This window comes from Prosopis cineraria, unplaced genomic scaffold (genome assembly GCF_029017545.1).
Source record: "Prosopis cineraria cultivar Desert tree isolate PC_DT_omini unplaced genomic scaffold, ASM2901754v1 PC1, whole genome shotgun sequence".
NCBI lineage: Eukaryota > Viridiplantae > Streptophyta > Magnoliopsida > Fabales > Fabaceae > Prosopis > Prosopis cineraria.
The window spans coordinates 56,665,885-56,778,290 of NW_026555332.1; the positions used below are offsets into that span (position 1 = coordinate 56,665,885).

The window sequence follows — 112,406 nt, forward strand, 5'->3', positions numbered from 1 at the left end:
TACATTAATTTGAGGTGATAGCCTTTCAAATTTTTTTCATGTAAAATTTTTATATTTATACTGATTTTTTAAGGTTTTAGGTATGGGGCTTCCAAAATTTTCCAGTTGGTAAAGGTTGTCCAAAAGCTGTAGATGCTCTGAAATATTGGGATGATAATAAAGTGAATGCAAGAGTAAAGTTAGAGAAAAAGAGCAATCGAGGCATCTTGCATTAGCCAACTACTATAGATGGTAGTTCATCTACAAAGGTGTATCAAGAATCAGTATTTGTTTACCGGTATGTATAAAATAGAGTACAATAGACAAATATATATGATCTTGTTTATGCACTAAGTCAGAAATTGTCTTGCAGGAAGTAAGGAGGCTGTACGAAAAAGTGTTGTCATTTGTCTCTGACATTTGATAGGAACTAATGAGCTTGCAACCAATGTTGCTTGGACAAGGGTCAAAAGAGAATGAAGGTGAAAAATCACACGAGGAAGAAGATGATGAAGGGACAGATTCTGAGAGAAAGAAAGAAGATGAAAAAATAGAAGAGGAAGGAGATAAAAAACCTATTGATCAGGGGACAGCTTTTGAGGAAAAAAACAAAGATGACAAATTTAAAGAGGAAGAATATAACGAAGAAGGAGCTGAACGGAAAGGTTTTGAGGAGGGAAATGAAGATGAATAATCAAAAGAGGAAGATAATGAAGAAGAAAAATTAGAAGGGGAAGAAAATAAAGAAAAGGATGATGAACAGCAAGGTTCTCCTAAAGAAAAGGGCAACAATAACAATTCAAAAGAGAAAGAGGACAAGGAGGAAGGTGTAAGAGGGAAACATTCTAACAAGGATGAGGAAGGGAAAGGAGAAGAACAATTAAGTAAACATCCTAGAAGATCAAAAAGAGATAAAAGACCTGTTATGAAATCTCTATGAGTCAGAACTAATGTTAGAAAGAAGAGATAAATGGATGACAAGGAGTGATTATTTCAAATATACACAACACCATATGAGGAAGATGAGGGAGACAAGTAAGTCCTTATATTGTGCTTAAAAATTGACTGACTAAAATATTATTGATAAACTATTTATTTTTTCCTTTTTCTTCAACAGGATCATTATAGATTTGTGTGGCTATTACTTGACTCATGCAGAGCTACAATGTATTGGTGGAAAGAGATGGATTAGTGATATGGTGATGTCAATGGTTGCCTGAACTTTGGTAGGTGACCAAAAGGAAAATGAAAGGAAAGTCCAGAGACATATTTTTGGTTCTGAGTTCATGCTAAAAATGATTAGCATTCCTTTGAAATGGATGATTGATGACAATAAGGGAGAAATCTTTCTTGAATTTATTGGATATAACATTGCTGATTGTGAATTCATTTTTAGCCCAACTCTTTTTCATAGTCATTGGTTTTGCTATGTCTTCCAGACCAAGACCATGAACTTTTATGTGTTAGATTCATTGGTCAGTAATAGGGAGTATTTTCAAAGACAGGAAGAAGAGAAAAAAGAAGAGAATGTTGAGAAGAAGGATAAGGGAAAGGAGAAGAAGAAGAAGAAGAAAGGACAATTGGATCCTAAAGAAATGATGGCAAGAGAATGCATATGTCTATACTTGTCACTGAACATTACTAACATCTATATTTGTCATCGTCTTGTTTCTTAGTTGTAAATCAACATTGCTAACATTGCTAACATTGCAAGTCTTGACTTTGCAGAGGAATTGCTTTTACTCTCTACTTCGTGCAGTCAAGCCACAATTGTTTGAGGATGACATTAGCACGGATATTATATGGGCTAAAGTTCATGTGCAAACTGATACATGAGTTTCTTTTATGTTTATATATCATTAAGCTTATATTTACATGTGGAAAATGAATTTTACACTATTTTTTTATTTGGTTTTTAGCCATACTTGTGGGGTGCATGTTATGACATAATTACAATCGTGGGACAATACTGCAGATAAGAATGGGTATATGATGCCAAAATATTCTCACGTATGCATTCTTTGCTTTACATTTTCACTCTTTCATGTACTACATATTTGTTATTGTCCCTTACAAGACTTACTTGTGGTGCAAGATGACCTCTACAAGAAGAAGGTAAAACTCTTGTGGTGGCTACGAAGTCATCGTAACAACGTGAAAGAGCCCGAAGTCATGTCCTTGTTAGAAGAATCCCAAGCAATGAGGAAGAGGAAATAGATAATTTTTTATAGAACTTTAGGATCTAATTTTATTGATAATCATATCTTTTTGTATAGTTAGCCCATTTTGTGTAGTTAACTTAGACAATACTGTTTATGAATGCTAATTACAAGTTTGTAAATATGGCTAACAGTTTTTTTATTAATTGAATGTTGACAAGTGGTTATTACTTTATTGACAAGTGTATATAAGTATATTGATAAGGTAATAATTCACCATTGACAAGTACTATAGCACTAGGTGTTGTCATTCCCTTCAGAAATTAGCCAGTTAAAAGAGCTCATTGACTACTTAGCATTGACGATTGACAAGTAGTAATAACTATATTGACAAGGTAGTAATTCACCATTGACAAGTGCTAAGGTAGTAAGTGCTGTTGTTCCCTTCAAAAATCAGCCAGTTAAAAGAACCCATTGACTACTTAGCGTTGAAGATTGATAAGTAGTAATAACTATATTGACAAGGTAGTAATTCGCCATTGACAAGCACTGAGATAGTAATTGCTATCATTCCCTTTAAAAATTAACCAGTTAAAAGAACCCGTTGACTACCTGGCATTGACGATTGACAAGTAGTAATACTATATTGACAAGGTAGTAATTCACCATTAATAAGTGCTGAGGTAGCAAGTGCTATCGTTCCCTTCAAAAATCAGTCAATTAAAAAAACCCGTTGACTACTTGGCATTGACAATTGACAAGTAGTAATAACTATATTAACAAGGTATTAATTTGCTATTGACAAGTGTTGAGGTAGTAAGTGCTGTTATTCCCTTTAAAAATCAACAAGGTGCAAGAACCTGATGACTACATGGCGTTGGCGATTACCAAGTGGTTATAATTATATTGACACACTATTTATTCTCCATTGACAAGTTCTGACGCACTTGGTGCTGTTGTTTCCTTGAACAATCAACCAGGTGCAAAAACTTGTCGACTACTTACCATTACCTATTGACAAGTAGATATAACTATATTGACAATATAGTAATTCTCCATTGATAAGTGCTGACACACTTAGTACTGTTAGTCCCTTCAAAAATCAATCAAGTGTAAGAACTTGTTGACTACTTGCTATTAGTCATTGATTACAAGGTATCACTTCATTTACAATTTATACATTTGTTATTAACAAGTATTAACACATATGGTGTAATAAATCAAAAAGTAAATAAAAAAATAAATTCTAAATATATAAACAAAAAAAATACACTTGTTCGTAATATTTTCTAGCATGAATTAGGATTCTTTCAAGTCTTGGAGGTATGATCAATCTCATGGCATCTTCCACAATGATAAACCTTTTTGTTTTGGAATTGAGATTTCCTTCTTTTACTCTTTAGCCTACTTAGAGGCCTTCTAGTCATTGGTGGCTCCAAGAAGGTTTAGGTTAATAAATTTGTCACTATCAATGCTTCTAAACATAGATAGTCATGTGTGGCTATCAGCTTCATGCTATTAGCATATATCTTTTCTTAAGCAGTAAACTTGTAACATTCATCCACAAAATTGTACACATTGCCATGAACTAACTTGATTGCTGCACAAGCATGTACATAAGGTATTCCACTCATTTGCCATGCTAAACAAGAACATATATGTGTTGCAAGATCAATATTCAAACGTATTAGTCTACTAAGTAATATAGTTTGCACAGAGATCAAATTTTCTCCATAAATTTTTGCATTTAAATTTTCAACTCTCACAACATGCTCCATAACTTTTGCCTTAACATTAGGCCCGACATCGTGTTTCCAATTTCCTATAGTTGCTTTGCTAGCAACCATCTTCTTTGCCAATTTTTCTCTAAGCTCATGAATCGAGACATCAATATTGTGTTTTCTCTTTTTCACAATCCAAGCATTAAAGGATTCTGCAAGATTAGTTGTGATGTTACCCCATTGTTTATATCTAAATTTGCATTAAGTCCATCGATCTACATCTCCTTGGGTTTCAACCTATTGTGCTAACTGTGGACAAAACATTGTTAGATTCCTTATTACAACATTAAATTCAACCTCATGCTTTGCATAGGCAATTACATCAAGCAATTTCAACGCATCATCTTTTATGTTGCTTGAGGCATGCCTCTTACATCTATTGATTTTTGTAAATGCTGTACTAAAATTTTCCTTCACATAACAGTAGCAAAATGCATCTCTCACCACCACCAAATATAGCTTGCACGGCACTAATAATCGCATTATTCTGATCAAAAATAATTGTTAACTCTACTAATCTTGTTATGTCTTTGACATTTTGAAGAAACCAAGACCAATCTTCTAATATTTTTCCATTAACAATGGCATATGTTACCAGAAATAAGTCATTGTCAGCGTTATATGTACATGCTGACAGTATTGTTCCCTTGTATGGACTGCCTAGATGACATCCGTCTACATAAAGTATGGCTCGACAACCTCCTAAAAAACTGGATATAGAGCATCCGTAAGTAATGAATAGCCTCTCAAATCTATTATTTGAGGCATTCCATTCCATAACTATTATCGAATCAATTTCCATTAATCGATCATAAATCTAAGGAATTATGCTATAAGAATCTTCTACATGATCATGTATTTCTCGCAATGCTTTTTCTCTTCCCCTATAAGCTTGACTGTAGCTTAATCACACACCATACTCTCTATACAAGTCTCTTGCAAGTTCATTGGCACCTTTATCTATATTAGACGTTAGAGTATCAACCATGATTGATGATGTTAATTTTGACCTTATCGGGTGTGACACAATGAGGTTGTCTTACGCATTATGGGTGTGATCATTGTTGAATTTTGTAACCCTTAAAATCTCATTATCTTTCCCTATTAAATATGTTGTAATGTTCCATTCATAGCCTTCCACCTTGCAATATGCAATGATCTTGTCTTTATTATTCTTCTTAAACTTGTATGAAAAGTTATGGGAGATGCTATACTTGTATAATGTTTGTCTAACGGCATTAACATTAGGAAAAAACTTCCCTTTACCTACTAACAAATCCTTTCATTTCATAGAATTCATTTCAGATATTGGTGTAGGTACCATTTTTACGGCGCATGCTAATTTTGAATCTTCAATCTCAGGATAGATACTTGGCGGAGAGAAAGAGCATCTGTCTAAAACTCTTAATAAATTATCAATCCTGCATTCAATGACGACATTAGAATTATACTTTTCAACATTATTTATGTTAACAAAAAAATTTACACAACTTACACATGTTGATTCTTTAATAGGCAATTCATTGATGCTTCTATAGTGTCATTGTCATTTGTAACTACATATACACGTCCACTTTATTTGTTATACTTGATTAGATATTCTACTCCCTTATCATCAACTAGATCTACAAGTGTGCTTACATCAACATTGACTGTGAATTTTAACTGGATTATATTGCCTTCATTTCCTATAATTAATGATATCATTCCTATTAACTCTTTATATATTGTCCCTTCCTTTATTGTTCTTGTTTTAATACTCCCCCAACATATTGCATACTTCCTTGGTCATCAGTTTGAAAATGCCCTTTATATGAAAAAAACATAATATATGTTCTCCAGAAGAACTTGCGATCTTATAGGTCAACCTGCACCACACACAGTGTATTAATAACTAGAAAAGTGTATTGACAACACATTTATCTACTATTGACAAGACGCAGTGTTGTTTGATAGCAGAGATTTTTCAAAAAAACAAGCTAACCTTAGATGCTTGGGAATAATATATAAAATGTCCTATATGAAAAAACATAACATAATACATGTTTTTCAGTAGTACTTGCATTTTTACTGGTTAGCCTGCACAGTACAGTATATTGACAACTATTCATACCATGTTGACAACACAACAAAACACTATTGACAATATGTAGAGATATTCATATCAGATATTTGTCAACATATCAGTGTTGTGCCAGGTTATTCTATATATTAGCTATGTAAGCTGAATTATCACAGGTTTACTTAGAAAGCATTACCCTACCCTTAAACAATAATGAAATCAATAACGTATAAGAAATCGTTTACCCAGCTAACAATGGATATGCTACTGTTAATTGGTAATTTATGTAATCATTTACGGCCAACAATCATTTACCTAAAAAAATTATTTTCTGTCGATGAAATGCTGCTGTTGCAAAAGAAACACTCCCAACTCACTTAGATGAAGACAAGGTTGTAATCATGAATATAAGGAAGTGAAGATGATCCTATTATGATCAACAATCATGGATATGTAGCAACCTTCACTATTGCTGATTATGGATTTCATGAGACGTGCGCGTGCAAGCAAAATCTTCTTTTTAATACTACGGGCAAATGGGTAATTTCATTTTTAGACTTATTCACTCTTAGATCCTTAAGGACCTCACAGCTATTTCTTAAATTCATGGGACCTCAGCATATTTTAAGTGCTTCCATGAGACTTTAGACTGATTTTTCCAAAATTTTAACTCAAGTTGAGGGAAAAAATAACCATTTCAACACATCACTCAAAACGACGCATTGTGTAATTGCTAAGCAACAAGTGGCAAGAGCTCATCAAATCGCTAAGCAAGGAAGGGGGAGGATCTCTCATGGTCTCCCCCTCCTGGTCATTATCTTACCCTCAATGAATTTTTTTAAAAAAAAAGAAACACCAAGAATTAAATGTATTTTATCAACTTTTTTTTTTTTGCACAAATATTTTATGACCTTGAAAAGGGAGTTTTGGTTGGGATCATGATGATTAATAATTGGCCAAATGATAAATAATAATTTTATATATTTTTATCCTCTTAATTTAAACTTTTAAATATTTATATTAAAAATAATAATTAGATATTATTTTATTTTCTTAGCCAAACTTCAATTTTTAAATTTTAACTATCTAAATTTTTAATTTTAAATATGAATGATATTTTTAACATTATTGTACATTTGTTATTTAATTTTATTTTATTTGTGCAGGTCTTCTAGATCCAATTTAAAAGTTATTGATAGATATTATTTTGAATAAAAAAAATATGGACATATTTAGAGATCAAGTTAAGAATCAAATATTTAAAACTTTATTTATATTTATTTTAAATTTTTTAGTATAGTTATTAATTAAGGTTATTTAGAATAGCTTTTTCATTTTATTAAATTACTAGATTTTTTTGTTTAGCAGTACAAATGACGCTCCAGGAGACGCACGGCTATTTAAATTGAACATTGGAAGGATAGAAGGGATTGGCGCAAAACAGATAGCTCTTCGTCGTTTTTCGTGAGCAATGGCTTCTCATTTTAAAATGCAGTGTTGTTCCATTTTCTGTTTTATGAAAAGCTAACTTTTTAATGTGTTCAATCATAAATTATAATTTTAAATTTTAATTAGAATTTTTAATATTCAGAATAAATTTTATTTTAACTCTATTTTAATGTGTTTTTTTTTCTTTACCTTTGAATTTTATGTTTTAATTGTTATTGCTAGTTAAAGTAATTTTATTGTATAATTTTTGAGTAATAAATTTTATCTGAGATTTTGCTTGCTATAATTGATTGATATAGTAATATAAGAGTAATTTGACCTGGCTTAGATGATTATTTATGCTTTATTTCTGATTTAGTTAATATAGAAATAGTTGTTACGTTGTAGAATAAGAAAAAATTTAATTAATATTTTAATTCATATATAACTTAATTTTTTGTTCAATTCTTGAATAATAATTTAGGAAATATATAATAAGATTAAAATAATAAAGTTAAATAAAATTAATTTATTTTGTAGATGAGGAAAATTAAGATAAGGTGATTGGGTTGTAATTGATTGTACTGCTTGTTCTTGATAATTTTCTTAATTGAGTTTTCTTTATTTATTTAATTTTAATTTAATTTTTTTAAATTAATTTTATCATAAAAAAATCTCCTACTATTTAGCTTTTTATAATCTTAATTTAAATAGTTAATCCATTAACTTCATGCTTTACTATAAAATTTAATTTTTATTAATTTTAGTGTTATTTGACAATAATGTCACTAAAAAAGGATTATTGATAGTAATTGTTAAACATTTAATGATCATAATAGAGAAACCAATGAATAAATGGTTTTTCCTACTGGAGCTCAGTTAGTTCCCCTGTTTTTGTTTATATTTGCTATTAGTATCACGTGGCATGATATTTTTTATGGTTTTATTTATAAGTTATATCTACCAACTTCATCAATATTAATATAATAAAATTATAAAAAATAATTATAAATAAAATTTCAAAACTAACTCTTAATTAAATAAAAAAGTGATCAAATTAATATAATATTTTTTTTATATTTCTCTCTCATAATTTATAAAAAAGTTACTCCCTCTACAGTAAATAAATTACTTTCAATTTTCTTTTATAGTAAAGGTGTTTTGGGAATTTCGTCTTAAAATCTAAAGTCATTATCATCGAATGACTTATATTGTTGTCCACATTTTTCTTCTAAAACGCAACCAAACCAATACAGTGGACCGGAGGAAGTATGTTATAACTTTTGTCCTTGCATGTAAAAATTTTCCAAAGTAATAAAATTGCGCTAGTTTAATTCCGCCCTTGGATCTGTTATCTGTACATGTGTATCTGTATAATATATCCTTGCTCTGCTGCTCATCAAACTAGTTGGTGGAGAATGTAGTGCAGGACGGAGGAAGCTGAGGCGACACAGAAATCCCGTCGTTAAGGTGAGGAATGGTAATTCCATTTCCACTCCCTCCATCGCCATTCAAATTACTCCCAAACATTGACGAAATGGCTGCCGCCAGCGCTGCCGTGAAGTTCGGATCAGAGGCAATAGCTGCACCCACCGTCTCCACCATACAAGAAGGCACCTCCGGTAGCTTCTGAGGGGACAGCACTGACTTCCCTATTTGCTGCAGAGGATAACCCTGCAATGCCAGAGGAAACGTCATGCCAGTGGACGGCATCCGGTGAAGCTGCGCGCTTTTTGGGGTCTGAGTCAAGTCCAGAGTGATCGTAGGAAACGGTGCAGAGGCTGATAGGGTTGCCATTGAAGAGTAGGGCATAGAGGACAAGTACCCTCCGGCTGAATTTGTCAAGGCTTCGTTGTTCGTCGTTGAACCTGATAGAAGCATCGCCGCCGCTGCAGATGTCGTGTTTGCCATGGCAGTGGCGGCCGGTGGGAGAGGGTGGCTGTGACTCCCTTCGTATGTTGTTATCAGCACCGTCTTGTCCTCGGCACATCTTTGCACCTATTTAACCAGATATAAAAAATAAAAATTACAACAGGCCCACAATCTAAGAAAGATTGGCTGTAAAACCTTTTAATTAATTACCTGCTTACGAACTGGGCATCCAACGGACATGGTGCAGCGATAGTAGGAGCGTGGACAAGGGTTACCCTTGGCCATTTTTTGACCGTATTTCCTCCATTGACATCCATCGCTAATCTGTAAAGCACAGACAGAAATCGTTCGCTACTATATCTTGACTTCGTTGCCCCGGAGCAAAATGGAAAAGAAAATTGTACTCTTGTATATATGTGCAGGATTGATAGTAAACTGTACCATGAGGGCTTCTGATCTTGCACGCACGGAAACCCTGGCTTTTCTGAAATGAATATCTGGCTTTTGTTCTTCGCTCTTGGAATCTTGTGACTTGGAATTATTTTCAGGACAAGTTGCTTGCTTTCCAGGAAGTTTAGGTGATTGGTGGTGGTAGTGGTGGTCTCGTTGCTTTGACATTAACTCCGCATTGTTGGATGAAGGAGAGACTGAAAGCTCTTGCTGAGTCATATCGTCTGAAACCGAATTGTTCATGTCTAATTTGGTGGACTGCCGTGGGTCCAATGCCTGTTGCCCCGACAACATCCCATTTGCTTCAACGTTCTGTTCAAGTACGTATAGCTACTTAGTTATTATTCGAATACTTGTATTTCTTATATATATATATATATATATATATGTTAGTATTGTATCTTGCAAATCCCACGTCATGCATTGATTGGCGTACAATACGGTGGTTAGATAATAAATTTACAGAGATTAAAAAAAATAGTACAGTTAATTATTTGTGAAAAGTGTGTTTTGATTTTTCTAAAATTCTCCCCTTAATTATTTACATTGAAAATTACTCTTATTGATAAAAATCCATTTTCATGTATGCAATCAATAAGAATATTTAGGAAAAATATTATAAATTTGAAAGACAAAATTAATTGAAGTTTTATATTATTTAGTATCAAAATTACCAGCCTCTCAATCAACTAGCTCTTATATTTAAGAACTGATGGTGGAGTATTTATAACTAAAATTTACTTCCTTAAAGTTACTAAAATACCCACGCGCGCCTTGAATGTATATTTATTATTTAAAAAAAAATTGCTGCACAATGTAGCTGATGCTAGAGACAATTACAAACTTTGATTCGGATGGACTAACTCTCGCCCGTTTTCCTGCGCGTTGTATCAACTAATCTGAGGGCGGGGCCCAAGTCAATATTGAGTCGTGTCATGTGCTTATTCTTGGTGTAAATTGATAGTATACTATTTCTTTACTTCATTGAAGTAATAATAACAAAAATTCATAATTTCAAGGAATCATTTCAATTTTTTGACCAGCAAGGAATCACTTCAATTAGAAAATAAAGGTGCCTAGGGATCGTATAGCACGATTTCCAATTTAAGCGAGGCACGTCGCTACCATTTCTTTACTTAGAGAAAGAAAGTAGAGAGAGAGAGAGAGAGAGAGAGAGAGTGGCGCAGAGACGCGATGAAACAAACAACGCTTTCTTTTTTGAAATCGATCACACATCCTCAGAAATCAAAAAGATTTACTTCTGAAAATGCCCCTGGCAGGAAGATTAAAGCAAAAGAGCTATCTAAGGAATAACAGACATTCATAAATATCAAATTAATATTTACCTGCACCTTTTGTGTATGCAGAGCGATTAACAGATGTGCCTGCAGTTGGTTATAGCCTTTCGTGATCTGTTCCAGCATGTTCTTCAACTTCTGATTCTCTTCATGCAGTCTCCGCAATTCCCTTTGGATTAATTTTGACTAAATAAACATAATCACAGAATTAATTTTGACGGTATATATCAACATGGAACATGTATATATGTCTGGGTGTCAATATATATGTGCACAGAGAGGGAGAAAAGTTAAAGGCTCACGCATACTTACTTCAGCGTCGATCTTCTCTTCGTTTTCCAATCTCGGCATTCCATGACTTGCACAGTTCAAATTCAGTCCAGTCTATATACACAGTACAGCAGACAATCATTTGGTGCAGATTCAATGTCAATCTTCAGATATAAATGGAGAAATAGCGGATATAATGAAATAGAAACCCTACGTTGACCGGGCGATCCGATGAGGGAGCACTTGATGATCCATAGTGATTGATCGTCCTGTCATGAGGATCTAGGGCGTGGTGATTTCTAGTCTCAAAAGATTTACCGAGTGAAACGGAAGAGAAGAAATCCATTTCTTTGATGTTAAGACGATGGCTGGAGTCGTGATTGTCTGTTGGATCCAAGTTCTGACGGAGGAAGAAGCCCGAGCTAGTGGAGGTCAATTCACGGCGGTGTTGTTGGTTTTCCATATCTACTACTGAGAAGAGAAGAGTAGCAGGAAAATGGTTGATTGAATTGATTAAGCCTTCTCAACGACAAGGTTTAAATGCGCCACGCCACCCCTGACTCCTGAGGATTCCTTCATTTTTAAATTATAAAACTTAAAAAAAAAAAAAAGGTAAAAGGTAAAGATGAAACTTAAAAGACTCTCAGTTCAGGACCAACCGTTTTTAATTTCGCAGGAAGATTGACGTCACCATTAAGCCAGTGAGGCCAAAGAAGCGAAGAAGATTATTAGGAGGGGACTCTTATGTATTACATTTACACTTTAGGGTCTCCGTTACAAATAACGGCTTTCCGTTTTCGTGACTGCAGTGAGGCGGCGACTATTCTTTCCTATCCTCGACGGGGGGGTCCCTAAGGTCAAAGGAGCTGACGGCAAGGCTCAAATCCGACGAGGGTTGGAATTAGTGGGCCTCCCTTCGATTGGAAAACCTAATCCACTGACTTTGAAGCCGACGACGACGTCATTTGGGACCATCCGACCGCGTCATGGATCGAAGATGAATCGAAGGTCGTCGCACGACGTGCCGGGCCATTTCCTCCTTCCAGCTCAGGCGAAACTTTTCTGGTTTGTAACACTGACGAGTTTATCAGTTTTCGTATCCATTTGAAATATTACATATAGAACAGCAGTTCCATTAATCGTTCATGGACACATGTATGAGTCTTCATGTTTTCAAATTCCATCTTCATGAATCATGAGCCACTGTGTATGATGAACGCGTTTATATACTTTACATATGAATGGCCTTTAATTAATTGATTGAAGATTAAATATGGTTAGGTTAAATTATACATTTAATCCTTTAATTTTACACAAGCTTTTATTTTAGTCTCTTAAATTTATAAAGTATTTTTTTAGTCTTTTATTAACCATGACACTATTAATTTTATTATAAAAAATTTTTACATTAAACTTTTAAAAATTAATAAAACATTATTAAATATTGATACATTAAATTTAATTTTTTAAATAAAAATGATTACTATAAAAAACAATCATTTAAAATTAATGATGTTAGAATTAAAGAACTGGCTATATAAAATTAAAGAACTAAATTCAAATCCTATATAAAATTAGAAGATTAAAAATATACTTTAACTAGATTTTTTATATCATCTTTTAATTTTTTGTGGTTATTGCACGTAATCAGTATTATCCTGTTCTCCTTTTTCAAAGTCGAGTCTCATCTCTCTCGTCTTTTCAAATACAAAATTCAGACTGAGAAGAATACAACACACATATACACCTACCCGGTGCCAATTTATTATTTAGGGAGGAAGCTAAGCTTTGTTTTACTCATAAGAAATAAATCATTAATATTTTTTCCAGGGCTTCATACGCTTGACGTTGTCTGGTTGCACATTTTAATTATTCAGCTAACTTCATTGAATTTCTTTTTAATTTTTTTGAATAATTTTAGTAATTGTGTTGCTTTCTATAGCGATATTGGAATTTTCTTCTATCTTACATTTCGTTTGCTAGCTAGCGTACGTATTGAGAAAATTAAATTGTCCCCACCATAAATATCGCAAATATAGTGGTTTTAGTTCCATTCTAAGTTTGAATTTTAGACTAACCGTTCACCAATACACGTAAACAAAGAAAGGAAGAGATCAAATCTGTGTCACTGGAAGTCCTTGAATTCAAAAGGAAAGAAAAAAGTCTGTATATATAATAAATCAAAGTCACAATTCACTCAAATGAATCTACTCGGCCTTAACTTATCTTAAAACATCAAATTGAAGCCTTTATATTTTAAAACTCATTGCCCCAACCTAAAGACACCAGACGCAGCAACCTTGGAAAACAGGCTACGCGACAACCACACACACACACACACACACAAAACATATCAATACCTCATAACTAGTCGACGGAGAGCTCAATAATCGTTTATAGTTGATATATATACATATTAAGATAACATTAGACGAATAAACACACAGACATACATCCATAATAGTCGTATAATTAAGACCTGAATGATTTGAATTGGTCAGAGAGAGTGGAAAATGAAGTCAATGACGTTGGACTTGTCTCTTGGCAGTAATGGAGCCTCGTCCCTTGTCGTGGTACAGGCACGACTAAATATATAGTATAGTGGAAGCCTGCCATATGTACACTGTAGCTAAGAACCATGACCTACATGTCATTAATTTACATACATCAATTGCCTCACGTGAGAAATCATCCTCAGATCTGACGTTTCGATGTGAAGACGCATATATACGCGTAACCACAAGTCAATGCGAAGTTGATTTAATTGCCCTCTCTATTCTTCTCCCTTTGTCTATAGCTTCTTCGACAAAACAGACTCCATCCCATGAACTGACTATTGCACATGCATTCAACTTACCGCATCAGGTCCTAGAAAATCGGTTGGTGTTTCTCACAATAAAGAAAATGTAACCCAAAATCTTAAATTAAAGGTAATATATGCACAGTATTAATGAAATGTATTAGTCCTTCACAATGTGGTAAACTAAAATTTAAATCTTCATTGAGATATATGTTCATATTATTTGACAATGTTGTTTCGAACAGTAATAACACAAGTGCAAATAAAAAAGGGTAATGCATGGGGGATATTGTGGGTGTGTAATAGAAGGATCATTTGGTTTACATACAGCAGAGGAGTAATATAGGGGCAGAACCAAAAAAATTTATTAGGAGGGCCGAAATGGTAAAGCATATATAATGATAAAAAATTAAATCTATATATATGTCACTAACAGAATATAAATATTTCAGCATATATATTTATATTCAATTATATATATATAGAATAAAAATAAATATATACCTTCATTTTTAAAATTTTGCTCATTAATTTTTCATGATATCATAAGAATAATTAATTAGCATGTCTATAATAAAAATTTTAGCAATTTTTTTAATATAAATTATTATGAATTGAAAAAAATTTCATCTTTCCTATAAGTATTGAATAATTTAAATGCATATATATTTGGGATCTAAAGTTCTATTTAATCTAAAAATAATCTATTATTTACTTACTAAATTTATTATTTAATTCTTTCAATTAATAATTATAATAAATAAATATATTAATATAATGATGATGCTCAATTATCACATATTCTTTATATCTATAAGATCTGAGTATATCATAGTAAAAACATTCATCATCAAATATAAAAAAAACTGTAATATTATTTTGTTAAAAATAAGTAAATCCTATAATAACTATATTTTTAAATTATTAAAATATTTAGATTATATATATGTAAAAGACTACTATAAAATTGAAATGAAAATTTCATCTAATATCTTAAAGTTTTTATAAATTGTCAATTTATATAGTTGAAAATATATAATTTTTATATTTTATTAAAAAAATAAAAAATTTGGGAGCCGTGGCCCTTGCTACTCTCCTGTCTTCACCCTAAGTTATATATATATATATATATTAGTAATATTTAAACCTTTATAATTGAATGAAAAATGGGCTCTGAGAATGAGGGTAAGTGGGGAATAGGTAGGGCTGTTTATTAATGAGAGCCTTGGAGAAGAAAAAAAGGGTGAAGAAGCTGAAAAGGTGAAAAACAAAGTAAAACAAAGCGGCCATGGAAAATACGAGAGGGGAGGACCTTGGGGCTAGCGCTCCAGACCCCCAGCTTTGCCGCTTTGCCCCCACGCTTGATCCAAATCAGACACTACGTGCAATTTCTTTCATATCTATTGGCTGTACCTCTGATATCCTATCGTTTCTCCCTAATTAATTAATGTTGAATTCATGCCCCACGCTATGCATAGCTCATAAGTTATATCCTTTTTTTTTTTTTAAGTCGCCCATTTCTTAAGACTGAAGGAATTTATTAAGATTATTTATTATTAAAATTTAAATAGATATTTATCCATCTGGTTTAGTTTTTTATTAACAAATATTTATTTAAGTTTTAACAATAACTTATTTTAAATTAATACTAGTTTATTTAAAAAATTTAATCAAATTTTGACAACAATTAACTCTTGATTAATTGATATAAATTTTTCTAAGCAGTTCTTCATTATTTTCTCATTTCTTAACTCAAGCCCCACGCTAGGTCTATCCGATGTTGACGTACATGGACAACAAAAACCCAGGGGGGGGGGGGCGGGTTGCAAAAATCAAAGCGCATAAAAAATATCTTTGGGTTATTTCTCATTTTATTTCACGTCTTTTTTACTGCACGCGAGATTTGTAGATCGACAAGTATTTTTATATTTAATAATGGAGGGTTATGTAAGAAAGAGCATGCAAGAGGTTGATCGAGAGATCTGGAGAAGCATATACAAGTTATTATTAATCTACATCAAGTAGCTAATAAATGTGGAAATGAATACTATTTTGTCAAGGTTATATCATTGTCATGGGTGCTTATTTTTTCGTAGAACAAAAAAAATGTCTCGTAATCTCGTGGTGTATGGAAGAGATGAGAAATGGGTGGATGAGTATTAGCAAAAACAATGATAAAAAAAATATGCGAGAGTTAAAATCAGAGTCATCTTAGTCAAGAATCATGGACGTGGCATGGAAACCAAGAAAGGGAACGATGCTTTACATGGTCCATTGATGGAGAATAAGGCACTAATGAAAATTAAAGGATTGGAACAGTATTTTCTGCCTATTGCTTTCTTATCCTTGGAACTAGTTTGCAGGAACAATAGGCGTCGACTTTTGACCCAGAAGTCGCGGTTTCGCAGAGGGTTAGCCCCACCATCAACTCATGAATTCGGAAAAAGAAGCGGCCCTCTTGCGTGCCCCAACCAGCAGTGAGAGAGAGAGAGAGGGCGCTCTCCGAGGGCAAAATTTGGAGCCTCACTATTTCCTCCTTTGAATACAACTTTGTCATGTTGTATTATTGTAAGAAGCGCAAGTGGGTGCCTGTCAATCAAGATCCCATCTTATACAGATTATTATACTCACCAAAGTAATGGGTCATGTTTTGGTGCTTATCACTGTAATAAAATTTCAACCATTCAAATTCAGTTTAAACGTTGAGATTTTAAATTCTTAATTGATAATTTTTAGAGTAAAATACAGTGACTTTCCAATTCCATTTTGCTAGACTTACAGAGATATTCTCTCTATTTTCAAAACTCACTTTGGTTTAATTTTTAATATCATAAAAAATATTCCATTAAAATTCTCAAATACTTAACTTTTTATTTGTAATTATGTTAAAAATGTTAAAATTATTAATTTGTCCTCATGATTAAATTTTTTACTCTCTCTCCCAGGTTAAAAAAAATTAAATAATTGAGTGTATTAATATTTTAAAAAGTAATTTAAAAATTTGTGTTAAAATCAATGGAACTTAAAAAGAAATAAACCTGAATTATGTTGAGTAATTTATTATATTAAATCCTTATTTCATTGATTTTTTAACTGTGTTTGAATAACTAAAAATTTAAAATATGAATAAAAAAGTAAAAAATGTATGTGTCCACAAATCGTGCCTTTCTCGAAGAAGGAAAGTCGATAAATGTAGAAAAATGGGAGTTGCCACCAAAGTTTTTAGAAAACCTTGAAAAACTATATAATGAAAAAGGATGGTCTACGAAAAGGGTCCAGGAGTCAATTATGTGTAGGAAAGATCTAGGCATCCCACGACACCCATTCATAAAAATGGTTGCCCTAAGTTGCTTACATAAAGTAATTGGCCTTTTAATAATATCTTAATTATCCTTTATAATCACATGAAAAAAATGAAAATGAAAACAAATGATTTATTTACAAAAGAGGATTTGATCTAGGATCAAAGCCAAAAGTCTACATACCTTGTGATGGAAATTAAAGTTCACATAAATTGTTCTCTAGAAATACCTTTAGGTAAGAGGAAAACAACCAGTGTTGGAACTTGTGGTGATTTATTATCACTCACAATTTGCTGATTGACACTCTAAGTACACACGATAATTTAGTATCACTCATGATAAACCTTAATGGAATTTTCAAAATGAACAATCTGTAAAACAATTTAACTATAAAATTTTAATGTAAAAATTTGATATCTGCAATGACTTAGTATTATTCATGATATCTCATCTGATATTTTTAAGGATCCATGGTGATTTAGTATCACTCATGATATAACCTAAAATGTACTAAAAATTATTATTTTGATTATTTTTTATGGTGCACGAGAGGGGAGATTTAACAAGTATTGAAACCTGCGGTGATTTAGTATCACTCACAATACATCAAATAGCCACAGTGATTTAGTATCACTCATAGATCTCTCTCTTTGTTGTTTTTTTAAAAGGTTGAGAAAAATGAGTTCCCATTAAGGCTCTCTTCTCTTCTTTTCTTTTTTTAAGAAAAAAAAGTGAATGATATCTAGTCTAAAATTGACATGAATAAATTACCAACAAACTCATTTTGCCTCATAATAAATTGCCACCAAATAATCACCATAAAGACACATATACTAAGTGCCTCTTTGGGATCAGACAAACACACTAAGATCAATCATAAGAACTACAACAAGAAAGGGAATAGATAATGATGTAGAAAAAAATTTTGAATAGTTGATAATCCCATCAAGCCAAAGCATGTGATTATTGTGGGTAAAGGAATAAAGGAATGCATAGGTAAAGAATATAATCAAATGTATCGAGCATGACATCAAGGTGAGAGAGTATTGCCTAAGCGAGCATATGATGACTACTTCTTAAATCTGTGTGCTGGAATGGCAATCAATTTTGGGGTCCTTTTTGTCTCTTTCTTCTGTCTTCTATCAATTTGTCCTCTCAATTTCTTTTCATCCCTTGTCTTTGTAACATTCTAAATTTTTTTCCATGATTTATTAATCTAATGAAGGGTAGTTATATAAATTTAAAGATAATTAGGTTTGAGGATAGTTAAAGATGGCTATTAGATTTAGCTTTAGCTTTTAGATTGGGTTTAGAAGTGAATTAGGTCACCTGAGCTCAAATTGTATAGAGAAATTAAATTTTTAGCTCACAGTGCATTATATTACAGTATAAAAATTTACGTTGTAGCATAATTTTCTAAACCAACTTTTTTTAAAACGTGAATTAGTTCAAAAATTAGAGTATTTTTTTTGGCTAGAGCATTAATTTTTGAGCATTTTAGATGTGTTTGAAGCTTGGTTTCACCTAGATATACCTTCTTTATCTCTTTTTCTTCTCTTTACACGTTTTGAAAATAAGATTTAAGGTTAGGAGATGATAATTTTTGAATTTAAGGCTATAAATTCAAATCCATTAGTCTAAATGAGAGCAATGAGAGTTGTTTAAGTATTCTACATATAGTTTATAAGTTTTTACAAGATTGTAAGATTTGGTCATCCATTTTAGACAAACCTTAGACCTCTAAAGTGTGATTTTAGATTGTTGGGTGTTATATTAGTAATTATTTAAGCTAATGAAAGCTAAGTGGAGTTAATCAGAGTTAATAAACCTAATGGTTGTGCTTAAGCACAAGAGATTAAAATTTTGGGTAATTAAAGTGTTGATTAATGAAAGTTAGAAGAGTGTTTATGATGATTTTAATGATAATTTGTATGATTAATTGTAGATCAATTATTTTGTGCACCATTTAAGCTTTGTATGCCTTGTGAAGAACTTTTATTGAGGGGTAAACCTTTAACCTTACAAAAGTTTAAGGTAATTGGGAAAAATCTTATTTGTATGGTTGTATGTTAATTACTTATTAGTTGAACTAATTCATTTGAAAGTTTATTTGGGTGGTCAAGAATTCATTGATGTAATGTTGGCAACGTGATGAATTATGTGTGTGAGATTGTATTGAATTATTAAAAATATTACATATGTATATTCATGTGATTATTGATGAATGAAAGCATGTAATTGTAAAATCAATAAATATGTGATATTTGGTATGTGGAGTATGATGAATATGATTGTAGTGTGTGGATTATATTAGAGAATGAGAATTATATGAGCATGATATGATGTGATTATTGTTATTTGAATGACATGCATCTTGTTATTTGTGAATGGCATGATCATTATGGTGTGAGTTTACCTATAGGAAACGGAGTAATTGTGTTAACCCCACATGATAATGATGGTTTATCATTGGAATCAAAAGCTTGTCTTAACACCGACCGTTAGAATCGGGAGGTGACCATTATCCCATGGTTGGTTCGGGACTGTCTCATTTATTCTTTAAGAAACTCGAACTTAACTAGTCTCCATCAGTTCATGAGGAGGCCAAATTAGAGGCACGACACCCCATGATTGCTAGTATTAAGGAAAACCGTGGATCACAAGTGAGTGGGTTCGCCCTAGCCCGGTAAATCCTCATAAATGAAAGGTTAGGTTAATTTGAGTTGAGGATATAGCTACTAAATAGCCATCGATTTCATGTCAGAGGCATCATGAGGGTATAAAGTTGGCATTCTATTTTGGGCCATATAGTTTTTATTATTGTGGTCCAGCATGTTTTCTATTTGGGGTAGATGGTTGCTATTATTGTAACCCCATGACATGCACTTTGAAATTATGTGATGTTATATGGTTATGTCCGATTACATGGTTGTTAGTTTTATGCCTGAGGCTATATTTGAAATATATGCATGTAATGTTTATGAAGTTATTAATTGCCATTTGTATTTATAATTAATTAATATGCAACTGTATAGATTAGATTGACCTTAGTTACTGAGTAATTATACTCATCCCCCTCTCTTTAATATTACAAAAACTAGCTCATTAAGACAAAATTGAGAGAAACGGTCATAAGTTTAGGATTTCTATCCTAAATTTATAGGGCCCATTTGTTTAAGAGTTTATGGGTGTAATTTGTCTTGATAATGCTAATTAGGAGATTACATGTTTTTGCTTACTTGTATTATTTGACTCTTAATTTAAGTTGTGTATTTTGGGCCCTAAGTTATATGTAAATTAATATAAAATTTAAATAGGGCTAAAATACTTATGCAAGTAAGAAGTGAGTATGTTTGTGAATAATGGTGATTAAGATGTGAGATTACATGATTGAGAATCCCCCTGACATTTTGGAGACTACGGGGTTAAGCATTGAAAATGTGTTGTATATGTTATTGGAGTGTTGTGATGTGTTACACATGTCTTATTATGTCTATTAAGCATGATCTAAGGGTGGTTGTAAGCTTATGACACTTGGTTGTGATGTTAGACACCCTAGTTATGTTTTGAAAGTATAAATAGGTAAGTTTACATTTTGATGTCCAACTTTTAATTGATAAATGATTTGAATGTGAAGTGTCATTAGCTAGATCTCAAAGAAAGTTTTCTGTAAAAATTTAGATCACCTCAATCGAACATTAGATGGGAAAATAGGAAGCATTAGAAATTTCACAAAAAAATCTGCCATGACAATTTAGCTGTCATGGGCTTTCTGCATTTTATGCTACAGCATATTATGCCAAAATCACTATTTTGGCTCTTTTAATCTTGATTTGATGTTATCTTACCTTGTATGATGTCTATGCTTTCGCATACATGTTTTCCTCTAATTTTTGTTTATGAAATGATTTCTTTAGCATGTTAAAGTTTTAAAAACTTAGGATCCCATTTGTGTAATTTTATAAACTTAATAATTTACTTGAGTTAATCCTATAATTATCTTAATTATGGAGTTAATTATGAATTGGTAATGAAAACCTTATTGTCTCCTTCCTTGCTATCCCTTTTATAAAGACTCAACTAGGGTTTTTCTTCCATTAATAACCCAATCAAATATAATCACATCAAATCATTAATAATTTTTATTTGACTTTTGCCTTGATTATTTCAATTTCAAATTATAACATTTAATTTAATAGGACCATAACTGTAGGGATTTGGAGGCCATGAAAAGGGAAAATAGTTTTTTTAATTTGGTTTATGAAGATTTTTTATTTTTTATTGTAAAATTCCATTTTATTTATTCTGTTATATTTCCTATTTATTTTCAACTTGCATCTGAAAACCCGGACAAACTACGGTATTTACAATATGCATTAATTTTTTTGGGTAATTGGAATGATTTTTAAACATTCATATTTAAAGAGGGGACCTTTTGGTTTAACGCATGTGACTTAACTATTAACTACTGGCTAGCTATATGGAAACGAAATCTTAAAAACCTTAAATATCTATCAAGAAAAGATATTTATTTTTTGTAACTTTCATACTAGGAGAGTGAAGTCCTTTATTTACGCAATTTTTGGGGATTTTTATATTCATATATAGCATTTAATTGTTATACTATTTTCTTGCTTTGAATTTTATTCTTCTTGTTCTAAATTTATTGTTCCGTGAATATTCAAGAGTAGTTATTTAATTTTATTTTCTTTTCATTATTGTTCAATTGTTGAGTTTGTAACTGGCCAATACATTCTTGGTTTGTGGGCTTGCCTGTTGAACTGAAATGAGAAGAGAGAGTCTCGACCCAAGAAAGTAGTCATAAATAATTAAATTAAAAATAATTTAAGAGTTTATGACAGCATTAATCATAGCTTATTAGTTTAATTAAAGGGTTATAATTAAGCGAAGGCTAATTATCTAACTTTAATTAAATATATCTTAATCTTTTGAAAGGTAATTAAGTCACCTTCATAATGATTGTTGCTTTTAATTAAACTGAAATAATTTCGAGTGAGTGATAGTAGAACATTTCAATAGGTGAATTCGATCCTTGATGCTTTGGCATTGAGTGAGTCACCGATTGAATGGTTTTACTAAATCATTTGCTTTAAATTTTTTTTCTATTTAGTTCAAATTCATTCTTCTTCGAAAAATTACTAAGTGTTCTTACAAAACAATAAAGATTATTGCTTTTTCTTGGGCATGACTCGGATACTCTAGATATTTCACTACAATCAAATCTGTACACTTGGGTTCGTATATGTTTCAAAAATAGAAAGAGATGCATCTGTATTAAGATGAAATAAAGAGAAAGTTGAAATATTTTACTCTAATTTTTAAATAAAAATTTCATTTTTGACCGAATGACAATTAAGAGATTATCCTTATTAAATTTTGTATTTATTAAAATTTTAAAATATGAAAAATAAAACTATATTAAATGTGAATTCCGAACGATTTAATTTTAATGGATGGTCTAGAGTAGGTGCTCGGCATTGAAACTAAATCCCCAAACGAGCCTTTTCTCATTGATTGTGCACATTGCTGAGCTTCATCAGTCATTGAGTTGGTTTTAATTGAGACTGGAGTATTAGCGGGGCATGCGACACTTCCTTGACCTCTTGTATAGTTTAGTAATTAATGTCTAAGCTAACAGAAACCACTAGCCATGAGCTAAGCACAGAGTTTTGTAGCTGAGCACTCGTGCCACATTTTATGCTCATTTACCTCCAAACTAGATTTTTTATTAGTGTTTGTTATGAATCATTTATCAAACTGGTTATTTTTATGGGATCATTTTGTATGCTAGCTTTTAAAATTGATCGCGAACATATGATAAGATTTTGGTCTCCTTTTTGCTTCGCGGTCCCGATGTATCTTGCTAATGTAGAAAGACAATGGAGTTTTTTATTTTTTGATAAATATAACTACTAGTCTTTATACATTTAGTTTGTGTTGATATCAATCTTTATAGTTTTTTTGTTGCTCTAGGTTCTTTAAATTTTATATGTCTTCAACATTAGTGCTTATCGTCATTAACAAATCATTAAATGTGATGATGTGTACATGGCTTGTTTAATTTTGTTTTCAAGTTGGTAATATTACGATGAGTTAGACATTGTAGAAATAAAATGACTGCTAATCTTTTTATTTGTCCAGCCTAATTTTGTGTCAATTTCTTCTTTTGAAATTTTATCCATTACACATTTAAATATTTTGATTTAATGTTCTACTTGTTTTTGTTTTTCATTTATTTTGTTATGATATAGTTTTGCAACATTAGTCATTGTTAAGTATTTATAATTATATTTAAAATATAGAAACTAACCTTACAATCATATGAAATTTAAGAGATTTAAATCGGGGGGAAATATAGGAACTAACGATAAAATTTTTAACATAAAAACTAGTATTTGACTTACCTTTATTATTTTTTTTTTTTGGTGGACGTCTGGACGATATTTCATATGGGTGAAAAATCTAAAGTCAAGCTCCGACAAGCTCAAAATGAAGGGGAAAACTCTTTTGAAGTAATTGCTAATTATACAGAAAGAGTCGAGGTCAAACTAACACGGGGCCATTATCTTGCTTAAAATATTAATGCAAATAATGAGTCTTTTCTCTTAACGCAGGAACCCTCGAACCCTGCCGGATGGAAGGGCTGCCCACAGAAAGTAGACACTTCGGTCCTTTATTGTAAGTTCGTAGGATGGGTCTATAAATTTGACGGGCCTTTTTAACATTTTTGTCAGTTAGATATTTTTAATTTTATTTTTTCGTGCTTATTTGTTTATTATCTTGGTGAGAGAACAGAGATTGATTGACCCACGTAATTATAAACACTGAAAACTGCCCTTCCCCTGGCTGTGGCACCATATGGTTATCTTTTACGGATGATTCAACTAGTAGTAGTGTGCTGATCAAGTCAAGTCAACCCCACTCTACATGATTAATGCTTTCCTAGTTCAGTTGCCACTAGCCCATCTATTGCTTTTTTGTAGGGCAAGAGAAATAGAGAAATGGAATCTGTATTTTTAACGTGTGTGTGAGAGGGAGAGAGAGAGATTTTTCACATTACAAAATTACACGGAAAATCGGATGCACTTTCCCACTCGTCCCCGCTTTGCTGTCAAATTCCCTCCACCCCCTGTTATGAGATGCTTTAAAAAACAGAAAACAAGTTTTTGATTGGACGTAGTTGCTAGGAATCACGAGCAAAATAGGTTGTGAACAAATGCGTAGAGTTATTTATTCTTTATGTACACTTCAATCAACTCTATTTGATGTGTTCGGATCATGTCCAATTCCTCCCATCAGTGATGCTTGCGCCGGCCGATTCTCGTCATCTCCACTCCAACGCATGTGCCGCATGGCTCATGTCAACGCTCCACCTGCACAATTGCTCCCACTTAATGCTCGGATCCAGTCAACTTGCACTTATTTATCTTCATTCACAACACAGACCTGTACCACTCATGCCTCGTTCTGACTGACTGAATCACATTTACGTGTTCCAACAAGAGCCTCTATGTATAAAAGCCCTTCAGGTGCACACAAACTATATAGTTCACGACCTCCCCGTCTTCACCCCTGTTTGATCAGTAAATGGCAACCTCCTCCTCCTCCTCTGCTTTTTCTTTCTTCTCCTTCATCTTCTCCGCCTTCTTACTCTGTCATACCTACTTTGCATCCCTGGGAGCGGAGGCTCGTCCCTGTTCCATTTCATCTCTCATCAGCAAAAAGTTTTTTGAAACCATCTTCCTTCACAAAGATGACACGGCATGCCCTGCCAAGGACTTCTACACCTACAGGTCTTTCATTCACGCCACCAAACGCTTCCCTGAATTTGGCAGCACCGGAAATATATCAACACGAAAGCGAGAGATAGCTGCGTTTCTCGCTCAAATCTCCCACGAGACCACTGGTGGGTGGGCCACTGCACCTGATGGACCCTATGCTTGGGGCTTGTGCTTCAAGCAAGAACTTAAACCTCAAAGTAATTACTGCGACTCCAACAACACTCAATGGCCTTGTTATCCTGGTAAAAGTTACTTTGGCAGAGGACCCATTCAACTTTCCTGGTACACATCATTACGCGTTCATTCATTCATGCCGTTTTTACTGTCCGGCTCTAACGAAGACGTGTTAATTAACTTAGCTCTTACGAATTTGCAGGAACTTTAACTATGGGCCGGCCGGGGAGGCTTTGGGATTTGACGGGTTGAAGAATCCTGAGATCGTAGCCAACAATTCTGTGATTGCGTTTAAAACGGCTCTGTGGTTTTGGATGACAGAACGAAAACCGGTACCTTCTCCTCACAATGTGATGGTGGGGAATTATGTGCCGACACGGGTTGATATAGCAGCGAATCGTACGGCTGGCTATGGCTTGGTGACCAACATAATCAACGGTGGATTGGAGTGTGGGATCCCGAACGATCCCAGAGTGAATGATCGAATCGGGTTCTTCCGAAGATATGCCAAGTTGTTTAACGTGGACACCGGACCTAATTTGGATTGCGAGCATCAGAAATCTTTTTAACTACTAACCTTTTGTTCTAGCTTCTTTTCACTTTTCTTTTTGTCTTTTGGTACCGCTTCGAATAATTAACGTATTGTGACTGGAAGCATGTTCCTCGACCATAAGTTCTCTGTTTGTAATTTATCTTTGGACGCCACTTTGATTTGATGCCGACTGGGTTTTATAAAGTTCCTTGTCCTCGGTAGCTATGTAGTTACAGGAGGATGGTGCCCACGGCCAAACGACGCGAGAGGGTGGCGAAGGAAAATAATTTCTAAAGACACAGACCATGTCCGCGTTCATTATTCGTTCTATTTGGATCTTAGCTATCACGTCGTCTGTACTCAAAAGACACTAGAATTAAATAAGAAAGGAGACTTATATTATGACATATTTTTAGGCCTGGATTGTCGTTCATTACATTCTCCGGCATGCTATTGGCCCCAGCAAAAACAAAAAATATTCTTCGTTTGCCATTTCAAGTAAAATAAGGCAAAAAAAAAAGAAAAGTGGCTGTTAATTTGTCCTCGAACTTTGTCAGTTAGGAGCAAGAAACGACAATGTTCGTTTCCTTTAAATTAACTTTCACTTTTGTCTCTGCATGTAAATAATAATTATACATGTTCTGCACACCGAAAATACGATTACATATACATATACACTCCAAAGCCAGAGTATTTCTTATGGCCTAAGAAATACTCAAATACGATTATGTGTCATGAGAAATACTTTTTTTCTGGTCACAATCTATAATGAATTCGGATTTTTCTCAAGTAATATTTTATTAAACTCCAAAAATATCCTCTTGCATAATTTCCGCGGGTATAATTTATTAAGTACTTTTTCTCAGGCAGTCCTTGTTTTTGAGAATTTTTTGGGCCTTGGTCGAAGGCTCAAGAATTCTTGTCCTAATGTTTTTGGGCCACCAGATATGTTTTTTGGGTTTGAGTTTCGCATTTAAGTTTCTCTTAACTTGGGAGGGGGGGGGGGATGGTTGAAGGAAGTGAACTTAAATTGGGGACTTTGGGCCTATTTATTACCAATCAACCTAGTCCGACAACAATTCCAACGTCTCTTCCTGCCCTTCCATTTTGTAGCACGTTCTCCATTATTATGGCGAATTCGATCTTCTGCATTTACTTCGCTGTTCATTCCTTTCTAGAAGCCGAGGAACCGGGCGTCGACACTCAACAAGCGGGTAAAGCGGTGCATGACAGAAATAAAACTATTTGTTTAAATTTAAAATCCTGGAAGAAAAGTGAGGAGCAGTTCAGTTTAGCCAAGAATGTACAAGAACTAATGCTTTCCACTTTCTTTTATTAAAGAAAAACGACAAAGTCTGAGGCTGTGCATATACATCTATAGCTTTCAGCGTGCTTTGCCTAACACTACCCTGATCACATCTCATCACAGATCGCTACCACTAAAACTATAGGACAAAATTGGAAACCACCAAAGCAAGAGGCTGCACTGTCGCATCTGAAATCAACATCCGAATGCGTCTACCCTCGTTATCTTCAATCTCTTCACAGTCGATAGGAACATTCTGCATGTAAACAAAGACATCATAAGTTCATGCCCAAATATGGAATACTACGTGTTTGTCACAATGTCCGACAGACGATTCAGAGAAATCACTCACTCCCAAGGAACATCGCCGACCATAACCAAATCACCTTCCTCGTCTTCGTATGTTAGCACATGGCACCTCTCTGGTTGCACCCCATCCATCCCTGTCCCCCCTGTTCAAGCCACACCACCATAATGCATTGTTATTATCCGATCAAACAAATTAAAGTGTTAGACAGAATCAGGAAAAAAGCAGTGAGGTGGGACTTTACAGAGAATGGTAGTGTCAAACATGTTTTCCAGAGTCCTCACTAACTCATGGTAGCCGTCGTGCGCAACCAGATTGAGTTTTCGGCCTATTGGAATGCCTTCCATGTACACCTTTACAAACAAGCTGCTATGATCGCCACAATCATTTACTTCTGCAGCATGAGCTCGATGGTTTGGGATCCAATCCATTGGCTGCCCCCTAATATATCAGATTCAAGGGAAAGAGATATTAGAATCAGAGAAAACCCGGATGGTACAACAAGTATCTGGAAATGATGGTTTCTGAAATTAATATCACATACCTTGAAACAGAAGAGCCAACATGTTGAGTGGCTGAAATGCTGAGACCGAGCCTGAGATCTGTGGGAAGGTCAGAGTTGTGGAGGCGGGTGAGAGATGAAGCAGTTGAGATGAGTGGGTGGTTGCTGCTGCTGATAGAGGAAGACGAAGAGCTAGAGGCTTTCCCCATTTGTGGAATAATAAAGTGACTCAAGAAGCCGCCACCTTAAGGCTTTAAATAAAGAGTCAGCCTCGAAGAGAGACAAAAGAGGGGGGGGGGAGATCTGTGAAAAAGACTTCCTCAAGAGCCGCGTTCCCCGCCTCCCTCTTTATCTTCCTTCCATGTCATTGGTAGACCTAAAATGTTGCCATGGTAGCCGACAACTACACGTGTCATTTAAAAAACAACATCGTTTAGTTCCGTGACAAATCTAACTGTGAAAATTAAATGGTGTCATTAGTTCCTGAAGTTGAGAAATAAAGATACAGGAAGCGGTAATTGGTGAAGCAAGGAAGGCAAAGTTGACAGCGAGAGGGGTAGAGACAGATGAGAGACAAGGCGTGTAGGAGGTAACACTGAGTGAGTGGGATAGGAATGAATGTGGACTGTGGACAAAGAATGAGGGGAAACTCAGGCGGACAAAAGAACATTGATATCTGAAACCTTGTACGCAGATGTAATCTAATGAATCAATGTTCAATGGATATAATCATCGTGTTGCGTTGCGCATGAGGGGCCTTGGGGGCAGATACTAGTATTTTATATTATTATACATGAAAAGAAAAGGCATCGGTACTGGTGACGCTACGCATATTCCTCCTCTATACCAAGAAACATAATTGATGTACTTCTTGAGATAAAACCTCTTCTGCCAACACTTCGAAACCCATCAACCGCATCTAAAACACACTCATGAAGGGGAGTTGCATCGATTTATTACAGCTCGAGGGAACCATATTCGCGACTTGACAGGTGTCCTGCTTCAAGAATCAGCCAGACACAGCTCACTGGCATCGTTTTCTTTTTCTTTTTGATGCCGGGCATAAAGCGAGTAATTTTCAGTGCAGGGGCAGGAATAATCAAAAGCGATTTAGTTGTAATAAATAAGAGGAACAAAAAGGCGGAGTAAAATAGATCGTTGATAAACGTGACAAGAATGAATCTGGAAATGGCTTTTTTAAACGGTGAAAAAAGCGATGCCCCAGCTCCATTAACGATACAAAGAAAAGGCACAAAGTGGATAATATAATATTGGTGAATCCTTCTCCGTTCAAGATCTCGCGCCCCACGTGTATAAATTCACGTGCCGAAGGGGATATGGTTCGCCCCGGTTCACAGGCTGAAATTAATTCCAGTGTTGGTTCACGGGAAGGTATTTGCTTGGGGCTAAAGGGATGGTAAAATGGAGGGAGGGGAAGAGGTGGGAATATAATTTTCAAAAGAGGGAGAAAAAGAAAAAGGAGAAATGTTCCCCACCACCCCAACCGTAAGGTTGCTTCGATTAGCCATCAATTTGTCATTTGGTCGCCAGCACAGTATTTGTGTTGAGGCTTAAGAAAAGCAGAGGGGAAACCCTCGAGCGCTTTTTCGCCAATAGGCCCACTAGATGTGTCTCGCTATTTTAAGACCAAATCTTCTCATTTCTTTGTCATTCCCTGTTTTAACCAGCTGGTATTTTCATTGCATGCCCAACCCCGTCATCATTGCCTGCGCCTTTGCCATTTTGAATTCCATTCCTTAGTCAAACTTTCTAGATACGCACTCTTGAAATCTCCCCTCTAACATTCCTTGAAGGTTCCCCCCCGGGGGTTGGGGGATTTTCCCTCATTCATTACTTGCCTCGAGATTTTTCCCCAAAATCTCTTCGTAACATTTCGCTCTCCCAGTTTGGGCTCCTTCACCTTCCTATCTCCAACTCACCGCGTTCGTTCCCTTGCCTCTACGTATTTCCAGGGGTTATTGTTTACCCTCTGAGACCAGACTTTTAGCCGTCGTAGCGTCTCAGCTCAAAGCTTAATAATGGGACACCGCCTAGTGCAGGGATTAAAGCAGCGAGCAAAGCACGTGAAAATTAATAAATAAAAATTTCTATGGAATAGACAAAGTGAAAATCCTTCAAGCTATCCAATTCACGAGATTACGTCATATGATAGGTTTAAAATCTACAAATCCTGCTAAGGGCGAACGACAGAGTGCGAAACGGACGCGGGAATGCACTAGAAACTATACTTCAAATAATGGTTCTAGCTCTACACTTTTAATCATGCGATGAGTGTTTATCTGGTGAATATAAAAGATCCGTATTAGAATAGTGGCAAAGGGATAACCTTATTTATTACAACATTACGAGAATAATATAAATGGGATCCGCACCAGAAGCCACCAAAATTCAAATCTTATGTGACAAGTCAGCGAAACTTTATCATCACTATGCAATGATATACGGGTCCTACCCAGTTCCTACAACTCAACAAAATTTGCCCCTACTTGTACACTTTCTGCGATAGGAAATCATTTACTTCGGCGGCTACCTCATAAGCTCCCTCAACACATCGTCCCAAGGCAACCCCAGACACGTAGTTGCCCCCAAGAAACAGCCCTTCATGCCCAGTATTTTTCAGAGCACCATTAGCAGCATCTAAGAGATCAAAATGGCCAATTAAGAATTGTGGAATAGCTTGAGGCCACAATCTCACGCCCAATACAAGCGGGTCCTTTGCATTTGGGTTTATAAGGATTTTTCTCAAATCTCGGTCAACTGCTTCCACAAGAGCATCAGCCGTCTGGGGAAAAGAAAGTGCTTTGTGAGCAAATAGGAGGGGATAGTAGCAAATCTAGTAATCACAGAATCGTTTATAATTGTCAACATCTAGTCAAATCAGAGATTATGCCAGCACCAAGGACCACCAATGGTTTCAACTTTCAACATGAACATTAAAACGACATAGGGAATCACCAAATTTGCCAAAATAACAGTTCATATAATTGCATCTATCCCAACAAATATTCGGGTTTCATTCAAGAGTTATCAAACCTTTGATAAGATTCCAGGATTTGTGGCCCCTCCAATGTAATTCAGGAGTAGAATCCGTCCAGGAGGAGCTCGGTTAGGAAAGAGTGATGAGCTGTATATAGTTCCTTAAAAATTAAAAAATGGTTTAGTTTCCTCATTGTCAAACTTGACTAGATGCAATATGTCCTTGAATTCATTGACGTGAGCAAAACTTAGATTGGAGAAGAATATGGCCCATGGGTTCCCTTTATTGGAAATATGTTTCTATTTATTTTTGATTCGAATTGTTCAAGGGCTCTTTGGCCTTGGAAAATCATACACCTTTGCTTTTACCATATAGTCCATTGACTATATAAGTTTACCTAATGTCTCCACTCCTTGAGTCCGTGGATGCAACTGCCCAAACCCCTTCAGTTCACCATCTATTAAGCATTCCGTTCGAATAGCTTCTTTAGGATAGGATATGGATACTGCAGCAACAGGAGGATAATAAAACTTTGAAAGCGCATCAGCAGCAGTAGTCTGCATGTGAGGGTAAATACTTTTTAGAAAAAAGGAGGGGGCAAATTTAGTGATAATGCACAGACATGCATAAAAATGTGTATTAAAAAACTTTGATACTCATATACTACTTTCTTCATGCTTCCCTGCGTTATGAAAGAAAAAGAAGAATATTACTCGCTCCAGTCCTAAATTTAGGAGCTAGGTGAGGAGCTTCCTCACATTTCGCCTCAAAATATCCCTAATGATTACATACATTAATGTACGCTGCAATCAATAGGGACAGTTTCCAATGTAAATGATAAAAAAGAGGGGTATTTCTAAAGAAACCAACACACATTTTTTACAAATGATAATCAACAACAATAACAAGCCTTAACCAATTGTCTTAATCTATATGAATTGGTTATCTAACTCCCACATATAAGATCGGAGGGAGAGTGTGTGTGGGCGTACACAGAGAGAGAGAGAGAGAGAGAGAGAAACTTTTATCAACTAACCAACCATTAGATGGGCTCATTGGTCATTCCCTAACTCAGCTGAGTAGTTATTACTAATTAACATAGCCATAACTGCAGATATTATTTCCCAATCACACTGAAGGAAAGATGTTTTGCCACTTTGCATGCATTTGTGTGAAACGCGCACACTATTTTGAATATACAATATAGTCATAAGACGTGTTTGAAAAACTTAGAATTTTGTAATCATTAATTTTTTCCCTCAATATCCATATTAGTAAAATTATACCACTTCTCTCCTGTTAAACATGAAATCAAACAAAGAATGGCTGGCATTGAAAGATTGTATTTCCAGACAAGATAGATATAGAACCCAAATAACATGAATATTGGGAACTCATGCACCCAAACCCACCCATATACAAATGCATTCCTAATATTCAAGGTATCATACTGTTTCAGTTCAAAGTTTCCGCCAACAAAATAGTTTATATTTTATAATAATTGACATAAACCTCACTTAGGAAAGAAACATACAGATAAAGGACGTAGCAGTGTACTGGCAACATAGGATGGAATGGTCAGGACAACAGTTTTACTTTGCACGGAAACCATTCCTTCCGGCGTTTCATATGTCAAACTGTACTCTCCACTGTCAAGTTTACTAATGCTTGAAAGCTTCCAAGATAACTTCACTCTGTCACCCAACCTGCCAAAAGAAATGAAATTCGATATGATCATCAATCCTGAATAAAATGGCAATCCAGCCAAATATAAATTAAGTTAACATAGAGTACCTTGCAGAAATTGCTTTTGGCAACATGCTAAGTCCCTTTCGAAAAGACCCAACAGTTTGACCCTTCGGTTTTGGAAGACGTCTGCATATTACATAAATACAGGAAACAGGAGATAAAATAAAAGAAAATTTGACAAGCTCTAGGGTAAATATATCATTACGGGTCACGAGGTGGTTTTGGAGAATTATTCCTCTCCTGTAATGTTTTGAAAGTGCCACCGATTATGCTACCCCCATTTTGCTCCAGCCTCCAAACTTTTCCAAATGCTGCTTTCATACTTAATTTTGAAGGATCACCCGCATAGACACCTGAATAAGATAAAGCTCAGGTGAGCCATAGCCCATAGGATTTACAAATGAATAACCAAAGCAAACATAAATTGAAAAATTGAATTTCATATTGAGTGAGAAAAGTTAGCTGAAGTAAACTTGTCAGCAATTAACTTCAAAAGAAGGTAAAGTATGCAATCAAGTCTCAACATTGTAAAATTACAGCAATAGACAATTACAAATACTTAAGAAAACTGACTTTCTGGCTGACAAATGCATCCCACAAATCCATAGCCCCAACAAACTCAAACAAACAAGAAAATCATGCACACTGTTTAATGTCATAATGTAGTTTACTGCTCATTAACCAGGCTGATAATGAAGAATGAAGACAAACCAAGCTGCTTAATTTTTTAATACTTTATGAATACAGAAACATACCCAGGAATTAAAGGGCGAAATCCCTAAACAAAAATTTTCAACTAGGAAATTCTTTTATCTAAACATTTTTCACATTTCAAACTTAGCGTGAGAGCATGGGTTTGCAAAAAATCCTTTAAGGAATCCATAACACTAAGCTGAAGAAGCAAGAGATCACATGTCGCAAGCGAGAACAGGGCTGGGTATCATAGGGTCCAATAAACTCCTATCAAACATTATTATTCGTGTAACTTTCAAAATGGAGAACTGATGAATGCAGAAAGAGATAAAAACCAGTTAATCATAAAGAATCTTAATTTGTTGGCTCTCACCTGAACAGAAAGGCTCTATCAAACGTTCAAAAACCTCATCACCAAGGTTACGGCGCACAAATTCTTCAACTGATTCCTCACGACCCTGTCACCTTCGTCAGTATTATGATACATATGAGAAACTCAAATTAAAACCCGTGTCTTCAATCCTTCTGGATATGCATTTGACATGACAGGATTAAACAAAGAAAGAGTTCAAGAGAACACACTGGTGGAGGTGGCCGAAGGCCTAGTGCCCCAAAGCCTGCTCTCAGTTTGCCGCCAATGGTCATCAGGTCAAAGAAAGGTAAATCAGTTGGCTTTGATGGTACCGGCCTCAATTTTCCATTCCATAACACAAATCGAGGCGCATTGGGATCACCGAGAACAAGGTCATCCTTTAACCCACTGTCCACCTGCCAAATGCAAAAGGATGGAATGGAAAATAGAACCAGCGACATAGAATTACGACACCTAATCATAACGAAGTTCCATGAATGTCGATCTACTATATAGTAATACTACAAGTATATAAAAGTAATCCCTTCGGAAGCGAGATTCCCTTGCGCATTTACCACTTCATTGTCAAAAAGCTATTCAGAGAATGCTAATGGAATCGATGATAATTAGTTCAAGTCAATAACAACGTTGAGCTTACAAAACAGTTATTCACCTCACTAATGAAACCCAATTCTAAGAAAATAGAATGACAAAATGGGGAAGAAAACCTTGAAATAAAAATTAAAAGGTACCAACCACCATGGTAAGCATAGGATCAGAGGGCTGAAAACTGTTAGGACCCTCCTCCCAAAGATAGCCATCCCTCTCAATAGTCGTAATGTTACCGCCAACCCGGTCTCTGGCCTCAGTGACTATCACATTTGCGGCGGCATTGACATGCTTTGTGAAAAGGGCCTGGGCAATACAGAGGCCACTGATACCGCCGCCAACGATCACGCAATCCACGGACGTAGGGTCTTCACCGACGGAATTGAGTTGGCCACTAGTTTTTGCTGGAGGTACTGTGGACCCCTCTGCAATTGAGCACCGCACGTGAGGGCGAATGCAAGCAATTCTCCGATTGGAAGGAGAACGCGATGGAAAGGGGATGATTGGGCGGATGGAACAGGTTCGAGAACTAATGGACGACGGGGTTGAACAAAGAAGGGATGGGGTTGGTGACAATGAAGGGAGGTCGGTTACGGTAGCCATGCCGATGGCGCACACGGTGGAGAGAGTATGACGATCCACTTCGTTATCTTCAAGAAGAAATAAATCCTCGTTTGCAGCAGCAATCTATCAATCAACATATCAACATACCAGGTGCCAATGAAACATTTTTGTCGTCTCGTATAATTTTTAAAAACCTTTTTTAAAAAAAAAACGCTGCATTTTTCTGATTTATAAATAAAAAAATGACAACATATCTCTTTAAATTATATAAATAATAATAAATTATTTTTTAAAATATTATAATTTTATTTAAATTTTTAAAAACTTTTGTGTTGATAAATTTTAAAATAAAAAATTATTTTTATTAAAAATAATAAGTTTCAATCACAACTTTTATTTGAGAAATAATAATTTTTATTCTATAAATTATAGAAGTTGAATAAAAAATTATAACTTATTATATAATTTTTGTTATTGAAAAACAAACCCTTCAATTACAACTTTTGCTTAATAAATAGTAATTTTTGTTCTGTAAATTATAAGAGTGAAATAAGAAAATCACAACTTGTCGAGTATGATTTCTATTCACAAATTTTATTTACTAAATAATAGCTTGTATTTAAATAATCATTGTTGTCAATTAGGGCTAAGTCCCTCGGGCTAGCCATTTTAAGTCTAACAGATTCAAGACTGAGCCGCTAGTTTAGAGTATAAAATAATAAATCGAGCTTAAAAAGGTCCCTTTTAAGCCTTGAAATAAAAGGGTTTACCTTTAGGGCTAAAGCTGGCCCTTTTAAATCTTTTTATATGTTTTTAAGTTTTAATATTAAAAAGATTATACACTAATTCTAAAATTCTAACCTCATTTTACAAGCATGAAGAAAGAGTATATGAAAAACTTAATATTTTTTTCACTTATGAGGTTTCGCAAAGAGCATGATGAAATTATATTGATGTTGATAACAATGAAAATCATCAAAATTTAGCTGATGATACTAGTAAGGTCTGATTGTTATCGGTGTTGATTTTATGATGTTATTGTTTTTTATTAGATTTGAATTTGTTATGATATGTATTGACTTAAATTTGTTTTTTTAAATTTAATTTTATGTGTAATAACTTTTTTGATATTCTAAATATATTTTTTTAGATTCTTAAATTGAAAAATAAAAAAATATATATATAAGGCCAAGGCACTAAGGGCCAGCCTTCAATCCTGAGCTAGTGTCGGGCTGATCAAAATGAAGCCTTAGAATTCAATAGGTTAGCTTGTTTAAGCATTGGTCATTTAGAGTCAGGCTGATTCTAATTGACAGCTATAAAATCGTAAGAATTAAATAAAAAATATAACTTATCAATAAAAATAAAATAATTTTTTAATTTAAAATTTATTGACATAAAGGTCTTTAAAAATTTCAGTTAAATTATGACATTTTAAGACACTAAATTATTATTTATATAATTTGAGAAAATTTTATTATCCTTTTTTTATAGGTTGCACAATTGATTGATATGGTGAAATTTATTAAAAAAATTTCACAATTCACACTTCACAATTTAGGCGAGATACAAGTCATCCCCAAAGCTTTTTACATGCCTGGTTATAATAAAAAACCAATCCTAGTTAACATGGCATGTTTGATATTTGGCTGCCAATTGTTACGGTACGCTATGCTTGTATATCAATGGAATATGCCTCGGTGAAAATGGAAATAAAAGAAGAAAAATTCGGTATAGAACCCTTAGGAGGGACCTGCATATAAATAGATCTTGCAAATTTGGAAAAATAAAGCTAAGTTCATTAGAATTTTGTTATATAGATAATGTAATTAAAATTTTAGGTGAAAAGATCTTTATATCCCCCAATTTACTAAAACAAAAGAAAAACTAATAAATTAAAATCATATTCACCCTTCACCTAAAAATTCAACTTCACAGTTTATAAATATAAATTATTAACCCACAAATAATATTTCATATTTTATAAATAATTGATTAAAGCTATATTTACCTTTCACTTATAACTGTAACCTCACAATTTACAATTAAAAATTTTTAATTCACAAATTATATTTTGTCCTTTATAAATAATAAACTAAAGTCATATTTTCTCTTCACCTTCAACTATAATTTCATAGTTTACAAGTGAATATTTTAAATTCACAAGCCATAATTTGTGTTTATAAATAATAGATTGAAATTATGTTTACCCTTTATTTATAACCACAATGTCACCATTTACAAATAAAAATTATTAGTTCACAAGTTATATTTTATATTTTATAAATAATAGACTAAAGTTATTTTTTTCCTTTACTTACAATTGTGACTTTAAAACTTATAGGTAAAATTATTTATTTACACTATATTTAGTGTTCTATAAATATGAATGCACCTTTTTTTAGATATAATTTGATGCATTTTAACAAGGATAATATTGTCTTTACACCTCATTACACTTAGATTTTAAGATATTTAGTTGTAGTTTTTGAATTTTATAGGACTCATTTGTAGATAAGTTTCTTATACGGAACCTGTACATAATTTTCTGAAAAATGAAATATGCAGTTTCCACTCAAAATAAATAAATAAGAAATAGAAATGATGATACACCTAAAGTTTATTATTAGAAACATTTCTGATCGATAGAAAGGTAAAGCCCGAATCCTTTTAACTATGGTCATTTCATCATGGGTATTTGGAATTCCCATATCAGCTGGTTATTTATGAATGAGCATTGCTACCGTTTACATCAATCTCAATTTATTGAATTGTTTGATGCAATTTTAGAAAGCTTGAATCAGTGTTATACAAAGAAAATAACTTTGAAGCCAATTTTCACGCATGAACAACATTGTGTAGAACTATCAAAGATTAAATCAATTGATGGATTAAAGACACTTCTGCATGACAGCAATAATAATTGTATAAGAATTACATTAAACGTAGTTTGTTGAGAGATATTTCATAATATGAAAGGATTAAATGATGAATGTACTTAGTGGTTTATTTGATTTTACAAGTATTGATCAGTGTTACAGCTTTCACGTGTAATTTTCATGTGACTGAAAAGAATACATCAAAGTGAACGCTGGTTTTAATCAATAAAGTGAAAAAAAATCCTCAATATTTTGAAAAATAATTTAACTTAAAATTTTAAGATATTTTTTCAACAAAATTTTAAGATATTTAAATATTAAGAGTTGAGAGTAATGTTTTAACTTTTAAAAAAACTAAAATTCCACGGCAATCATTTTAGAATACTATCTATACTTTAAGATTTGAGACTTTAACTTTCTCTGGATAAGGGATTCTTTTCTTTTTGAGAATGATAGTTAAGTTTTAAAATATTGAATTAAACGATAGTTAAATTCTCAACAAATGTTTTTGAAAATAAGTTAAAAATAACAATTTAAATTATTATAAATTTAAGAGTTTCAATTGCAAATAAATATTTAAATATAACATTTAAATTGCAACAAAAAAAATTTATTTATGACTCTTTAAATTAATATTTATAATGCATTTTGTAAAAAATTTTGTCAGAGGCCTAATTGTTAATAATTCATTCATTCAGAGTCTAATTGTCATTCTCTCATTTTTTTGGCTGAATAATAATAACCAGCAAGCAAATGCATCGAGAAACTTTAAAATTAGTATCAACAATTCTAAAATTCTTTACGGACATCTATGAGAATTTACTGACCCTGAGAATCTCAACAATGGTTCTGTATAATCAAAGATTAGCAAAGTATATTTTAAAACAAGGTGTCAGTTAACCTTTGGCCAAAAATAAAAGGTATAAAAAACTGAATTTAAATGCATCTGAAGAGTTTTTTTTTAATTAAATTTATCTGATGGCGTTAGTTTTTTTTTTTTTTTTCCCAACTATCATAACTAACCCCCCACTGCCAGATAGGAGAGTCCGTACGCATGTAACCATACATTCATAGCATGCATACCTAATATTTTCCCTAAACCACCAACAGATAGAATTTACAACTATTTTTTAAAAATGAGCACGCGATGCCCCTAAATCAAAAAGTTCTTGATAGCGTTAGTACTTTTATAGAGGTGCTAGTATTACCACTTGCCAGCTATACCGGTTTAAATAAGTTAGTGGGGAGAAGCTAATTCCTCTCATCTCGTGCTTCCATTGGGGTGAGACAGAGTTTGAACTATTCAAATTTAAATGTTATTATTTTTATTTTATTAAGCAAGACAAAAAAATCATTAAATCTTAATTATCAAATTAAATTTGGATTAGATCATGCTCCTATCTTGCCCACCTCAGCAGAGGTGGGGGAGTTAGCAGAGAGAAAGCTGACTCATAAATAAAAGAGCTAGTTATTGTAATAAATTATTGTGATTAATGATTAATTTTTTTTGTTAAAGTATACACTTAATTCTTTAATTTTATATAATATTTTATTTTAATCTCTTAATTTTATAAAATATTTTTTTAATCATTTAACTTTAATACTATTAGTTTTATTTCAATAAATTTTAACATTATACTTTTAAATGATGATAAAATATCATCAAACATTGACATATTAAATTTAATTTTTTAAAATAGTAATAATTAACATAAAAATAATTATTTAAAACTAATTATATTAAGATTAAAGGATTAAAAAATATTTTATAAAATTAAAAGATTAAATTAAAATTTTATATAAAATTAAAGAATTAAATATATATTTTAATTTTTATTTTTTTAAAAAGACTTATAAATAGTTTTTTTTTTTAAAAAGAAATAACGCAAGGGCATTGTAGTCCACGCATTGGCAGAAGTCATGCGGAACGCCCACATAATTTTCCCGCTTTTCTTTACTTTGCATATCAGTAACATTGCAACTAACATTTGGCTACCCCTCAATTGCATGCATTTGTTAGTTCATTCCCTCTTCCACTTCCACGGCCTTTTGATATTACGCGGTTCGTTGAATCCAAATTTCGAATTCCAAAGTGAAGATTTCCAGTGATCAGGGCGGAGTAACACTGAGTATATTTTCTTTGAAATCGTTCACTATTCTCCCTTTCACTTGGCAATTTCTCTTTGTATGATTTGAAATCAAATTTAGATTTTATTCGCAGCATTATTTCACGATGTTTAACTAAAATCCGCGTCGTCATAACTTTCCGGCGTCGTTTCTGAATTTTTGAATTTCTCGTTCCTGTGGATTTGATTTCAGGGTGCTTGATATTTCGTTGTATATGAAGTTAACCTGAAAGCTTGTCCTTATTTTCATGCGCATGAATTTCTGTTTTTCGTTTTCTCGAGCATCTGTGGGTGCACATTTTTATACTTCGATTATCATTCACAGCTTGTTTGGTTGTTAGAGAAAGGATGAGAAGAAACTTCCGATCCCGGTTCTATTGGATTGTCAGTCGGCTGACAATTCAGCTTCATCAGACCGCTGGATTAATGGCATACGATTCTCTAATTTTTGAATTTCTCCTATGGAGGCCTTGCTGACCGGGGTCACAAATTTTGAATTTACTCGCCTTCTTTCTCAACAACCAAAACTAAGCTCATGCAGTTTTTTACTATTACTTCCTTATCTTTTTCGTATTAAAATCGAATGTTTCAGGTCTGTTAATGGTGCTCGTGCTTGTACGCCATCATAGCCGAAACTGCAACGATGGATGTCGAAGCGCATCAGAATTTGCATGAAGTAAGAAGTGTAATTCATCCTCAGGAGCTTTTATTTTTTTAATTTTATTTTCCCCCTTGCTTCCTGAATATGTATAAGAATAAGGATCTGACCATAATAACTATTGTCAAGCTTCGTAAAATTTCATCCTTGAAGATAATAAGTGGTCAGGTTTATTGATCGCTGCGAACGCAGTAGTTCTTGTATATCCTATCTGGAATTCTTATTCAACTGCCAGTTAAGCATTCACAATAGTTTGACGTAAAAAGATTGGAGTGGGCTTTTATTATCTTTAGCATCAATACAACAATCAATTTCTCATATGAGCTCTGGTTATTTTAACTTCTCCAGAGAAGCAATATCATGGATTCATGAATTTAAACTGCATATTCAGGGGCAAACCGGTGATTGCCGAAGTTTTGGCAGCAACATATGTCCATCTAGCCAATCCAGGAAAGTCTCCATAGGAGTAATGGTAAATTCTGTGGCCACAACAAGACATGAAGCCACGAAAGGAAATGAGGTTAATATGACCAATACGGAAAAGGTAATCTCTAACGTCGGAAATTTCAATGGTGAGAAAGGCAAGGTAGAAGGAACGACAGCTTCCTTTAACATGAAGCCAATTGTTCCAGAAGAGGTGAAGTGTTCTCGAATCACTAAATCCTTTTACCAAAGAACACCCAATTTTGAGACCATTCTTCAAACAAACCAAGCCTCCAATTTACTAGTCTTTACTAGGAAACAGGACAAACCTGATGAGGTTGATACTTCAATTTTTCATTCCAATGATCTTAACCAGAAGAAATTTGATGGGACGACCAGCAAAAGAAAGGGAAGGAAGGAAAGAACCACTGGTACGGTAGAGGATGAGTTTACGTTCAACACGGCACGCGAAGTGATCAAGTCTGACAAAACCAAGCCAGACGACAGAAAAACCGAAAAGAGAACAGAAGATTTGAAGATGAAGCTTTGGGAAATATTGGGAACCACTTCTTCTCCCAAGACTAGGCGCTCAGGTTCTAAGACCTCTAACATGGATGAGGAGATCGTGCTGCCCGGGCAGCGTTTTGATCAGGGGGATGATAAATTTGTTAAGACCAGACAGCAGTCGGATACAATAGAAACCGATTCTGAAAATCCTGATCATACTAATAAGAGACCTGCAACGCGTTCTTTGAGCCGAAAGAGAGCGTCAGCTAAAATGCAACCTCCAAAAACAAAGAGTGCTCCGTCTCCGAGAGGCAAAAAGAAGCAACAAGCAAAAGGAATTTTCTCTCCCAGTGAACAGTGGACTCGGAGGCAAACCGTTTATCTGCATGGGGTTTCCCAAATTCCTTTGAGTGAAAAGGATCAAAGACAGAATGCACGTCAAAATTGCGCCAAACAAAATGAAGCAGCAGATAAATTTTGTAAAGAAACTTCAAAGGCTGATGAACAACTGTGTGATGAGGAAGCATCTTCGCTTAGGGAAAAAATGGGACGATTTCGTAGTTTCTCACCCGATCATCACAAAGATTATCCTCAGACTCGGAAAATAATCCCAGAAAAAGAATTGTGCCAGTCACCAATAACAAAAATAATAGACAAACATGAAGGACTCGAGGGATCAGCAAATGGAAACCAACAGGAGCATAGTAGTCCAGTTGCCGAGGATGCTGCTGATCCAAAAGATACTTTTCAAAGTCCTACGTTTGGACTTAAGACACCTACATTAAGTTCTTCGCCGGGCTCAACTCCAAAAACGAGCAAGCAGGTAAACGGTGTCGATTGCTCAACATTAATGGAGAGGACATTTTCTCTGGGAATTATTCGTAATTTAAGGACTTTCCAGACCTTGGAGCGAGACTGTGACAGACAATGTGCACAGAAGCAGTGTTCTGTATCCTTATTCCTCAAAGGGTTTCATTTTGATACTGTTATGTCCTCCGAACTTGAAGCTGTTGTATTGTGTTTCTGAGGTTCCTTATCTAACTTTAGAACGTGGATGAGCTCAAGAGTTCTCTTCCTACAGAAGCGGCATTTTTTGTGAAAGGGAAAGATGCACAGGAGCGCTTAACTGATTCATCATTCGAAGAGAGAAGGTTTCTCAAGAAGAGAGAGGGTATATATATACTTGTTGGTTCGACTTGAGCTGCATTATCTGTATCATTAGATTATATGTATCTTTTTTTCTGTCGGTTCTTTCAAGTCAGAGCAACTAAGTATCTAATTATGTCATTTTAGGTTTGAGAGACAGACATGCTTCTGATGCGCAGGAAACTTCTATGCTTCATTCAAATAAAAGGCTGCGTAGTCATGAAGGAGTCAAATTCAACGACAATAGTCCTCCTTCACTCTCTTCGAAAGGCATAATATCACTTTGTCATGATATTTTTGCTCATATTTAATATGTTACTCTGATATCTGTTATCTTTATCATGCAACTTATTCTCGTTTCCATATAAATGACAGGGGCAGGAGAAAATGATTCGATCCCTGAAGCTTCTGAGCACACTCAAGATGGATTTGTAAGGTGTTTCCTCTTTTAATCCACTAAGAATTGATTGATGAGCCATATGAAATAGAAATGCTACTCATCGGCACAATCTTCAATTGGCGTGATTCTTGACAATTTTTTAGGGCTGTTGAACTGTTTGCCTTGGAATTAGGAAAGCTAAAGAGCAAAATTAAGTCAGTGGCAAGTAGGAAATCCTCAGAAATTCTAACATCTGTTGCCGAAGACATGAAACTGCAGCTGAAGAATGTTCATTTCCAGATTGAAGACGACGTGTAAGTGTGCAAGAGCATGGAGTTTCAAGCTTTGAGATATTAAATGGTTTTACCGTACCTTTTTTAAAATGTTTCAGCGAGAAACATACAAATCTCTTCGAGTCAAAGAGAAAACGGTTGGAGACAAGATTTGAAGGTAAAAAAAAAGAAAAGAAAATGTTTGCCTGGATGATTACTTGATTGATAATCATGTTTATATATTTCAAATATCTAACTTTTGGATATAACTTTCCTCTTTCTAGTTCGTAAATCAAAGTTCAGATCTAGTAGTAATGGTAACATAACACTTTGTAATCCATTTTGGCCATGAAATTCTTTCTCTAGGGTGTTGTTTTCATATCCTCTTTGATTGCATGTAAAAGGTCAGCATAATCGTAGTTGCAGTCCTTTTTTCTTTCATGGTTTTAAGGTACATCCTTACTCTGCCGGAGATTATAAGAAGTTGATAGGGTACAAACTGTTTAAAAGTTGTGACAATCAAATAAATCTGTTTTGATATGAAGTACTTAATTTCAAAAGAACATGCATGGTATTGACTATTGAGGCTGTCATGGTATGCATACTCTGGGATTTTACTCTGTTGAGTATGTTACGTATCCTATATAGGGTCTAAACCACTGCATTTTGTGTCTAATGTTTTTCCTTATTTTCCTTTATAGCGCATGAATTAAGGGGATACATATTTCCCATTTTTTGAAGCAGTGGTCGTGAAGTTACCCCCCACCCCACCCCGAGGGGGGGGGATATTTTTTTTTATATTTATTTTTTTCCTCATTTCCTCCACCCGCTAAAAATGTAGATCAGCAGAAACAGCTGTGGTTGATTCACGAAAAATTCAAAGAAGAGATTAGTCTGTATATCCAGGACTGCAGAAGCGCTATTGAAGGTCTGGAAGCAGAACGGATAGAGATCAAGGGAGCCCTGGAAAAACAAAGTATATATGGAAACCCTTTGTCTTTTGGATATGTATCTCTAATCTGTATTCCATTGATTTTTGTTTTCCTAGATTTTGAAAGGGTCTATTTTGACCTATTATTACTAAGTAGTTGGGAGTGAAACTTGAATAACTGCTAGAAGTGTGAATTCGTGTGTTTTATACCTTTGGCTAAAAGTGGGTGAATCCGGTCGACCGTTGCGCTGTAGTTCATGGGTAGCATGTCCTTGCTATTTTGGGTTTTGGTCTGTAAGAAACGAATAGATATGCTATCTTGGGAAATATATTACACAGAGTCTGAAAAGTAAGTTATATTGCTTGTGACTTATAAATTTAGAGCTATACTGATTCACTTGGAACTTCGACAATTTAATCAGCAGCCACTTGGTAGTACAAGAGAAGTGTAGGGTAGAGGTCTCAGGTTTAGTTTATTAAGAAAAACAAGTTTATTAAGAAAAACTAGAGAAACACCAGCACTCCAGTGGGATGTGGTCATCTTTTGACTAAATGTTGTATACAGGGGCATCGCATAGAAAGCTTCTGTCGCAAGTTGAAAAAGGAGTGGAGATCCAACTCAGCGATGCTCAAACGAAAATCACAGCTATCCAGGAGGCAAGTTTTCTAACTTGCATGTTTTATTTGTAAGGTTTTTATTGCATTGCCTTACTTTTTATCTGAATGAGTCGGTGGTTAGTCGATAATTATTTGCTTGATTCTGCGATCATAACTGTACTAGTTCACTCTAACACGCTGTTGGGTTCCGCAAGACTAATGGCACGGAGGCGTGCGAATAGCCCCGTCATCAAACACTTGAACTTTGCCGAGAGATGATAAATAAACTGGACACCCTGGCTTTACCCATGTTGTCTTGGCACTAATAACAATTACGTAAAATTAGCAACTTTTAATTCTCGTCTAGTTTGAATGAGTTAAAAAAAAAAATCCTCTGTGAATATTTAGGGTAGTAGTTTTTAACATCCTAATGAAAGCTGTCCAGTTCTTTTGTTCAATCGCATGGGCTGCAAATGGAGATTTTTTTTTTAAATGATACTGTACGTACGTGTGTTTAAATAAAATCTAGGGATCAATTGAATTCTTTTTGAAAAAAATCCTGCGTTGTATAGGCATCATTTTTTTGAAGATCTGTGTGCATTTCAAGAAAATGATAAACAAATGAACAAAAAATTACAGACATAATAAATTGATTAGATTTTTTTATTACTCTTACATTGAATTGAATTATTACACATAGAGGATTAAAATATTTTATAACCAGGAGATGTTAATTGGTTGTTACTGATGGAGCTTGTATTAATGATTTTACTCTACCTGCTTAATTGCAGTCGGCAAGGGGAAAATTAATCCAACTGAAGCACATTACAGCGATGTGCTTGAAAGATGATATTTTAAAGCGATGTGAATAGTGAATACCGGGGGACAAAAAGAAAAGAAGAAAGAAGCAAGGCGTGATCATTGTCCATATGCTTGCAAGTGAGGAACATTATCCGAAAGTGAGCGGGGCCTTTAGATGTCATTAGATTGTTAGGACCACTGTTATTAGATTCAACATCCGACTAAAGTTTTATTGTTCCATTTTCTGTATTAAATTTAAATCTGGACTAACCTAAAATGTTGAGTGATCTGGATAACTTGTAAACATAACCTTCTCTCTTGTTTTTTTTTTTTAGGGAACATTTTTTTTTATACTCCGATTCCCCCCCCCCCCGGGGATAATATACCTGATTGTTAGCCATTTCCCCCCGAGTCACCTCTTTCTATGCAAATTTTGAGGGGTCGCGGCAAGTCAGCAACGAAGCAATAAATTAAAGAACAATTGGGCTTCCGGCGAAGAAAGAACAGGAAAAGACCTATCAAGTCAAGAAATCAGATTGTGAAAGGACCAGGGGACACTCTTCTCTCAACAATAAAAAGGAAGGGAGGGGGGTCCAATGCCACGAAATTCATTTATGGAAGCTCTTTCATTGGTATTTCTTCAGACAGCATCCATGCATCTCTTAATCTGCCACACTTGGTGAACATATCAATCAATAGCACATACAACATCATTAAGCATTTGGCTTTACTGCATGACCTATAAGCACACCGAGGATCCAAGATGCCTCAGGAAGTATAAAGAATCAGAGTCGCTGCCTAACCAATATATGTATAAAACATGGTTACTGGTATCATCGACTGATCAACAAAGACTTCCTAAGCAATATATGTTTTTGCAAAAGAGTTTAATTTTTTAATATAGTGAAAATGGTTAATTGATATTGAGAATGTGAATTATAGGTGCAGTGAAATGTGGGGCAATAAATTTTTGATGAGAAGATATAATTAATATTAATGTTTGATGTAAAATTAATGATCGGTAATATTCAATATAAGAAAGAAAGAAATTCTTAATAAAAATATTTAATTAGCACCAATACTTAATGGGAAAAATGATAAGGATATAAAGTATAAAGGAAAATTTTTTCAAGTCTCGGGCCATGGCCGCCATGAGCAATGCTAAAAAAAAGGGAGGGTGATTAATATGTTTATGATGGAGTGTGGAGGCGGCTGTTCCGGGTGAATTCCATCCATGACAGAATAATATTAATGCGGAAAGCAACAGATTCCATTCAGATGACCTTATAAATATGCTTTGCTTCTCACAAATAGTTGATAAGCATCCCAAGATAGCAATAGCTTTGTGGCAGCACCATTGGTTTAGAATAACTTTCTTGTTTCGGTCTTCAATGCCAACAACACATAAGGTTATACCCCCGTCGTCTTCACTGCTTCTGGATTTACTGTTAGTATATCCACTAGCATTTGCTGAGGAAGTACCTATAAGCATTTGGTCTATAAAGAATCAGAGTCGCTGCCTCTGAACATCCAAAACTATCAGCAGTATCAATCTCTTCCTTCTCGCACGCTTTTGTTCTTAAGCCCACACGCAAATGGGAGATCTCACAGTTGGTGGTGGCTCTGTGGCAATGTTTACTGTTTTAGTATGTCAAACATTTGGAAAGTGTGCTGGACTGACTTACATGAGACTCAGATCTTCGCCTCTTTAACACAATCAAGAAAATCATATATCTCCTCAAAATTGGATCATTACTTTCAATCATGCTTGCATGGGTGTTAATAAATGCGCAGACTAATTGATTCGAAAGGCATTTCCATCATTAAGATGCAAAAGTTTATTAAGTTTTGACATGATTTGATTTTATTGTTTCCTCGCACTTTTTCAGTAGCCATCAATTCAAATTTAAAAAAAAAAAAAAAAGTGCGTGCCATTTTCTCATGTTGGTCATATGCCTTACACTCTTGTTTAGGGCTCTCTTGGTGGAACAAATGAGAGGAATAACCGAGGGATGCAAGAGATATGGTTACGAATTAACCAGCATAAATGGTGAAAGGCACGAGAAGTCCTTACTATGTGGTGGATATTCGCTTCTTACTCTTGTTCTGTTGTTCAATCCCATAAACATGTCGTAGTGAATTCTTTAAAAGTATGAGAAAAATTACCAGCATTCACGTGTTGCTGAGATGCCTAGTGCTAAAAAAAGTCAATGACTAAGCAGCAGGAGCTCATGGAGAAGGCTTTGCAAACATTTGGAGAATATAATGCTACGAACACAAAAAACAATGACAACTTTCGGCATATCACGCATGGGATTTGGTTTCCCTCCTCATCCTTAAAATGAAATTTAAATCATTCAAATTTAAAATAATATTATTATATATTATATTTATTAGAATAAAAATTATAAAATAATTTTATAAATTTTTTTAATCTAATCTAGATTTAATTTAGAGGGTCTAATTTCATGTTAAAATTTTTATAATTGATAAATATTGATTATCCAGATTTATTTTGCACAATTCAAGACTGTACAAAATACATCTAGATAATCAATATATATAAATTATAAAAAATTTAATATTAAATTAGGTTCACTAAATTAAATTTAGATCAGATTAAAAAGAAAAAATTTATTAAAATTATTTTATAAATATTTATTTTAATAAACATAATATATAATAATACATTAAATCTGAATCATTTAAATTAAAATTTAATTTTAAATTTAAATCTCATTTAAAAAATGAGCACAAACGCTCATCTTTGAGATGAGCATAAAAACCGGACCCATCACGCATGGCAACATAGGTGGGCCAACATCGTTGCCCTGCAGGATTTGTTTGACATGGGATTTATTGGGAGTGATTGAGTGAAGGGGACCTGGTTTTGTAAACTTTCCATCTTTGGGCTTCTCATGAAAGGCCCAACTCTTTAGGCAATCACTTCTGTGGTTGCGTGCTTGTGAAAGAAAGCGGTCGTCCAGAAAACCGTTGAGTTTCGGCCGTTGAGCTTTTATTTCAGTCAGTATCACATTCATTTACATGGCTCGATCTCTTCAAGGATTCTTCCCAGAAATGTTAAAAACTGTCTCATTCGGCTTCTACGTCCCCTGTTAAATTAATGACAACAAATGGGGGGATTCAACTTTTAGTTACGGTGCCTACTTTGTCCCCCCCTTGTGTGAATCCACAGCTCCATTATTCTACACTGATGCCTGGTTTAACGACTTCAGGTTCAGGTCGGCCCTATCTTAAGATCAGGCTAAATTCCTCATTTTTCTTCTTTTCTTAGACTTCCATGAATATTACCTTAATCAATCAAATTAATCACGCTCCACACGGTTTTAACAAGTAGAGGCCTCCTTATATACATGTTTTCATAAACAACAAATCTTTTAATTCAATTTGTTGGGGGTGCTTGGACATTAAAATGCGGTTTCATCCCGAGTAGTTAACTCTAATTTTAGTTCGTGGGAAAATAGATTGATTTACCAACAAGGAATGAAGCGATGGAGCAGGATCATGCTTCATTCACTTGCCCACCCCACAATAACACAAGAATAAAGTAAAAAGAAGGAAGTGGACTTTTTACTCCAGGTTATAAGTCGGGGGAAACAGGTTCCACATCGTTACTTACTTCACAAAACCCATTCATATCATCTCAATCAGTGATTTAACTTAAATATTCTCTGATATGAATAAAGTTGCCTCCACTGTTCCTTGCAATTAAAGTCAATCTGTAATTATTACTGTTTATTCTTCGCCTGCCCGTGAAAAAAGCTTTAAACCCTTTTTCTCCTCAAAAAGTCAAGCTTTCTCCCTCCACTCTGGCCTCCTGCATAATTCACTGTACTGAATCACATTAGTCATGAATTGAGGATCAATGAATTGTATCATGGTGACGGGAACGCTGGTCAGGATTAACTAAGAGTGGTGATTAGTCAAGAAAAAGATGATTATTGGAGGAATGATGAGCACGTGGTCGTGTTGGCTCGGACCTTTAAGCACGGTGCTGGATTGAATAGACGCGTCTTCAGCTGAGAGAAACAGAGCTAACTAGATTATATAGTACAGAGAGGAACGTGGTGTGCCCGAAGAGAGAATTGAGAGAGAGAGATGAGTTGGAGAGGTTAACGTCAAAAGATGAGCCGTTGAGAGAGGGAGGCGACGTAATGTGGTCGATTGAGGCAAAAAACAATAAGAAAGAGGGAATTAATTAATGACGGCTTAGCACAATGTCTAATCCCATTATCCCTCAGAGGTTGATCTTTCTTGTCAATTGGTTGTCATCATCCCTTGTGAAATCATAATGCGTCTTCCATTTGACACTTCCTCAATTATGCTCTCCCATTTTCATTTTCCAACTCAACTCGGATTTATATCTATTAATTATGTCTTATGATACTAAAAAAGTCTTGAATTTTGAACATTTGGAGGGAATAACATAAGTAAGAATATTCTGATTGTGAGATCGGTTTTTGAATTTTTGAAATAATAATTTAAATTATTCACTGAATTCAAATTCAACTAAGCACGTCTTTTCATTCTTTTCTTTTGCTCTAGGAGATATTAACATTAAAAAAAAAAAGCTCTTGTTATTTGTACAAACATAAAATTATAACTTTTTAATTATGATTATTAGTAATATGTCCGTATCGTTATCTTTCGTCAATTTCTTTTACTGATAATCCGTCCCATCGTCACTGATATAGCACAACGATGTTCTGCTTTTTCAGTTTTTGCAATACTGCTAATCACGTCATTGAGAATAATAAATTCAACAACGCACTAACAGGTAATAACTCGACACCTTAACTCAGGCTACAAGTTAAATTATAGCTCCCAACTATATGTGGGATTTAATTAGCAGGTCGAATAAGCGAATGAACTGCTAGCATAAGGTGACATGCATCAATGGACCCATAATTTGTATACATTTTATGGGGCTATTTCCCTTGAATTTCAGGATTGATTAGACTCATTTTAGGCGCATGAATAGGTAAACATTTTTTTAATAAATAAAAAAGTGTTTTGTTGATTATCGGATCTCATTATCCTTAGTTTGTCTTACGGTTGGTGCTTGCTCGAGGTTCTGAAGATCCACGAGGTCCAAGAAAAAAGACTAACAGGCAAAGAAAAACAGGATTTATATGTGAAACCACGTCATGGTTAACAGAAAAAAATATGAGTGTGACTAAGCAAATGGCTTTTGCTTTGTTGAACACAGGATTTGAATGTGGGTAAGAGAGAAAGAGTGTGGGCATGTTAGCTTAGGTCTAACCCAAATCATGTTAATTGTGATGAACTGGTTATTGCTTAATAACTTCAGTAAAATTGGCAGGTAGGCATATGTTAAAGTTTGGCTTGAAGATGACCTGAGAAGCTCGATAACCAATTCAGCTGTCTGTTGTGAATGTGAAATCAATTATTCAACTGAAACATATATGCACGCAAGCACACGCACCGGTAAAAGGACTTGCAAATTTAAGGTCCGTTTAATTGTTATAACAAAAATGGAATGAAATGGATATAAAAAATTAAAAATTAAATTATTCAATATCTCATGATAATTATCAAAAGACTTAATACCATGCATCCTAAATATAGGGATTACCACACTCACGGCGAACCTTAGCAATCATGACTCACAATTTCATAATTATTAAATAATCCATCCTCTAATGAATATGATCAACTTATCTCCTCTTCATATATTGATTATTATATTTATATTTTTACTTTTATGATCCATTCCATTTCAGTAAGCAAGTAGGCTCTTGGGTGTTTAAAATTTAAATGTTAACTCAAGAAGATATCATATCAAATCTACTTGGATATACTCTCTCCAGGCCTCTCCTAAATACATGCTGCCTTCTATAGAAAATATTCATGATCTTAAACTTCGTACGAATGTTTAATTAATTATTTTTAAAAAAATTCCCTTGGTTAAAAAGGATAGAAAAATATTTGATTTTTAATTTTGTAGTATTAATTAGAAGAAAGTATGAAAACTTATTGGAATTTAAAAATTAATTTAAGGGACAATGAAACTTTCATTCCCTCAACTTTACTTCAATTACTAATTTGGTCCCTTAAATTTAATTTTGATTGATTTAGTTCTTTACCTTTTCTTAAATTACTTTGTTAGTCCTTTAAGTCTTAAGACGCAAATTAACTATCAATTTAATAGCATGCATGAAGTATCTAAATGTGTATGTAAATATATATTGATGACTTGACGCGTGGATGTATCTAAATGAGAACAAACTATCCCTTAGATCAATTTAATTTTTATTAATCTAATCACAGATGTTGCATTTTATTCTTTTGTTTTTTAAAACTTTTTAGTCTATTTTATCCTCCCTAAATAACTGCACTTCTTTTCATTAATATACACAGCTACCATTAATATTTTCTCATTCGTGTTAATAAATTTTAATAGTATTATCTCCTCTTCAAATAATAAAAATCAAATTGATAATTGATGCAAATTTAAAAGATGGAATTGATAAAAATTAAATTTGAGGGATCAAATCCATAACTAAGACAAACTTAAGAATTAAAAGTTTCATCATCTCTTAATTTAATTAGATAATTAACTTCTCTTAATTCAATTCAATTAAGTACAAATACTATATATAAGACATGAAGAGTATTTCCCCATTGAAAGCTGTGTAGATATTGAAATTTTCCACTACTCGGATCCTTATTGTAGGACTCCTTGTGAAATAATTCCTTTGCCTTAATATAAGTCACTAGATTGAGTATTAATTACATTTTTTAATATTATTTTTATTCAAATTCATTAACCATGAGAGAGAATACAAGCAAATTTAATTTTTTTATTTAATTAGGGATAAAATTTAAAACTTATTTTCTTTTCAAATAAAATTAATAACTTGATCATCTTTTATTAATTTCAACGAGATAATTAGAAATATTTTATAATAGGAATAGAAAGGAGAATTTATTTTTTTTTTTCAAATGGAGATCAATTAATCCCTCCATGATAGGATATATCCTATTAAGCATGAGAGGTAGCATTTCACTTCCCCACAAACAACCCAGAGTTCTAGAAACTAAAGGTGTTCATGGGACAATATGAGACCAAATACTCTTGTCCCGTGTTCCGTCCTAAAAAATGATTTGTTTGTCCCATGTCTCAACCTGTCTTGAAAGTTATCTTTTTTTGTTAGGAATCGAGATGAGACTGGTAAGAGATCAAGACATCTCACTGTCCTAATAAACAGGACAAAACAAAATAAAAACTTGAATAATAACATTCATTAATTAAAATTTTAAATTGCATGACTTATTAAGTTTAAAATCAAATGACATAAGTACATAAATCACAACAATTATCGAATTATATTAATCACAATTACAACTGTACAACTTAGAATTAAATATACACAAGATATAACACATTATAATAGCAATTACAAGTGATATCTAGATGATAAAAGTAACAACAATAGATAAGCTCAATACAATACCAAATCATTATTCTTATTCTTTAGTTGAAATATGTCAAATTAGTGGCTATTTTGAAAATAAAGTAAGAATACAACATAAACTAATTTTATTAAATAGGTAAATATAAAAATAAATTATATTAATATAATTAATATATTATAAAGAAATATATTACCCTACACTACTTACTCTGTGCTATTAAAATTATCAATATAAAATTTTTTAGTTTTAAATAAGAATAGTACATATTGAAATTATAATTAATATAAATATAAATTATATTGATATAATAGCTAAAATATGCTTTTAGTCCTTTAACTTTATATGAAATTTTAACTCTATCATTTAATTTTATAAAGTATATTTTTAATTCTTTAACTCTAACAGCATTAGTTTCAAATAATTTTTTTGTGTCAATTATTATTATTTTGAAAAAAATTAAACATAATGCATCAACATTTGAAAGTATTTTATCAATATTTAAAAATTTAATGTAAAAATTTATTGAGACTAAACTAACAGTGTGAGGGTTAAATGATTAAAAAGATACTTTATAAAATAAAGGGACTAAAATAAAATATTGTATAAAGTTAAATGACTATATGCATACTTTGGCCTAATATAATTAATATATTTAATATATATTTTTAAAGTAAAAATAATATATGTCCACATCTATATAACGTTAGGGATAAGATTTTTTGAGAGCAATCTCATGTCTTGTTCCCATTGGTTTTGGGTTTGGACGAAATCTATTTTGACATGACTGAGATGAAACTTGGCCAATCAGGAGAAGTATAAATTAAATACCTTGCCCTTAGTAGAAACTATTGAACTCTAAGCATTGCAAATTGAATGCAAGATGTTAAGATTTCTTGGCCTAAAAAAGGTCACGATTTTAAAGCCAACCATCCCATTGTGTAATCCTTTTTTTGGGCTGATGGTTGAGGATGAGTTACTTGTACTGAAAAATTTTTAAGTAAATCGGATATACCACGTCATTTGTGGTATGTCCAATCAAAACATGATATTCAGATGATATTAAATATAAATTAATTTTAATATTAATAATAATAGAGAGAAAAAATATACAAAATTAAATATGATTTTATTTAAATAAATTGAGATATTTTAATTGAGTAGATTATAAATAACGTAATATACACAATTTATTTAAAAATTTCTTGACTTGTAATGAACAAGCAATTGGTTTTTTCTTTTTTTTAAAAAAAAAGTCTCAAACTAACTAGGTTTGAGTTCATAGATGCAATATAAAAAAAATATATTTAGATATGTGCCATCGAGTTGTTGAATTACGAAAGACGGGATATTTTTATCTCACTAACCGTTGATGCAGCAAGTGATTAGTGGCGGTTAGGAAGACGCCTTAGTATTAATGGGATGTTTCGAAATCAGAAAGGAGTTGATGTGCGTGCGGATCACGAGCTGATAAAACAGTTCCAAGCCTCCTAAATAAATGGACTTTAAAGGCTGGGGGTACTCCGCGCTGCTATGTGTCAAATAAAATTCATGTGTTTTGACTTTTCAGAGAATATACAATTACGTACATAATAGCCTCCGTGTACTGCACGCGGCTTAATATGATTTATAAAAAAATAACAATAAAATCTTTTTAAATTATATAAATAATAATTTAATTCTTTAAAATATCATAATTTTATTAAAAAAATTTTAAAAACCTCTTTAATAGTAAAATTTAAAGTAAAAAAAATCATTTTATCTTCATTGAAAATCATAAATTACCAAATATAATTGTCGTTATTAAAAAGTAAGCTTCAATCATAATTTTTACTTAAAAAATAATAACATTTGTTTTGTGAATTGTAAAAATTGAATAATAAATCATAATTTATTAAGTATAATTTATATATTTAAAAAACAAATATTCAAAATAACAAACCTCATCTATAATTTTTATTTAAAGAATTATAACTTTAAAAAATAACAAAAATTAAATAAAAAATTATAATTTATAAATAATATTAAAATAATATTTTTAATTAAAAATTTATTGATAAAAAGATTGCTAAAAACTTAAGTGAAATTATTATATTTTAAAAAATCACATTATTATTTATATAATTTAAAAAAATTTTATTATTATTTTTTTATGATTCAAAATATTTTTTATTAAAAATAATTTTAATTGAAATACATTATGAAATGTTAGCTCTTTTTATTAAGTTTAATTTTATTAATAAATAACAAATCTTTTAAAGCATCCGTTAAAAAATTATTGATGCACGCGATATAACAGTGAGAAGCAGCACGCTAGAATAGTAATTAATGAACTGTTTGATTAGGCGTCATGGTAATAATGGCAGGCACGGAAACGGCTTCCCAGAAATTGATTTTTTTTTTTTAAATAAATAGTCATGTCTGACATCAAATGTGGATTGTGATTGTAAAAAGAAAAGAAGGAAGGAACAGAAGGGAAGGGGGTTAAAAAAGGGGTATGCCGACAATCACTGTTGTAATGACGCGGCATCAACGGCATCAGCCTCATCCTCGTCGACCTCACATCAAACTAACTGTAAAAAAGAAATACAGTTGCAGATTCAATCCTAATCAGCCCGAGATGATGGACTCGATTTCACTTTATGTGATAAAATATTATAGTTTCATCAAAGTCCAGATTCTCTGCAGGCCAAGTTACAACGTACAAAAAGCGTAACGTGTTCAGAGAGACATGACTAGTATTTGAGGAATGAACGCAGAAAAAATAATTGAGTTTGAAAATAAGAGAGAATGACAATAAACCCTCAAAATTGGTTGAAACTAATGACAAGTAAGTTCCTCATAAAATTTCAGGAAAAATTAATAATAGATCCCACAAAAGGAATTTAATTTTTAAAATTTTCATGAATTGTAAAATTAACATTGAAATCTCAAACTCACTTCCAATTACTCCCTTCGTTAAAAAATATAAGATATTTTTAATCGAATATCACTTTTAATAAAGTAATTATCTACTTTTAAATTAATTATATTTGTTTATATTTACCTCTATTAAACATACTACAATAAATATAAAATTATTATTAATATACTTTTGAAAAAAATAATAATTACATCTCAAAAAACTAAAAATGTCTTATATTTTTTAATATCCAACTCCTCAAAAAACGCTTTATATTTTTGAACGAACATAATATAATATAAGTTATTTTTAAAAAACTTTACTTAATCCAAAATATCAAATATTTGGTAGGTTATACTGTATATATATTATTTCAATTTCAGTTACACTTTTACTTTATTAAATAATTAATGAGGATATTTTAAATAAGTCAAATGTTGTACTTATTATCCTCTAAGCCATGATTGAAAAGATGTAAAAAATTTTAGAAAAATAAGATTTTAACTATTTTTATAAATTTAAATTAGTTAGCAATAACTTATATTAAGTTTAGAAGGATGGTTTTAATTGTAAAATTCTTTTGGAGTACATTTACCAAAATGAATATGAAGAGGGCCTTATTTAATAAGAGCTTTTTGATAAATATATATCAGAGCTTATTTACAATTTAGGCTTGTAAGATTCAAGAGTTATATTTACATTTCATGGAATTTTTTGGAAATTAATTTTTTCTGGGACTTGTTAGTGATTTGCCAAAAATTTATAAACAATGAATAGTAAATATTAATTCAAATAGTTACCAAGTAAGAACAACATTTAGAGTTTAAATATCTTATCTAAAATTATTTGAATTTATATTTATAATTTATTTATACAAAATTTATAAAAAAATCTAACTGCCATTAATTTTCTACCTTTTTTAGTTGCCTTTAAAAATAAATATATAAATGAACAAACTAAAATTGGCATGATGGGTAAGTCTTCCCATCACTTAAAAAAGTGATTCAAATTTATAAATACTTAATCAGGAGAGGTCTATCTTTTATCCTCAGAATTTTAGGGGAGATAATCTTTATTGCCAACAGAATCTACTCCTTGTGTTATCAAAATAATAATAATGAATGAATGAATGATTTATCCAATATATACTCTCCAATCTCTATCTGATTCTTATTATAAAACATCTCATTGAAATCAAGGGGAAACTGTTAAGTCATTAATTTTTGTTTTAAAAAATAAATTTTCCATTTTATCTATGTTTAAATTAAAAAAAATTTACATTTATATTGCTTGTTATTTTCTAGTCAATGAATTTAATGAAAATATTAAAAATATAAAAATATAATTAATATATCATTAAGTATATTATATTAAAGAACCAAGCGCTCCTAGATAGTGCTTTGTAAGAAGAACAAGAAGAAGTATAGAGGAATGCATGAATGGAGAGAGAGATGGTGAATGGAAGAGGGTGTTGCTTTGATTAGTTGTAAGATCAAATCGTGGATGTGGGCCCCCCCTCCCCCCTCTCTTCACAACTTTCACAATCAATGGGAGGGGGTCCTTCCGGTGACCTCATCACCTCACTCCTGCGCCCCCTTCAATAATTCATTCTTTCTTCCCCCCCCCCTCTGTCCTTTTTTTTTAAAAAAAATATATTCCTACCTCTCCCTCCCCCCTTGGTTCTCATATTTAGTGATTCGTATTAAATTACTTGATCTTTCAACCCAACAAATTAAACGTCATGTGATTTAAGTGGAAAAAAAGCTTGCTTTCATGCATGTTGAAGCATGCCTCTCCAGCAGCCTTGGCTTCAATTGAATATGTGCATATTCGTTGTGTGGGCGTGTATGCTTAATTAATATTGTCCTCACGAAAGTGACACTACCCTAAGATTAAGTTTTCTTGTACATGCACTTAATTGATTAAGGAAAGGATCTTTTGCACTTCGCCATATATGTACAGTACACAACAACCCAAAATTCGACGGAAATTGTCAGCCCCTTCAAGTTTCACACTGATGCGTTTCCACCTTCAATATTATATACTCGGTCCTAGATAATTAATTATTGCCCCAGCGACATGTATGTTACACATACTGCACCTAATAACCAGATCTGTTATGGCGAAGACGATTGCACATCATATGGCGCTGCGTACGGACCCAGATATGCATGGCTTCAAAAGACCCACTCTGCGCGCGTATATTCATTATCATGCTTTACAGACTATCATTGTTATTATTACGAGAGACGAGGTAACGAACCCTAGAGAAAGTGAAATGGGCGGTATGGAGGATAATGAACAATTGTCTCTCTCCAGTAATTCTGTGACTTTTTTCCTGAATAATTGACACCCTGCTTGGCTACTTACCATTCTTTCTCCGTTTCTTCAAAATATAAATTGTGCCTCTTCTCTTTTTGGCATCACACTCATCTATGTCCCGGGGCGTCCCAATGATTTAAGGGACATCACCACCTAAATGGGGATCTCATCCCCCACGTTCCTCTTTTTACATCTCAGACACCAATTGATAGAGACCCTCAAAGAGATATATATATATATATATACATATTAAAAGAAAAACACCTTTATTTTTTATTGTTAACTTCATCCAAAACTTGAGCAAGTAAGTACACTACACCAGTTGATAGACGCGCTAATGATTTGTTCCTACAGTGGCATACGTGTCACTGAGAATCTTATACGCTCAATGAGCTAGTATTTAGGGGTGGATGCTCATACAGTCTTTAGAGACAAGCGGTGGATATAGTTTAATATGCAGTACGTGCAAACGTGTGCGTTAATGGTTGTGTAATAAGAGAAATAGTAAGTATTAACGTGACTGGCATGGCAAATGAGAAATCTAGCTAGGTGGATCGGCTGAGCAAGTGGGTAAGCGAGAGTACTAGTGGCGTAAAAACGTGGGGCATATCATACTGAATTGGAGGCATACAAGAAGAAGATGTGATGCGCAGGCGATCTCGTACGTACATATAGACTAACCCACCAAGCAGACAGAGCAGCAGAAGCTAGCTAGGTTGGCGAAGAGAAAGGGACAGAGAAATATGTACAGCTGAAAATGAATAGCCAGAATTGACTGGTTGTGGAGCTGGGAGATCATATCTAAGCACACACTCGTGTGATGTGATTTGATTAAATTAAGCAATGAACGTAGACATTATTGAAAGGCCAAGGAGCCTCGTCCATATACGTCTCACCTTCGCTGCCATATATATTGGTAGGCCATGTCTGCCCATTTCCCAACCTCTTTTCCTCAGGCCTTAGCTGTTAATTCAATTCAATTAATTAATCAATTTATTAACTCTGATTTCGTCCATATTCACCTCATATTCATCATCTCCACTCTTTCTATGCCCTTTTCTTCCTTCTCATTCTAATTCTATTATTTTAATTTGAGACCCGGCTGGCTACTTCGTGAGAGGACCCTTGATGGGATTCAAAATTAAAGGGGTTGATTTCACGATCATCATCAATTACTACGTACCTAGCTATCAAATTCATTTGATCGATGCAACTTTAAATGGTTGGGTTAAAATGTAAATTTTTTTTCCCGATTCTTACATGCCCGGTCATGACATTCAACTGTTAAAAATGACAAAGGGAAAGCATCGATCAAACCATTTGTGATTGCGAAATACACATTGATTGCTTAGTATTTATTCACCTTGCTTATATTTTCCTTCGTTTTCCCCCTATTCACATAGCCCTCAACGATATATATTTAGAATATAATTTATCATCTTTAATTTCCATTATTGTTTCTTGCATCGCATGCAAGCGTTTTATATAAATGATGGCCTGATGCCCAAAAAAAAAAAATTTGCTTGGCATTATTACTAATTATTAATTGAATAAACTAATAGGTATCGGCAAAACCGTGAAGTAGGATGTAGATTAAAGTTGACATAAGGGAAACAGCTCATGTGCACACAGAAGAGAAGATAAGCTTCCCAATCACCAGCGTCTGAAGAGATTATATATATATATATATATATATATATATAATTTTGAACTATCTTTTTCCACTTGCCGCCCTCTTTCTTTTGGGGATTATATATTGAAATAGCCTGTTAAAGTTATTTATAATAAAAATGATTCGTATTATTACAAATGTCAAATGGGACATCGCTAAGAGTCAAGGGGGCATCATCATTGCGCTGCAACCAGGCAACTTATTATAATACACAAAGCAAAAGATTCACTCCTCATATTTTAATTTCCCTTTCGTTTCTGAAAGCTCTCTGGTTTTTTATTTTACTATATTTTTGTGTACTTTTATCTCTTGCATTTTTTTAATAATTTAAATTAAGAGAAAGAAAAATCAGACAGAGGATGCCTTCGGCTGTCCGTCTGTAAGCATGCAAGCACAGTTCCTCGGAAATATTATTTGCTTCCGCAAGCCACAGAATGAGTGTCGTCCTCCGTGATTCTTTAATTTATATATATGTAAATATCCGTCAACTTGAGTTTGATCTCTTTTTTTTAAATGCTTCGGTGTGAAGATCGCTTATTTTATTAATTAAACTCTCTGCTAATTGGATATTAAGCAGAAAAGGACTCTGTTAACCTCAGAAAACCATTTTCATAATTATGATGATAATGATTCTGAATTTAAATCTCTTTCTTGATTATAAGCAGCAGATATTAACACTTTAACAGACGCTTAATTTCAGTCTGAAATTTTAAATACGTCTCGATTCCAATTAAGTCGATCACAGATGTACTTATCTGGTTCAGCGATTCATGTGGTTTTCAATTGGGATAATGGCATGTAAGATTCTCTCAAGAAAATTTACGGCCATAAAGGCCATTGGTTTAAGCCTTTCTCAAAAGAATTTATCACAATAAACACGTATGTCATAATTATATTGAGTCGATCACAGCAATATAATATGTTATTGTTAAAAACTATATCTTAATTTGTTAAATTTTTAAGGAAATACTAACAAAAAAAAAGATACAAGCTAAGGTTTAATTTTTAACAATATATATATATATATTTACAAAATACAATATTCAATATAAAATTGATGAACTTTTATTATAATAAATTTTTTTAAAAAATTCTTAAATGTCATTTTCCTTTTTCAATTTCTTGAAGGTAAAGTGATAAAAATACTCATCAGTGGATTCACTAATTGGTGTTGGGGGACTCAAACATGGAAAAAAAAAATGAGAACACGGGGGAAAAAATGTGAGGGAGGGCCCAAAAATATGGGGTGCATATTAGTCCTAATTACGTGGACATCAGACCACAGCATAGCACGTGTACGCATTCTCATTTGTGTGGTCTTCGCTCTCAATGGATCCACTCACTAATTTGTACAACCTTTCAACATCACCTAAATCAATACACAACTACTAAATGCGAAGTCAATTTTCATAAGTCACGTACGCAAGATTTTTTTCCTCTGCCTAATTGAGCTTTTAGGTAGCGTCAGTTCAAACCGTATCAGTGTATACATTAGGTGATTGCATTAATTTTGTTCGCCCACGACATTTTCATCACTCGAAGAGATTTCTTTTTCTTTTTTTGTCTTTTTAAAAGTACTCTTTCAATTTTAAATTATACAATATTTTTAAAAAAGATTTAACATTTCAAAATATATGACATTTTGATAAAAAAATATTTTATTAATTATATTTTTTTAATATTATCCTTATCATATAATATCTCTTTTTAATATTCTTTCATCAATGAATTATTAAATAAAAAATATTTTTAAAAATTTATATTCTTATTTTAAAAAAGTAAGGTTGTGAAATTTATACAACGAACTTTATTGATATATAAAATTTTATTTAAAAATATCATATAATTTAAAATGGAATAGAATACTATGGGGTGCACGTAGGAGATTGATCCGAGTCAATTAAACATGGTGATTAAAATAAAACTATTCTCTAATGATTAAGATTGATATAAAAAATTTCCCTGTGCCATATAGATGTCGAGCTTATTATTCCACTTTTGAGATTTTCCAAAATTTGTTGATGGTGCTTCCCAGAGATCAAACAGTTTGAAGCAGGGCCACAGTATCTCGACAGCTAATGATATGCAATAATTCATTGGAACGTCAAATTTATGTCTGAGTCTCGGTGTGTGTGCATTTTTAACATTCCATATATTTTCTTACTAATTACCAGTGACCAATGTAATATGTTGTAACATTATGCCGTCCATTCTGCTTCTGCATTGCCTATTAGGTTATTAGGTCTTCCTCATTTTCTCTCCTCTTTCTAGTTCTATGTCTGAAGAATATTCTTTCCATGGATTTTGTATATATAAGTATACAGGTTTCTCTTATCGTGCTTAGATTTTTTTATAAAAGCGAGAAAAAAAGCTCAAAAAAAAATACAGGAAGCTAAAGGAAAGGAGAAAAAGAAGAGATAACATGAATAACTTGAAGCACGATGCTCCCCTTTTATCCCCCACTCTTTATTGGCCTTTTGATATAACAATTCAAAATACACCAAGTTCAACTTTAAAACGGCATCTTTTTCTTGTAAGCCTGGCCTTGTATTAAACATCATATTAATCATTGTTTCTTCAATGAAACTGCCGTACAAAATGAACGCATTGCACACGTTAAGGGCAAACCAGAGATAACTGTTGTGTGCTATTTTTTTTTGACATTCTTTTTTAAAAGAGATACAATATATTAACAGTCAGTGCATGGTCCATGTGATTAATCATTAAACAATGGAGCACACATATGATTAATTGAACTTCAACTTGTGAAAATTAAAGAAAAATTGCACATGCGATGACCATATATGCCGGTGGGATGGTTGTGGAGTTTATGAGAATTTAATAAAAACCATCACCAAATTAATAATTAAGTGAATCAATATTATGGCGCCCAATAGTTTGTTGTCCATTATTAAAAGTGGAAGCCTCATTATTGAGAAAAAGATACTTTGTTAATTAGAGTCATAGCCCTATGATGTTTAACACGGTTAAGATATTAGATTCTAATAGAATACGTCTCCAAATTAAAGTGTTTTTGGCCATTGCATATGCGTCTATCTACGTGACCCCTCATCGCTATAAATCAAGCCATTGAGTTCCATTCTTGCTTGGTAGGACAAGTGTCTATATTTTAAAGAAGTACAGGCAAAAGTGGAACTGTGAAACTTTTATCCTTCAAAATGGAAACTACGGTCAGAAATAATTCATTAACAGCCTTTACTGGATTTCAACAATCATATAGGATAACACGCATCTTTGAAAAAAAACATTGAAATATATATATATATTCTGATCTTTCCACGTAATGATGGAACCTTTAAAAGAAATCATAGCATGAATGAAACTATGAATTAATTGCCGTAACTTTTTCCTCCAAAAATTAAAGATCCCGAATTTCCTAGTAAGAGTAACGTATCAGAGGGACAAATGTATGTATAATGTACATATGGCCGGAAAACTCTGGTGCATGATTGTGTATTAAGGGACTGTTTGGTAATTAAAATTGAATAAGGGGTAGAGAAAGAAGAGGGTATTACTTTGTCTGTTAGTTTCTGTTAAACAGTTAAGACCTGAGCTCCAAGCATTGGGATGTTTTCAGATAACGTTTTTCTGTTCGTGAATCCTGAATGAATAAAATATCAGCGAAAATGTCCCACCATTGATGCTAGAGACATCAAAACTTACACTTCCGACAAGACTTATGATATACTGTTATCAACCCATTTCCTCTCCTACCCAAAATGAACCTTCCTCCCTCCTTGCAACACGCATACTATATATTATATCATCTTTTTCCTTTTCTAAAAGAAAAGAAAAGAGATTAAAGAAAAAGAAACGGAAAAAAACCTTATTGACTATGACTTTTCTCCCGCGGGGCCTCGCTCTTTTATTAAATTCAACTCCTTTTATCAGCTGCAACTTCATTTTCAAGCCTTCATTTCAAATATCATATATATCCCCTCATTCTCTCTGATATATCCTCTTTATCACAGTGCATCATCCTTGAGCTTTGGTTGCTCAGTGCCACTCTTGTGCTGACATTTTCCCCTAGGAATCGTCAAGAAACTTTCTGTTATTGGAAAAGGGATATCATTCCCCTCATTGTAGAGGTGGGGCTATCTGCCAATGGGGAGGCACTCTTGCTGCTACAAGCAAAAGCTTCGCAAGGGTCTCTGGTCCCCTGAAGAGGATGAGAAGCTCCTCAGGCATATCACTAAGTACGGCCATGGCTGCTGGAGCTCTGTTCCTAAGCAAGCAGGTTTATATATATGCGCGCGCGCGCGCGCCATCACTTTCTCTTTCCACAGCTTCTTCTTCGTCTATCTCCCTCATCGTAACCAATTGTATTGGCAGGCTTGCAGAGATGTGGAAAGAGCTGTAGGCTGAGGTGGATCAACTACTTGAGGCCTGATCTGAAGAGAGGCACATTCTCACAGGAAGAGGAAAACCTCATCATTGAGCTTCATGCAGTTTTAGGGAATAGGCATGTTTCTCGATCGCTTTCTTTTCATCTACAATTGGGTGGTCGTATCATAATTTCTGGGTTAGTTAATCAACTTTATATCTGCTCGGGTTTTCAGATGGTCTCAAATTGCAGCGCAGCTTCCGGGGAGAACGGACAATGAAATAAAGAATCTGTGGAATTCATGCCTCAAGAAGAAGCTGAGGCAAAGAGGGATAGACCCTGTTACCCACAAACCACTGTCCGAGGTTGAAAATGGAGGTCAGGACAGAGATGGGGAGAAAGTTGCAGCACTTAGTTCCAATGAACTGAACCTGCTGAAATCAGAAAGCTCCAAGTCCGATGGAGCTTCCTATGAGCAGAAACCTTGTTCAAGTATTGCCCCTAAAGCCTATGCACATGACATGGAAGGTTCTTCTTCCACCTCCAAGATGAACACCAGAAGCAGCACTAGTTTCATCCCCGATTGTTCCAGTAAAGACCTGTTCCTGGACAGGTTCATCCCCAGTAGTCACCAGGAAAGCTACACCACTTCAGATTTGATGACGAATTTCCCCATTCACATGACCTATAACAATCCATCGACTGACCCTTCTCGTTGGTTCGCTCAAACTGGAGGAAGACCATTTGATATCAATACCGAATTTGCCTCCAGCGCCGCGTCCACTGTTTTTCCACTTTCAACCCCTTCATTTCTCCCTACTTCTGTTTGCTATAAGCCTTCTCTCCCAGTTCCATCAGATGATATTTCTACAGGTTCCTTCTCTGTGAATGAATCCCAGTACTGGGAAGCCGGTGCTTCCAACCACAGCAATAGAAACAGCCCTTTAAACTTGCAGAACAATATTGTTTCTTGGGGGTTGACAGATTGCGGCGGTACTGCTAAAGAGACTCATCAGATTAATATGATGGAGAGTCAGACAGAAGAAGCTAGGTGGGCTGAATATCTTCATAGTAACCCAATCTTAATGCTGGCTTCTGTACAGAATCAAGGTCCAGAATCCTTATGCAACGAAGTAAAGCCGGCCTCGCATTTGGTACCCGATGCTTTAGGAGCTATTTTGCCTCGCCACAAGCAGCAAGATCATCAATCCTTTCAAACTTCTACTATATTCTCAAAGGACATCCAGAAGCTCACTGCAGCTTTCGGACATATATAGCAGACTCTATGTTATAGAAATTCTCTATTCGAGGGGGCTTCCAGAGGATTGATCCATGTTCTCTTCTTGATCAGTACACAGGTGTGCGTCACAGATTTTGCTCTTTGTACATAGGCCTGATACAACCATTCCTTTCATCCCCTTCATTTTGGTAATATTTGTGAGCCGACCCATTTTCCCTTTTGCCTTTTTCTTTTCTTATCCTTCTTCCTCGGGTGTGGGGTAAATTGTAGAATAAGGATTGATCTGCTGTCATGCTGTCTGTCGTCTTTCTATCTCATCTTTGCAGACTCTGTGAGTGCACTGCGATGGTAGTGCATTTTCTATATCTAAGCCAACCAAATGTTTATTGAGGCACCAGAATCTTTCTTCTTCTTCGTTTTATTTTCTTTATTTTTCTTTTCAATGTCAGGGGATTGATTACTTTATCCGAACCAGTTATTTTAAATTCCAAGTTCAAACTAAGAAATAGCACAAAACTCGTGGAACGAGCAATTTATCCAAGCGGTACCTCTGTCCATCGTTTTCACTTCCATAATACCCTTCACCCTTTTCCCTTGCTTTCCTTGGAACTTTTAATTTAACTTGCGCTATATATTATGCGGTTGGTGTGTACCTTCCAAACGAAACCAGCGTTTCTGACTCGGTCATTTTCGCCCCTTCTCTTTCTTTTGATTTCCCCTCTCATCAAGAAAAGGACACGACCCGATCGAAGCCTCAAAGATAATTAAAAAACAAAAGGAAAAAAAAATGAAAAGACCATTCTCTCCTTGTCTGATTCTGGAAATTGATAATCATCACGTCTCAGATGAACTATGGTATTTGATATTATAAAGACTAAAGAGGACCGATCAATTCAGTTCTCTTGCAATGTATGTATCTTTCAGGGACAGAGCCGTTGAGTCATGGACGCACAGTGAGACTTGGACGGTCATGTGTCGAGGATGGCACCACTCGATGAAAGTTACTCACGTTCGATCCGTACAATGAGATAGTGACTCCCGAGCGAATAAAGGCCATTTGTTTTGCGTTCGCGTCTTGTTGCTCTTTTAAGACAACTTTAAACATGATCGTCAACAACGCATCGGAAGCAAGAAACTTCCAATCCAACACAGTTGAATTTGCATCGTCGTGATATAGTTTTTTTTTCGGGCTCAAATCCACACCACACACCCGCTACTTCCTTGAGCATGAAATTAATGGTAGAAAAGGCAAAGTGTCACGGCATAAGCAATGAATTAAAAAGAGAGTTGAAATTTGAGAGGCCATTTAAAATCATGAATGATATACAGTATCTTAAAGAGGGGAGAAGAAAGCGCTGATGAGTGCTGTTAGAGAGACAATCGTACATGGGCCCTGTGGTCACTGACGCTTGCCAGGATATACTATCAATAGTAGCGACTCATCCTCATAATACTGTTACTTGCGTTGTCTCTTTTGTTTGTCTGCAAGTTTTTATCCCCAGCACGTTATTGCCACGTACATTTTTTTAAAATTTTATCTAACAAAATTACTTTGTTTTGTTTTACTTTAAATTTTATTTCTTTGTTTTTTGTACTTTCATTTTATTCAAATTTTCCTTACACTCGCACATCGGAAAGTTTCAAAAATCAAGCGAGAGAATTATTGAGTAAATTTTTAAATCACATTACACGACTTTATTTCTCGATTTATATTTAAAAAAAATGAAACAACTATTTACTTCTGAGCTTCAATGACTGGTATTTCATAACTAATTATACGTGGAGAGAACAAAATGTGATTTACTTCCTGAATAAATTCCCACACGAATGAAATTTAAGAGAGAAGAAATGAGCATGGAAAAGTTAGCTTTCTCTGCAGTCTGCAGTAGCATATAAGTACATGATTTGTTTGGAACAAATGTATATAAGTACCGGATTAGTACCCACAGAAATTCTACCTTTTCTGATAAAAGGAAAAGAAAAGGAAAATAATTAAACTGCACCTTTCCATTTGAAACTCGAAAGTACAGCACCAGGAACATCCATAGCTCATATAGACGAAAAGATTATTCAGCCACGTCTAACGTCTTAGTGATTCAATGGCATGTTGCGCTAAATTATGGGTCTGCTGCGTCAACATATGTGAGTCTCCGATTATTCAGCTCTATTGTGACGTTCCACCAGCCCTGAACTCCGCAGTAGCCCACTCTTAACCCAAAAATAACTGTGACCCCGGCCCATGTTTATTTCTGGGCCGGGTTCCTACGAGGGTGGTAAGTGGAAGCCCAGCCCATGTCTATCTTTTCATCAACGTTCTCCTTTTAGCGGGAGAACTAGTTCGGTTTCGTTCAGAACAGAACGCTACCAACAGTGGAATTGTTTCGTGTCTTTCTCTGCCTACTTTGCTTCAAGCCTAGAACGAGACAAGGCACACACGTATACAAATTAATTCTGCTTGCTGACCCTGTTTAAGTGCAAGTGTATACAGTACACCTAAAAGAAATAGCAAATTGTCCCTCCTTGCAGCCGCGGTCACTTTTCGTCGTTGAAATTGTGGTCTCGATCTCAAATCTTATATGTAGATTTATTAAAAATAGGTTGTAGGTTTATTGCGACCATTTTTTCCCTCGTTACCCAAGGCCTGCCGACGGATAAAAAAAGTATAGAAGTCATTGTCTTGGGATTTAGTTAATGGAGAAAATAAGGTGTTAGCGATACTTGTGGGCCATGACATGAGGTGGCGAATCGCAAAAGCAGTAGATTTGGATTCAAGGAATGGTGAGGAGAGGACAAAAAGGAGGAGGGAGGACTTGGTCTGCCGTGTAGAAAATGAGAAATGTTATTCCCGGAAAGGGCGACACGAGGACGCTGTTGATGGAGCGCAAATGTTAGTGTCAATGTCACCGAAGCCATTGGAATCACCATTCCCTACTGAATTTCTGCCCATGACGATATCTATCTTATCTGATTCCCGTGGCTCCCAAGCCCAACGCCTTGCACTTTCCTCCACCGACCTCCGTTTATTTCTTTAATATAGACTTCAGAAAAGCCTAAAACTTTGGGTTCGTTATCATTGGATGACTGTTGAATTTTGGTGCGGGACTCTCTCTCACTCTCTGTCCCGTGAGTTTATGTTTCTGCTGTCAGAGTCTGATACTTTGACCAATATACGAGCATTTCAGTCATGCCAGTGACCTCAATGATCGCCTGCTTAATAGCTAAGCTACTGGTACTGCTATAAATCAAAACTGTTTGTAAATCGTGGTAAAGCTATCGTGCCTTTAAAAAAAAAAAATTCAGAATATTTATTAAGAATTAAACTAAACTGTATTCTTAATAAACTTTATAATAATTAACTCTTTTTATAAAAATTAAATATAATTCTTGCTCTTTTTTTTAAAGTAAATAGAGCGCTATCTTATCTTTATTACTTTGTATGTAGAAGAATGAACATTTTTAGAGAAGTGGCTTATGATGATATGTGAAGAAGTTTGCGGCCCAAAGATAACATTATTTGAGAGGTTTAATGTCTTACTATTTATTTATTTTTATATAATTTTTCTGGTTTTTGAAGCTGCAAAATCATATATTTAAATTTTATAATCAAATAATTTTAACATTTTACTTTTAATAAATAATATAACTAATTCATTTAATTTTAAAAAAAATTCTTTGAGTAGCATTAAATGTTAGTGGTATTATCAATAATTCTTTCTAAGTAATGTATTTGCAAAAGAGTTTAATCTTTTAATATAGTATATACATGTTACCTTTCTAATTAAATAATTGTTGACATTGCGAATGAGAATGACAAGTGTAATGAAATGTGAAGCAGTAAATTTTTAATATAATATATAATTAATATTAATACTTGGTGTAAAAACGATAGCGGGTTATATAAAGTATAGAAGCAATGAATAAATGTTTAATAAAAATATTTAACAATTAATTGGCATCATCTTACAAAAAAAGCATAATAATAATTGATCGTATGAGATATAAATAAATTTTTTAAAAGCCTGCTGCCATGGCCTTAATGGCCGCACACACGGCCCTGACGACGTTTTGGACTTTTTGTTTTTTCAATTTAAATGTTATTAAAGATTGTTTTTTGGGAGAATAACTGTTAAATTTTAAAATATTAAATTAATATTAGTTAAGTTTCCATCAAATTTTTCAAAAAAATAAGTTTAAAATATCAATACAAATTATTATAAATTTAAGAGTTTTAGTTACAAACAAATATTTAAATATCAAATATAATTTTTATTTATAATTATTCAAATTAATATTTATAATTTATCTTGTAAAAAAATTTATCAAGGGCCTAATCATTATTAATTCATTCTTTCAGATTTAATTGTCATTTTTTTTTAGTTTTTTTTTTCCAGTAACATCTAATCGCTAGCAAGTGGGATTTTTTTTTTTTTTTTAACCTTGGGCAAGACTGCAGAAGCAGGATATTATGCCGGCTGTTGTAAAAATAGGCAAATAAATACGGTTATAAAATGCGAAAACAATGCTAATGATTAAAGGAGATAAATGAACATTTATAAAGAGAATGGTCAATTTAAATTATGAGATTGAGAACTATGATTCATGAAAATTTTAGAGGGTATAATAATCCTTACATTTATAGTATACATTACTGAGTTTTATCATACTTATTATGAGAGGAAAGATGATTAAGTTTATTTTTATCTTAATTTTTTAATTCATTTCATCTCATTGTACTCTAATAAACAAATGTAACTTAAATTCTCGGTAAACCAGCAATGAAAGAAGACGAGTAAATAAAAGAAATCTATTTTCGTGATGGTGTGTGGGTGTGCATTCATAAAATAGTTTTTGCTCGAGTTTATTCCCATGGCTGGGAATATCCAACAGGATTTCAGGAAATCAAAGAGGAAAAAGACTGGTGGCGGATTGCTTGTTGAGAGAAAATATCAATAATAATATCTTATAATAAATATAAAATTATTATCAATAAAGACATTTAAAAAAAATAAAGATTATACTTTAAAAAATTAAAAATATTTTATATTTTTTAACGAAGGGAGTGTATAATAAGTTAACAGCATAACATGAATTTAAGGAAGGGATATTGGCCAGGAAAAAAAAAGAATGATATATTAATGATTTTTTTAAAAAAGCCAACAAATAAATAAATTAGACAAGTATATTACTTTGACGTTAGAAATCAACTAAATCATGAAAAATTTAATTGGACTGGATATTTAGACCTTTTGAAACAGTGACAGATCCAGAAAAATTAATTTATGGGGGTAAAATTTGTGCATAAGTTAAATATTAATATTAATATTATCACTCAATTAATTATAATTTTTATTAAATTATATTAAATATAAAATTTATTAAAATTAAATTCTATTAAAGAACTATACATAAAATATAAAATTATAATAACATAAAATTATATCCATTAGAATTTTGCTTTTCATTTTAATTAATAAAACTTAAATCTTTTAAGTTTTGATCAATAAAAGTGAGTTCAATAGATAAGGATTTAGTTCATGATCTTTTAAGATCTGTCTTATGTGTCTAAACTTTTATATGCCAACAAGATTTAATTCTTTTGTGTAGTATACTTTTTTGTGATAATTTTCAATTTAAACATACAATTAAAAAAATTATTTTGTAAACTATTACTCTTTTCTTTTTAAAGTTCTTTCTATTTAAGTTTAAAGCACACAAATAAGACTTTGATCAAATAAACTTTTTAGGAAATTAGTAAAATTTTTTTATCGGATAACATGAATTTTCTTTTCTTTTTTGAGTGGGCAGGAAGTAGCTAAAATTTTTGAATGGAGGCAAATAAAATATTTAAGATCATTATATGTATTTTTTTTTGGGCTTACGGGGGCAATTGCCCCTCTATAATACAAGTAGATCCGTCCCTCTTTTGAAATATTATATGTATCATCATTTATGTTTACAACTTATATATCGTACAATATTGCTAGAAAAAAATGCAAATTAATAGAGGACGGATCCCCATTCTAATTTCCCTACACTCCTTAATGATTGAATTTGTCAACAATTTTTTAAACATCTTCAAAAAAATTTATTTTTCTAAATACATCCTTTTCTTTTTTTTTTCTTTTGGGTAATCCACTGGGCAGATGCTTTTTTTTTTTGCACAAAAAAGGAGCCCGTTTTATTAATATCAAAAAAAGATTACACAAACTAATCAGAAAACACTAAACAAAGAAAAGCAATAAACTTAGGTACAACTTAGAGAAAAAAATAATAAACCTATATACAATCTAGAAAAAAAACAGCAAGCCTTAAAAGTAATAGCTACCAAAGAAAGAGCAACAAGAAAGCATATACAAAATATAGAAATTAACCAATACTAGCTTTATCTTTTGTAATATCATGCTCCTTCATATTAGCACATAAACCTCTATTAGAATCCACCTCCAAAACATGAGCCAAACGAGATATTGCTTCAGAAAGCCACTCACTTAGGTACATCTCATGCAAACTAGAAGTTGCTAAGTAATTGGCAACATTATTACCTTATCTTGCAACTAAGGAAAACCGAATTCCAAGTTTCATTTTCCATAGAGAGAAAATATCACAAATAACAAAGGAAACACGTCAATCACAGTTCAACACAAAATGTGAAGTGAGAGAGTTAAACAACACCTCACAATCCATTTCAATAACAATATCAGAACCTATAAACTTGTCACTCTCATCTAAATCAACTTTAACAGCTAAGCATTTTGACATTAATGCAGAATCAGCAGCTATAGACTTACACAATCCACCCAAAAAGGTCCCAAGATGATTTCTACAAACAATCTCAATACTAGCCTTCAAAGACTTTGTCAAAAAATCCCCATCAATATTAATCTTAACAGAGCCAATAGCTGGAGCCTGCCAATGCAAGACTCTTTCACTCACTATCTTCTCACTTCTTTTCACACTTCTCTCCTCTAACCTCTTTGCACACCAGAATTCTTCTACCAAGCCTTCTGCTTAATACACAACCAATTCTGCATCTAGTCTACTCTTATTGAAAACCCAATTGCATCTTTGCTTCAACATTCTCCAACATACAGCAGCAATTAGGCTCTTACCTTGCTCATTGATCCCCTTATTTTTCACAAAAACCTCCTTACCCCATTCTTCTATACTTCTCACCTTCCACTCATCAAGTCTCAACCCTAAGGTCTAAAGACAAAGCAAAAACAAATGCTCAAGGGACTCATTCTCCTTCTCACAAACAGGATAGAAAGAAGAATTAGAATAATGACATTTAAAGAGGGCTTCTTTAGTTAAAACTGCTCTATTCAACACTTTCCAGAAAAAATGAATAACTTTTGGAGGGACTTGAAGCTTCCAAATACCGCTCTACAACTGTTTTGAAATTTGATATGATCTCATAGGATCCTTACCAAAAGGTAACAGCTCCTCCTTCTCCTCTTTTAAAGCTACAAAATACCCAGACTTAACACTATACACACCGTTCTTCACAATAACCTAAACTAGTTTGTCTATGACATGAGACTTAGGAATATATATTTTTTGAATCATTTCTTTTTTCTTATGAAAAAGTCTATTAGTAATAGCTAATAAATCCCACATCCCATTATTAATCAACTCTACCACCTTTAATTTCTTATCATTATTAGAGAGTTTCCTAATAGGAAGCTTTGCACTCTCCAACCTAAGAATCCACATATCTATCTAGACATGAATATCAAAACCATCACCAACCTTATATAAACTACCTTTTAGTAACAAGTCCCTTCCCTCCAAAATACTTGACCTTTTTTGTAGATAGAAAATTTTCTCTAGGAAAATATCTACCCTTAAGGACTTTGCACCATAAATCATCAGGCCTCTGAATTATCCTCCAAGCTATCTTAGCCTTATTATTAAAACATTGTAGGTTTTTGAATCCCATACCTCCAACTTTTTTTGATTTTGTCATAAAACTCCATTGTTTGCAATGAATCTTCTTACCCTCTTCTTCATTTTAGCCCCTTAAAAAATCAACCACTGTAGCATCAATCTCCTCACAAACCTTATGAGAAAAGGAAAAACAACAAATAGGAAACATCGGGATGGTGTTAACTACAGCTTTGATCAAGACTTCTTTCTTAGAAAAGGTAAGCAATTTCCTCTTCCATCCTTGTAGCTTCAACCCAACCTTACTTTTAACAAAATTCAAAGCCTTACGCTTTGATCTACCCTAAAGAACTAGTAGCCCTAAATACTTCCTCGACTGCTCAGTAGCTTTAATACCCAAAACTTTAAAAATTTCAGTTCTCAGATCAAATAAATAATTAGTTGAAAAAAACACAAGAATTGTCCAGATTCACTACTTGCCTAAAAGTAGCACAAAACTTTTCTAGAATCATTTTTAATAGCATATAATTCCTCTTTTTAGCTTTAATAAACATTAAAGCATCATCTGCAAAAACAATGAGTTAAAATAGGCCCCCCTGTGGAAATTCTCACCCTTTTCAAATCCCCCTTATCAACATGAGCCTGAATCATCAAGGATAATACATCAACAACAAAGACAAATAAATAAGGTGAGAGGGGATCACCTTGCCTCACCCCTTTACCAGGATCAATTTCAGCCACCTTCCTCCCTAAAACTTGCAAATTAGATTTGATAGTGGTAACATACTTCATAATCTAACCAATCCATCTTCTATAAAAACCCATTTTCCCCATCACCTTCTTAAGAAACTACCGTTCCACCCTATCATATGCTTTATTCAAATCAATTTTAATGGCAAGATCACCCTTGCTCCCTTATTTCTTTTTTTTTTCAAATAATGATAAACCTCATAGGCAATGAGGATATTATCATTTATCATTCTACCTACAATAATCCCCCTCATGGGCAATGAGGATATTATCATTTATCATTCTACCCACAATAAACCCCTTTTACTATTGGGAAATAACTCTGTCTGCTAATCCCCTTAGTCTGTCAATCTCAATTTTAGCCATAATTTTATAAACCACACTACACTAACCAATGGGTCTAAAATGAGTTACATATTCAGGTTTGTCAAGTTTAGGAACCAGAACAATATTAGTCATATTGATACTACTCAACTCAACTTCATTCACAAAAAAAGAGTACACTATGTCACCTACCTCTTTTTAATATTCAGCCAAGATGATTGATAGAAGAGAGCAAAAAAACCATCAGGATCTAGAGATTTATTAGCCTCGAGTACAAACACAGCCTACTCAATTCTAGCCTCATCAACTCCTCGAACAAGCCAATCATTATCCATCCCAGAAATTACTTTATTCACATAACCTAACACTTCTTCCAAACCTTCAAGACTAGAAGCACCAAACAAACCAGAATAATATTGTTCAAAGGCTCCATTAATTTCCTCTTTTACTTCCAACCACTCACCTGAATTAGCTTTCAACCTTATAATATTATTCCTGGCCCTCTTTTAAATAGTTGAATTATGGAAGAAATGTGTGTTCTTATCACCAAACTTTAGCCATTAGACCCTAGATCTTTGCCACTAATAAAATTCTCCTCTGTCCCAAGCCTCTTCAATCTGCATAACAATCAACTCAGCCTCAGCAACTTTCTCTTCAGTCAAAACCCCATTATTTAAAACAGAAAGCTTGCCACGTAACTCATCAATGAGTTTTCTATTATTCAAAAACTCTCTCTTGCTCCATTCAACTAAAAATTTCTTGCAATGATTAAGTCTCCTCACTACTTCCCTTACTTTATCATCACCATATAAAGCCCCACAAACCCATCATTTTCCTTACAGTTTCAACATAATCCTTATGACTTACCCAAGTAGCTTCAAACCTAAAGCACTTTGGAATATGCTCATTAACAAAACAACAGTCCATGATTAGAAGATGATGATAAGAATTAACTGGTTCTATATAGAAAACTTGGGCATTATTAAAAGTTTCACGAAACTCTCCATTTCCACAACCACGATCAATCCTTTCTTTAACATGCGCTGCTCCTAAACATTTATTGCTCCAAATAAATATAGATCCTTTAAATTCCAAATCCATCAAATCATAATCAGAGAGAAATTTTTGAAAATTCAAAATTTTTCTTACTGCTGTTAGTCTACCCCTAGCTTTCTCTGATTGTAAAACTAAGTCATTAAAGTCCCCATCACATAACCATGGACCTTTAACACCTCTTGCCAAAGCCTTGACTCTATTCTAGACAACAAGTCTATCCTTTTTATTAGTAGGACCATAAATGAAATAGATAAAATCAGGACAATTATCAGAAGTAGAGGAAGTAGAAACATGAATAACATTTTTAAAGCTAAACCAAACATTGACACTCATATCTTCTACCCACCACAATGCCAAACCACTAGACCTACCAGTTGGGTCAACATGCATCCAAACAACATACCACACTTTCTTTTAATTTTTTCAAGATTTTTCCTATTCATCTTAGTTTCCACAAGAAAAATCATTGAGGATTTAAATTTTTTATAGCAATCCTTTAAATTTTTTACTATCAAGGCAACCCCCAAACCTTGACAGTTCCAAGATAGAATCTTTATAACCCCTTGATGGCTGTTATAAGACAACTATCTAAACCTCCAGCCAAATTAAGATCATTCACACCCCTCAATCCCTCTCTCGATAAAGATTGATTACCTCTATCATTCTAAATTTCATTTATCTCAAGAGAAGCTTCCATATAAGGCTGTTGCTTCTTCCTCAACTCTCTCTTGACCATTGAAATACATGCCCCATAGCCTTTTCTAGACCTAGTGGTTCCTTCTTTCAATCCTTCAATAAAAGGTGGGCACAAAGTCATCTCTTGATAAAGTTCCACCTCAACCTTCCTTCTCTTAACAACTTCATGTTCTACCTCAATCACTCTTTTCCTCTTTAATTCAACTTGTTAAAACTTCTCTATAATTTTTGTCAAAGCAATAGCAGTTGAATCAGCTTCCTTCAATGAATTATCGATCTTGAGTTCTATACTTGTTCCTTCTCTTTACCCTAACTCATCACCTCTTTCTTATTTTCATTAGAAGAAGATTTCTCCAGATATCCAATTCTCAAAGGACCAGGTTTAATTGGGCCTAATTTCAACAATTTCTCATCGTAGGCTTAAACCTGGTCATTAATTTGATCAGTCCAAGATTGATAACCTAAACTTTCACTAACTTCCTGCTGACTCTTTTGCACCTCTATCCCCTTCAAACCACCTTTATCTGATTCCATATCAGTAATTGACTTCCACTTATCCATACTTGCTTTTGGAAAAGCATAATCTGTCACCATCTCACTTTTGCCCTTCTCCTTCTATCCTTTGCTCTGATTCTCTTGCCTAACTAAACTATTCCAATGGCCAAAATTCTTAAAATTCCTTCTCTGACTACCCTCAGGCCAATCCTTTTCACTACTTGTAATGCATCCTCCCATATACATATAACAAGAGTAGTCAACCAAGGACCATAGCGAGCAACATTTAGATTAAGAACAAACATTTGCCATATCTTCTAGCACGATCTATGGTCATGACCAATGCATCCACATCTATAGCAATAGTCATTAAGCTTTTCATACTTCATTGTGACCCAAACCTTCTTACCATCAAGTCTCAAAATCCAAAAACTTGATCTCAAAGGCTTACTCAGATCCAATGTCACACAAATATGAAGGAAACATTGCAACATTCTACCGCCAACCTTTGGGTCCTCCACCATTGCTACCTCACCAACCTTTCCTCCCAACAAGATCATATTACTCACATTCATAGCTTCCAATGGCACATCATGAAGCTGAATCTAGATCGACGACCTTGTAAAATCTAATACTTCAAAAATGCCAAACCGATGCCATTCTTGAATATTCAACAAACAATTATTAATTGTCCAAGGACATCCTCAAAGAATCCGTTGACATTCATCCACTGAATCAAAGCGAAATGTATAAGAATTCTTGCGAACTTCAATTATATCCAGGCCATCAACCAAGTTCCAGGCCTTTCTGATCATTGAAATTACAGTCACACGATTCATATTCCGATCAACCACCAAAATTCCAGCCAAAATTGCTCTTGATTGTTCCTTATTGTGTCTTATCTTCCAAATTAAAGGAAGATCTACTACATCATCTTCATTACAATCATCCATCTCCACCTTCGATCACCACCTTAACCACCACAACAACCTCCAACCAGCAATGCAAAGACTCTTGCTCTCATGCTCTTCGTGAAGAGAAACCTCACAACTCTCACACTCTTCACAGAGAGAAACGTTTTGGTAGATGCTTTTCAAAAACACGCACAATTACCCGGGCATGTAATTTAATGGAAATCACCCTTGAAATTAAAAATAGTAGCAATTCACAAATTTGTGAATTACACATCACGGAAATTCCAAATTGAATTTAAATAAAACAGTAGATCTAATGAATTGCCACCACGACTGTCCCACATAAAAACATTATATTATACAATGACGTAACAAAAAAAATTTCTTCCCACACATTAACAAACGTTATCTCAAAAATCCTTCACACAAAAGCTAGTTGCAGCTAGCCCTCCAGCAGCTAAGCGAACAACATGGCTAATATTCGAGTTACAGAACTTGTCCAAAACTACTCACAACTAATAACTAACTGGCGACGAGAAAAAAGATTACCACAACCTGCATATTTCCTTTACCTCGGACGAGGAAAAAAACATCACACTAGAATTGCATTTCTTGGCTAAATTTCTCACCCATCTCATGTTTCTTTCACGAGATTTGCTTTGCGGGAAAACAGAATCTTGATGGTAAATAATAAAAGATTTTGAGATGACAGTTTTTGGAAAGCAGATTGTACGAGAATGGACAAGATGGAGGTCCACATGGTGCGGTGGGGATGCCTACGCACTTCTCAAATCTGGGCAATCAATAATCAACTCCTCCTGTGTGGGTTGAGTTCGTTACCCAGCCTTGGACTACGACTCCAAACTCCCTCTTGGCCTCCTAAAGCAGCATGGTCCCCACTCTCTCTTCACCGCATGTTCCTCACTAATTTCCCCTCTCAAATCCGCAGAACCGTTACTTGAATAATTTGTGAAACCAAACTCGCAACGTGCGAGAGAGGAGACAATGCGAGACTCGCTCAAATCTCCTAGCATAGCCACGTGTAAACATCCAACGGTCAAGTTAATCCAACACACGTCCAATATCTTCTCTCTCTCCCCCCCTGTTTTTACAACAGATTCATTCGTATAAGATATAACATTACACACAAAATAATTCAAGAGGAGAAGCGAATTATTGTCGATGTGATCGCACCAGGAAAATCAAGAATAAGGCATCAAAGGGAAATCAGAAACACAGAAAAATTGGTGGCTTAAAAAAATGTAGAAAATACTGAAATATCAGGGGGATGAGCGGCCACCGAGCGTGCCACTGCAGAAAGAGAGAGTGAATGGGAGGGGACCCACTCCTAAAGTCATTCTTCAGTTTCTCGAAGGGTGGAATGACATTTATGATCAGTTGGGCGCCCAGTGATACAGCCACGTGGCATTGTTATGTGCATGAAGCGAGCGGAGATTGGCGCCGTTGGGTGTCTTAAGTGTTAAGTGTTCACGTTGCCGTCGCCCCGGCCACTGAAAGTGATGGATAAATCCTGTTCACCTGCTTGCACTCTGTTTTTTATTTTTTATTTTTTTACCGAAAACATTATTCCCTCTAATCATATTTACAAAATAAAAAAAAAATTAATTTTATTTATAATTCATGTCATTAAAATTTTTATCATAAATTTTTTCTTTTATCCTTTATTAAATGTTAAAGAGAAAAAATATATTATTAAAATATATATGTTTAATAAAGATAAAGTTAAAAACTTATTAAATTTTAAGATAGAGTTAATAAATTTTAATTTTTTTTAAATATTGATAAAATATATTAAAAATTACCTATAAATAAAATAAAAAGAGTAGCAGTTAGTAGTGCGAGTGCGAGTATTTTATAAAAAGAGAAGGTGGAAAAAACGCGGACAAGTATCTAATCGTGTGAAAAGGGAGAGGGGGTGGAATTCATGTCAGCTGAGTTGCACGGGGAATAAGCAGCCATCTAGTAAAGCAACGAGGTACCAGATCGGCTCATACAAAACAAAAATAAACTAGGTCGTTTTGATGCCAGCCGAAACCCATGCAGCGCAAGAGTCATCTACATCTCGTCACAATTCGGCTCTTATTGGCTCTTTTGAAGATTTGAATCCTGCGTTGATCAACGTTGATGTATTTATTTGTTTTTAAAGTTGTGGATAAACATGGTTTATTAAACCTAAAAAAGTTTAAAAAGCGCCGACGGTGTTTTAAACTTGGCTAACATGGGTGCCCCTTCCCTCTATTTTCTTCTTTATAATACACCATCTTTTTCAGTCTTTGCCCCTGGCAGGGTTACGTGGCCTCTCTTGCACACTCTATTGAAAAGGGGATTGGCGTTTAATTGTCAATTTTGTTCCTAATGTGATATCCGCGTGCAGTAAGCGTTTCATCTCAATAAAATAAAATATATTTATTTTTTATGTTAATAATCCTGAATGATTTAACAAATTACTGTAGTCTAAATCGAGCATCCTGAATAGTTGTCCGAAACTCTATTCTTACTACGCGCTCGACTGACCGTCAGTCAGATGGTCAATTTTCTCTTGTAAATTTCAACCGACGTCACCCCACCGCCTTCAATATTTCTATCTCTCCATTAATCTTTAAATAATTGTCGATTGTGAATTAATTGTCCATTAAAAGTTGAAGAAGACGGTTTTTAATTGGGCAACAAAAATATGTTTAAAAAAATAAGAAGCGTAAAAGCTGGCGAATCGAAAAATTGAATAAATAGGGGGCTGATAGAAGATGCCCCCTTACTCCTTTACCCTTTTCACTCCAGTCTTGGGAATGCCATGAGAAACGCATGAGAAGAATTTCAAACGCTAAATGCCGTTCTATTGACTCTCTCTTCCAGCCGAATCGTCTTTTCTTCACTCGAGTACCCTCACTCACTGCTTCTGCGTGACCTCACTTTCTCTTGTACCAAAAATCAAAACTCGTGGTCCTTTCACTTGTTTTTGTTTCATCTAGCAATCAAAAGTCTTTCAGAAAAAAGAAAAAAAAAAAAGTATACCAATGTCTTCCTACGAGTCCCTGGCCTTTTACTGTTCATCTCAAGAGGAAGACTTCGCCGATGCGGATATGGATGAAGGGTTCGATCAAAATCAGCATCCCCATAACTTGTCCAGGCTTTCTGTCTGCTCTAGCAGTACCTTGTGCGGTGCCGACGACGGCGACGATAATGCCTTAACCATGTACTTATCCAACCTGTCCATCGAAAGTTTCGAAGGGGAAGGTGATGCGGATGAGGAATTGGCCGACGAAGGCAAAGAGCTGCCGACCGGGTTGTCCTCGGACTCTGAAACCGAATTGGGTGGGTGTTATTCGTTGCCGGCCACACCCCCACGACGGAGGAAAGCGAGAAAGAACTGCGCGAGTGACAGCGAGAGGAGGAAGAAGAGTGGTGAGAAAGCAAGGAGAAAGAAGAGGGAAGAGGGGAATGAAGAAGGGAGGGGGTTGATGGTGATAACGAGGCCAAAAGGAGGAAGGAGATCACTGTGCATGGACATGGGGGAAGTGAAGGCGTGTCAAGAACTTGGGTTCGAGTTGGAGCATGAGCGAGTTCTGGAGGTTCCTTCCCGTCTCTCTCTCGATACTGCTAGCAGTGGTGGCAATTCCCCCATCTCCAATTGGCGCATCTCTAGTCCAGGTATAATTATCACGGACCCTCACTTCTTAAACATTTCATTCAATTCATGTTTATTCTGTTTATTCTTAACTCTGGTTTTAGGTGATGATCCGCGAGACGTGAAGGCACGACTCAGAGTGTGGGCACAGGCCGTGGCTATAGCGTCGGCTTCCAAACATGCCAATTGACTCCCAATTTTATGTTGTTTGTTTAATTCGGGCATGTGTGCGTGCGCCTGTGTATATGAGCTTGTAAATAGGTTATAGTTTTCATCATGAGACGAGACGCCTTTAATTTTGTTCCTTTTGGGATTCGAGCTTGTTGGGTTTTGGTCCTCTCCGTTTTTCCAGTGACGAGTGAACCCCACTTTCTCAATGTACATATCCATACTGTTGTACGTGAAAACGATGGGAAGATGAAGCCTTGATATTGTAGTAGAAAAGAAACGTTGTCTATATACAGTTATACACAAACGCAGTGTGTGGCAAGTTTGGGCATACAACGTGCAGGGTTTTTCTTGAATGTTGCTTCGTGTGATTACTGTACTACTGACATTCCCCAACTTCTCCAGTGTGGGAGAGAAGCGGAATAAGTGGGACCCACTCACGCCATGTCACTTTCTCTCCAGCTTTCCCATCTGATATCTTTATGTGTACATGGAGGGGTCTCTCCAATTTTTTTCCTTTCCTTTCACTAATATTGCTTCCCTCTACATCTAATACATCTAGGCAGGATAAACATTTTTTTAAAAAATTTAAATTAATATTGTTAAGTGGTATTTGATATTTATGAAAATCTTTATGTTATTCATACCCTTAAAATATGGAGAGGATGAAATCTACCAAATACATTTTTATTCTTTCAAATATATTAAAACCTAAATTATTAAAAAATTAATGTTTTATCTTTTTGTTGAATATTTTTTTATTTTAATATATTAGTTTATGGGTATGAAGAAATTTATTTTATAATTTTAGATATTATTTAAAAATATTAAATTAATTATAACTTGTCCACTCAATTACGATCTAATGCAGACATGCTGGTTCCATTTTTCTCGGTCTTGTGCGAAACTGGCTAACCTCTCTCTAGCCTGCTGGAGTATTTAAAACCCTTGGCAAGAAAAAAAAAAAAAATCAGCACTACGCACCTGAGGACTAAGGTGAATGTAATTAGACAAAATTGAAACCCAGGGCAAGGACCAATTGAAAACTTCGGTTCCTCGATGTCCTCATCATTGCCATTCTTGGGCTAACGACCCCCCGATTTTTGAATGATTTTTACAGTCACATGCGTTCAACATGAATGAGAATTGTAAATACTTTCCTTGCTACATTCTTCCTCCAGTCTCCAATATAAGCCTTCTCAGTTAATTACGTTTTTAAAAGAAAATTGGTTAAAATCTTTATTTTCTAATTTTTTTTACACATTTTCATTTCAATTGTACTTTTTTAAAATAAATATAATATTTGATTTATTCAAAACACTCTTATTAATTATTTAGGTAAAGTATAATAAAGTAAGGAATTGAAATTGAAAATATATGAAAAAAAACTTTCTCAATACTCTATATTTTAAATGAAACAAGATTTTTAAAAATTACCTTATATTATAATCTGAAGAGATTACCGTGTACAGTTAGATAGTCGGAAACAAATGGTGGCAAAAAAAATTAGAAACAAAAAAAGGACAAAACGAGCCCCAACTAGCTCCTACACTGACCGCTTGGGATTAGATGGGATGTCAACAGGACGTGCTTGGTTTATGTTTTTAAAAACAAGAAAAAATTAAAAAACTTGTTTGGATGAGTATGTTAGATTTAATTGTTTTTAAAATTATTCTCATTTATTTTTTGTTTTTAAAAACAAGAAAAGGAAGCAGCTTAAAGTAGTTTTTATTTTATTTTATTTTTTCAAAACACACTACATTTGATTATTTAAAAATATAGTTAACTTAATCAATTTCTATCATAAATCACCACAATTAAGTGGCTGCATTCATCATTATCACTCAAATTTTTAATTCTAAATCTGTTTTTAAATTAATATAACCAAACAAATTTTCATTATATCTTTTTTGAAAAATAATTCTAAAAACTGTATTACAAAATATTTTTTAAAAATATAAAAAATAGAGCAGAAACCAAACAAGCCCTAGTGTCATGATTTTTGATTTATTTTCTAAAGCATCAGCCTTAATGTTTTTTCAATCTCATCAATAATATTTGGTCTGGCGAACCGAAGATCCCTCAAGGCTTAGCATGGATATGTGGCATTGTGAGCATGTAATCGTCTTATTTCAGTATCAACCGATACCAAGTAAAATGAATTATTTTAGGATTATCTCAAGTGGTATAACGCGGTTTATTTTGTTTACATGCCGATGTCCTCCTACATGTCAGGTCCACTACGGACTGGTCAGTTAAATTTTAAGGTGCTTTCACTTCCACTTCAATTATTTCGATATTGACATCGTCGACCACATGTTGGACCTTAACAGGCCCACGATGAATGGGGTGTACCCATTCTCCTTAGACACGTGTCAAAAGATAAATATTCGTATCGCAAAAATAAGAACCCAGCGAGCCCGCAATAACTCCATGCGCCTCGATTAAGAGTTGGGACAAATATGCGGAGCAGAACAACACAAGTTTGCACGGTTCATTAATCTCATGCGGTCATTTCACTAATGTTCAATTAGTAATATACTCTTTTGATCTTATTTATGAGAGACCAGAGAGAGAAATTTTTTTTTTCTTATTTATAAATCACATCACTAAATTTCTATTATAAATTTTCTTTTTTATCCTCATTGAACGTTGGAGAAAGAAAATGTTATTAAATTATGTATATTTAATAAGAGCAAAGTTAAAAATTTATTAAATTTTAAAACAAAGTTAATAAATTTTAAAATTTTTGTTGATATTGGTGAAACATGTTAGAAGTAATTTATAAATAAGATCAGAGGAGTATATTAAAAGGTCTGGAACTAAAAAAAAATCTCATCGAATAGACTAATCGGAATCTGATGAATTTGCATTCTCAGGCAAGAATGACCTCTCAGTAAGGAAACAATAAATGTACAAGAAAGAAAAATGGCAGACAAATGAATGAAAGCACGAATAAATTGAGTCAGTTGAAGACCAGATTATGGCAGGTGTTGTCACAGGGGTAAGCACAGTCAATAGCCTTGAAAGCATCCCGATTGAAATACCAGTCTCCAACAGCAATTGCAATAGGCTGTATAATAAAAAATGTAACATCCAACGTGACATTTCTACCATATAACCCAATCGAACTGTTTCAAGAGCATAGGAATCTAAGTGGGACACACCTTGCCCGTAAGTAGAGGAGAGTCATCAGAAAACCATAATTCCTGCCTCTCAGATTGGCAGTGAGAAAAGCAAGAATTTATGAACAGTCCAGTTTGAGCTTCACTTGAGAAATCTTGCAAGGCATTCAGCATTTGAGTTCTGAAGTCTGCGTCACAGGAGAAGCATTGAATATCATAAACGATATCAGATAAAATTCAGAGCCGCGTCAACTAATGCGGATATACACATCTGAGTTCAGATCAGAATGACCTTGGAGGAACTGGATCTGAGATGAGTTACAATTTACATGATTTGATTTGCAGTCATTCCAAGAGCCATAGGGATCAGCTGAAGCTGGTACTAAACTGGCTTGAACCTGATGAAACCAATACCAAGAATGACAACAAAATTACAACTCATAACCATCGCAATTCCGGAAGAAATAATGCATCATGTCAATGTTGATTACCTGCCATGAATCATAGGCTGCATTAAGTAGAAATAATGGAGTTTCTACATGATTGACCAAATTCTGAGGAAAGAAGCACTGAAGAGAGTCCACGAAAGTTTCAATATTGCTTGTCCTGGTTATATTAAGTTGCTAATGAACAATATTCAGAATAAAAGAATTACCGAAGTTGGATCAAGTTGGTTGAGACAAGTTTCTGGCAAATTCTTTTGTACTTCCTACAATATCAACAAATTAGTCCTGTGATATATTTGTTTGCATGTCCTTAACTGAAGAAGTGAAAATCTAATGGAAAGTTCATGCTAAACGTAGTAGCGAATGGGTCTTCACATCAAGGTCAATCGATAAACACTGCAACTACTTCTACAAACACACTGCAAATTAAAACACACCTGCAACTGAACGACACCTGCAAACATATTCCTTAAAGTACGCCCCCCAGATACATCAGCTCTACATGATTGAACAAATTGTTTACGATGTCGCAGTTTCAAGGTAAAGAGCATGCGTGCTACACTGCAATAGTGTGTATTAACATATATAACTTACGCATCAAGAAAAAATCCTGCATCACTCAAACATTTTACTTTCGTGGAGTTTTGAAACAATCTCTTGAACTCATCACAATGCATTATGGTTGCCAGACCACCAGCAGAGCATCCAGAGAGGAGAGCCTGAATTATTATTATTTTTTTTACTGTGAATTAGAATCCTTTAGCACTAAGATAACAAACTACAATAGAAAGAGACATGTCCTACTTGGTCAGCATTCTGCATTCCCTTGGACATTAACTCATCCACAGCAGCAAGCCATATTTTTTGCCCTCGAAATTGAAGCTGTGCAGCCTGAAAGGAGAACCAAATGCATGTACCATTAGAATAATAAAACCTGAAATCAAAGAACTTTTCTGTGAAAACCAACTCAACGCCACCAAAGAATAAATAAGGAGCACTCTATTCAATAGACAATTTCACAATAGGAAAGACATGTCTTCCTAAAGGGAAAAGATTCGCAAAAAGAAACAGAATTTGGAAAATCATGTTTCAATAACTCTATAGAGTATCAGCCTTTGTTAAAATTTGAAAATTTACTGGTTCCATTGCTACCATAAGGCTAATATATTTGAAATTAACTAAAATCAAAGGTAATGTTGCTTGAGCCACCTGCAAGAGATGCCAGCATGACACAAGTGAGTAGAGATCATCGTCCGCAATAGCAGACTATGATATCTGCCAGCACATTGAGTGAATGTAATTTCAATAGCTCAGTTGTCATGGAAAATTAATTGTTGTTATGAGAAATTATATAGGGGAAAGACCAAGTATATTTCACAGACCTCATTCTGACTATCTCCACTGAAAGATCCCCCATCGCAGTACCTTAATTTAACCCGGTTCCAGTTGAAAAAATCTACGCACAGAACACAAGACCCGGAGGATATGCATACATAAGTATTTATGGGAAGCAATCTCAGGGGTTTCATTTGGATCCATGAGTAGCATAAGAAGAGGAACCAAACCAGGATTTTCTTCAGCTTTATTGCTCAATATTCCCGAGAATGGTATTTGCTTTTCCATGTAGTTTGAGGAGCCACGACGAGTAGTTTTTCTATAAACACAAGTTCTGATGTTATTACACCATCCTCCACCCTGCATCAGGAATAACAGCTAGTGAGGGATTTCCAATTTTTCCCCAAAAAAGGGGGAAATGGTAAGGTCGATTCGAGATGAATAAATGGGAGATTGTATAGTATACCTCCAATTCAATGAGCCAACTATTTGCACCTGATCCAAATCCAGGATCCAAATGATAACCAGGCAGTGTTCCGTCCAAACACACTGACAATACGACAGACAAATGTATAAAATTTAACCAGAAACTTTATACTTTGAGACAGCCTTTAAACAGGTTAGGTTTGTCTATTCACTATAAACAACTCAGAAAAACACGTGCATAATACAATCTAGCAAAATAAAATCCGTCTCAAGAGGTAGAAAATTCTTTCAGCTGAGAAATCCTAGCGCGAAGAATCAATCGATTTATTGTTGGTCGAAGAAAATCAAGAAATGGAAAAATTAGAGAACTGAAGAAGATGTGCAAGATTCTAAGGAAAGTCCAGAGAGAAGGAAAGGAATCATTTTAGATAACCAATGGAATATTAGAAACCTAATTTAAACAGGAAGTGACGTCTAAAAATCTTCAATCACTCACACAACAATAAAAAACGAGCAAGAACTGCAGAGATGGAGAAACCATTTGGGAGTTTAATGCACAATGCAGCTGATGGGTGAAGCCAAAAACACTGCAGGCATTTAGATTGACAAGAAAATTAAGAAAGAGAAGAAAATCTAAAAAACGAGAGAGAGAGAGAGAGAGAGAGAGAGAGAGAGAGAGAGATACCGGCCCCTTTAGATGCAGCAGCTTCGATGAGAGTGAGGTCGACCATGAGAGCTTGGGAGGATGAAGGAGAGTGTGCGGTGACGATATCGTTTTCTATATAAGAAAACACAGAGTGTCCCTCGGGTTCGGATGCATCGAGAAGAAACCCAGAAACAGCGTAAGCAAGACCAAGGAATAACAGAGCCAGCTCCATGTTTCTGGCCATTTCTGTCAAAACTATGGATTCCAGTGATATGTTATTTGTATGGCCTCTGGAAAAGAGTAGAGTTCAAGGACGCCATCCGTCGGCCATGATACTTTACAAAGGAGAGAATGTAGTTTGGCGAGGATTGAAGAGAGAAAGCCCTTATCGTCGTTGTCTGTTTATTGCCGAGACGTACTACAATGTGTCGTAAAGCGTCGTCACCTTTAATCCTCCTGTGTCTTGATTATCTTCGATGGTGGGCTATCAATTTTACTTGAAGTAATCAGCCTACGGCACTGTAAATGCTGGTTAATTGTCGAAAAGCAAGAGTTGTTTCCTTCATCAATGATAGCTCCCAACACTTGTCGTTGTAGCCCCCTCGACTTCCTCACTTTGCTTCTCGTTCTTACTTTCCTCCCTCGCTATCATTGGGCATAGCATAAGGCATCTCTCATTGGCCTTTCGGTCTCATCTTTCTCATTTCTTTCGTCCTTCCCTAAGAATAAGAATCCGGGAAATTTATGGAGAGATGCCCGCCCTTAACCCTAATACTAAAAATATTCTCGAAAACGAAATTTTTTTACAAATATCTAAAAACTAAAAATAACACATCAATGTATTAAAAATTTAAAATGTACTTGTAAGATTATTGTTAAACTCTTAAGTTAACTATCTAAATTTATTACTTTTTTATATTTTTAACATATAAAATTATATTAACTTATTTATAAATTCAAACTAGATATAAATTAAGTAAATTTGCAAATTGATTTTCTAAGTTTATTGTTTTTATATTTTTAATTTACAAAGTTGTAGTAATTTATTCATAAACTTAAAATAAATGTAAACTTTGCTAAACTCATTAATTTTTTATTGGGTTGAGAGAATTAGATATATACTATGTATAACTCAATATATAAAAATAGTAGGATCTGATTCAAATAAAGATAAAACTCAAAAAAGCAAAACATAATATTAATATAAAAATAAAAATAAGAAATACAAAAAAAACAAGCAGCCTACTTTTGAAATTTCTATGTTAATCATGATAATATGTTAATATAGATGGATTTAATTTTAATAATTTATATCTAAAATATATTTAAATCATGATCATATTTTATATGTTAATTATTTAATTATATATTTTTAATGATTATTTATTAATAGATGTAAACTCTTATAAGTTTACAATATGGGTTTATATCCATGTCACAAGTTTACTTAAATTTACAATTAAGGCTACACAAAAAATTGGACAAACTGGACTTTGATTAAATTTAAAGTTTGATCTCTTTCATAAGAAAGACTGGGTTAGGCAATACATAATTCAATCTGGTCCGATTGTAACTCAAAAATTAATAAGATCGAATTTGATTCATAGGGTTACGATATTGATTTTAATAGTTCAGTACTCACTTAACTTTTTTTCTTTCTTTTTCTTGTACGAGAGAAATTCATTTCATCTTGATAAATTCAATTATAATAATAAAAATACTTATTGGCATAAAAAATCAATAACAATCTTTAAGAACAATAACAACAAATATTTCAATTACAATTCACATCATGTAAATGCATAACTTCAAAAATAACATTCAACAAACTTTAGCAACATGTTTAATTTACATTACAACAATAATTTAATAACAAATTAAATTAAAATTATCTTAAATAGAAGGGTGAAATGTAAATGAAGTAATATTACGTTCAAATTTAAAACCATTCAAATATATTAAAAATAATTAAAATTATATTAAAATAATTTAATAAGACATGTTAGATCAAATAATTTAAGGGCTTGGTCTCCTGTTCAATTTAACTTAATAAGTTAATTTAATCTTTTTCATCTTTTTATTCTTTTAAATTTTTTTTTTTAGAATAAATGAGACCAAACTTATTTAAATTAGATTAGGTTGGATAGGGCAATCAAACCTCTGCACATCCCTCCTGCCAACAGTAACGTTGAAACAAGGGTTTTACATAATTCTTCTTGGTGGCCCTAAAATAAACTATTCCACATGCTTGAATAATAAAGCTGGTGTCGGGTCCTTATGTGTGGTTTTCCCTGAGAATCATGTGATGTATCAATGTTCTTCCAACTCAATATTTTATTTCTTAAAATACTGGTAAATTTTAAAAAATTACAGTGAAATTCGCGATTGCCAAAACCAATATGAATTTTTTTTAATTTTTTATCATTTAAGGGAGACGGGTTTGGTAAAAGTCATAAAACTCGGTATATTAGTAAATTGCTTCTGCATATATATTCCCTCTCGTTCTTCTCAGTCTTTCGTGATAATCTGATGAATGAATGTATGCAAATTACAATACGATAAAGAAATTTAATTAGCTTACTCTTGAAAATTTAATGCTTTATCCCATCTTAAATTATAAAATATTTTTAAATAAAATTTCATATATCAATAAAACTCATCAAATATATTTTACAACCTTGCTTTTTTCAAGATAAAAATATAAATTTTAAAAATATCTTTCATTTAATGATCTATTAATAAAAAAATATTAAAAAAATACATGAAAAGAATAATATTAAAAAAGATATTACTAATAAAATTTTATTTTTATTAAAATATTTTATATTTTAAAATGTTAATTTTTTTTAAAAAAGTATTTTGTAATTTAGGATAGGGAAGCATGACAATTTTTAAAGACTTTTCTGTCGGTTGAGAAGAGAAAAATCTTCTGCCGTGGTGTCAAGTAAAGCAAGGCGCAATGAGTGCTCACAGATAACAAATAAATGAATGAAAGGGCAAAGTGATGATATATCCTAACTCCTAGGCCACTGATTGCGGCGTGGATTTTTCGCTCTGAGTTGGCATCCTACCGAACTCAGCATGCATTCTCGTTAAATACCAAAATAATAATAATAATAATAATAATAATAATAATAATAATAAAGTTTGTCCATTCCATGTAATGCTATTCTGAATACTCGCTGTGTCGAACTGCTATTAACTCCTATACTTTATCTAAGTGTAAGACTCCCTTTTTTTTAATCTAAAAGAATACTGTGAATTCATTTGTTTATTTTTTAAATTGTTCGAGTATTAGTAAATATTCCATCCATTTCATACATAAATCTTTTAAGGTTTTAACACACATATTAAAAATAAAGGTGGGCTAAGATTTAAAGATTTTATAGGTTTCAATGTGACTCTATTAACAAAAACAGTATGGCGTATTTTGCAACAACCAGATAACTTATGGGTTTAGGTATCGAAAAGTGCTTATTTTTCACATTGTTCTTTCCTTAATGCGGTCAAGGGGCCTAGAGCTTTATGGATCTGGGATAGCATTTTATTAGGTCGAGAACTAATGGTCAAGGATTTGTGTTGGCAGGTTGGAAATGGGACTTATGTTCGAGTTTGGAAAGATCCATGGATCCCTAGTGCTCCTAACTTTAAGCTTACTAGACAGCCTGGTGTAATAGTTAATGAGGAATTGGATGTGGCATCACTTATGTCTAATAGAAGGTGGGATTTAAGTCTTATCCGGGACCACACTGAAGATGCAATGCTGAAATTAATAGAGAATATTCCCATTTTTGAGTTTAGGAAACCAGATAAGCTAATATGGTTTGGTTCTAAATCAGGAATATATGAAATAAAATGTGCTTACAAAGTAGAGTGGAAGAGATTGACCCCTTCTAGTTTGAAACTGCAAAATACAGAGGTATGGAAACATCTTTGACATGTCCATGTAACTCCAAAAACTAAAATGTTTTGTCTAGCGATTGTTGCATTCTGCACTAGCAACTAATGATGCTTTGTTTAGGAAACACTGTAAACAACATCTTGTGTGTAGTATCTGTGGACATGCCCCTGAAACTTTAAATCATTTGTTTCTCTTTTGTGGGTGGGTGAAATATGCATGGTTTAGTTGTTTTCTTGGTTTATAAATAGATTTTACATCTGGTCTTGATATTAAGAGCTAGTTATCTCACTTATTATGTGATGACTCTACTTTAGATGAATATGGGAAGGCATATATCTTATGGTTTTGCTAGCATATGTGGAAGTTTAGGTGTAGGATTATTTTTTAAGGATGATCCTCCAAACCCATGGGAACTTATAATAAAGACTAATACAAGTCTTCATGAATTTTGGGAGGCTAACAGTCTTCTTGAGGCTACTGATATTAGTAAGCTAGATTGATAAGCAACTTTTTAGACAAAACCTCCTATCGGATGTGTGAAATTCAACTGTGATAGGGTGGCTTTATAGGAAAATGGATAGGAAGGCTGATATAGGAATAGTAGTACATGACTTTGATAAGAGTTTCCAAAGAGGTTGGCCAGATCAAGTGTGCGTGGATTCTGGGTTCCTGGCAAAAGTATGTGCTATCAAAAGGGCTGCTATGCTTGCCCAATCTTGGCTTGGTGTGAAATGCATTTTTGAAATAGATTGCCTTGAAGCATTCAACATTTGCACACTTAGATTGTAATGTTCTTGTGCTTGGCAATACAACACGTTGGTCAATGACTTGTTGGATATGATCGAGTCATTTGGAATGGTATCCTTCTCTTGTTTCTAGGAGAGACAATCAACCTGTAGATCACTTAGCAAGATTAGCTTTAAAGGAGGTGGAACCTTTAGGTTGGGTGTCCTGAACACCATCTTCTCTTGCTCTCTTTCTTTTTTAGGATTTGAGAATGTCACAACCAAGTGAAGGCTAGATTGTGTTGGCGGATAAACGTGAAGGCATTGGCAAATTAATTTACTGTTACATGTTCCTTTAGATTCTGTCTGTTGTTTATTTTCTATCACTGCTTTTTCAATTGCAGCACTTGTTTAATTTCCTTGTACTGTTGTTTTTGAGGGCTTGACCTCTTTTTGTTGAATGAAATTTTTTATTGGCCAAAAAAAACACACACATATTAAAAATGCAATTAATGTATTAGAATTATTATAAATATTAGAAGATTATATGAATGTCCATATCTTTTAGATTTTTTAATATCTTTCAATTTCTCCAATATCTCTTAATTATTATTATGTTTTATATTTTTATTTTATCTGTATATCTATGAATAGAAAGTATTTCAATTATGTTCTACACATTGAAATAAAAATACTTCTAATTCTCCCATTCCCTTGTTCTCTCATCTTCTCTTCTCAGTGTTATAAGAATATTGACTATAATGCCGAACTTGCACCCTAATTAATGTATGTTGAATAAATTAGAGTCACTGGAATAGATAAATAAAAAATCTTGCTAGTAAATAATGATTCCGGGCTTCTAAAATGTAAGCAAGTTTCTCAAAAAAACTCATGTTTGTAATGGAGCGAGGAGTTTCCTTGTCAATTGTCAATTGTCCCAAGAATTTTATCAACATTGACTCATTTCTAAATATAATACTCCTCTGATTTTACTCATAAGATAAAAAGAAGATTATTTTTTATCCTGTTTATACATGTCACTTCATTATTTTTTGTATTTATCTTTACTTTTTTGTCATTATTAAATACTAAAAAATATAAAAATAATTCTTTTTATTTTTATTAGGGGGTAAAGATGAAAATTTATTAAATTTTAAGATAAAGTTAATAAAATTTAAAATTATTCTTGGTTTTGGTAAAGCTTGTTGGAAGTTATAAAAGGAGTACTCATCCGATTTTATTTATAAATTATCTTTAATATGTTTCACTGAAATTAAAGAAAATATTAAAACTCATAAACTCATATTAAAATTTAATAAATTCTTAACTTTACCTCTATTAAATATATATACTTCAATAATATAATTTCACTCTCCAACGTTTAATGGAGGGTAAAAAAAAAGTGTTAAAAATTAACCCGCTAATTTATAAATATAACAAAAATTTTTTTATCTTATAAATAAGATCAGAAGAGTACCTCTTCTATTATTATCTATCTCATTTATTATTGTGTTTTTTCTCTCCAAATTTGTCTCTATTAATTCAACAAAGTCAATCAATTAATTAAGGGCTCATCGGTTTGAGATTGAAAAATAATTGATTTTTAGATAATTTAAAAATTTTATAAAAATATATTTATTTTATAAAAAGTAGACATTATTTTATATTTAATTACAATAAAATAGTGATTGTCAGTTTGTTATTTTTAAATTTTATGATATGTTTTTTGATTTTTATTTTGTAAAAATAATTTATTATTATATTAATTTAAAAATTTGTAATATCTCTACACATCCCACCTCTTTAAAATACTCTATTTTATTTACTGTATTAAATTATTTTCAAAAAGTATTCAAAGTAGTTTCTTAAAATAATAAATATATTTTTTAAAATTTTGATTATTTTTTAAATTTTAAATAATTAAAATTCACAGAATAATTTTTTTTAAAAATATTTTTTAATGAAATAAGCTAAAGTTGGGTCGAAAAAAAATCATTAATTAATGGGTGTTTTCACATTAAAAGCGTTCTTCCAAAGGCATTTTCGATGAAGTGCCATCAGTTATTCGCATATTTAATGTTTTTAACTAAACCAACTAACTATTTTAATCTTCGTAAAGTAGCAAGGTCTTTTTTTTTTTTTACGTAATTTCAACAGTTATTGTTATTAAATAAATGGTAAGGTTTGTTAATGGTTAGTTGTTTTAATGGCAATAGCATTTCTCCTTTTTAAAAGAGATTTTAGGTTTGAACCCGACACAACATGTATTATGTGCATTTCTTTCTTTCTTTCTTTCTTTTAATGAATAAAAGCTAGATTAGAAATAATTAAAAAAAAACATAAATGGCAAGGTCTCTGTTGGTATTAACGGAGCGTGTAACATTTTATATGCACAATTTGAGACCGCAGAAAGGCAGCACGGATCCTTCCTCGGCAATTTCTCTTAACTAACCAGCATTCCTGTTGCTAGCGTTTTCTCCCATGTTTTGTAACAATTTTTTGGACCGATTTCGATGCAATTCCCAGGAGGCCAGTTCTGATTTCCGAAGGGTTTATTTGACCCAAAAAAAAATCCAGGTGTTTTTTTTATTTTGGGCCAATTTCGGATGATAAATTCCTGATGGCCTATAGGCCATCGTACGGTCAATAATCCAAATGAATGGCCCAACTGAGGCCTCAGAGCAGGTTCTGTCTTTCTTGAACAAAATCAATATAATATTATTTCACCAAAAAAAAAAATTATCATATCAATATGTAATATAAAACATTATAATTCATAAAAATTTATGAACAATGATAATGATATTTTTATATTTTTAATATTTATTTATGTCATTATTATGATAATAGTTTCAATTCTAGTGTTTATTCTTATGGACAATAAATACGTCTCTTGTAAAAGTATGAAACATGATGCTGGATCATGGAAAGTTTAAAATTTAAATTTGACAGTCTCACAACTTGAAAGCCATTATAATGTGTGGCTGGGGAACGTACAACCCCTCAACACACTTTATCAGAATCAACTATCAAAATGTAGAGGCACTTGAACGTTTTGAGGTTAAATGATGTCACATGAAACAAATTATTCAAACCTTTTGACTAACATTATTTGATACGATGACATAGAAATGCAGGATGTCCAGTCAATTCTAAACAGATGACTCAAATCGACCCGAATTCTTGTACATGAAGCAATTTAGTTGGTAAATGTTTATTGATTACTCTCAATATTCTAAGGGAGATGTTCATTTTACTTGATTAAAAAAGATGACGACTCGGAAATGGCCGGTGCTTGCGGAGAATCAGATTGTGAACGCACTAGTGAGGGAATCCTGATGCCAACAACGAATAAAAAATGGAGCCCGATGCCTTGCATGCACGTGGGTATCGTAAAAGCCTAATTCATATGATAATGGATATTGGATTCTTACCCAACGAATAAAGCGTCTGGTTCCCTGTGCAAGGACGGACGATATTTTGCAGTACTGCACTTTGGTTTTGCATCTTTAATTTCGCATAATTATAAACCGCCGTCCTTAGACTTAGTGGACGACTTATTCGACTTGAAAGTATTTTGGACGTAAAATGGCATCTTCCCTTCGGCTGTTACAGGACAAGCATTTACAGTACATAAAATAAAAATAAAATCATAGATAACGGCGATATCAATGTTCATATTCCATTACCCAAAATAAACTAAACTTTATCTTGTAAATCCTGTCTCGAGATTATGCCTCCTTTTTCCTTGCTTTGTAACATTCCAAGCCCCTGCATAAACTCAACCATGGGCTCACTTTTTTTCTTTTTTTTTTGGCTCTGCCCCACCCAACCATTAATCTCCCATTTAAAGCCACCTAATGTCTCTCGTGTGCCACAACCAAGCATCTATTTAATCTTATCATTTGGAACTTAAATATCTACATTTAAATAAAGGCCACAATAACGGGTTAAAAAAAAGTCCAAAATAGTGCAAACGAAGAGTTAGGCCTGATAAGTCGTTTATTGAAATAGAGTCTAACCCATTGAAAATAAACCTTTCAAACTAAATAGATATTGTGCCATGAAGGGAATGTGACCTTTAAAATTTAGAATAATTAAGTCAAGAAGGCTGTTATTTGGATGTGAAACAATTACTTAGACATGTCTTGAAGTTCGTGAGACCAAGCCTAGTAGGAATAGATATTCCAGCATGAAGCATCCAAACTCCTAGTTTGGTAGACACAACGACCTCAAACAAGCCTTATAAATAGAGCTCCAGTTAAAAGAAGAAGGTAGTAGCGAATAACAAACAATTCAAACATTTTGATGCTCAATTCATCTTTTATATCACTTTGTAAAAATTTAATTTTGCTTTTTAATTTTCTTGTAATTCTCTAACTCCGTATAGCTTTACACCGTTAATTAAACCACTTTCTTTTATCTATTGCGTATTTGCATCTGGACAAATTGTGGTGAAAAGGCTTGAGAATCCTTACTTATATTGAGACATTACGTTTATGGCACATCCAAAATTTTATTGTTCTTCTCAATTTTGTTGTAATTTTTATAACTCTATATAGCTTTACACCATTAATCAAATAACGTTCTTCTATCAATTATATCCTTGCATCCGGACAAACTGTAATAAAAAAGTTTGGAAAACCTTATTTACATTGAAACTCTATATCTCTAACATACCTTAAAATTTATTGTCACGAACACCTACAAATCCCAGCTCCTTATTAATTAATTGGTGCCGAATTTATATTATACGAGGACAAGAAAAATAGAGCATCTATTGCACGGAAAACGACTGGCCAGTCTTACCAAATATTTTGAAAAATAACAATGCTCTTCCGCCTCAGCCTCATAAATCTTTTAACGTCATTTCACACTTTCACCCTTAGTGGCGGGTCCTTCAGTCTTCTACGCATGTATAAATTGATGGTGCAAGGTCACTCCCAATTCATTCATCTCAGGGTTCACGTTCATTCAAACTGTTGATCAACACAGGTTTGTTTCATTTCGTTGCGCACCTATTATATTTTTTCTTGCTTCATCATTGTCCACTCCACCCTATTTTATAGCAGTTTGTGGTTCACATTCATGGACATGCTTCGTGCATTTAATTCGACATGACCCTTGATATTACTAAACACTTGCGATTGCTCAAGACTACTCTGATCTTCTTCATTGATTTAAAGGTTTGGATATCATGTGGTCAGTTTGTTGGCCTGCCATCTCAAATTTTTGCGATTCTGCTGGCAGTAGTGGGAAATTTATATTCCGGAAAAGGTAGAAAATTCATATGGGATCAGCTTTGTTAGCATGTTAGTTGTCAAGCTACTGCAAGAAAGGACACCTTTACTTGCGTTGAGGTTTTCCAGGCGTGATCTTAGAGAAAGAGTACCAGAATAAATGATACGAAATTAGTGTTTAATCGAACAGGCTTGTATTCAGAGGTAATTTAACAAATTCGTTGAACCTTGTTGCAGATTAAGAATCCTGCAAGATGGATGCAGCTCGCATGACCGGACGATCCAAGTATCAGTGCTTGCTTTTCGGTATGCTCGAGGCAACCCTATTAATATATATTCTTTTTATGTTTCATCAGGGGTAGATGGCGAAACTAGTTTTGCTTAAATTCCTGATACCTCTGGCTCCAAATTATTATTATTATGTGGCTTGTGATCATATCTTATGCAAACACTCCAATGGTTTTGATCACAAAACAGAGAGGAAATTAAAGTAGTAAGACGCTCAATAGTCTGGCTTTATTTTGTGTTACTTCAAGAGAAAAAAATGCGGAAAGAGAATCAAGAGTTCAATGGTTATCTTTTGTTTTCTCTTTATTTGAAAGAAAATTAATATTATTTAGCTATAGGGCATTTTAAGTTCTTAAATTTGAAGACTGAAACTGGTGAGACTTCAACGGAATTGAGATTTTCAGTAAAACTTTGGTTTGCTTTAACGCCTTCCTAATAACAGAGGAGTGATGCAATCAGATTTTTCACGCAGAGTATCGAAAAATTAATTAGCTACTGTATACCGAAACAGATAAAAGAGGGAGTTATTAATACGTGGCTCCAATTCTTCTTCTACAGATATGGATGATACCCTCTATCCACCGAGCTCAGGTCTCAATCTGGCATGTCGAAAGAACATACAAGGTACAAATGTAAATCTTTAGCTCGGCCAGAAAACATCACGGTTCTGTTGTTCTGGTTCATATGTTAAAAGATCACAGGTTAACCAAATTTGATTACAGACTATATGTTGGAACGCTTGGGCATTGAAGAGAGTCAAGTTCCAAAGATGTGCTTGGATTTGTACATAGAATACGGGACCACTATGGCTGGACTTAAGGTAAACTAAACCTTGCATTAAGAATTGAAACATTCACGTATTTTGTCTTTGCATGGTTCTTCCCATGGCCTTTTTCATTCAAAAAAAAAAAAAAACATTCACGTATTCATTACCAATACCTGGGACGATGAATTCATGAGCATTTTTTCCTCAGGCCCTTGATTATGAATTCGACAATGATGAGTTCCATGCTTACGTGCATGGGAGATTGCCATATGATAAGCTGAAGCCTGATCCTGTGTTAAGGAATCTCCTGCTTTCCATGCCTCAGCGTAAAATAGTATGTCATACTCGACATTAGTCAGTCCCATGATGAACATTTATATAAAAATTCTGAAGAATTCAAAACGGTCTCTGTAGATTTTCACCAATGCAGATCAAGCACATGCAATTCAAGTTCTCAAGAGATTGGGCTTGGAAGATTGTTTCGAGGGCATAATATGCTTTGAAACACTAAATCCTCCTAAAAATTTCAACGATGCTGATGACATAGCGGAAAATGGAGGCTTCAGCTCCAAGTCACGGATACTCTGCAAGCCTTCCATGCAAGCCATTGAAGCTGCTATCCGGATTGCTAACGTGGATCCTAGGAAAACGGTTAGACTGATTGCTTGCTTTATATCAAACACTCGAAGATTTCTTCACATATTTAGTTCGTCAGTTTCAATGAATCTAGGAATCATTCCAAGTTTTTCTGCCTTTTGCAGATTTTTTTCGATGACAGTGTTAGAAACATTGCTAGTGGAAAAGTAGCTGGACTTCACACGGTTATCGTAAGCTACACAATTTGCATCATGTTCTCCAGGAGAAAAGCTTATCCAAGAAATTATACTACTTTAAATATATATATATATATATATATTGACACCTAATCTATCATACTGTGACAGGTGGGGCGTTCAGATCTGGTGCCAGGAGCAGACCATGCTCTGAGAAGCATCCACAATATCAAAGAAGCATTACCAGAAATATGGGAGCTAGAAGAGGGCGACGAACAGAAAGTGCTCAAATCGCAAGCAGTTGCAACCATGGTCCAAGCATAGGTTTCACTTGCTTAACAAGCAAATTTACAACACTTTCGACATTGTCTCCGCAGACACTAATGCTTAACTATATTGATAATGTAATTAACCGCATGCTATGTATGGGTATCTTGTAATGGCAAAAAGCATAATCTGTAAGAGAAGAAGAAAGTACTGCAATTATGAGATTCGGTTTAATACATATAAAATATCGTTTGTATCAATCCTGACAATAGCTCCCTCGGCAAAGTTAAAGCCTCTCCTTTACTACCAATGTCACTTAAATGACACTATGTTTTCCCTTAAGCAAAGAGTAACCGTCTCAAAAGATGCAGAAGACTAAAAATTGAAAATTGTCGCTGCAAAAGATTTTGATGCACTTAAGAGGAAGGATCAAGCATCTAGAGGCAGCTCTCCGCAATTAACAATTCTGCACGGCTTCTGAGGGCCATCGTACCTGCTTGTCTCCTGGGATTCAAGTGTCTTCACAACATCCATTCCATCGATGACATGCCCAAAAACAACATGACGATTGTCCAGCCATGGAGTCTACATCATGAAACCATGTCAATTGCAAATACCAAACCTGACAGCTAGAATACATGGTTACAAAAGCAGATATCGAGTTAGCTCAATAACTGAGCATTAAAATCGGATAGCATGCATTACCAGTCACTTGTTCTTACCAATCAAGCCAAAAAGATGGAGCCAATAATGACACATCTAAAGCAAAGCCTAAAAGAAAATCATCAACCTAACTTGGTAAGTGATTTTTCGACAGATAACATTATAATAATTTTAATTTGGCCAGGATGTGGAGGCAATTAGGCAATGGTATCTGTAAGGAGGATAAAACCAGCAAAAGTGATGGCCTAGAAAATTTTACTTCATCCGTGTTTGAGCAAGTGATTCTGCACTGAACTATAAAAAGACGAATTCCACTTCTTTTTTTTCAAAAAAACCTGTTCTTTTACTTCTCGGCAGAGTTCAGTTAGGTCACTGTGGCAAATTAATTGGTTGCCAGACCCTTGAACTGCACAGAATGCTCTGACATTAATTTGTAACTTATAAAAAAAAAAGGAGAATTACTTTAAGGTCCCATTCAACACCATTAATAACTCCTAAGTCTATTGACAACTGAGCTTAGGAGACTGACAACACAAACCTCAATTGTCAATGAACTTGAGAGTAATTAATTGTGTTGAGTGAGACTTACATATAATTAAAAAAAAAAAAAAAAGGCAGTGCAGCAAACACACTCACCTTTACAGTACAAATGAAAAATTGGCTACCATTAGTGTTAGGACCTGCATTTGCCATGCTCAAAACTCCAGGACCAACATGCTTCACTGCAAGGAGGAGCTATATGTTAGTAAGACATTAATATGCCTTTTTTTGCCACCAAAAGATCAATCCTAAGGAGAAAAACTAAACTTTTATCTAAGTGGAAAAACTAAAAACAACAGAAGGAGAACATATTAATACGCAGTATCGAAGTTTTGTACAACTTATCATTCAGGCAGTAGATGGGACATACAGGCAAAACTCTCATCTTCAAAACTAGAGCCATAGATGCTGACTCCTCCAGTTCCCTGAGGCCATTAGCAGCATATATTTTAGTGATAACTGATTAAACACTCAACTTCCTTGGCAGTGTGAAAGTAAACACCACACTAATGTATACACTGAGACATGTAAACAGCTATAATAGAGCTCACATTTCCTTCAGTGAAGTCCCCTCCCTGAATCATGAAATCTTTGATTATACGGTGGAAGTGGGATCCCTTGTAACCATATCCTTTCTCTCCTGCACAAAGATCTTTCAAATTTATCTGAAAATTCTGAAAACTCCCCCCCTACCACTATCCAGTTCACAGTAAAAATATTAGAAGAGCAATGTCATGAAATCTGATTATGGCTTACCTGTGCACAGAGCACGGAAATTTTCAACAGTTTTTGGCACAACTTCTCCAAATAGGCCCAAAACAATCCTGCCAACAGATTCACCCCCAATTTCTACATCAAAGAAACACTTGTTGGTCACTTTGGCTTGCAGCTCTAGGACCTAAAAGTAACAGAACAATGTAAGATAAGAAGCCAGCATCTAAGTCACAGGAAAAAAAGGATAGCCAAGAATTTTCCAGTTAGAGAAATGAACACAGTTTTGAATGTGGGAATGGAAAACTGAAATAGCATCAATCTGAACGAATATATGAATCCCTGTCCTAAGATAAACATATATTTCAAATTCCAGGAATTGATTTGAACAGATAGTTTCATATTAGGTGCTTACGCTTCTCCAGATGCGTAACGCAAAGTAAAAGAGATCCTAAAGGTATTATTCTCTTTCCATCGACTTACTTTGGCTATAAAGTCTTCTCTAAAATTCCCAAACTGAATTGTCTGAATAGTACACTTACATTTTGGTTAGCGTTGACACATGTCATTCTCTTATATGAGATGGATTTTACTCCAGATTGTTTGGTGACAGAAAAAGTTAAGGCATAATGAGATTTTGATGCCAATGCTTTAGTGTGGTCAAGCTGTGATTTTGAGCTGCCACAAATCATATGTGACCTTCGAACCTTCGACACATCCTGGCTACAATTCCCCTGAAAAGACAAAACAAAGTTTTTGCCGTTATGATGCACATAGAAGGTCAGCTTTCGCTGCGCGTTTTATGGTAAGCTAACATTAATATGTTCGATGCAATGACAAGAGAAGGCCGAATGACCCTATTCTCTGCATACAAGAGGTACAGCACAAGTGAGAAATGTAGACTATATATAGCTAATACTCGAATTGTTGTAATATTCAGACAGTGAGCCCCAGAAGACCTACATTTTGTTGTCAGAACCAGGAATTTTAAACATATTCCATTTTTCCACACCTACTTCAGAAGACCCTAACATAAAAATGGTCGATAAGTAGATTCCCGAAAAGGAGTGCAAGAGAAAAGAGAGATGACATAGAAGATAGTAACCTGAAAGTGATAAAGACGAGGAAGAGAGTTCTGACTTTGCACCAACTGGGCTGAGAAAGAAGAGGCCATGGCTAACAATATGATTAGAGAAGGATTGCTCGCTCCCTGGAAATCGGGCGAAGGTTTCTGGGTTTCAGGGCCAAGGCAAAGCAATCTCGCTGCTCAATAGCTCAAGTATTAGGTGACTGGAAACCACAGCTCAACGGTTTGAGTGGTGGACAAACCGATAGAGGTTGTTGTTGCAGGCAATGTTGCTTTTATTTCAGAAAAAATTACATACAGGTCCCACGTTAAAAAAGTCAATTACCATAAAATTCATTAACAACTTAATTAAGATCGTTGAAATAAAAAAATAACCCTAGCTAAATTATTAATAGAGCTTATGATAATTAAGTTTACGTTTAATGTAATTCTTCCTTTATTTTATTTTTTTTATCTTGTACTTTCTTTTACCGTCACCTTTAATTTTCGGTGATAGTGGGTAGAGAAACAGTACCCACGTCGATTTCTCAGCCGGGGTCGGTAAGGATTTGTGCCCCTGTGCGAGGAGGAGTAAATGATTCTCAGGCTAAATTTTTTTGGTCGTTAGCTTGGGGGACGATATTGTCCATTAATTAATTAGGGAAAATGGTGGAACCCAATTATACATTAGTTTCTATGAATTAAAATAATACAGTTAAGAGTAAGAAGTAAGAAAATCTCGTGCCAAATAAAGCTGCGATGAGTAAAAGATATATAAATAAAAAATTTAAGTTAAAATGTGGCGTGGTCATTAATCATTTATTACATGCAACAATTTCAGATTTGTGTTAATATATATTCTTCATAAGATTAATATTTTACAGAGAATTTATAAAATTAATTTTTAATTTCTGTTCTTCTTTTTACTGGGCTCTCGGGCCTCTTTCTTCAAAAAGCCTCGAGAATTAGAATCTGTAGTGGGAATGGAAGCCTTGTCAAATAACTTCGCTCAAAAATAAAAAAAACGAGCCAATCAAACTCAAAATAAAGATGCCTCCGAGATCGATAAAAAATGGCATCCTCTCAGATTTTCAGGCGAAAACTGGACCACGAATTAGCATAACTCCGCTCTGATTTTTTTTTTTTTTTTTGGGTTCCCTCGTAAATTTTGTATTTGGATTCTCTGGTACTACTGGAAGCGCCCAAAATGCACGCCTTTCCACTCTCGTCCGAATCATCCTATTCTTTTCTATTCTTGCAAGCACCGCCTTCTAGTCCTATCAATCATTCCCTTTTGCTTTCTGACCCCTCTAAGTCGATTTCTCAGCCCCACCTATTTGTTTTTGCTTCCTCTTCTCCGAAATCATGCTCCTTCAAATCGAGCCCTTGCTTGTATTGTAGCTCAAAATCCCAGTACCCCTTCTTGAGTGATGACGAAGAAGACAGAGACTATCTGAATTTTGTAAATTATGCATCTGGCACTGATGGGGGTGCTTATTCTTCTATCGATGTAGATGAAGAGTCAGAATTTCTTGATGAGGGTGAGGTGTACATTGAGGTGAAGAATTTGGAGAAGAACTCGCGCAGAATTGAATCCAGGATTCCCATTGACGCACCCCTTGCCACCGTTTGGAATATCTTGACTGATTATGAAAGGTTGGCGGACTTCATTCCCGGTCTTGCTGTCAGCGAATTGCTTGAAAAAGGAGAAAATTATGCCCGACTTTTTCAGGTTGGTAATATTGGTCAAAGTTCCTAGCAGTTGGTATTTTGAAGTTTGCAATTTTGCGATTGGCTGCATAATTTTGGCAGATCATAGATCATGAATTTGTGGTGACTTAATGTATTTTAGGGTTATCTCAGGCTTTGATCAAACCCGCCCCGTCCCTTCTGAACCTGACCCTCCTTGTTGAAGAGAAAAAGGAGTTATGAGAATATTAGTTATACACTAGTCGTATTGCTCAATGCTCATATGTAGAGATTGCTTGTGTTGGTCTTTATGTGAATTTAAATGCCGATGTTCAAATAATGAGATGAACGATCAACCAAACAGGCACACACACGCAAAGAATGTAGTAAAGAGACTTAGGTTTAAGGGTAGATAACAACTCTTTCTTGCGGACAGAATCTTGATCTCTAAGGGATCAAGATCATATCAGCAAGAAACAGAAACAGTTCCCTGAAGTTGTTGAATTGCATAACTGCTGATAATTGACACTTGTAATTGGGATATGAAACATCCTACTCAGTGAATATCATATATGCTTGCCAAGAGCAACGCTCAGAGAGAGAAATGGATCTGTATTTCTGAATCTTATTCAATCTGATATGAGACTTACAATTGAAGACTCATATGAGTGAGACACGTGCACAGCTTACTAACCAACTCAACAACTAAACATTTAGTTACTTAACTAGTAACCCACTGTGTAACAGATACACTAATAATGATCTTATGGCATATTTTTAAACAGCTCTCCTGGAGTCAACAGAGGACATAAAAAGTCACTTTGGTATCAGTTTTTTTGGAGAATCTTTGATTGACGTTAGAGAAGAATATGTTGGTCACACAGTCTGAGTCAATGTTGCATCATGGATATAGAAATAAGAGTCATTATCATGATTGTCTTGCTGAGTTCTCTCAATATTACATTACATTTCTTTCTCTTGTGTCTTAAGCTAAAGAATTCATCTTCTTAAGATCTTCCTTTGTAGTTTGTTCATACATTTTGCTTGGAATACATACTGTTATTTACTTAGTTGAACAGGTTGGAGAGCAGAACTTGGCATTTGGATTAAAATTTAATGCTAAAGGAGTTGTAGATTGTTATGAGAAGGAATTGGAGAGTCTTCCTTCTGGTATGAAGCGTGACATTGAATTCAAGATGACTGAAGGAGATTTTCAACTCTTTGAAGGAAAATGGTCTATTTTACAGGTAATATCTTACTAGATTCTGCAATCTTTCTTATACATGCTCACACACACACACACACCAGGAACAACCATCACGTGGTTTCTAGAATCAAGGAACAACTTACGGCTAAAATTGTTGGCAACAGCCAAGTGAACTGTGTCATACCTGGGAAACTTAAATCCATGTCATGAGGGTCTTAGGGTCATGACTTCAGAGTTCTGACAATCTTTACCACCTATACTGATAAGTCTCTTATATATATATATATATATATATATTAAGCCCTTTATTCTGACCTTTTGCGCATGATAGCATCTTCAATTTTGAATATGCTTATCAGTTTTGAATTGAATGATGCCAAGCAAATTGAACTGAAAGACTTGAAAATTTTCATGGTGTTGAAACCATATAAGCAACAGATTTGAATTATATAGCTAGCATACATTGTTAACGCCATCCACCATTATGGTTTTGCAGTCCAACTCCAACGGTGAAAGTCTAGAAGAATCGGAAGTCCAAGAAAGCAAGACAACTCTTTCGTATATCGTCGATGTAAAGCCAAAAATGTGGATGCCTGTTGGTCTGATAGAGAGTAGGCTCTGCAATGAGATAAAAAAGAACCTTATATCCATCAGGGATGAAGCTCGAAAAGCTACCTGACTGTGCAAGCATATTAACTTGATTCGCCTTGTTCTCCTTTATGGATCATAGAAACCGACTGGAAGCGTAACAATTTTCTGATGATCATTGGTGTTATAAATGTCAGTTTCAACTTCATAAAGTTGATCCCTTGGGCTTAAACATGTTATAGCTAGTTTCTCCAAGGTAGGAACTATGATTCTGCCGAATCAATATAAGTTGGCCCGCAGGGCAAACATCATTGTTCAACTGTTCCTGGACATTGTCTTGTAATAGTCATCAAGGACATCAACCACCCAGGAATCGGTTTCCGCAATTAAAGGCAAATTACACCGTACATCGGTTTTTGTGGTTTGATCACTTTCCTATTATGTTGGTACCAAATGCTCGAAAGTATAACTCTCTTAATTTTATTAATGGTTATACTGCTTGACTTTTTTCACTACTCTCGGGAAGAACAATTTTGATGGTTGTCTAGAATTGGGTGAACGGTGCTAGCTAATCATCATTTAATATCATGATTAAAAGGATATGTCCGATTTGGCGAAAGATAGAATAACGAAGAATATATGAAAAATTGTTAAAGCTATTCTCTATGTGGATCTATTGACAGTTGGACCTTGGTTTTCCCTTTTCTGGTTTCAAAATGCTGGTGCCAAGAGGAAGAGGTGGAAGAACAGATGATAATTGACAGAGAGACATATAATAATAATGAATGGGTAGTTCAAAAAAAATCAAAAAGGAAGAAAAAGAGGGGTTCTGAAAACTGATTTAAACCCAACCAGTATTTCAACTAATCAGATTTCACTTTGATGACGAGCCAATGACAGTTCACAGTTATTGAATCAAAAAAGATTATGAGTAAGTCCTGACAAATCAAGTTTCTGAATTCTAGGGGTGATTTACAGAATTTTGGTGGAAAAGGTCAATTATTTGCTGTTTGAAAGTTTAGATCAGATTAGCTTGGTGTGTCATTGTCCGATTAGACTGAAGCAGCGACGGCCAGCGTCCCATTGGACGCCTCCCCTGTGACCTCTCTGCTTTATGTGGTTCGCCAATAAAATTTACTCATTCATCTCAAATTATTTTAAAATATTTTTAAATAAAATTTATATATTAATAAATTTTATTAGATATGCTTAGCAAATTTTTTTTAAAATAAAAATATAAATTTTAAAAATAATATTTATTTAATATATTAAAAAGAAAGAAAAATAAAAATTAAATAGAGAGAACAAGAATAATATTAAAATAAATATATTTAATGAAGTGTTAACATTATCAAAGTATCTTATATTATGTAATGTTAAATTTTTTTTAAAAATATTTTATAATTTAAGATAGATGGGAGGAAAAAACTTGTTCTGTAACAGTTGAACACATACATATATATTGCATAGACTATAATTGCTTTTATAAAATGATAACTTCTACGCATGGTATAATTTGAAACGTGATTCATCAAATGGGACAAATTTTACAATGAAGTAAGGGAATGACTGGGGACGCATTAGATTTTATTATCGTCAAGCCAACAGAGCCTCAAAACCTATGACCTTTTGGCAAGTAATGCCCAAGCAACAGTAAATGGGTAATGGGTACGAAAGTAATCTTAGCTTGTCTTTTTTATGAACACAGGTAGATGAAACGACATGCAGCCAATTTGCGTGCTTTTTTATTTTATTTTATTTTATGAAAGAGTGTATAAGTTGACATCCAAAAAGTACGAATCTGGCGGAGACAGAAGTTCATCTCCCTGGTTAAGAAAATAAAAGTAGCTTGTCTAATTAATTAGCGAGTGGGTTTGGAAGATTATGAAGGCATGATGGATGAATTGTATTATAATGAAACGGCCATTCACATACCGCATAATTATGTCTCACATGGAGGGTTCCATGACCATGTTGTCGTGTTGTTCTTGATGCTCTGATTAGTTCAGAATTTTTTTAGGGAAGACTTTGGCCGAAGATGCCCACTTCAACTGCCTCTGTCTCAGTCCTTCCCACAAATAAAATAAATAATTGAGGAGGCATATTTGTTATTCCTCATACAAATCGTAACCAACTTAATCAACCATAAACAATACAGCTTTGATGCCTGCCTCAAGGCAGGGCTTTTCGCCCTGTTTCATTCGTACTCTTTTCTAATTTTCTTTTCGAAAGAAGGCCGAAGGGCACAGTGAGGTCGGCTGATTGTCATTATTAAGTGGTTTTGGTTAGTCAACAGTGGTACAAAAGTTGGCGTCGTGTTTAATTCCTTCCCCATTTCCGCCCTTGCTAGTATGACGTTGGGTTTTTTTTTTTCTTTTTAAAAAATCTCACAGCTACACCTTCCATCCTTATATATAAAATTTTTTAAAAAATTTATTTTATTTTTAAATATAAAATATGATAATAATATTTTTAAATAATTAAATAATTTTATTTTTGTCTTAAAAAATAAAATAAATTATTAATTATATATTTTTTCTACCACCGTTATAATGTTAATCATCATAAAATTTTATTGGGATGCAAAAAATATTTTATATATAAAAATGGGAGGAGTATTTTCTTATAGAGATAATTCTAATCGATACAGTATCAAACATGAAATGTGGACATTTTTTTTAATGGATATTCAAACCTTGACATTGCATTATTTTAATATTTATAACTAATACTGCATTCCCATCAAACTTTATTTTGTTTTAAAAAATCAGGAAACAAATATTGGAGTTTCCCTCTTTTTTTCAGGTTATTTAAAATGGGTGCGTAATAAATAAATAAAAAATGTATTCAGCTGAACCGGATAGGCGTTCGAGAGAAATGCTACGCCAATATTTTCAGAAGAATTGTTCAGTTTACGTGACTTTTTTCTTATGTATGGGTCAGGGAAATTTTGATATATAGTCTTTTTTTGTTTTTTGCAAGTTCCTTTGCGTTAACAATTTGGTCATTAATTGCTTTATTTTAATTTTACTTTGTTCTCAATTTCTATAAATAGAATAGAAGATTGCATGTACTCCCTCTATTTTTATTTATAGGAGAAGCTATCATTTTTAATTTTTTTTATTATAAATTTTTTAAATTATCTCTCACAATTTCATCATTTACAATCATAAAAAATAATTAACGATGCTTGATTAACATAAATAATAAAAAATATTATAATTTAATTCTCTTATTTTTATATGCAATTAATATAGTTAGCCAGTTTTTTTAAATTATATGACGTAATTGTTTTCTTTTACAAATAGAAATAGAAGGAGTAAGTGAGAAGATATTTTTAGACATGATGTGTTTAATAATAATAATTTCAAAAGTTTTTTTTGTTCAGACAACACCAACTCCATCCATTTAGCATTACACTCCCTTATAACTATGATAAGAAGTATTTTTTGAAAACCTTACTTTGTCAATGATATAAGGCATTAAGTAATTTTTATAATTATTTGTTTAATTATACCTGTATTTTATTTATTATTTAAAAATAATAATGTATTGGAATTTCAATTTTTACTGTCAAAACACTTATATAGAATATTTAATAAATATGTAATTCAGTTAAAAGATGAATTTTTTAAAAATGTTAAGGTTTTAATTAACATTTTTTTAGAACCATGAATTAACCAATGTATGCACTATGATCCAAAGGAAATAAAGGACTTTTAACTGAATTACTTCCTTTGATCTTATTTATAAGGTTAAGAGAGAAATTTTTTTTATTTCATTTATAAGTTACATAATTGAACTTTTTTTACAAATTTTTTCTTTTACCTTCAATTGAATGTTGGAAAAAGAAAATTGTTATTGAAGTATGAGTATTTAATAGAAGTAAAGTTAAAAACTTATTAAATTTTAAGATAGAGTTAATGAATTTTAAAAATTTTTTATACTAGTGAAATATGTTGAAAGTGATTTATAAATAAGACCAGAGAGGTACACTTCTAATTAATTAATTAATTAATTTTAAAATCACACACTTTTTTCATGTTTATATTGACTATAAAATCTTAGCAACTAAACTCATAATTAAATATATACTCCCTTTATTAAAAAATATAAGATATTTTTAATCAAATCTCATCCTAATAAAATAGTTATTTACTTTCAAATTAACCTCATCTTTTTCTATGTATTTCTATTAAATACCCTACAATAAATATAAAGTTATTAATTAATAGGGATATTTTTAAAAAAAGATAATGATTACATCTTAAAAGATAAAAATATTGTAATGAAAGGAGTATATTTAAAAAAAAAATTTATTGGTTGGACGTTGAAAAATTTAAAATGCCATATATTAACATGATGTTTCGAAAACAAAATATCCTGTCATATTAAACGGAGGGGAGGGAATATAATTTAATTAGCTTTCATTTATTGTGCGAAAAGTTAGAAGCGACTTACTCCCAGGTTAGATATTTAAAGATATAGAAAGATATTTTTATTTTTTTAATATGTAATTAACGAGTTTTCTCCCTAAAATTACACTTAATCAGCAAATTACTTAACCTTTCACTTTTAAGTAAAACATTATATTAAATAAAAATAAATATTAAAAATAATATAAATTTAAAGATAGTCAATTAATTTATTAGAGTGTGATTCAATTAAAAATAATTTATATTTTTAAACATAGCACTCCCTCTATCTCAAATTATAAAACACTTTTATATAAAATTTCAATATCAACAAATCTCATTAAATACACTTAACAATTTTATTTTTTAAAATAAAAATATAAATTTTTAAAAACACCTATAATTTAATATATTAAAAAAAGAACAAAAATTAATTATAAAAAAATTAATATTAAAAATTAATATATTTAATAAAATTTTAATCTATTTAAAATACTTTATATTTTAAAATAATTTTTTTAATAAAAATGTTTCATAATTTGAGGTGGAAGAGTATATTAATCAACTTGAGCATTTTTCCACTAATAAAATCGAAGAGTGGGAAGATATGGAGACAGGGAGACAGCTAAACATTAATGTGATGCGTCCATGTAATAATTACAAATAGGAATGGTTGAGGAGCTGAAAGATAGCTCTGTTGTGTTGAAGTTGCAGCCCTATGGCTTAGCCATTATCCATAACTCCATATCATTGCTTTCCCCCACCTTCCACCTCTCAAGTCAAACATGACACGTCACTCCCCATCCACCTACATGTCAACCTTCTCCTGCTGCACCCTGCACCTTCAGAAGAAGAAGAAGAAGAAGAAGAAGAAGAAGAAGGAAAAAAGTCGATGAATTAATATTGTGAAATTCAACTGCAGGAAATCAGAAACACTCAATGCCCACAGGGTGTCTGTGTATAGTCAACTGGCTTGATTATAGTCCCCACGTTGCAGGCCGAATATTGATGACAATGACTCAGAGAGGTTTAAGCTTTAAAGTATTCCGCAATAATAATTTCGGAAATTTTTGGGATGCACTCAGCAAAATGGACTTGCCAATCCACTCACTCACCTTCGATGCTCATCATGTTAACGAGACATGGACCATTCATATTCAGATTTAATAGATTAATTTATATTTATTAAAATAAAAAAATTATAAAAATTTTAAAAAATTGTAACAAATCTTTTTATCATCATTTGGGTTTATATTTAATTTAACAGTCTAACTTAATTTTAAAATTTTTATATATTAACTGTCTAAATGTATTCTGTACATTTTATATTTAAAATTTTTAATTTGTAATTTTTTAATAAATATTTTAAAAATTATTCTCTATTATTATTAAATTTTGATTATACAGAGCATATCTGAATAGTCAATTATAAAAAATTTAGTATTAAATTGAAGTGTACAAAATATATATGGATAGTTAATATATAAAAATTATAAAATTTTAACATCAAATATGACTCTTCAAATTTAATCTAGACTTAATTCATGATAAAAATAGTTATTAAATTTTTTTATTTTAATAAATATAAAGTAATTCATTCTAAAATTTAAATAGTCTGGACATATTACCTTGACAACCAACATGCCTGTTCAACCCAGCCTTTTAATCAATCAATGCCTACACTTTTTAGCTCAAAAAAAAAGTATTTAAAATATTTATCCACATCATCATACATGACCTGAGGTTTGAGGATACCGTCGATTTCAAGATTAGACCTCAAGATAAGATCTAAAATTTAGCATGCTTTAGTTGCATAACATTTAATATAAGATCTAAAATTTAGCATGCCTCCGTGAACATAATTTTATGAACTGGTTCTTGAATAAGGAGTAAGGATCTTGACCCAAATTGGTCATGATTTTAACAATTTAAAATATTTTTTTTCTTTTTTCTGGTAAAAAATTATATTTTCCTTTTTATGCATATTATGTAAAATCTAATGCCAGCCA

At 33.5% G+C, this 112,406-nt stretch overlaps 11 protein-coding genes across 13 annotated transcripts; 6 read left to right on the top strand and 5 right to left on the bottom strand.

Annotated features, from left to right (window-relative positions):
* Window positions 1-8,679: 8,679 nt before the first annotated feature.
* LOC129287022 (probable WRKY transcription factor 47) lies at window positions 8,680-11,828 on the bottom strand. Of its 2 annotated transcripts, none has more exons than XM_054923169.1 (6): window positions 11,514-11,828; window positions 11,342-11,413; window positions 11,084-11,215; window positions 9,723-10,043; window positions 9,492-9,605; window positions 8,680-9,407 (listed from the first exon to the last, which is right to left on the bottom strand). In XM_054923169.1, the coding sequence occupies exons 1-6, from the start codon at window positions 11,760-11,762 to the stop codon at window positions 8,814-8,816; spliced, it is 1,482 nt and encodes a 493-aa protein (XP_054779144.1). In that variant the 5' UTR covers window positions 11,763-11,828; the 3' UTR covers window positions 8,680-8,813. The 2 variants fall into 2 exon arrangements, with proteins under 2 accessions (XP_054779144.1, XP_054779139.1); XM_054923164.1 differs by having other exon boundaries at window positions 11,078-11,215; window positions 11,514-11,826.
* A 12,854-nt stretch (window positions 11,829-24,682) lies between these two features.
* Window positions 24,683-26,316, top strand: LOC129285904 (chitinase 10). The gene is made up of 2 exons (XM_054921883.1): window positions 24,683-25,485; window positions 25,580-26,316. The coding sequence occupies exons 1-2, from the start codon at window positions 25,010-25,012 to the stop codon at window positions 25,944-25,946; spliced, it is 843 nt and encodes a 280-aa protein (XP_054777858.1). The 5' UTR covers window positions 24,683-25,009; the 3' UTR covers window positions 25,947-26,316.
* An 897-nt stretch (window positions 26,317-27,213) lies between these two features.
* Window positions 27,214-29,312, bottom strand: LOC129291688 (auxin-responsive protein IAA20-like). The gene is made up of 4 exons (XM_054929173.1): window positions 28,067-29,312; window positions 27,767-27,963; window positions 27,568-27,667; window positions 27,214-27,471 (listed from the first exon to the last, which is right to left on the bottom strand). Exons 1-4 carry the CDS (start codon window positions 28,231-28,233, stop codon window positions 27,411-27,413), a joined length of 525 nt encoding a protein of 174 aa, XP_054785148.1. The 5' UTR covers window positions 28,234-29,312; the 3' UTR covers window positions 27,214-27,410.
* Window positions 29,313-30,319: 1,007 nt separating this feature from the next.
* LOC129291680 (protoporphyrinogen oxidase 1, chloroplastic) lies at window positions 30,320-35,108 on the bottom strand. Its single transcript, XM_054929161.1, has 9 exons — window positions 34,573-35,108; window positions 34,047-34,232; window positions 33,838-33,922; window positions 32,977-33,124; window positions 32,817-32,897; window positions 32,557-32,728; window positions 31,420-31,579; window positions 31,079-31,182; window positions 30,320-30,827 (listed from the first exon to the last, which is right to left on the bottom strand). Exons 1-9 carry the CDS (start codon window positions 35,026-35,028, stop codon window positions 30,528-30,530), a joined length of 1,692 nt encoding a protein of 563 aa, XP_054785136.1. The 5' UTR covers window positions 35,029-35,108; the 3' UTR covers window positions 30,320-30,527.
* Window positions 35,109-39,880: 4,772 nt separating this feature from the next.
* On the top strand, window positions 39,881-46,050 carry LOC129295343 (meiosis-specific protein ASY3). Its single transcript, XM_054933864.1, has 12 exons — window positions 39,881-39,997; window positions 40,587-40,670; window positions 41,001-42,405; window positions 42,484-42,531; window positions 42,630-42,753; window positions 42,876-42,998; window positions 43,104-43,164; window positions 43,272-43,421; window positions 43,499-43,557; window positions 44,221-44,355; window positions 44,876-44,967; window positions 45,699-46,050. The coding sequence occupies exons 2-12, from the start codon at window positions 40,642-40,644 to the stop codon at window positions 45,777-45,779; spliced, it is 2,307 nt and encodes a 768-aa protein (XP_054789839.1). The 5' UTR covers window positions 39,881-39,997; window positions 40,587-40,641; the 3' UTR covers window positions 45,780-46,050.
* Window positions 46,051-64,005: 17,955 nt separating this feature from the next.
* On the top strand, window positions 64,006-66,041 carry LOC129304950 (transcription factor MYB61-like). The gene is made up of 3 exons (XM_054944806.1): window positions 64,006-64,320; window positions 64,416-64,545; window positions 64,643-66,041. Exons 1-3 carry the CDS (start codon window positions 64,188-64,190, stop codon window positions 65,682-65,684), a joined length of 1,305 nt encoding a protein of 434 aa, XP_054800781.1. The 5' UTR covers window positions 64,006-64,187; the 3' UTR covers window positions 65,685-66,041.
* A 14,517-nt stretch (window positions 66,042-80,558) lies between these two features.
* LOC129291100 (uncharacterized) lies at window positions 80,559-82,096 on the top strand. Its single transcript, XM_054928258.1, has 2 exons — window positions 80,559-81,435; window positions 81,517-82,096. The coding sequence occupies exons 1-2, from the start codon at window positions 80,802-80,804 to the stop codon at window positions 81,600-81,602; spliced, it is 720 nt and encodes a 239-aa protein (XP_054784233.1). The 5' UTR covers window positions 80,559-80,801; the 3' UTR covers window positions 81,603-82,096.
* Window positions 82,097-84,403: 2,307 nt separating this feature from the next.
* Window positions 84,404-88,255, bottom strand: LOC129318093 (pectin acetylesterase 2-like). The gene is made up of 12 exons (XM_054962640.1): window positions 87,598-88,255; window positions 86,953-87,035; window positions 86,717-86,846; window positions 86,534-86,607; window positions 85,956-86,042; window positions 85,746-85,870; window positions 85,589-85,649; window positions 85,361-85,414; window positions 85,197-85,274; window positions 84,998-85,103; window positions 84,748-84,893; window positions 84,404-84,653 (listed from the first exon to the last, which is right to left on the bottom strand). Exons 1-12 carry the CDS (start codon window positions 87,800-87,802, stop codon window positions 84,546-84,548), a joined length of 1,257 nt encoding a protein of 418 aa, XP_054818615.1. The 5' UTR covers window positions 87,803-88,255; the 3' UTR covers window positions 84,404-84,545.
* An 8,834-nt stretch (window positions 88,256-97,089) lies between these two features.
* On the top strand, window positions 97,090-99,778 carry LOC129313743 (uncharacterized protein C24B11.05). Of its 2 annotated transcripts, XM_054957113.1 has the most exons (9): window positions 97,126-97,179; window positions 97,371-97,461; window positions 97,662-97,730; window positions 98,271-98,336; window positions 98,435-98,532; window positions 98,687-98,812; window positions 98,893-99,129; window positions 99,240-99,305; window positions 99,423-99,778. In XM_054957113.1, exons 3-9 carry the CDS (start codon window positions 97,679-97,681, stop codon window positions 99,573-99,575), a joined length of 798 nt encoding a protein of 265 aa, XP_054813088.1. In that variant the 5' UTR covers window positions 97,126-97,179; window positions 97,371-97,461; window positions 97,662-97,678; the 3' UTR covers window positions 99,576-99,778. The 2 variants fall into 2 exon arrangements, with proteins under 2 accessions (XP_054813078.1, XP_054813088.1); XM_054957103.1 differs by lacking the exon at window positions 97,371-97,461 and having other exon boundaries at window positions 97,090-97,179.
* LOC129313753 (peptidyl-prolyl cis-trans isomerase, chloroplastic) lies at window positions 99,709-102,777 on the bottom strand. The gene is made up of 7 exons (XM_054957123.1): window positions 102,538-102,777; window positions 101,975-102,166; window positions 101,478-101,619; window positions 101,273-101,361; window positions 101,092-101,146; window positions 100,818-100,903; window positions 99,709-100,103 (listed from the first exon to the last, which is right to left on the bottom strand). Exons 1-7 carry the CDS (start codon window positions 102,604-102,606, stop codon window positions 99,948-99,950), a joined length of 789 nt encoding a protein of 262 aa, XP_054813098.1. The 5' UTR covers window positions 102,607-102,777; the 3' UTR covers window positions 99,709-99,947.
* A 749-nt stretch (window positions 102,778-103,526) lies between these two features.
* Window positions 103,527-106,407, top strand: LOC129305510 (uncharacterized). Its single transcript, XM_054945520.1, has 3 exons — window positions 103,527-104,230; window positions 105,267-105,434; window positions 105,891-106,407. Exons 1-3 carry the CDS (start codon window positions 103,706-103,708, stop codon window positions 106,071-106,073), a joined length of 876 nt encoding a protein of 291 aa, XP_054801495.1. The 5' UTR covers window positions 103,527-103,705; the 3' UTR covers window positions 106,074-106,407.
* The last annotated feature ends 5,999 nt before the right edge of the window (window positions 106,408-112,406 follow it).

Excerpts from the sequence above, each read along its gene's own strand:
- LOC129291688 (XM_054929173.1), bottom strand. The coding sequence starts at position 28,233 with ATGGGGAAAGCCTCTAGCTCTTCGTCTTCCTCTATCAGCAGCAGCAAC. Across the intron at positions 27,668-27,766 it reads GTTTGACACTACCATTCTCT|GGGGGACAGGGATGGATGGG; the intron begins GTAAAGTCCCAC and ends TGGCTTGAACAG. Across the intron at positions 27,472-27,567 it reads GTCGGCGATGTTCCTTGGGA|AATGTTCCTATCGACTGTGA; the intron begins GTGAGTGATTTC and ends GTTTACATGCAG.
- LOC129305510 (XM_054945520.1), top strand. The coding sequence starts at position 103,706 with ATGCACGCCTTTCCACTCTCGTCCGAATCATCCTATTCTTTTCTATTC. Across the intron at positions 104,231-105,266 it reads ATTATGCCCGACTTTTTCAG|GTTGGAGAGCAGAACTTGGC; the intron begins GTTGGTAATATT and ends TTAGTTGAACAG. Across the intron at positions 105,435-105,890 it reads GAAAATGGTCTATTTTACAG|TCCAACTCCAACGGTGAAAG; the intron begins GTAATATCTTAC and ends ATGGTTTTGCAG.
- LOC129295343 (XM_054933864.1), top strand. The coding sequence starts at position 40,642 with ATGTCGAAGCGCATCAGAATTTGCATGAA. Across the intron at positions 43,165-43,271 it reads ACTCAAGATGGATTTGTAAG|GGCTGTTGAACTGTTTGCCT; the intron begins GTGTTTCCTCTT and ends ACAATTTTTTAG. Across the intron at positions 43,422-43,498 it reads TTCCAGATTGAAGACGACGT|CGAGAAACATACAAATCTCT; the intron begins GTAAGTGTGCAA and ends AAAATGTTTCAG.
- LOC129291680 (XM_054929161.1), bottom strand. The coding sequence starts at position 35,028 with ATGGCTACCGTAACCGACCTCCCTTCATTGTCACCAACCCCATCCCTT. Across the intron at positions 31,183-31,419 it reads TCAAGGAGTGGAGACATTAG|GAACTATATACAGCTCATCA; the intron begins GTAAACTTATAT and ends TTAATTTTTAAG. Across the intron at positions 30,828-31,078 it reads ATCCTGGAATCTTATCAAAG|ACGGCTGATGCTCTTGTGGA; the intron begins GTTTGATAACTC and ends TCTTTTCCCCAG.
- LOC129304950 (XM_054944806.1), top strand. The coding sequence starts at position 64,188 with ATGGGGAGGCACTCTTGCTGCTACAAGCAAAAGCTTCGCAAGGGTCTC. Across the intron at positions 64,321-64,415 it reads CTCTGTTCCTAAGCAAGCAG|GCTTGCAGAGATGTGGAAAG; the intron begins GTTTATATATAT and ends TTGTATTGGCAG. Across the intron at positions 64,546-64,642 it reads CATGCAGTTTTAGGGAATAG|ATGGTCTCAAATTGCAGCGC; the intron begins GCATGTTTCTCG and ends TCGGGTTTTCAG.
- LOC129313743 (XM_054957103.1), top strand. The coding sequence starts at position 97,679 with ATGGATGCAGCTCGCATGACCGGACGATCCAAGTATCAGTGCTTGCTT. Across the intron at positions 98,533-98,686 it reads CCACTATGGCTGGACTTAAG|GCCCTTGATTATGAATTCGA; the intron begins GTAAACTAAACC and ends TTTTTTCCTCAG. Across the intron at positions 99,306-99,422 it reads CTGGACTTCACACGGTTATC|GTGGGGCGTTCAGATCTGGT; the intron begins GTAAGCTACACA and ends ATACTGTGACAG.
- LOC129291100 (XM_054928258.1), top strand. The coding sequence starts at position 80,802 with ATGTCTTCCTACGAGTCCCTGGCCTTTTACTGTTCATCTCAAGAGGAA. Across the intron at positions 81,436-81,516 it reads TTGGCGCATCTCTAGTCCAG|GTGATGATCCGCGAGACGTG; the intron begins GTATAATTATCA and ends CTCTGGTTTTAG.
- LOC129285904 (XM_054921883.1), top strand. The coding sequence starts at position 25,010 with ATGGCAACCTCCTCCTCCTCCTCTGCTTTTTCTTTCTTCTCCTTCATC. Across the intron at positions 25,486-25,579 it reads GGACCCATTCAACTTTCCTG|GAACTTTAACTATGGGCCGG; the intron begins GTACACATCATT and ends ACGAATTTGCAG.
- LOC129313753 (XM_054957123.1), bottom strand. The coding sequence starts at position 102,606 with ATGGCCTCTTCTTTCTCAGCCCAGTTGGTGCAAAGTCAGAACTCTCTT. Across the intron at positions 102,167-102,537 it reads CTCGTCTTTATCACTTTCAG|GGGAATTGTAGCCAGGATGT; the intron begins GTTACTATCTTC and ends TTGTCTTTTCAG. Across the intron at positions 100,104-100,817 it reads TTTTCATTTGTACTGTAAAG|ACTCCATGGCTGGACAATCG; the intron begins GTGAGTGTGTTT and ends TTCATGATGTAG.
- LOC129287022 (XM_054923164.1), bottom strand. The coding sequence starts at position 11,762 with ATGGAAAACCAACAACACCGCCGTGAATTGACCTCCACTAGCTCGGGC. Across the intron at positions 11,216-11,341 it reads AAGAGAAGATCGACGCTGAA|TCAAAATTAATCCAAAGGGA; the intron begins GTAAGTATGCGT and ends ATGTTTATTTAG. Across the intron at positions 9,606-9,722 it reads CAAGATCAGAAGCCCTCATG|ATTAGCGATGGATGTCAATG; the intron begins GTACAGTTTACT and ends TGTGCTTTACAG.
- LOC129318093 (XM_054962640.1), bottom strand. The coding sequence starts at position 87,802 with ATGGCCAGAAACATGGAGCTGGCTCTGTTATTCCTTGGTCTTGCTTAC. Across the intron at positions 85,415-85,588 it reads CAGGTGTCGTTCAGTTGCAG|GAAGTACAAAAGAATTTGCC; the intron begins GTGTGTTTTAAT and ends TTGATATTGTAG. Across the intron at positions 84,894-84,997 it reads TCAGATCCAGTTCCTCCAAG|ACTTCAGAACTCAAATGCTG; the intron begins GTCATTCTGATC and ends CCTGTGACGCAG.